We start from the raw sequence: 108,651 nt of genomic DNA, 5'->3' as shown, positions 1-108,651 counted from the left end.
CCATAGACTCCTTCCAGCAGGAAGTGGATCCTCCATCAAGAACTGGACGTGGGACTTGCACTCCCTCGTGTTTGCATGGTCTGTTGCCTTTCAGAGGTGAGATGTTTATTTTCAGTGGGGAGTTTCTCACCCATACCCAGCCATCCCACTGGCTGGAATCCCGTGTACCCATGGGCTGCCATGTCTCATGCTCCTCTAAGTGTTGCAGATTGTGCATAACCCAAAGAGGATTTGGAGGTTTTGCCTGGGCGGGCTCTGTAGCAGTTTATTATGAAGCCCTGCTGACTGTCCCAAGCAGACGTGAGGTTTATTACGCAGCTTGGAAGAAGTTTCCCTGCATAACTCAAAGGCATCATTCAACCAAAGCTAAACACTTGCCCTCTTTATCCTCCTGAAAACCGTTCTTGCTTCTGCACCGGAGACATGCTTTCATTCAGGTTACTCCAGTTTTAGCATCTTGTCAAAAAGCTCCCAAAGGTCTGGCAGAGGTGGCCGGCGCTATGAAAACACAGGAGCTGCACCACTGAGGGAGGGATGGGCATCGCCTCTGGGATGCCTGATGGCCCCTCGTGCTCCTGCCCTTTACTCCATCCTGCGGGGCCAAGTGGCTCTGAACTCCAACATGTTCACAAGTTAGTGGCACTTCTACAGGAGAGCATACAGAGTATGAGCCAGCCGTGATTTAGCTGGTGAGGAAGTAATGATTTATAATAACATTTGAAGCAGGTCATTAAATATGACCCCCTCATTGCAAACCCCATGCTGAGCAAGATATTTTCTTGTAAATGATTTACCAGCAAGCTTTTCATACTTCTGCCTAGTAGCTTTTCCATAACCGGAGTCAGACTCGCTCACACTTCCCAAGCCATGGTAGTGTTTTTTCTTCAAACTATGAAGACATCTCAAGACTGCTGCGAATTGGTCTGGGTAAGCTAAGCAATCCAGATCTCTACCTCCCATCTGCCAAGCAGGGGATACTGCTCTTCTCCAAACTCTCCAGAACAGAGTTCTCCAAACTCCAACACAGCCAACATCTTGCTGAAGCTGCAGGGTGGGTCCCAGTGCCCACACTATGTCGATGCCTTGGCCAGCATATGTCTACTGAGGGCTGCTGCTCCTCCCGGGATGGCTGTGCCCAAACCCGAGCAAAGGCAACCAAAACCTTGCTGGAGAGCAGTAGCAGCGTGCCCAGAGGTGTTTCCGTTTCAAGGCAGAGAAGTCTGGAAATCCAAAGTGATTGCCACATTGTTCATAGCCCACTTTTTCCATTTTAAAGCCTGTATCGTGCATAAGTTAGACTTAAGCCTTTCTGAGAGGCATTTATAGTTTTGCAACATCACATAGTCCAATCCAAACTCCCGCTGAAGTCCATGGAAGCAATCTATCTTGCATTATGTCAGCTCTGGGCCAGGCTTCAGTCTCCGAAGGACAATCACAACCGGAGATAGGCAAACAAACTGCACAGTTTTGGTTTGTTTTTTCCTTTTAAGTATCATTTTTCATCTGTGTAACTAGAACTGTTCCTTCACAAATGAGCCCGGATGATATTGCATGCTACATGTGATAGCACGAGAAACAAAATGTTTGTACTTATTTAGCTGGCAGATTTATTTGCCCTTCTGTGAAGGAAAAAAAAAAAATCTGTCAAAAAAAAAAAATCAAAATATTTACTCTAATCATAAAGAATATCACTTTCTGATACTCTGAACATCTAATGTCCCTTCAAGAAGAAGATATTAAAACAACAACAACAACACATAAATGACCATGTACAGGGAATACAGCCTCATTCTTGTTTTGGGACCATAGGACCAGGCCACATATAAGAAGTGTCAATAGTGAAAATCATAGAATCATAGAATCATAGAATATCCTGAGTTGGAAGGGACCCTTAAGGATCATCAAGTCCAACTCTTGACACCGCACAGGTCTACCCAAAAGTTCAGACCATGTGACTAAGTGCACAGTCCAATCTCTTCTTAAATTCAGACAGGCTCGGTGCAGTGACCACTTCCCTGGGGAGCCTGTTCCAGTGTGCAACCACCCTCTCTGTGAAGAACCCCCTCCTGACGTCAAGCCTAAATTTCCCCTGCCTCAGCTTAACCCCGTTCCCGCGGGTCCTGTCACTAGTGTTAATGGAGAAAAGGTCTCCTGCCTCTTGACACCCCCTTACGAGGAAGTTGTAGACTGTGATGAGGTCTCCCCTCAGCCTCCTCTTCTCCAGGCTGAACAGGCCCAGTGAGCTCAGCCGTTCTTCGTACGTTCTTCTTATCCTAAGCTTGATGCAAAGCACTACATACTCTGTAAACTTGTTCATACCTATACACTGAAAGCAGCTGGAATAACTAAACGTTTTCAAGAAGGCAAATGAAAGAAGACATTTTCAAGAAGGCAGGTAATTATTTCTTTGAAGCAGAAACTTACATAAACCATACAAGGCGAAACTATTTGCTTGTGAGCATGTTTGTAATCTTAATTTTTAAATGGCTCCAGCTTTGGACAATTACAAGCACCTGAAGCTGCCTCTGTTGATGCCAGCCGTATTCATGCCCAGTGCAAGCCATGCAGCTGCTCAAACACAGCTACAGATTTGAGCCTGGACACACACAACCACCAGGGAGGTAACTGAATTTACGGGTGCTTGGCATTGGGCTCTAGGTCCTTAACAACAGAAAGAAGGTTGTGTTGAATTTTAACCTCCCTAAACTAGCACAGCTTTTGCAAAGACCACTTTACTCACAACAAATTTGCGAAACCAGGTCGGGAAGCAGCCTCGCTCTCCACGGTTTGTGTGCCGGGAAATCAGGCGGCAGTCACAGGTCTTTGCTGACGCCTCGAGCACAACACAAAGGCTTAATCCTGCAGATGCATTCCCAGCATCCCAGGGGAGGAAGGGCTGCAGAGGATTTATAGAGTAACACGTAACAGGGCGATGCTCTGCCCAGCTCGGACACGGGCCTTGCTCCCACCTTCGCCCTCAGCAGCAAGGCAGGGAGGGAAGATGGAGCAGCAAGACGTGCTGTGCCCCAATGTGTCAGCTCGGGTACTGAAACCGTGTCCCAGTGGCTGTGTCCCTGCCTGTGGTACCCCCCTGTGGCCAGGTCTGACATAGCAACCTCCTCACGCCCAGCTCCCTGCCACCTGCAGCCTCCTCCAGCCCTGCTGCTCACCTCGCCCCACGCTCTCCCTTTGCAGGCTGCTGCTGGCTGCCAGCCCAGCTGCCAGACGGAAAGCGAGGGGCTGAGGACACGAGGACTCCTTCCTCACCTCTGCCCAGACCTGCAAACACATGGTGCAAACCCTCCTGGTTGGGGAGAATGGTGAAGAAGCCCAGGACTGCAAGAATTTTACCCAGCGGGTTTCAGATGCAGGCTGCTGGTGCACCAGGACCTGTGCCCGTCATGGCTCTTCACAGTCCAAGCAGAAAGGCTCCATCTTCTTGCTGCTGGGTTGTTGGTGGGGGGGATTTTAAAAAAAAAAAATTTTTTTTTTTTTTTTTTTTTTTTTTTTGATAGTGTTTGATATGGCAATGCAATGCCAACAGATGGAGCTGTTCAGAGCGGAGACCACTCGTTTTGGCAGAGCACAGGGGAAGCAGCAGACGAGCATGGAATTCTAATTATTAAACATAATGAGAGATGAATCATCGCCAAGCAGGAGATATACTCTATTTACTTTGTGAAAGTGAAAAATAAGTCTGTCAACAAAGCTATAGCCCAGGACGGGGAAACCCCAGGATTTCTCCAACTCTGCGTGTGAGTATGTTCTGTCCCAGAAGAGAGGAAGGGCTCATCACACCCCATCAAGCAGAAGGATGGAGCCTCACAGCCTGTGGTTACGCAGATCTCAGTGCAGCACTGGCTCAGGACTTTCACACTGAGGACAACCCATACGTGCCTCTGACACTTCCCAACTACACTAGTTCGTAACATGCTCAACATGGGGCATGTTTAAGCATGACAGCAAATCTCCTAAGCCCTTCCTGCACATCCAGCAAGGACATTCTGGGGCTCCTCAGTCCTCCACACCAAGCACAACTTAGAGCACCACCATATGGAGCATCACAAACCTGTGCTGGACTCACATCATCCCCCACAGAGCCTCAAATCAAAAGGCTGAAACCTCCACGGCTCACCAGCAACCAGGGATGTGTTATGGGCTACCAGGAGGACAGGAAAAAGGAAACAGCAAAGAGCAGGTGACCTTTCTTGTATTTGTAATGCGTTTGTATGGCCAGTGATTCTGGGAGCTGCATTGTTTCTCTAGGGAGCAAACTGGGAGGAAAGATCCACTGGAAAGTGTTATTGCACTTTATTCCTGGCAAGACAGGCCACAATAAAATGTCCTTGGTATCTTTAGCACAAAGAACAAGCCATGCAGCCTGTCTGCCAGTGAAATATAAATAACCAGAAAACACAGAATGATGAGGAAATGTCAGCTCTCATTTGAAATACTTTTGCCTTTTTTTTTATTTTTATTTTTTCCTTTGGGGTGGGGTGGGGGGGGAGAGAAATGATTTGTTACTAGACAGGGGTCTTCTTTTCAGCCACAGGAAAGATTTTTGTTATATGCCAAAAGCCAGTGTATCTACTTTTATACAATGGATACAGGATTTTTCATGGCAAAATTACCTGAACACCGTATTGTTCTTAGCAAAAGGACTCCATATGTGGCAGTGGACGGACATCTTTCGTGGAGAATTTGCAGAGCAGAAAAAATAAACTCCATCAGCCCAGAAAGCAGAAACGGCTCCTGCATCATTATCACCAGTTCCCCTGATGCCAGTAGCCTCTAGGGATGCACTGCCTTCTTCAGGTGACATTCAGTGTAAACCTTGCACTATGATATTGTGGAGTTGACTTTTTACCAGTTTTGAAAACAATCTGAAAAAATAAAAAAGGAAAATAAAGTGGATAAAATAGAAATAAGCTTCTGAAACAACCTGACAAGTTCTTAATTGTGAATAAAGATGCCCAAGATCCCCAAGAGACTCATCAATCTCCTCTCAATTCAGGGACTTAATGTAGTTCTTCTGTTTGGCCACATATATTCATTTAACTGGGGAAATTTAATTATTTACCCTCTGTTAATAGTATTGAACTGAGCCAAGTGATGCCACTGGGGGAAGAGAGAAGAAAGAGGAACAGAGAAGAGGGGAGAGAACAGGACATAAAGATGGATGTACATAAAGACAGCATATTCACATAAAAACCTTATTTACAAGACCAGGACGGCCTGAAAGCCTGCACCTATCAACCTGCAAACTTCTAAATGAATAGGTAATCGCACTTACTAGCCTGCCTGGCCACTGTTATTGTTAAGAAGGAAAAAAAAAAAAAAAAGAAGAAAAAATAAAACTTAAAACATTAAAATGTAGAGTATGGAGAATACTCTTTGACATTTAAAATGGTGGATTCAAGGGTTTCCTCAGGCACCAAATTATTCTACTAGGCTCTTGACAGTACTTCAGTGCTAGGACAAGCAACAGCATCACAGTGGTGGAGACAGGCGTTAGCACTCCTAGTACCAGGCCTGCGGACCATCATGCTCTCACATTCAGGAAACACTCTGAAGAAATTGTGACATATCCTCAGGGCAGGGATCAGGCAAAAGCGAGCCTTTTACCTCTTCATGTGTGTCATTTAGGAGACCACCTAATATTCCTGTGGCTCATTCTAATGCAGTTGTGTGTAGGGTTAAATTTGACTCTAAGTTTACAAAAAATCAGGAACAGAAGAATGAAGCCCTTGATAGGTACTGCAAGGACAGCAGGACCTGAGAGGTTCCCGCTATCCACAGAAACATATTGCTTACATATTGCTGTGAAACAGAAGAGGACCATCCAAGGATAGTTGTGCAATGTTATGTTTGATGTTATTCCTGGTGAAGCAGGTTGCAGAACTAAGACCACTGCTGATCTGGTGAAGCAAAAAATCACCAAAAGTAGGGACAAATGGCTAGAGGGAAGAATGAGATGCCCTGGGCATAAGAAAGCAGAGTGACAGGCAGACTTGGAGAACATATGACACTGAGCTGAGTTTTCGGATAATCAGGTTGTACATGGTTTGTATTTGACAGGAGGCGTGTCTCACATGAATATGGATGAAAGGCTTATGGTGATTCTTACATGGCCACCCATAGTTCTCATGGTCTGATTAACACAAATTTTCTGCTGATGAGGCAAAGGTTCACGAAAGACGGGGTTTACAGCTGGACTCTGGAAGTGCCATAGGTGAATCCTAATAGTTACAGGTGCAGTTAAGGCCACAGAGCAGGGTAGAGCACTGAAAATACACCAGCAAAGGACTAGAGTTTGAACTGGGTTGATGAAGAACAGAGGTTACTTTAGTGCTCAAAACCCACCCCATTTCTTCAGACACCTGAACACATTTGGGTGCCACATCTCTGCAGGGTTAGTCTGTACAGATACCCTTATCCAGGTTTGTCATTTCTACGGAAGTAGAAGCATCTTCATTTTAAATGAGCTTTCATGACTGTAGAGATAGTTAAAGTAAAAATGATTTTATTCTAGCAAAACAAGGAAAGGCATCTTAGTTTAAAAACTGAAAACAAATCAAATAAAAAGAAGGAAGAAAACAGCATTAGCTCATACCTGAACTTATAACTCTGAGTCACAATTTGGCCAAAAAAAAAAAGACAGTTTGGATGATTCCTATCCCTTGCATATCATTTTTAATAGTGAACTTCATCCTGGGGTTTTGTTTACCATTTATAGAGGGAGTTTCCTTACTTTTGAGTTCTCTTCTAATTGCAGCAACTCCCTGATGTTGGTCAAGGTTCTTGAAACTTACCTGAGAATAACTGTTCTGCGATGTGTAAAGCATGCACTCAAAATGGTATTTTTTTCTATTCATTTGTCCTTTTCCCTAAGCAATGAACTGGTTTGCAGCTCTCAACTTGTAACATTTTTCAAATCATGTATCATAACACATTTTCTGCTGTGCCTGGCATTGTTTGTCTTTTGGTTTGCTAATTTTCTTTCATAGAAATTACATGACACATTAATACAACAAACATGGGCTTTGAAACCATCTCCCTTCCCTCCTCAAACACACGGTATTAATTTCAAAGGCCATCATGTCACAGCGCTGACCGTTAATTACCTCAGGACTTGGCACGCTCTTATCTCCCCAGAGGAGTTCACCGCCTTTCAAAAGGACTGGCTTCCAAATTTTAGAAACCATTTCTTCATCAAATTGAGAATTGCACTTAACTAGTCTTGATTCCTGCAAAATTAGAGAAAGAACATGATTTTTATAAACATGTCATTTTTTTTTTTTTTTCCCAACAAAATCTATGATACATTGTGGCAGTAGTTCCTGAGATGGACTGGAGCAGAATAAGAACAATATCAAACAAAAAGAATGATCACAGTGAGAGCAATGAGGGGGCAGTTTCATGCTACACCTAATCTGATTTAACATCAGCCAAAAGGGGATATCCCATCCCCTCCATCCCTCTTGCATCCCTGTGCTCCCGTGGTTCCTTTACATTACACCTAACGATCCTGCAGCTGCAGGGCACAAAATTCAGTTCACTGACCCAAAAGAAAAAGCTTTTCACCTATCACAAGAAAAAGCTTATCGTCTGCAAAATGGCACTTTAAGATTTGAAGGAATTTCTAGGTGCAACCGTAATTCATCCCTTTGGTGCACAGGTCCCGGCTGGCTGCCCCTCCTCAACATGGACAGAAATCATGGATGAAATCAAGAGGGGGAGATCACTTCCCAAGCACCATCACCGGCAAAGCAGGCTTAACTTGGGGAAAAGTAGTTTAATTTATTATTTCCAATTAAAATAAGTTTGGATAGTGTGAAAGGAACACAAATTAAAAAAACTGTATCTCTAGTCTGTCCACAAGCTGCCAGGCAATGCCTGCCCCATGCCTGGAGCACCTCCTCCTTCTCCTCCTCTCCCCTCAGGGCTGTTCCTCACCCTTTTCCTCTCACCCTTGCTGCCCAGCACCACGCTGCCCTTTCTTCCAGCCCTTTTCCCCTCAGGTGCCTCTGAGGAGCCTCCAGAACTTTCTGGAAGCAGTGTGGGGCAGCCCCGGCTCCCTCACAGAGGCCCCGCAGCTCCTCTGCCGCAGCACCTCAATGCCAACACATGACAAGAGAGCTTACTTTTAGCCATGAGAAGTAAAGAAGCACCATGTTCAAACTGTAAAATTCAACTCTGAGTTGAATCTCCTCCGGTCCATGGGCAGCGTGGTCTGGAGACTTGCAGTATGGCACCATAATGTGCAGCTGTATTGGCTGAGGGATACAACACACATTTTAGGGAAACCATTTTAAAAACACGTTTAACAGCATTTCTATTTCTGTGCAGTACACACAGAAGACTTTACAATTCAGGCTGGTGTTGTGATTTATTGATACACAACCCTGAACACAGTGTTTTTTCCACTGTTAGGCTGTATCACGCCAAACGCAAATCCCTGCTAATGTTTGTACTGCAGCACACAGTGTATTCCATCCAATTTCCATACATGCATCCGCAGGGAAACAAGAGCTGTAGAAATTATCACCTTTAGAAAAATTATTTAAATTTTAAAAAGCACTGAAAGTCCTTGGCTAGAGAAGAGCTCCTTTTGGAGCAAAGTCATAGTCTGCTTTCATCAAATTATTTGCACAGGAGAGTCTCCATTTTGATTCTTCCATCTGACTTCTCAATCCCTGCACAACCGATACTCTCAGATAATCCAAAAAATAAGCATCAGCCATCAAAACATCTTGCTCAATCTCGTTTCAGAAGTCTCCAGTGTTGACATTAAGGGACTCGTAATGTTTGACTCCTCTAAGAGAAAGACTTCAAAGAGAGATGTCCTGGCTCTGCTGAAGCTGATGGCTGAGCTCCTAGTGACTTCACTGGGGACACGATCTCAAACATTCGCCTTCATGTAGTACTTTCTGAAAATTGCACTTTAACAACTTTGGAAGATTTTTTTTATTTTAGGAAGATGAGTTTAGGTGTTCTCTTTCTGTATTCATATGTGGATATTTACGTCAACGTAACAAGGCATAGTACATTAAGCAACATTAACCTAAATATCGACTACAATATATTGCGGCTGATTGATAGACTCCAAATGGGATGGTGAGGTAAGCAGCAGGGCTCCTTTTCTGCTAGTTCCCCTGCATGCCTGGCTGACACACACCTGCACAGTGTGCACAGGAACAAACCACAAGTGCCTGAAAGTGCAGAGCATAGCAGAGGTTAACCAGGCAAGAACATGTCACCCACAGTCCTTGGCAGGTTTATACGAACTCCGGGATGAACACTGATACCATAACATCACAGCTGTTTGCTCCCCAGGCTAGTTGGAGCCTGACAGCTTTGACTCATGTACATCCCTAAACTACCCTTGGTGAATATAGCTCTTGGTGCAAGTTGGTTTGTGCTCAAGCTTCTCAAATGCTTTTTAAGAAATAAGGCAAAGAAGCTGCTTCATATTTTTAGGCTGGATCCTAAGGAAACCAAGCTTACACACTCATGCTGTCTGTTCTGTTTCAGTAATTCCTGCCACCACCAGCCAATTTCTACAAATCTGAAGAGGACTACTTATCTGACAGATAGTCGTTGCCTATGGGAGTGCCTAGGGGTTACAGGCAACCCTTGAGACCAGCAGCCAAGGTATAAGAGACACCTACCCTGTGTCTACACACATGTGCTGCCTCCTGTGCAGCAGATGTGTACAAACACCAGGAACATGAGGGTTAGCTAAAGATACTGCAGTATGTAGAGACAGAGGAGACGGTGTAGCTGAAAATTCAGTACTGGGATGGGGAACGTGGGAAGAAGAGCAGGATATTACCTTGCAAGAGATACCTTACAGTACTAAAGCAGCGTAGGGCATAGGAAATAAAATAAGTGCATTGCATCGGCAACACGCGAGACTTTTGAGGCAACTGAGGGTATTGTGGTTAAGACACAAAGCCATAGGAAAGCAGGTCTCATGGCAGCTGTTGCTCATGTGTTCACTACAGTTTCATTTGGTTTGAGTTCACAGGAGTGCGTATAACAAGACAGGCATTTATTGTGTTCTAACCACCATTAAGTGATCCTAATCATTATTATGAGGATTTATTGCCTAGGTTATGTAGAAGATGAATGCTGCATCATTATAAGACCTTAAAACAAAAAAAGTCCTCCTAATCTCTGTGCTATCTTGTAATGGAGTGAATGGTCAAGCACAGGACTAATCCTCCCACACTGCTTTCTGAAAAGAAAAAAAAGGAAAAAAAAAAAAACAAAACAGAAAGAAAAAAAAAAAAAAAAGCTATAGGCTTACTAGGAATTATGGTGGAATGAGAAGTTTTAATTTTCTCAAATGTGTAGATACATGCTCCATAACTTCCTGTCTTTAATTCTGTATCATTCTGCTCAAAACGGAGCTGTAAAGACTGTCCTCTGTGAAATGTTGCACCGGTTTCAACTCTAATACCATAATAATCAATAGTTTGGGCTTCTTCTTGACCCTGCTATTAATCTGAATTTTAGTTAACAATGGCAGTTATCATAGCCTTGCTAATGCCCCTGTTGTTGTTTTTTGTTTGTTTGTTTGTTTTTGTTTTACCAGCTTTGCTTCCTCTTAGGCCTTCTTCTCTTTCTTCCACAAAATGTTAACTTTTGCATGGAGAATGGCTGCAGCTTCAGAAAGTCAGGCTCCCTCTTCCTTCCCATTCAAATCACCTGAATTTCATGCCCTTTCCATAGATTAATTCACAAGCAGAGAAGCAAAGTCTTTGTACCTACAGAATACACAACATGGAATTCAAATCACCTCTGAACTTTACTTTGAGAGGCTATTACAAGCTTCTAGCAGTGAAATTTCTTATGGTAGATGATTGACTACACTGGCACCAACCTGTCTGCTACAAAATAACCTAGGACATGTAATTGTGTGTTTGAGTATAAAATCATCAGTATTCAAATTGTTTGTATTTATATGCATTTCATTTGGTTACCCTTCCTTTATAATTTTAGCAAGCTATTGCTGTCAACTGTATAATTTTTTCTTGGACTGTATCTGCTTATGCCAGTGGCAATGGTTACTCATCACATACAGATCACTTCATTGCAAAGTGTATCTGTCGTCTTCACCACTTATTTTTCATAAGCCCTTTTCAAGTCCAAAATAGACCTAGCAGCAGAATTAGACCCGCAATTAAAGCTGTGTAAGATCTTTCATTGGCTTAAGTGGGAGTAGGATGATAGGAAGTTGTGCTCCTGCCAGGCTTCGTGATTATTGATACAGAAGTGCAAACGTGCTAACAGTTTGCTTCTTATGAGTACCTTAGGTAGAAAGTCAACTCTGTACCTGGTTTGTGCTCCATACCTTGCTTGTGATTCTCAGGATAAAAAAAAACTTTGTTTGTTTTTTTTTTTTTTCCTTTTTCCTCTATTCAGACTGAAAGGGGAAAAGTTGGATAATGAAAAGAGACACTGTCCAAGTTCAAACAATAATTCCTACAACAGCTTCATGAAGAAACATGACTTTTTTGACAAATACTACTTATGAAGTAATTGATTGGAGTACTACTTACGCATGGAAGCAAAGGAGAAGCAAAACATGTCATTTGACACTTGGGTTATGATTTGTATATACACGTATGTATATATACACACAAAAATAAGATTTTGAGACAGCATATGGGAAAAAATCATAAGCTGGAATACAGATCTCCATAGAGAGAAATTAAGGAAGTGAGTGGAAGAAAGAACCTGCCATTTTACAAGCCCTTTGCCATGCTTATTCCATGAAAGAGTGAATTTATACAAATGTTTCTATGAAGGCAACACTGAAAAGCATGTTTTTTGAATGGAAGGTTAACACTGTTACTTTTCCAAATACTTTTCCAAAGAAAATGTCGTTTTCAAATTTGGGTACTTGCAAACCCGTAAGAATTATTTATGTCTTTCACTCACTACATAGTACAGCACCCATACAGTCACTTACTGTTGTATTTTAGAGAAATTTTACTGTCTCTGACAACTCAGCTTCTTTGTTAGAACATTTCTGAAGTGTTGTACCCTTCACTGCCACAGTCTCTGCTAGTGCAAATCAGTGTAGCTCTACTTCACTTCATCAGACTAGAATAAGTATATCCTCTGAGATGCAGACTGATATGCATTCCACCTTTTGTTTTTGCAACCTGAAAAGCCTGCTTCATATTTTTTGCAGGAATTTATAGAAATATCTTCAACTACAGAATGACATCGATGTCACAATAAAAATAAAAATAAAGAAATAAAGAAATGCAAAAAATGACAGTACCTCAATGTATTATTTAACATAAAAGTGAAAATGAACTCCGGGTATTAAAAAAAATTTATTAAGATTTTTATCCATGAAAGATTGGTACTACAATCAATGTAACCATTTAATCAGTCAAGTATGTCTGTTATGGGCAGGCACAACATTACAAAAGAGGCAAGTACAATGCCCGATTAAGCAAATACAGTCTGAATATCTATTCATCCACTATTTCTGAAAACAGAATTATCAAATATCCACCAGGGAAAAAGATGAACTAATTTAGTTTCTCTTTGGCATACTTATCAGGACAATGAATTAATTACAAAAGTATTCTATTGCTGCCAGTGCTGTGAAGAAAAAAGTACTGAATGGAAGATTGTATGTCAGAACTCACTTTTAGGACTCAGGCGTCTGGCTAACGTATCAGAACTGGTGACAAAAGACAGTTCAGCTGCCAATGCTTCACGAGGCAGACAAGGATTACATTGTTTTATACTGCAGTTTTGTTGAAGGTATAAAAAAGAATTACAGTAAATTTATGCACAGTACATACAAATTACACACAGTTATATAAATACCCATGCTGTGGCTGGACTTTAGGAAGTTGCTTTATCGATAAGAAAGCTAGTATCAGACCTCCCAACATCCATTCAATACACATTGCACTTCGCATCCAGTAATATGTTCATTTCTGTACCTCTCTCAAAAATAGATTTAAAACAGAAGCGAAGAATAATATTGAATCTTTCCATAAACTTTGTTTTCTTATTTACATTGTAATATTCCATTATACATAAAGACTGCATTACGATACATTATCTTTATATAGCTTTTTGTAATACATACAGCTTGAAGCTATTAACATCTTAGTTTGGGAACAGAGATATGACCTATAAGATTATTTAAAACAAATTTAGCTTTTATTCTGCTTTAGTTTGTTTCACTGAAACCACTCTTTGACAAAAAAATTCCTCCTTATTGGGGAGGAAAAAAACAACCCATGTTTAAACCATCACTGGATTTCCTTAAACCACTGAGAAACTTAGAAACCATAATCATTTTTGCATAATTATACAGCCACTTCAAAGGCCTGTTACTTTTAAATTTAGAACATGAATGACAATTGTGACCACATCTTTAAATTAATTTTTTTTTTTGAACTTTCAGATATTTTTCAAACATAAAACAATGAAAACACAATCATTAATCATACATAATCTTTGTACAACTGGGAAGAGCTCCTATTTTATTAGGGAAAAAATGAACATGCACACACCCCCATTCACAGAGTGAGAACATAAACTACAGCAGCACTTGTCTCAAGTTATGGTGCACATGGTTGCAATACGTGGTATAAAACAGGAGTAGAATTTCCAACATCTGTTAAAACACAAAAAAAAAAAAACCTTATTGTACAAAAAGTCATTCACATTCTTTGCAATGAAGTGAGGAATCAGCTGTTTAGCTTTCTGGACTCTCCAGTCGGCAAACCCCTCCTTCTATTGCCACGGACTGTCCTGCCACGGCTCCAGGAGGAAGTCTTGAAATGTGAGTCTGTGGAAAAGCCAAGAGAGTGTTATCAAATAGGAAGAAAGGCAAAGTTATACAGGACACAGAGCAAGCTTGTAAATATCAAACAATTAATCTGTTTAATTACTGCAGTCTGAAGGGCGAATTACAAAGCAACTTCAAAAGTTATAAACAACTTAGATTCTTTTTTATTTTGTTTGTGCTAATGTTTAACACATGAAGAGAAGGACCATGACAGATGTGTAGAAAAGGTAAACTGGATAACCCAGTCCACTGAGAATAGAAGAAAAGATAACTCATCATAAAAAGAAAAGAAAAATAACTGTGGTCTTCCGTGGTTTATTAGCTTATTCCTTATGAAGATTCAAAGAAATTTAGTACTGCATACAGAAATATGCTTTACAGAAGCCCAAGACACAATAAAATATTTGACAGAGATACACTTGCACCTTAGAGCATAAGCCAAGTGCAATGATGAAAACGACAAAAAAAAAAATGTCTGCATAAAATACCTACTGGTCCCCCTAAAACACAAACAAACAAACACAAAAGCCTCGTCAAGAGTGTTTGTTGTCCATTGTCAAATAAAAGGACACAAAGAGCAATGTGCCTCTGTCAACAAACATCTTTCTATGGAGAATTTTTAAGTTTTAAAAGCAGTTCTTTAGATGGTTCTGTAATATTTCAGCAAAAAACTGGGCATACATGCATGTGCATATAGCAATTTAGCTTACAACACTGCTGTAATTCAGTGACACTAAAAATCTGTTAAAAATCCTTTCTATTCTGTGGTACATCTTGTTAGTGATGGGCAAAAGTATTCACCTATTAAAAGATATTTTGATTTATTCTTAAAAGTAATGACGACAGTCTTTTTTTCCTGTGCATGTTTTTGGACTGTGGAAACTGCTTCTATTTCCATTTACACTGTTGATTTTGAGCTACAGCAGAGTCTTTTTCAGATATATTGATGTCTTTCATATAGAGCCAAGGGCTAAACCAGTGTGTATCCAAACCAGCAAAGAGTCAGCAGCATGTTTCTACAGACTTTGCTGTTTCCAGGTTTCAGAGCTGCTGAGTGGATTCCGGTAAAACACTACAAAGAGACTTAGTGAAAGTCTAAAATGCAATGGCGCTGATAACAGCATTTCCCTGGGCTTGAGGCAGAAAGTGTCATCAGCTAGAGCTACTCCCTAGCCACCCCTCCCACCAAAGCAGAAGCACTTCATTCCCCTCGTGAGTAACACCTTTCATCAAGTGATTCGTTAAAGCCCAAACAACTTTTTGCTTAAACAATTATCAAACGATTCCTACTATGATATCAAGCTCTCAACAGTGAAATTGCTGGCATGAGAAATTACAGCTTCCTTTAGGTGCAGCCAACTACATCTTTACGTTTTTGTGTGTACATTATCCCATTTTAAAGACTGAAGTGCTGCAAAATGTATAACTCGCAGTGAGGCAATGGGTTGCCAGGGGTTGGACTAGATGACCTTTAAGGATTCCTTCCAAACCATTCCATGGTTCTATGATGTAAAAGTTCCCTAAGAGTAACTTCCACCAATTCAACAGGAAGTTTTTTGAGGCTGTAACCACAACTCATTGCATCACAGAGACTTTTTGTATTTCAGAAGCAGCTTCTTTCAATTCCTTTCTTGATAAGGGTATCCTCGTGTCTGCTCTTAGGTGGTCTTGTTTTCAGTTAAATTACAGAATGAGATTTAATTAAAAACATTTAAACGTTTTCATTTTACTGCTAAAACTTTGATCTCTGGCCTTCCTGCTTGATATATGAACATCTTCCTACTTTCTGAACAATTTTGGTTATGACCGTGATTTACCACTTCAAGAAGAAAAGATTCCTTTCAAATCTCTTAGTTTCCCCCAAATGTTATTGACATTTTTTTTTAAGAGGCTATTTCCTAAGTTTAAAAGGAGAGAGAGACAGAGAGAGAAAGATGAAAAAAAAGAAAAAAGGGTATTTTTGATTTCAAGAGCAAAAGACCCAAGACATTTTTCCAGGTCTGTGAAGTTTTGTGACTGAACAGTGGGATAGGAGGACAGTGTACAAACAACGTTGTTGGAAGGGCACTGTACCAATCTTTCCTCAGTGGAAGAATGCCTCTGAGATACTGAAGTGAGATACTAAGATCAAAGCAAACCTGTGGGCCAGTCTAAATCAAGCATCATTTGTAAATGAGAATATTTACACAGTGATCAGTCAGATTTATAAGCAGACCATAGCAACACACCAATAAAAAGCTTGGGGGCCTGAAGATGATGCCAAGAGACATAAGGACTCATAACGAAAATGTAAGAAGTATTAGCACTATCATGATTATTATGAATCTTATAATCATTTTTTTTCCTTACAAATATAACCGACTTTATTTGTTTAAATTCGATTTCTCACTGAAATTATGAATTAATCTTTTGCACAGGCTTGATTTAACCCACAACCCAAAGTTAAATGCCTAGCACGCACTTACATAACTGCAGGAGCAAAATGTGAGACTTCATTGAATCCACCTGGAATTTACAGATCATGCTACTCAAAAGTTAGCTGAGCATAATATCCTAGTAAGATCTTGAGCAAGGGAAGGAAAAAAGACCAAGAGAGGATAAACAGATATTTAATATCTGTCAATACATCATCAAGTAGCTATGCTAAAATAGCTGTCCAAAACACATTTCCTATTAAAAAAAAAAAAAAGAAAGAACACCACATTTTGTATACAAAGAAAAACAAGTTTTCCATAAAAAAGGAGCAAAACCAAAACAACAAAAAACAACACTACTTACTAGCACACGTACATTTCCATTTACAGAAACATCCAAACCACATATTAACAAAACCTTTCTTAAATCCTTTACTTGAATCCTGTTTATTTGCACTTTGTACAACGAAGCAAATAAAGATGCTGTCTTACACTGACTACTGCTTCTTATTTCCACCAATGTCTGCCTTAGGTAGAACAAAATCCACACAGATATGAGAGTATTTAAAATATGTTTACTAATAAGTAATATCAAAGGGTAGTATTGCCATATCGGGACAACCTCAGATAAACTCCCAAGTGATTTCTTACAACTCTATCTCCCTTGTTCCTAGCCATAAAAATGAACTCTAGTAAATAAAAAGAAACATCAAAGAATGTTTAAGATTTTCAAAACGCAACCACAGAACTTATTTGTACTGTTTGCTACATTTTTATGCCTCAACATCATATTTTATATTAAGTCCAGAGTGTACAGTGGATTGGATTTAGATTGAAAAATATATAAAAACCAAAAACACTGGAAAGCTTTTAATTTTTTAAATTTGATTAGTCCATCAGCTTTAAAAATTGAATGAACCTACGTCTAGGGGAAATTGCACCTGGAATATACAAATAGGAAAAGAAAAAAAAAAAAATTGGAATTAATCCTCCACTAAGCTTCACAGAAGTTTCTCCTTGAGGAAACAGTATGCTAAGGAAAGGTAAGTCAAGAATGACAGGGCTATGCAGATCTTTAGTTCTATAAATAGAAATTTTACTGTCCCTGAGAATATTTTGAGTTTCTTTGTTTTCCTAGCAAAAAGTGAGGTTGGTGACACCCAGTAGAAACACAGATTCTGACAGAATGGACTAAGAAACCACATCATCTTTGATACAGATCTTTGTCTGTAGCTTAGGGGGGAAAAACTCATGCCCACTATTAAAAATGAAAATAAACAAATGTTAGATGAAGTACCTGATTTTGCTGTTTTCCCCCCACCTATACAGCACAACCAAGCTAACCAGCCTTCAGACACTGGTTCTTGCTGTGTGTACTTGTCATCAAAAACACAACAAAACAAAAATTAATCCCTCTTTCCCTCCTAACTAAACCAAAGCCAAGGAGCAACTAACTCCCACAACCCCAGACACAGTCAAAACTTACTGTCTCTCAGTCCCTTTTGATCTGCACTGGAAAGCTTCCCACTGCCCTGCAAGTCCAAAACTAATTGGTCACCCTGCCCTGGAACAAGTGTTAACTGCTACAGGGATTTCATCTTTTCATCAAAAACATTTGAGGTTGTTTTTTTTTGTTACGTATTTTTAGTATATTTTTTGAATACTAAAAGTTGTGCCAAGACTTTCTTTACTTCATGTCTCTCAGATAAAGTTTCTGAAAAAACTTAGGGCCAACTAATATCAAAAACTTATTTTTTTTTTAGTCTTTAAAGAACTAGTCTCCTCCTTTTATTCACATAAAAGTAGGAGTTTGTCACAACAGCTTCATTTTTTTCATTAAAAGCGTAGATACAGTGTAGAATTAATATAATGCCTAAGCCAAAAGACAGACAGCACTGCATGAGAAAACTGAAGTCAACCAAATACTGCCAAGAGAACAGAGTACAACTACCAGATGGCAGCACATTCAGTTCTTAAGCAAGTCAAGGGAGTACTTCATGTGTTTAGCCTTCTTATTACATGCTCAGGATGTGCTTTGGACAGAATAATGTATAAAACTTTTTCCATTCATTACACTATTGAGATGAAATATAATGAAACAGAGACTGAGGACATCATGTACTTAATTAAATTGCTTTCTACCACCTTACTCCTTAAACAAAAGGAGTACCAAACCCATATATCTGTTAGAAACTCAGAATTACTCAGATGTCTACAGGCTTTCTAGCTGGGTATGCACTTCCACCATGAAAACCATCTGCACCCACTCTTGATCTCTTCTCTAGGCAGTAATAGCCCATTCTGGTGGCACCAGCCATCCTCTGCTGCTCCGTCTCCTGGGAGGCTCTCCTCCATCACAGTCTGAATGCATGCCTGCCATCTGACAGGAGAGGATGCCCTGAAAAATACTGGCACCTGCTGCTATCACAATATCCCACACACAGCTCTCTCTTGGCAGGAAAAAAAAAATAATGGGGCGGGAGGTGCTCCAGAAGGACTGTCCCTGTGGGCAAGACAGTCATACTGATGGCGTGCTTCTGGCTCTCAGGTACTCGTTGTAATGGTCCTACGCACAGGTTTCTTAGGAAGCTAACAGTTTTCCAAGCTCAAATTCATTCTGTCGGTTAAATACATTAATATACACAATCGGTGCATCTAAAAAGTTCAGTATAATGCATTAGAAACAAATGAAATTTTCAGAAAGATGAAAACTAAAGTATTTTAAACTCTTCGTATCATTCATACATGTTTCATCTAAAGCTATGTACCAACCCATCATCTGTTCAGCTCACCTCTCCAGGCAATTGTACAGGTATTTAGAATACTGCCATACATGTACATGTGTATTTTAAGACATGATCTTTACTATTCTGAATTGCAGGTGCTAAGTCAGGTCATTATATTTATATTTGCATACCTGGATACATAATCTCCTCTGCTCTGCGATATAACAGCCAAATCTGAGGAAAGTTCCAGAACTTCTGGCTTTATGTAAGAACTCAACCCAATAAATTGAACTTATCTTCCCATCTCAAAGTCCATAATTTCCGTGAAGCTCTGTAAGCCAAATATTTTAACTGGTATCTCAGCACTGAAGGTTATTTCCAACAAGTATAAATACCTTATTTTTATGAGAGAACTGGATGCTCTACTGTATGCAGAGTTATTTTCAAGTAAAAATTTCTGAACGATTCCCTAGTCTCCAGACAAGAGTGCAGATTAAAGAAAAAAAAAAAAAAAGGATAACAGTGACATATACTTTTCCTGTCTCATGAAGTTAAAAGACCGTCTCTGTAGCCTGAAATGAATGACCAAATTATTTGCCTTAGTATTTCTGTTAACTAAACAGGTTTGTTAAATCTTTCCACTAATTTTCAAATTAATATTTGGATTCTTCCAAGATGTATTTCTTCACCCAATGAGCACTGGATAGCTGCCCTTCTCCTCACAAAAGGCTTTCACAAACCTTTTATTCACATGTAAAACACAGCTTATCATCAGAAAACTTGACAACAATCACTACAATTGGTGTTTGTCATAAATATTAGTTTAACACCATAGAGGGAAGTAATTTTTGCTAAATTTTACAGTGTTAGCAAAGTCAAATAAATCTGATTATAATGCTTAATCTCAACAAGAAGATTGAATTGGAAACGGTCTCCCCATCCACTATGTTTCTTCATACTGGAACATGAAATTAGCTGTCAAAGATAAAGTTTCTGTTTGCATATTACGACCACATTTGGTGTAGACTTCAGTTGCTGCTAATGTGTGTTTCCAAACACAGCAACACACAACACTCTCCTCTACAGTTCCCCCCCATCTTGCAAAGCAACTTGAATTTGGTTCATTAGAAAATGGAAAGAATGGCATACATAGTTTTGCAACATTAAAACCTGCTACAACATACAGCTTACTAATTCATGAACTGAATATGTGCCAAAGAAAGATTTAAACTGGCAACTGAATCTGGACTACATTCAATATTACAGCTAGGTTTTTAGAAACTAGTCGTCTAGCTCATCTAGCTATTAGAAATACTGAAATGTAAAAAGTTGAACTACAACAATATCTCAAAAGCATTGCAGTATTTGCAATAATTGCAGAAGTAAGTGACAATTATACATAGATCACATATTAACTCATCATATCCCTACTAAGAACCATACTGAGCTGACAAATTATTTCAAATCCTTATGGATAACATAGCACCAGAACTGCATATTGTTGGTATTGAGATTGGAATTTTCACTTGAAAGAAAGCGCCTGGTCTCGAAACACTACTGAAAACACAGTGAGGAAGTCCCTATTTTCAAGCAAAAATATCATCCACCACCAACTGCTCTAAATCACTAAGATAATACAAGAAATTTGGGGTATCCAGGAAAAAAAGAAGTCCTGTGGCACATGCCACCAACTTCTACTTTGTGGGCACAAAATGCTGTGGGCCCCATGTGTGCAAATACACTGCAGACCCTGCCAGGGCTACAAGGGCTCCTGTTTGATTATGCAAAAATATACGGTGTTATATCAAAGAAATACTGCCTGCCCATAACCAGAATCTTCAAGAGATGCAGTTTATATGTGTGCTTATGTTGCTGGCAAATGTTGTATTGTCACTTGAGACTGAAGAACTTATCCTTTGCAGCATTCTAGGATCAAAGCAGACAAAGAATAAGATACAAAGACTGCAGCAGCTCAGAGGAGTCAAGTAATTTGTAATTATCCACAAACCTCCTTTCCTTCCTGTTCTCCATTTACATCTCAAATGCAGTGGCAACTGCTAAAATAGAATATAGCCATCACTTAAGCTCATTGAAGCTGAGAGTCCCTGCCTAAGTTGTAGCAATAGGTGGTATAGGTTAGTTCCAAGAAGTATACTTTAAAAAGTCAAAGTTTGTTTCCTTCCACATCCAGTGTATGACAAACAATGGGGCTGAATGATTATGAAGCTGCTAGTGCTGAGAGGGATGACAAAACAGAGTACAATGTTGAACCAGCAAGGATGTGCTTTGATGAGCTACTTGCGGCAGTGCTGTAAGGGTTCCAGGGACCAGAAGGAGGTCAGATGCAGCTACTCTGCAGGTAGCAAAGATGATGTTACTGCTGCTGTCAGTGCTGGAGGAGCTGAAACACTTTCACTCTGAGGGAGAGCTAAAGTCAAGTAACAGAGGACACAACCAGAGATGAGTGCATCAGCAGTCAGGTGTGAACTTAGCTCATCTGGCAAGCCTTCACACTATTGTTAAATTTCAACCAAATTTTAAACCAGCGTTTCAACAGGAAGCAATGACTTCTCCAGAAAACTGGTTTCCAACAAGAAGGACCGGACGCCTTTCCGCAAAGCACACTTTAAATCGAACAAGTATTAGTCAGTGCAAAACTGTTCTCCAGATCTTGCAGGCTCAGCCACTTCATGCATTCAGGCTGGCACATGAGCATACAAGCAGTCTTGTTTGGAGGTGAGCGGGCTGGCTGCAGAGCCCAGCCGTTCCTAAATTGGAAGGAAATAAACTCCTGTTGCAAGGCTGCCTCCAGATCAGTACTTGGAGAGCTCACAGCGCTAAAAGCCAGAGGCACCAGCAGGTCAGGACGTACAAAACATTTCAAGCCTCTGATCCCGCTTTCCTGCCTCACTTTTCTTTTAGGGACTTGTTGATAGTTAAATGGTTGAGTATGTTTCTGCCTCTCAAGTGTACCAGTTTCTGTAGGTGAGCTGGTATCCAGCTGGTCAGAGTGCAGTGTCTTGCCTTGTAAGAAAGACCTCTGCTACCTCTTAGCATCAAATTCACAATGACCATTTTCTAGATACTATTATGAAACACATTAGCCTCCAATGCACAAAGAAACACACCAAGACTATACAGCAGGACCTTTTTTTTCTTAAGTACATACCCAGTTATATAATTATGATTCTAATAGTAGTCTAATTCATAACACTAGGCACTTAAAAACCTTCTCTCTTTCTAAAAGCCTTGCTGTGACAATATCTGCTTTCATGTTCATTAAATTGAAACAGCCCAAAATCAGCCACCGTGACAATCCCTTGGTTTAAGAATAAAACTTGAGTCCTAAACTGATGAAAGAAACAAGAACTGAAGCTCTTTCCCCCCCTACATAAACAGGAAAGCAACATGCTTCCCTACAAGCTGCAGCCTGATGATTTTGCTATGGTACTCATAAACAAGTGATATTTTATACTTTTATGAATTCTTCTACCCTTATTTTTTCATGGCAAGCACTCAAAATTAACTGTTCCAAAACAGTTATTCTATTAAAGAAAATAAAAAAGATTTATTTTTTTTTTAACTTACAATACATTGTGTTCTATTTCAAGCCCAGTTTTCCATCTATAACTTAGCCCTAGCTGTAGCAGAATAAAATTCCAGCTTTTATGACAGAAGACTCTTTTTGATCAATAGAAGTCAGCAGCAAAAGCATTTGTGGTTTTTCTCTGGAAAGCATTTGTGGCCACAGACTCAAAGGAGGAAGAAAGGGAGGGGGATTAACTCTTCAATGAAGGTCAAAAACATAATTTAAAAGTGAACCAAGAGGAGCAGCTGTGTCTGTCAGCGCAATCAAGATTACCAGCTGGAGAATTTACCAGCAGTATGAAAACAATGCACACCAGATGTCAAATGTTGCAACTGTGAGTAGGAAAACATCTCTGGGCATGGCACTGTCATGCTAGTACTCATTACCAGACAGATTTCATATTTAGCATTTATTCATTAATTAGACAGACACTACCAGGAACAAACAGAGTATTTCCTTGGACACAGCTTTGGAGCGTTATAATGTAAGCAAGAAGCAGGTGTGCACACTGTAATAATTTAATACTGTGCATTCTAGAAATCCTCCTTCCTTCACTGTGAACTCCATACCGTGACTTCTGCATTAACCGATGAATACTAGCACATCCACAGCTGAGCTTGAATGAGCTTTACTTAGTTCAGTCTGAGCTTTTAGTTTGAGTTTAGATTCTTTTCCAAGAAAATCTAAAATATATATTAAGAAAACAAGTAAAAACATGTCCTGTTCCATACGCAGCTGGAAGGAACTTGACATATGCTGTGAAAGAGAGTACTTTAACACCTCTACCAGCATTACCTTCACCAGCTTTTTATCTCCTTCTCCTTCTAGGGCATTTTTGTATTTTTTTTCTATACATTTTTCTCCTCAAAGTAACACATCTGTTCCCAATGCTACAACCAGCATGTTACACCACTTTCGGTGTGTAAAATTATCTGATGTCAATTTCCTTCTTTTGTATTTTTTTTTTATATTTCTCTCACAAATGAAATACAGCTTCCTTCCCCTGCCCGCCTCCCCATCCCCCCCCCCCCCCAAAAAAAAAAGACAGAGAAAGATTTTGTTTTTATAGTCCTCTCCCTCCATCACAGTAGCTGCCTTCTCCCTTCAGTACTGTATTTGCCTAAGCATAGGTGGCTCTCATCCTTCTTGGTTAACCTCTACTATTTGACATTAAAGACTTTCCTAGTTCCCATTGCTAAACTCAGTTTTAATATATTATTTCTCTCATTCAAAAAAAAAAAAAAAAAAGTAAATAGTCCCCAAGAAACTGAAAACACGGATGTTAACATCCAGATTGTATATAACAGAGGCTGTTCTAGGAACTAGCTCCAAGTTTGTTTTATATCCTCTCCCTTCTTCTTTGATGATGTTGCAATTCTGTTATCTGAAGGAAGAAACACCCACAGAAAAACAGTGTACCGCCCTAGATAAGGAGTGTAACTGAATGAAGCTGGATAAAATTATTCAAATACAATTACCGACAGCAGAGGGAATGACAATATGTTTGTGACACCTTTTCCTGACATAATACATATGTTAGCATAGGTTTCTTAACTGCTGCAATTAAGGAAGGGGAATCAGAAAGGCCCAATCAATAAATACATTTAATTTCTTCTGCACCTGTTACTTTCTCCCTTCTCTTCAAGATAGAATTTTTATGTATTTCGTTATTTAAATTCTCCTTAACTTCTGCACCCATTCTACTGTATTACAACCTATTCCTTGTGGCTTACCTTAGCTTTGCCATCCTGTGCAGACATATATCCTACACACATGCTCTCTGTTGTATGGCTCCACAGAAATTCCACTATAAAGGAAAATGCAAGAAGTCACAAAAATGCATTTTTTTTTTAAAATATAAGATGTAATTTAACAAGACTGGAATCTTGAGAAAAAAAAATTAGCTTAAAATAAAGACAGAGAAAGGAGAAAGAAATGAACAGGGTCTTACAAAACTCAAAGAATAAAAACTACTTACCAGAATAATTTAATCTCAAAAGAAAAGAAACAGCTACCAACCAAACAAGATTTTCCTGTAGTCACACACTGCAGAACTAATACCCAGGATGAGAAAGTTACTTCAACGATAAGAAGCCTCCAAGATGAGAAATATAAAAGTTGTGAATGAAGTTAAAAGATACGATTAACTTCTAAAGCAGAGGCTGGTTCCACCCATAAAGTAGAAAGAGATATAAATTGCATTTGCTTGCCTTGAACTCAGACACAAACCCTCTACAACAGTGTAAGCTCAGATGGTGTACAAGGATTCTGTAGAATTGTAAGACTATCCAAAAATAACCTGTATCAAGCATTTTTTCACAGAAATTAGCATAAATACATGCAAACACCAAGGGGTAAACAGAGATTTGTGGTACAGTGGATACAGGAAAGCATGCAGAATTAGTAAACTCTGCAAGACAGAACTGAAGACATACAAAGATGCCTGGTGAAAGAGAAATAATCCTGCAGAAGCAGGAGGAGAGACGTTGGATGGAACCAGAATAATCCTGCACAATAAGCAAGAAAGATGCCTGGCAAACTCAGAGCAAGACCTGATCCTGAAAGTATACTGAATGATATCAAGAGCAGATACTATCACCCCTTCGCTTTGGGGAGAGAGTAAGGAGCATGAAACACCAAAGGTAAGAGAAGAAAGAGAAGAAATCAGCCTGTTTTGTTCTTGGCCTCCACATCAATGCACTTTCAAATCTGATCACCGTGACCTCCAGCGCCAGCTATATACAGCATCAGCTCCGTGGTACCATGTACTCAAAGCTAATGTAGAATACAAACGTTACAAACAGTTCTGCGTTTGTAGCAATAGTGATTTAGAAAACTAAACTCTGGTAACGTGTACCCTTATAGCATGTTAATCAAGCAATGTGTTGTTCTGAAATTTAAAAGTGGTCTGATTTATCAGTCTTAAACAGCCCTGTGCAGTGATCTTTAATTCCCTGATGCATACATGCACTCCTACAAAGTTCAGACAAAGAACACATTATTCGTATTAGTTCTCATCTAATGGAGTTCTATAAATTGCCACCAAGTATTTTTCTTGCTTTATTCACAGACATTTTTCTTTCCTGTCATGAAGTCCGTAATTTGGATGAGGGAAAGAGTTGTTAATCAGAATTTAGGGTATATACTGTAAGGAGTTAAAAATTGCACTGAAGTAAAAATTTTTCTCTTGGATTACAAGAGGAGTCTTACAAGAATTAAATATGATACCATGAAAAGCTTTTTTCACGTATTTTATTACTGAAAGACTTTCACATACTGTAAAAAGCATGATTAAATGATTTTTAAAGCTCCTTCGTTGCTATTCCTCATGGTCCTTTAATATGATTGACGAAGGTCATAGCATGCCGAGCATGCTTATCCTTTGAACCATTTTTCCTTGCATAGCAATTAACCCTCAGCAGAAGATCAAAGTTTGGACAATCCCAGCAGACTGGAAGATTCTGACAGATGTGCAGATATCACCATAAAAGAAAAATGAACTTCATTTAGGTATGCGATTTGCTCCCCTGTAATAGATTTGTGACTTATATTGCCAAAGGCTAGTCAAAAACTTGCAGTGACACATATTCAGTGCAATGTAACTGCGTTTGATGACACCTACCCCTCCCTAACACCCTAATGGTTCAACAGCCGATAAAAGCATTTTTTTTTCAGACAAAATTTATTTTATCTTTTAATTTTGAGAAGTTGAGTAACAGTTCAGGTCAAATACCCTCAAAATACTTCTTTGCCTTTGATAACTCTAGGCATTTTTATTTATTTTTTTTTTAAGTTAAGAATTTTTTTTCTTCTACATTGTCCACCAAAAATACCATATACTAGCATGCAATGTGATTATTGCTAACTAATAAAAGTAATGGGACTACAATAAAAATCCTAAATTACATACTTGCTCTGAGGACATTTCCAACATTTTCAACTATTTAATAAATCACTTTCTTGCAAATGGTTTCAATAGTTTCAAAAACATAAAAAGATCATCCCTGTAACAGAGACAAACGATTTTTTTATTCTATACACCAAACTGTTCAGTATCACACAACTTATCTTCAGTCCAAACAACACATATGCTACACATGCTCAATTACAGATTAACTCAGCATATATTATAAGGCAGAAAATTTCTGCACTAAAGAAAAAACATGTTTAGAATAAGCCGTGCTGCAAGAATCTTATTTCAGTGGAAAGAAAAAGAACAATCAAGTCTTTATTTACAATCATGGGGAATTTTCTCTGTAAATTTTTGAGGAAAATCTTCTTTAATAGGAACATGTTTTCTTACATGTAAGTCAAATATTAAATAAATAGAAAACATTACTCTCATTTCCATACATAAGAAATTCATGGCTAAGCTGATCTTATTTGTTCTTGTTTAATCAAACTGGTATTTTCATTTTCTTAACTCCTTTTTAGTGGTAGAATTTATGTGCTGGGATACTTTCCACTAGATCAATAATGTCACAATTATTCCATTCTTAAATTTTAAAATTGTAAATCAAACTTACAACATTCTTTCTATTTTTAGCAACTCCATGTCCTGCTTCAGGAGTCAGCATGAGACCATCTTGGCTTTCAAATAGTTGAAATACAATAGTAGGATAATTGTTAAATGCTATTTAATAGTCTTCTTCAAAAAGACACGCTATTCAAGTAATAACTCCAAAAATATAACATGAAAAAGCTATTTTCTGGGGAGCGATACAATCAGGCTCAAGTTGAGTGACAAAGTAGTACTCAGTATCTCGTGTACACAAAGTCTTGTAACGCAAACCAGCAAGGCATAATACAAGAATAACGTTGAATTAACGCACGCATTACCTTGTGTAACTGTATTAACTTGTGGCTTTTAGACTATGGCAAACAGTAATTTTTATTTCAGCTATTACCTTGAGTTAGCACCAACCTAAAGTAAAAATGAGTAAAACTTCTTACCTAGTAAAGTTGGCTTTTCCTGTGACGATTCAGTCTCTGCTGAACACCTGCAAGACCGAAGAACTATCACACCTCCAAGTACACCATCTTCATTGGCTAGAAAAGGTGAGCCTGGGCAAAATTGTTGTGGAGAATTATTTGCAGTAGGATTAGTTTCTTGGATATTTTGTTATTTGACGTTCCTCTTTAATTTTATCAGTAAGGGTTGAAAACACTGTCAGGTCATCCAGTGCTTTTACAAAAGCAGCAGTTTAATTTTTCTAGCATTTCTAATGAGTAGCTTTCTAAAAAGATTTGATGGTTCATGAAAGCTTGGTCTTGTACTGGATTAATGGCAAAGATAACACTGAAAATTCCCATGGCGGTTTTAAAATGGAAGCTTGAAAATTCATTATTCAAACCAGAACGGAAAACACCAGACTCAAGCAAGAGAAAAGTACTTAAAGCACAAGTAGTGATTAACTATGCTCACCACTTCCCAAGCACTTTACACCCTTTCTTATCTTTGGAAGGAAATAACCCAAAACTCTGAATTAGAAAAACTTCCTATGCCACTACCTTCTTGTGCTTCTGCTACTTTTTTTTTTTTTTTTTTTTTTTTTTTTTTTTTACCTATAAGCAATAGATATCTAAACATCTCAAAGTTGAAATTTAGAACACAGTGTGATTTTAGCATGAGTCACAAGTTTTCATTACATTAATAGCAGATCAAATACTACTCACAGAAGAGGAGACAGCAAAAGATGGTCAGCCTAAGTCATGGAACACTCCAATTTCAGACTGCTCTATAAGACCTAGTAAGTCTCCCTGAAGCCCCCTGCCAAAACTGACATTAGATAAACTGCATGAACATTGTTCTTCAGGCAAATCAATATAATATGGATCACAATTTTTCACTGTATTTTGCCGTTGCACAGACAGCTGAAGAGCAAAGAAACTATTTTTTTGCATAGAAAAAATAGTGATTCAACAGTCTGAGATCCACTTAGCAGAACTAGAAATTAAGCTCAGCTGTTGAGCTTTTGAAACCTATTAATTTTGATGAGTATCTCCGAAACTTGTTTAACTTCTCTATTCCTATTCTCTTTATCCTCTTTAGTTTTTAATTCTCAGTGGCATTATTCATTAATGATCTTTAGAAATGTATTTGTGACAGCAAATTGTAGGCTTTTAAGGTGTCGCTGTCAAAACCACAGACGCTCCCCGAGGTCCTCACCCGTAGCAGGCAAAGACACAAACAAGGTTTCACGTCTCAAAAGTTATGTCTGGGAAGTTGACTGCTTGTCAACGACCAGAAGTCCTTCTCTCAGATTCTAGTGAACGTACAGACACTACGATTTGTTTGTTACATGCTTTGTGTGTCTTCAGTATCACTCCAGATTCAAACTACGATTCTCAAAAACAGTTACTAGCACTTTGAATTTTGCTTTATATATTCAAACTTCTATTTTTTTTTTAAATAACTTGTGGAGAAATACAGTGATTCCAAGAAAATGAATCATGGCACAATATACCAGTAATCAAAAAGGCAAAGAAGAACTACACTGAATAAATAAAAATTGGAAATTACATTTGACTACAAAACCATTTGTTCTTGGAGCAAAGAAGATATCATAAAGAAAAATTGAGTGTCAAGATAAAAAAAAAAAAATCATGTCTCAATATTTAGTTCCCTCTGTAGTGTAATTAACATAAAGATGGCCACATAAGTAAAAAATCAAGCAAATCTGGGTCACTTTTAGAATGTATTCATTCTTTCCAATTTAAAGCACTTTGTAGAAAGACATGATCAAGCTGCTATAGATGGTCTTTCTTGCTGTTTTACAGATATTAGCAGAAAAGCCAAAAAATCTCCTACTTTTTAAAGTGGCTTTTCTATTGTTAATTTAAGACATATGCTAGAAAAAAAAAACTTCTATCAGAAGCTGGAAAACTTTTAAAGTTAGCTGAATCAAGTCTAAGTATTCTTTTTTTGGTTATTAATTTGAAATGAGATTCCTATAGTTTTAAATGTGAAAAGAATGGCATGATTTAAAATGCCTTGAGCCATAAAATTAACCAAGTTCTTGCACTTAAGCCCAAGTAGACCATAGTCACACATTTGTAATAAATTGCAATTTAAACTTGAATATACAATTGCAACAAGCATTTCATATATTTCTTTTCAATTATTTTCTTTTACATGAATTAGTATACTACAGCTAATGTACAGACACTGTAAAAGGCTTTGCTGGCCACAAGAACTTCAGAGCAAATCTACTCATCAGCCCCCTTCAATTTGCCCACAGCTATTCCTATGATTCAAATTACTCCATTAATGCAAATTGTCAAAAACAATAAGAACCAACTTCAAGCTTTTCTGTAGGGAAAACTTTAAGTCTTACCACATTCCTTCTCAAGAGGAGAAGCCTTATTCGGAAGTGATACAAGATGGTCAATACAACAGATGTCCAAATTGCAGGAAGATAACAAAAGTACCATGCTTAATAAACAGGTACGTCTAATCTGACCCAACGCTATGAGAGATACTGTCAATGAAGTGCCACTCGCTTTGCACAAGAATTATTGCTATGTGCTATGGCATTGCTCATCAACTGCAGCCACATCGCTGTGAAGCAGGAATGCAGCCAATCATACTATAATAGATAATAAAACAGGAAAACACGGTTGACTAAAATACAAACACAAGACTTAAGAAGTTGTGAAGAGTTTTACCACCCAAATCAAAATCTTTTATTCTACAATTTCCAGGACATCAAATGTATTTTATATTTTACATACTTTCATTGCATTAACCAAATGCTGGTTAAGTATGTGTTTTGATTTCTTCAAGTAAATGAAGCAAATAAGCAATTTTCTTCATAGGAGACGTGTCCTTTAATCTTTACTTCAGAAAATTGTCTACTTCGAATACAATGTCCTAACCTGAACTTGGGTTGCAGACCTAAACTTATACTCAATTGCTTAAGTTATTTAGGCTATAAGGCACGCTATGGTCAAAGTCATTGCAACTAGAAGGTTTTCTGTTTGTTTGTTTTGTGTTCCCTAAGCTGTGTTAATTTATTTTCTTCAGTGGAGTACAGAATGAGAAAAGTACTCAAAGCATGTGTTTTATGATTTTTTTTTTTAAAACAGGATTTAAAAATAATTTGAAACTGGAGCTTTAAGCACACAAGACAAATTTGTAGGCCTACAATTTCATCCAGAGAAATGCTCTACCTATACATGCAGAACTACACTCATGAAAATCCCAGCTCTGCAAGTGCATATCTCCTTTTTTATTTTATACATTCTCCCTGTTGCACTGCCTTAAATATATAAACAAGTGTTTCTCCAAACCAACTTCCATCCTTCAGTGACTATCTACCATGGAAGCTTCATTACCAGTTCACAAGATTCAAAAGCTATGAATTCCATGCTAAACACTCAACATTTATAAAATTAAATGTATTAATTTAGCATTTTCTGAAGCAAACTGCCACTCTATTGTCATTTCAAATATTGTAAAAAAAGGATTAATTCAATAGCTGTGTGTGAGATAGAAGTGTGATCAAGTACAGTTTTAACTTTAGTTCTCATAAAAACACATCAGATGAGCAGGAAGGTGGCTTGTTTAAGAATAGCAAAATTGGAGCAAAGACAGAAGTTGGCTACTGCAGTGAACAGCATGCCAAGAGACCAGGCCTTCCTGCACTAACTTGGTAAGGAGTAAACAAAACCGTGGTACTGGGTTGGTACAGAGATGAGTAAAAGTCACTGGCTTAGAGTGACCGGTCGTCAGCAATTTGAACACAGTATTAAAACAGGGAATGTTTTAAAAGTTTGTGCTGTGCAAAGCAAAGATCAGAAGCGTTATCTTCTTCCCACAGATGGAGGAAGACACACCATTACTTCTCCAGCAGTGCACAAAATCTAAGATAACCCCAGAACCTACAGGCTATCCTCATTTGCAGCACATTGACCAATATACTACTGCACAACAGTGAAAATGAGATTACATTGATTTTCTTGTTGCAACTAGCCATCATACAGAGCTGTAGCAATAGAAATTGAGCCAAAACAGAGTTTCAAATCAATAAATTACTGTGATTTAGTGTTTTCAGATGAGTTACTGAAAACTTCTCTCTCCTCTCTCCTTTCTTTAAGCATAAACCAGAGCCAATTCCTATTCTTCAACACCATTTTATGATAAACTGCAGACCGAACGTTCTTTTGGAAATAAGAAAAAACATCTGAAACAAGAACACATCCCTTCTTCTCACCTCCAAACACAAATAATAAACGAAGACACAAACACATAGTCACTTGTAAAACCATCACAATGGTTCACAATCTCCCCACACACACCACTTCTGCTGGAGGTTGCTTTCCGCAGTTATCAGAAATGAATTGTGTGACTGCTCCTTCATCCATTCCAACTGATTTCATCCGCAACTTCAGCTAAACCATCTCAGTGCAAAACCAGCAACAATACAGAATGCGCCTCCAATTTACTCTACTAAGTTGTGGGGAATCAGCTTCTAAATAGTGGCAGTAAAATCAGTTGCCTATAGTAATATTACATCTTTCTACACAACAATAAATTCAGTGAGACTGTTACTCCTCCCTTAAAATCAGTCTCTAAGCCAAATTAAATGCACACCAAACAGTACGTTCTTTAAAACAGAGAATGCATTATTTTCCAATTAGAGCATTTGTTTTGAAAGAAGAATTCAAATATATTTAATATTTTTTAAAACAAAGATTTTTCTGGATGTGCACACGTTTTACTGGAGATTGCACTAAAGAGTGTACTTTAACACAGCCGTACATGGCAAATGACTAGTCTAATTAAGCAAGATTCTAGACAGCTGAATGATGTGCATCCATTAATGAGTTTCTGAATACACTGGCACAAAAATAGCATTGTACTTTATTTGTAAATAGAAAACTAGTATTATATTTTATTTCTAAATAGAACCCATGCAATGTACACATAAAGCGATTTGATTATTCTCAAAAATACTATGACTTCAAACATTAGGAACATATTTCATTAATTCAGTTCTAAAAATCACTCTGTTAAAAGCCAAGCCATTGAGAAAAAGAAAGAATAGTGCAGACATAAAAACAACACTATAGGTAACGGTATTTTTCATATACATTGTATTAAATTATATTTAAATAAAAAGAGAAAATTTGCAAATAAAGAACTTCAATACATATTAAAGCCATAAAGGTTTCGTATTAGAAGAAAAAAGTAATCTGGCTCCCAGGCTTCTACATCATTTTGCTCTCTCTGTACTCTTAAAAGAGTGATAGATCTTGCTATGAAACTAAAAATTCTGTAAAAAATAAAATAAAACATGCCCACTAGTCAATTCTTGTTTTTTTTTTATTGCAATCAAGTGTAATTGCTGTCTTTGATCTAATAGCTTGCTAATGACAAAGCTATAAAAACCCAGGGCTTTTAAGAATACCAGTTTAAGTCTCATGAAACTCATTGTTCCTTCCCATTTACACTGACATAACATGGAAGAATTTGGTAAGAAAAATCCAAAGCAAAACTTGAAGTACAGTGTCAACTAATAATGTTAGCGCTGACTTGCCACACCAGAGGGAAGGTGTAGAAAACCAAACAAAGAACATCACTCGATATTTTGGGTTTAAATCTCACCTCCCCCGATCACAAGATTGTCTTACAAAACGTGTTTCCCTCTTTCAAAGCTCAACTAGTCTGTTCATGCTATTTAACACATGGAAAGCATTACCAAGTTTTTATTTATATATTTTGTACCTTATTAATCTGTAATAACGGTCTCTTTAAAATAAGCAAACAGATCTTCACAGCAGCTCCACCATTCACTGATCCCTTCAAGTTCTGCAAGAACAACCATAGCTGAACACCGAGACCCATTTCAGCCTCCAACAGGGACAGAGCACAGAGATTTCACAAGTGTTAAATACTGGCCTCAACGTTCAGCCTTGTTCTGGAGGAACTACCGCTATAAATAAAGGACATTTTTTCTTCTACGTCTCCTGTAAATTAATCTGCTCCCAAGATGAAGAGGACTTACTCCAAAGCATACGATCAATACGAGCATTTCTGATCCTGTGCTTTTTTCCCCATTTGTAGCTACTGGACAGATCCAGTCTAGCACAGATCTTCTTAACAGTAGAAGTGTTTTATTTACACTTTACCAGCTGAAGGACTAACCAGCTGTTCATCAGATGTCTGACATTCATACTCTTACACAGCAGAGAAACCATTACCAGCTTGACTGTTTACATCAGCTTTCAAAGCCTTCAGAACTTTGGTCTAAAAGCTGGCCGTGGCGCGGGGTAACAAATTAAGCGCCACAGCATCCCCCAGCTAAACACTTCTGCATCTTGTGCTATAACGTGAGTGAAACTCAGATTTTCTCAGGCCAACAGTCCATAGTTCACCTACGGCACTGCACTTTGTCAGCATTTGTACAGCACGCCTTTAAAACAAAGCTGTTCACCACTCTGCTTCTGCTATGTATCATACTAACCTTCAAGCTAACAATTTAAATAAACATTAGAGGAATACTTTAGCACTAAATGAAACCTGCTTTTAATTTCATGCACTATTATTTGTACAATGTTTAAGCACAAGCTGTTTGAAACCAGAGATTTTCATATTTTATGATAAGTAAGTTGTTTAAAACTTCTGTTTGGAATTTTTAAAGAAGCTGCAAGGAAAAAGGACCTGTACCTTCACGCTTCACAAGTAAAAGTTTTAGAAATTAAATAACTGAGGATACAACTGTCCGAAAAAATCTCAATTGATAAATTGAAATAATCTCCTTGATAAGAAGAAGCGCAACCTGGGCCTGGACAAACCCTTGTGTAACATCACTGTGTCATGTTAGTTTTTCAGGTGTTTTTTTATTGTTTGTTTTTGTACAGAGAGAGGTAGGACAGAGAGAGACCTGTCCTATTATCCCATACAAACTTCTGAAATCTCAAACTTGCAGTGGACGAAACATTTTACACGAAACTTCAGGATCACTTCATTCTCTTCTCAGCATCGTGGAGAAGGCATAATTACGCTTCCATTGCATGCTTCCTCTGCTATCAAACCCCAAGGGATACTACAAAGCTCAGAGTGATGCAGCATCTCAGTATATAGCAAAAATAACCCTGTGTAACAACAGTCACTGGCAACTGTGGCATGAGGCTTTTTTCCACCAACAAGTACAGCTCATCATGGAGAAATTTATGCTCTGTGATTCCTAACTGTCCAAACTCCTTCCCCAAGAGAGGTATTCAGCAAAAAATTTCTAAAAGATAAAGTTGCAGTGTTATTATTCTGTTAAAACCTTTTTGCAGACATTGCTCATTTATGGATGGAAGTACAGCTTAAAGATTCAAGAACAGATGAACACTTTTCTGCTAAGGAAAGAACAAATATCAGATTCCACCTATGTCTTTCAGCTCATTATTTTCTAATAGTTTATAAGAAACTTTGAAGCAGAATTCGTAACACTGCCATTGTTAAAAGCCTGGATTTCCCGCCAGTGAGATGACACAAACATTTACTCTAAGTCTACATTCCACAAACTTGGCCACATTTGAAAGGAATGATGAGTAACAAAATCCTCTGTTCTTCTGTATGGAAGGTATTTGTGTTTACAGAACACCATTCTTCGACGGCGAACCAAGCCTTTAGCATTCTTCTACAGCAGATATCAAGCCCAGTCAACTTACAGAAAGTTGAAATTCAATTTCTCCCACCTCCAGCTCAACCATCAATTGTGCATTATCCACACTTGGTTGGCTCTGAGCAAGGATGAGAGAAGCACATCTGCCATTAGTTTGTTCATCACCTGCTGTTTAAACAGCACTCACTGTTTAAGCCAGGCATTCCCTTGCTGGAACAATTCCCAGGGCTCTGTGGAGATTTGAAGAGTTCTGTAAACAGGAAGCACCAATCTGATGGCAACTGCCAAAATCAGCTGTTCCTCCCTCCAATACAAGTAACATACATTTTGACTTTTGACAAAACATTCCAGCTCTGCTTTGTTAAAGCTATTAATTTTTTCTGGCCTTGGTCCATTGTAATTCTGGCAAAAGTTTGACATGACCACAAAATAGGACTTTAAGAAAGACTATCAAGGAAAGAATCCATGCCATTAGCAAGTAGGCTATTAAGCTGTTTCAACCTATTGTTTTACAGTGGTAAGAAATCCTGCATCATACCATGCATCTTGAGATAACGAATAACACATTAACCTCTATAAAAATTTACAGAAATAAATAGAAAATACAACCACCCTATTTCGTACAAACCTAAAGTTTGACATACAGTGCATTTTTTCAGCTCTTACATTATATTAGCAAGACGTAACTTTGCATTCCATCTTCAGAACTGCCAAGTTCCTCAAAATTCCACTACTGGCTACAAACTTGGTACGATGTTACATGTAAACAACAAGATGTATCTGGACTTTGAGGTTTTCTCAGCCTCTTCATTCATAGGAGAGCTGAGGACAAACTACTTTTTACCCTTTGTAACCAAGGCACAGAAGCACTTCACTTACACAAAAAGATGGCTGCATCCCTTTTTTTTTTTTCCTTTTTTTTTTTTTTTCTTTTTTTTTTTTCCAAAAAAAAAAAGTTTCACTTTAATGCTGCCCCAAAGCACCAATGAGAAGGTAATACACATCCCTGCTGTTGGATAACAAAAACTTGCAGTGATAAGTTTCTGAAAATACAAGTAAGACCTATCACTAATTAAGGTATGAAATTACAAAAAGGAACTACAAAACTTTTTTTTCAAGTTTGCCAAGAAAAGCATGAATTTGATACTGCCTTTCATACTTTTCACTTTCCCCTGTTCTGTTGTTTTTAGTCTGTTTTCCCAAGGCAGTTAGATATCACACTGTTAGCCTGGTATCTCTGTCTGTCCAGCTCCTCTTTCTCTGTAATTTATAGTCTCAGGTATAATAAAAAACTTAGCTATATTTAATATGTTTTTAAGTCCAATACAAACATTTTCAGCAAAGAAAACAATTCATATGTCACATAGTAGCCAGTTAACATTTAAAACAAAAACATCTGCTATGCAAACTGGTGGCAAAATATACCAAAACCAAAGGGAAAAAAAGAAGAGTTAAAGAAGCTGGTTGATCACATTAAAATATCTTTACCAGGACAAACAGTAAGAGAACTGCACTTTTGTTAGCAAGTACCTCAACTAAAAATTTCCTGAACTTTTTTTTTATTGTTATTATTTTATCTTTTATCAGCCAGTTTCTATGAAGTACTATTAAAGAACTATTCAGGCAGTAGCTGTTGAGTGTGTACATGCATCTGTGTGTGTTAACATGAAATCAAACAAGCATATATACTATTTATGTTTTCTTTTGGTATTCCCACAACAAACTGCACAATAATTTTAGAAAGTAGGGAGACTGAAGACCTGATTTTCCTGAAGTTAGGTCACTTCATACAGAACCTGCAGAGTGACATTACAAATTAGTGATGCTATCACATGCATGCTTCCTAAAGACTTCTTGGATAATTAAATCCCTGACTTTGTGCACTGGAATAAATAATTTAATACAAAAAGTTACATTTGTTCTGCTTCAGTTATAATCTCTTTGGGGAAAATACTAGGATTATTCTGTTCTGCATTTTTACAGCACCTAGAACTGACTGCAACACAGCAGTATATTATTAAGTGAAGTCTTCTAATATGGAGGTAGCTTCTCCTCAAAAAGTCAAATGTAATGCTGTCAGAAGCAGAATTCAATAAGGATTCCACGTTATCAACAGAAATAATGGAATTGCAATACAATTCTTACTGAGACCAGGGGCAATAGTTCCTGGGTCCCAAAGAGGTATCTGTATGTCACTCTTCGTTTTAATTAAAATACCATAAAAAAAAAAAGTTTACAACACAGTGCATGAGAAGTGCTATGTTTTGCAGAAGAAATTTTCGAAGTCAAAACTGTAGATACTAAAGCTTCAAAAATTTCAAGGTGTATAAAGACAATGCAAATCAACATGTATGCCAGAATTCCCATTGAAGTCTATGCTATCTTCATAAGTTCAAGCTCATATAGATATTTTAAAGCTTCACGTTCATATTTTCGTTATAACGTGACGGAAGAAAACAAGATCTGCATTCACATATACTTAATCCTCTCATATAAAGAAAAAAATGTGTTTACCCCCCAGTAGTCTTGAATGTAGTCTACATCACTTTTTCAAGAAATCAGTTTCATAATGTAAATAGCAAACCAGAAGCTGTCTGTCCAAGAAATTAAATTAGAAAAGGCAGTGGTTTTGAGGTCTGCTATATTTAAAAGGGTTAATGAGATGAATAATTTTTATAAATGCTGCTAAACCACCAATTCTAAAGCATGCAATTGTATGCTACAGCCAATGATTCAGACAGGAAATTCTTCCTTCAAACTTCTCCGGGTATTCTATGACTCACATATCAATTGAGATATTTCCAAGGGTTTTCCTTTAGATTTTTTCCTCTGTAGTTTGATTTAACATTCTTTAGATGTAATACAACACTAAATTTGAAGCCAACTGCAACACAGGGTTTCAACAGAAATTGTAAAAATAAGCATCTTAAGTTTATTTAATAGGGTTAATTGTATTTTAAACAATGCTATGAAATGCTTAGGCAATTAGCACCAGATACTTACCAATGAACTTGTTTTGCATAGTCTCGAGGAGAGCTTGGTGGGCATCTTCCGTTTGCAAAGCACATGAACATTCTCTGGCCAGTATGGTTCGGACAAGGTGCTCTCCACAACCTAAGGAAATATAAAGATTAGGAATAGTCAAAATATATGTAGCGCTATGAAAGTACTCTGCCATTAACACCACAGGCAAAAAAAAAAAAAAAGCTGCATGTGAGAGTATCTAACATTTTTTTAATTATTATTTTTTAAAAGGATGACACTGAGTCACCAGAAAGTTCAATTATGCCAGCAGTTTCTCTCACAACCTTACTGAAATTTTAACTGCACAAAGTCATAAACCAAAGAGGGTTAAATAGAGAATAAACAGTAAGATTGCCTCTGACTTGTCATCTTTATCCAGATCCTGCAATTCTCTCTCAATTCACCTACTAGTCATTCTCACAGGAATACTTGGATACAGCTCATTATATACAACAAATATTTTTAACAGTTTAATCTTACAAAGATGACATCTTTAAACCAAAATCACCTTTGGTGAATGCCACAGTTAATTCCTCTGCATGATGTAGTCCATCTGATTCAGCCTTTTGTCAACAAAGGAATAAGTGAGTTTACCTACAACTATGTTACTTTGACATGGTGTCTGCTTATGGGACTATGAATAAAAATTACCGTAACTGTCAAAGGCTTGTCTTTAAGAAACTAAAAAACGCCAGCCAGCAACCGTTTACTCCCTCAGTACTTTCTGTATGAAACTTGCCAACGAGGAAGATGAATTGGTCATTAGTGCTACTATGTATGAACACTTTCACTCCCGCTGCTTTTCTGCCATCCTCTTTTCCATTCCTGTAACGTTCTTTGGGACATAGAGCTGTGGTCAAAGAGTGCAGTACATATTTATTGGATGAAAGTATTCTTGGAGAGGAAAACACATTGGTGATACCTTCTAGATACATAAGAAAGTCATTCTGCTGCTGTGCCTCCCATTTGTTGACACTGTTTCCCTTGGTGCCAAGGAAGCAGATGAACCAGCTAGAAGAGGTTGTACCAAGCACCAGTTTAGCTCAGCAGTGTAATCCAGTGAGGAAAAAAGGAAAGCCACAACTAATTTAACAGCTGTGACACGACAATGGTTTTAATCATCCACATTTAGGTGACTGCAATTTGATCAGACATGCAACTTCAGAGTGTACCAGGGCCTAAAACCTCATTGGACACCAGAATATATAAAGAGAAGCTGAATGAAGTCAATTCCCAAATATCCTTATATGTTTCTAGCTAATTTCTCATTAACCACAAGGTTGCAAGCACTGTGCTGGCTCCATACAACAATCAGCTATAATCCAGTTGGACTTACTAGCTTAGGTGCAGAGCTACTTAAATACACCCCTGCAGCTTCCAGAGGCAATTTAGGGCTGGAAAGCACCTAACTGCTTTCTCACAGCAGAGAGCTGGAGCTGGTAAGACATGAGGCCTAAGCTGGCTTCAGACAAAGGCAGCTCAGTCTCCACGGATAACATTCCCTTTTCTGGAAGCATGAACAAGCCCAGAACAGAGGAAACTGAGTGACTCTGGATGAAGCCAGCCTAGATCTGGCACAAAGAAAGAATAACTAAATCCAACCCAAACTGGCTGCAGTGCGGCCTGCTGCATGCCTCATCTCCATGCTTCCCAAAGCTCTGCATTGGGAGCACTGGCTGGCGTGGGCACACGGCTGCACGAACACACACAGGCAGGGCTAGCGCCATGCCTTGGAGCTGCTCGCTGACTTGCTTCTTGTTCTTGCCACCGCTTTGAGCCCCAATTACCACAGCGACCTTCTCCAAGAATCTTTCTTTCCGATTACTCCTCACACAATTATACACTTCCCCTTCATGGCAAAATGAGTTTTCAAGTACCGTTTCTCAAAAACTGCTAATATATCAGAAAACAGAACAAAAATTTACTCCTTCACCGTCATTTCCAAGATTAAAAAAAGAACAACCAACCCCCCCCTCCCCCCCCCGGAGCACTAGGTAAGCATTAGAAATCTGAGAATAAGCCCAGGATCAGATGGCAGAAGAATTGTGTGTACTTGTCCCAAAATCTTACGATCTTCCATCATCAAACCTACACTTCAGTCTTCAGTTACGTGCTCCTTCAAATGGGCAGTATATCCTGATTGATACAATTCAATTAAACTGAATTGTTTGAAGTGGGGCACTCTGGCATTGCATCTACACATAACTGGCATAATGGAAAGGCCAAAAAAAAAATCTTTGTATAGCAAACTGATTGAGTAAAAGCCAGGTATAAATTTAGAGGAAACTGAAAGACCTAAAATAGTACAATAACACAGCAAAGGGAGGCCGTTCTTGAGAGCACAAGAAAAAAGTGTTTTCACAGACACTGCCAAACTCTCAAGTTACTGAGAAAAGTGTCCTGGTTAGGACATTATCTTCAAGAGGATCACACAATACAGCATCCTTCAGCAGTTGCTTACAGGAAGGTCTGTCTGTTCCTTGCCTCATTACTTCCACGCTGGAAACCTTTCGACCACAATACAATTGAGAGTTATTTCATACTTATTCATTCAAGACAAAGTAATGCATAAAGAACATGCAAAAACTGCAAGATGCATTTTGCCCATAGATCACAAATTGGACCTCATTTGTTTTTAAACAACAAGAATGTAATGATTATGAAATTCAGTTGTAATGAATAGGACTAAATAAGAATATGCTACAGCAAAAACTTAGCAAGTTGACTTTTTCTTGAACAAAACCTGTTAACAACTTTAAAGATAAATTTAATACACTACATGAGGTAAGAAGCATGGGGCTTACAATTGAATCAAGCAAATGAGAAACAAAAATATGAATGAGCCAATGCATCTCCAAGTTGTAATAAAGCCAGATGTTACTACTTCAGAATTTAAGTAATCCCTAAATTGGCATCAAAAAGACAATAGCTATTTTTTAGCATGATGTATTATCTTATTTTCCCCCAAGAGAATCACTTTATTGAAGAATTCCCATAACATTGAGTCTTCTACAAAAAAAAATAATGAAGAGACACAAAACTTAATATAGGTTAAGAACAGCTGCAGCCCACTGATGTGATCCAGGAACAACCACAAGGAAAGCAGCCTTGCAATTCTACTAACACATCACACATCTCTACATCCCCACAGACAAACTGATTTCTTTTTGTCATATTTATATCAACCTACAAGGCAGTAAACTTACAGACCGCTGCTGGCAGCTTACGTAAAAATCTTTCAGCACATCACACGCCAGCAATCTGCAGGGACAGATAACTAATGAAAACAATCCCCCCGCCACCCTTTTTTAAAAGAGAAATTTGTTCCTTCAGTTTTTCAACTAGGAACATCTATTTTTGAACAAGAAAATAACCATGCAGTGTTTCACATGCCTCGACCAGATAGAGACTGGGAAAAATTAATTATAATTATTCCAATAGAATGGTATTTCCTATTATCTCAAGTAGAATCAAATACTAGGTTGTGCACTGTCTGTGGGTTTATCACACCTGTACGTCTCCACTGTCTCAAACCTGCAAAATAGTGCTGATAATACCAGGAATAGACACAAAATAAATGCATACAGAACTACAGTAATCTAAACCTGATTTATAACATACAATATAAAGTTGTGGGTTCAAATTTATAGTTTCATTCATTTGTAAACTAACCACCAGCATTAGCCAACTTGTGAAAAAGTTTTATTACCATGAACCAAGATAGCAACAAGTCAGAGCTACCGCAACGCATTTCCAAATCACGCATGAGCTAGTGAAAACTTTGGTCTGGTTCACTTGCTTAACTATCTCACGTTATGTTTAAATATGTCTTATTACACTTCACAGATTTTCACTAAACAATACTGAAATCAAACCAACAGGAAACTTGTTGTGATGAATTTTCAATTCTACATTAAAGTTGAAGTACGCTTGTTTTAGTAACTTTCCTGTAAACAGAGTCTGAATCATTTTATTATCCTCTCCCAGTTAAGATGATGACTTCTTTGGTAACCAGAAGCTCACGATATCTCAGAGACAAACGCTCTCCAACAAGACCAAAGCTTCCATAAGCCTTCATGAAAGAGTGAATCAAACGGAGATAGCTATCTGGAAAAATTTACTGGGTTAACTTAGTGCTTCTCAGTGAAGGAACTGTTTCATATAGTAAGTAAAATATTTACCGAACAGTAATACTGTGCAAGCACCATGTGGCCTTTTTGTCTGTGGTTGCAGAAGCAATGGATATTCTATTTTGAGGAATAAATAAATCAAAAGGTAGATAAAGATTAGTATTTTTATGCAATTTTCTAGCCTCCTACATCAAGAGGAAGTAAGTACGTTCAAAAACCAGATTCCTCAAGGCTCAAAAGGCACATAGCAAGAACAGGCTCCTATGACAAGGGAAGCAAAGAAGTATAGGGCACAACAGTCCTAGTTTTTATTTCACACTTAAACCAAATGGCTTGCGGAGATACAGAGTCTCAATTAAATAAATAAATAAAACCTGTCGAAACCTAACTGATCAAGTTACACCTTTTTAATGCAAAGTTCAGAAGTTTTCAGCCGTGTCTGAAAACCGCTTTAGCCCCGGAGACCATACAAAAAGCATCAGAACTGACTTTCAGAAATACAGGTCATCTTGGATCACATCAGAGAACAGTTTCTAATGCAGTGTTTCTTTCAAACTGTAAAGCTAACCAACAATGAAATATGACTTCCCTCCTCTGTGAGTATTTACACGTGCAGTTTCTGAGAATACCACTTTTCCTACTCAGACGCCCCTCGTTGAGTCATACAAGGTCTCCACAAGAACAATCTGAGAATCCACAGCCTCCTTTGTTTCCCATAGTGTTCTCTTTCGTCTGTTATAACTTAACATTTATGTATATATCAGTAGTTCTCTCCAGTTTCTACGTCAGCCAAAAATAGCACAGAAAAACACAGAGCCCCCAAGATGCATTTTTCAAGCTCTGAGCACAGCAAGATGGTCCTTCCTGCACTCCCTGCCCCATGCACCAGATGTTGCTGATCAGTGAATCACAGATCAAGCAAACCAGAAGTACCTGTTACGTTGTACAGTGCTGTCCTGCAAGTGCGATGCATGCCATTTTGCAGGGGAATGAAAGACAGGAACCAATCATGGCAAGCTGTCAGTGTGCTGACACATGACAATAATTTTTCCATTGTCATCTGTAATTCTAACAGCAGGCAGATATTCTCTCTGCACAGCACAGGATGTCTTTGTTACAGAACGTCATGCACAAGACAAGAAATATCACAGAATCACAGAATTTCTAGGTTGGAAGAGACCTCAAGATCATCGAGTCCAACCTCTGACCTAACACTAACAGTCCCCACTAAACCATATCCCTAAGCTCTACATCTAAACGTCTTTTGAAGACTTCCAGGGATGGTGACTCCACCACTTCCCTGGGCAGCCTGTTCCAATGCCTAACAACCCTTTCAGTGAAGAAGTTCTTCCTAACATCTAACCTAAAACTCCCCTGGCTCAACTTAAGCCCATTCCCCCTCGTCCTGTCACCAGGCACGTGGGAGAACAGACCAACCCCCACCTCGCTACAGCCTCCCTTGAGGTACCTACAGAGAGCGATAAGGTCGCCCCTGAGCCTCCTCTTCTCCAGGCTGAACAAGCCCAGCTCCCTCAGCCGCTCCTCGTAGGACTTGTTCTCCAGGCCCCTCACCAGCTTCGTCGCCCTTCTCTGCACCCGCTCAAGCACCTCCATGTCCTTCTTGTAGCGAGGGGCCCAAAACTGAACACAGTACATATATATATGTATGTATAAAACTGAACACAGTACATATATTAGGATTGCATACCTTAGCAGGCATAAATGTGAATGGTACACCTTATTGACCCATTTAAAGATTTAAGGTTTTTTTTATTATTATTATTATAGTCTATAAAGGTACATAGAAATATATACCTTGATTCACAATTCTAATGTTTTGTCAGTGATACGCCAGGTCATATTATTAATGAGCAAAGCTTAGCAAAATTAGGTTTTCTGGGTGTATTAGCATAATTACTAGTCATCACGTGTTAGAGCCAAGCTAAGGCTTTTACACTTCAATTACTATTTAGCTGCATGCATTTAATGGTTTTTCAGCTGTAAGTCTTTTTGAATGTTTCATTCTGTTTAGCTTGTCAGTGAACTACCCCAATGTAATTCAACAACATACTGCTGGATAGGTACGTACTGCAGCACAGCAGCTGTGGACACAATCCAGGTTTGTTTGTGAATGTGTCAGTTGCTGAACTGAGAAAACAAACAAGTCAGTAACATGAAAGGTAGAGCTTACAATTCCTAATGATCTTCAACAGTTAATTGCTCTATTCTGTAGTAATTTACTAGCTAGCCTACAAAAAATTCACAACAACCAAATTACTAATTTTTAAGGTTGCCAGTATCTTTGATTTTCAGCTATTAAATGACATACTATTGAGTATTATCTTGAAGAAAAGGTTAGAAATCTGAGCTATAACAGTTAAAGGAGCATGGCTAACCTTTTGTACCAAACAATAACTAGTGCTCCAGCTAATTTGTAGGTTATACAAATGTAAACTTGTTGTAGACTTTGGTTATTAATTTCTGCTTCATGTAAGAAATGATGGATTAAATTATGTTTTTTTTTTTTCTTTCTATTATTTTTTCTCAACATAGGGACTTCTCAAGTAGATTTCAATGCTTAAAATAACCACAACAAGAGGGGAAAGAACCCAGCACACTATAAGCTGAACATCCCATACAAAGTGTGCTCTGCATCTTATAATGTCCTACCAATGGAACCAAGATGGCAAACGAAAGGAAGGCCTTCTGCAAAGCAAAGGCCTCTGAGCAGCGTGTCAGAAAGAAATTGTTTTTCTGCTTCTTTTGATGGGAGATGCTTTCAAGTCAGGAAATTAGAAACAGGTGTGCCAGAGGGCACATACACATCCATGCACCACACTGAAAAACACGCGTTTTCAATTTTCAGACATGAAAGAGACTCCTGTTGAATGGAAGGAGAAATGAAAATCTAGCTTTCTTTCTGCAAGCCATAAGCAGAGAGCTTATGTAGCTTTGACAAGCTGCCTGAGCCCGTCTGGCGATTGAAATGTACAGTACCTCAATGCAAAGTGTTGGAGCTTGTTTTAAAGGAGCACAAAATGGAAACTTGCATTACTCATATTCACCTAAGAATGGAAAAATTAATCTGGTTTACTCCACTGCCAAAATATGACTCTTCCCTTTTCAGAAGTTAAAGATAGAAATTACAGGTTATCTGTATTTTATTATCTATTTCATAAAGCAGAGACTGAACCTGGCCCTGTCAAGTTGTTTCAGTTTTGATGTTATTATTTTTAGTAGTGCCAAAAAAACAAGTATCAGTTCACAAGTTACAAATTACCACTCCTGCTTTATTTCCTGAAGTAGTTTCTTAGTAATGTCTAATGGAAACACAGCGAAACCTGTATTATAGCAACCTCTGGTCTATTAACAGCATCTCTAGAAAAATATGACTAAAAACTTACAAGGCAATGATGTTAAAAAATAAAATACAGTAAAGTAAATTACTTGGCTTGCAAGATACTGGTACAGTTAGTTACCTGTTAAAATAAAAATTCAAGAACATTTCAGATTCTAAACTCTAATTCTGAAAAGACAGAAAATGCTACAGTCTAGCATAATGCACTACAGTACTAAATTAAAACCTCTTAATTTTTAGCTTTTTGCACTTCTGTCAGCTGCTGCATCTTGCCTTCATACTAGCAAGATAAATTTTTTTAACTCACTTACCTGCTGCCAGGAAGAACACCTGCAAGCAAAATGCCATACAATTACTGAAGCATTGATCCTAGAGGGATCAATGGAGCACGTTCACGTAGACAGAAAACTCTTGGGTGATTTAACTTCAAAACTAGGAAATACCTACTAAGAAGATGCACACTGAATTTTCCCAAAAGGTTGTAACAGAAACTGTGGTTAAGTTTCAAAGACAACAAGAAATATCTAACATTGGGACAAACTTTATTTAACATTTATTTTCTAAGGAGCTCTATCATTCATCTTTAATTTTTTACCATGAGGAAAAAAAAAACCAAACACACACTAAAACTAAAACTAAAAATCACTCCAAAGAGCAACTGATCAGGCTATTCTACAAATTTACAGATAGAAAAAAAAGGAAAAAAAGAATAATTAAAAAAAAAGACTAAGTAGTTAAAAGTTGCAAAATTCTTGCAAAATTCATGAATACTTCACTTTCAATGAAAATTTTTCTGGAAAGTGCCAGATATCTTCAGGTATTAATAAACTGCTTGTTTCAATTATTATGAACAAGCATTTCAGATGCAGAAAAAGATAAAACAGAATGAAGAAAAAATGTAGTTCCATTAAACTGGATGCACGTTTTATGTTTTATTTTACATTTAGTATATTTTGAAAGATGAAATTCAGTAAAACTGAAAAGGAAAGACACAAACTCATTTTTGCCTAGGCCTTCATCAGAAGGTTTGTTGTTACTGACCTCTTTGTGAAAATACTACACCAAACAACAAAGCCTTGGTCAGGTAAAACTTCCAAGGAGAGAAGAGAGTCAGTAGCTTCTAAAGTCATTAGCTACCTAAACACGTACGATCATTTGCTCCCGATGACAGAAAAATGCTTAAGACAAAAACAGAATTCAGGTGGATGCGGTCTCGATTTAATTTTCTATCTTTGCATCCAGGTCATGCCATTTGGGCCAGGTACGGCAGGCAGACCAGGACTGACACTTTTCAGAGGAGGCAGTGCTGTGCTGCCTGCCTGGCTGCTGCCCCAGGTTATTAACACGCTGCTCTGTGAGCAGTGGGCCTTCTGCAGGAGAGTACTACTTTTCAAAAGGCAGTGCAACTTCATTCTTAAGATATATTATTACATTAAGTCCACTTAAAATTTCAAAGGGCAATAAGCACCCTATAGCTGTTGAATCCATCCAGTTCCGCTTCAAAAAATTAAAAAGAAAAAAAAAAACAAAACACCTTTCTAAAGGTCATTCAAGGAAGCATTCTGATTATTTCCTGGACTGGACAACCCCCTCAGCTTTGAGCACCATGGTAGCGTGTTTCGTTGACTGTCTCGTAGCGCTACCACTTCCACAAATCATCTCTGCCTGTTGCTTCCTCCCTCTTCACACGGCCTTGCGGTGATAGTACATCAGTTCAGACACCACATGCTACAGCACTGAAGCCTCCAAAAGGCATCTGGAAACAAAGTCTGAACTCTTGACAGAAGCATTGACTTCAGAGGTAAATGCTGATCTGTCTGGAGACAGACCCTTCTTCTGCAGCCCTCAGTTCAACTGGCACAATGACATAACTCTTCTCCATACACAGCTGCTTCATCTGCGATGCATTAAATTACCTATTATTCCCCAAACCTTACAAGAGCAGACTGATTTTGAGAGGCAACACACCTCTCTACAAAGGGATTAGCTGTACCACAATCGCTATCTCACACGATGTAGCTTAAACAACCCATGCAAGATCCAAGATTTGCCCATGAAATTACTGTGGGCCTTTGGCCAAAGGAGGGCACAGGTCAGGCAGACCGATCGCACCTGCCCCAACACTGGCAGCCACTCCTGCTCTCAGTGCATGGTACCTCAAAACCAAACATCGTAAGTCAATTTATGGGTATTAAAGCTTCTGTGAGAGGCATTTCCTCCACACACTTGCAGATGAATCTATGGTTCCTGTTGGAAATGAGGTTTCAAGTAACAATCTATGGTTCAGCAACTTCCATAAGCAGAAAGAAAGATGCTGGCTATGGCATAGCTCAACAACTGATTTACCAAGCACAAGCCACCTACTCTGCACAGGAGGCATTTCCCATTCCACATTACTTGCTCTGTTCTCCAGCAGAATCATCCATAAGGTACACGATGGACTTGAAAGGAGAACAAAACTGAACAAAAATAAAAGTTTGAGCAGGAAGAGACAGTGGAAGGAAGAGTGAATATGCTCATTTCTCACTGATGATAATTTTGAAAAGAAGAGAATATGGGCAGCTCTAACTTGTATGAACAGAGGTTTGGGAGGCCACAACTGATGAACTTATTTGTCAAGTAAATTCAATGTATCCAAGAGCAATTTCACAATCTTGAATTGTATTCGCGAAAACCAAGCCAAACCCAAAACTTAGGGAAAAAGGATTAGCTTTACATCATTACATGGCCCCATGGCTGTTGGGGCTGGCAAAGGTACACACACCAGCCAACTCAACCCACTGTGAAACAACTCTCCTAATTTCTTGTTTTATCAATCCGTACGGATATCAATCTGATGGGAGGGAATGAAGGTGAGTGAGCCAGACTTGTCTCAGGGGAGCCCAATGACAGGACAAGAGGCAACGGCCACAAATTAAGAGACATGAAATTCAATCTGAACACAAGCAAAATCTTTACTATGAGGGTGGTCAAACACTACAGCAGGTTGCCCAGAGAGCTCTGCGATCTCTGTCTGTGGATATAGTAAAAACCCAACTGGACACCAGTCCTGGCAACCTGTTCCAGCTGACCCTGCTTCAGCAGGGGCTGGACTACATGACCTCAGGTTCCTTCCTACCTAAGCAGTTCTGTAATACTTCACAATATAAAATGTGCTATTTTTCACTTTACTGAATGATGCATCAAAAGAAAAATATATCCAAATCACCTTTTGAAGTATCTTAACATAATCCCTAAAATGCATTTATGAGCACAGAGGCCACTCTCAGTGTCTATGAGAACTTCTACCAGACTAATCCTCACCTGCATCTCAGTTTGGGTCCAGAAACCTGACATCCCTGCTACTTTCTCAATAAAATGTAACTTCAGGCTCAATCCAATTATATTCATTAATATGTTTACTTCTTCTGAAATAATACAATATATTTAAAAATTCTACTCTCCTCTTTCTTTAGGATTATAAACCATAATAAGGTCCCATTTAAATTCTCCTTAGAATTCTTCAACATTCATGTATCAAACATGCTCCTCAAATGGATTCTCCTAAATGTCAGAGACTTTTCAGCTTTGAGTTACAGAATTTCTGCATTTTCTTAATAACCAAGACCTTCAGTCCATCTTCAGAAATGAAGTACCAAAGGGCTTGGCTTGCTGGTTTCATTGGCTGCTCCATGCACACAAAGCACACCAGCCACGCATGAAGAATGGGTAGGGATGATTTCTACTAGCTGCTGTTGTAAAGATGTTAAAAAGTTCATAATTCTCCATTTATTTCCACTCAAAAATTCCACTTACATTTGTGTTTTCAAAGCCTCCTCCATTAGCTGTTACTGTAGATTTTATATCTAAGGCTCTGTATCTCCAAAAAAGAATTATTACTTTCCAACTTATCTCCCAGGAAAAACACAACCTACCTCTTCTTGGCACAGTTAGTAGACCAATATCCACAACCATCATGGATGTCCCAGCTGGGAGAGATTGAAGTCACGCTTGATATTATTTTGAATGACAAAAATATGCACGATGTCTTTAATTCATATTGCATTCAGGAAAAAATAGGAAATGTTTTCTTAAAGTACAGCCAAAAGGCAGACAATTGTTTCTCCTGTGGTCGGATTTTGTTCACGAATATTTTCCTGCCAAGTAATACCCATCTTCCTGTGTTTATATTCATATACCAACAAAAAATATTTATTAAAGAGTTTCAAGTGACCTTCAGAGTGTGCCTTTGGCTTTTGGAGTGGCTGGGTGCTTAAAAGGGGAGGCTGTTCTATGTGTGCACATACAAGTGTGTGTATGTCTGTGTGTGCACAGGCACAAATGCACATGTGAGCTCTTAAAGGCAAAAACTGTGGTTTTATACCACTCCAAACCAAAAAAGGGTTTAGCTTCTACTTATCTTTATGCTAAATAAAGGCCATTGGCAATGCCTATCTTATTTAGCATGCTTTCACTCAATCTCTACCATCATTCTTGCATGGAATGGCTCTTACATTCTGTTGGTAGGTACCACAGTTAAGGTTACACAGGTATCTTAGCTATGTCTGTAACAGCAACATTCTCTGAATTTCTTGAATTTTAATACTGGTTTTGAGATACTTACAGCATTCCTGTAATGTTTATCCTTAAGCTACCAGAAGTCCCTAAACCATGTTTTGTTCATTGTTGTTGTTGTTTTTTTTTTTTTTTTTTTCAGAAAAAAAATATAAATTGTAACATAATTCAAAGTTCCTGCTTTAAAATGTCTTCCCAAAAAATGATGCAGAACTCAGAAAGATTGTACTTGTTTAACATAGAAATTGAGTTTCAGACTAACAGCTACAAAACAGACCTTGAATTCAAGGCCCTTTACATTCAAAGTCATTCCTAAATCCCAAAGTCTCCCCATTCCTGTCATCATCTTTTGATTTCAGTTGTTCCACCCCCTGTTAAACTATATCCATACGAGTTTTACAATATCCTGTGTATTATAAACCATGAAGTATCTTTTGAAAAGTCAAAAAAAAAAAAAAAAAAAAAAAGCCAAAAGACTAAACAAGGCCAAGAGAGTGTTAGAGGTAAGAAAATACCATTCAACAAGTTGAAGTCATGCCCAAACAAGTTCAGAACCACCATCTTTGGCATATCCAATGTAAAATCATGATAAAAATGGCCCAAATATTTGAGAAACAACTTGCTAAAGGCATAACAACTAATACTAAATCCTTTTTGAACACATCAAAAGCAGGAAGCCAGCCAGCATCCACAGGGCCAACAGACAATCAAGACGTAAAAGCATGTCTTCAAAAAATACATATCCATTAAAAAAAGCTACATGAATTTGGAAGTACTTTTAATGAAGTAGTCTTATGGCAACCCCTTTCTTCCCTTTTATGAGAAAAGCAGTGAAAGATACGTCTCAAGCTGAAGCTTCGAAAGAAGGATTTTAGAACAAAATTAATAAAAATCCGAGTACATAAACAACTGAATTATTAACTGTGGCATTTGAACTGACATTTCTTTTTCCAAGAAAGCTTCTACACAGTTCAGTCGTCACAGTAAGAAAAACATTCCCATCAAGGATTAAATGACTGAGCTTCCAAACACAAGTAAGAAATCTTTAGCAAGTCATTTGAGCTATAAAAAAGAAAGGTATCTCCAGCTTGTAAAGCCCCAATGTCGCAGATCACTAGAAGGTTACAAAACAGAGTGGGGGTGCCAGTCCTAGTCCAGTACATTTCCTTGCAGACCTGCAACCACCCTCTGTTCGAAACTGGACACCAAACTGTTTGGAGCTCTAGTTTGACCCAGTATGTCCATTCCTATGTTCCTGCCAATTCTGAATGGATTGTGACATACAAGTGTTTGTATTCTGTATACTTTGAATTACTATTCCAGACTGCTTTCCCTACTCCTGAGATTTTCCCCACCTTGTTCAATCTTTTTCTTATCACAGCCTCCAAAATCCAAAGACGTGGATCTTAAAATATTTTACAAACACTGGCTCTTAAAAATTGCTTGCAGAAAGCCAATGCCAAAAAATATCCCTTCTCAACATTGAATATAAAGGCCGATTCAACAACCTCTCAAGGCTCAAATTTTTATCCCTAGCTATCACTGAAAAATAATCTCCGGCTATCTAGAAAACAAATTTGTTTACAAGATAAAACATTGAGCTTCTGAAAATGGAAAAAAGAATGGTATTGATTACAGAGGAGTTCGCACTTCCTGTAAACATTTCTATCTTCCGCTCTTTCTCTTGCTCTCTCTCTCACACACACAAACTTTAAAGGAAAGCCAGAAACAAGAGTTTAATTAAACACCACTAGTCTGAATTTCAAATCACCGAATAAACAGATGGCCATGCTTCATAGACCGCCAGCAGTCTATTTCAATTAACTGCAATTGGTATTAATATAACACGATGGAAGCTAGAAGACGTGAACCAAAGAAATACATTTATATATGTGTGTGTGTGCGGGTTATAAAAAGTGTAACATTAAAGTATTTACCATTATATAAAATTAGTACCAGCATAAAAGAAAGGAGACTTCTGTTTAAGGCCATCATTAAACCCAGTCAATCTCCTTTAAGTGTATCAGGCTGTTTGTCTGTACTTATACAGACTTCGAATCCAGCTGACTTTGTAAAGAGCAGTTTTAACAAATTCAATAAAGGTGTCCTTCTCAGCTTTTCCACAATCTCCAATATTGGCCTTATGCTCACCACTTACTATGGTCACCAACTCTACAATATTTAAATATATTTGCTTACACAACTAGGCATTTTTTTTAAACTAAAATCAATATGGTGTTTCTTGCGCAGAGATGTCTTCCAACACTTCTGCATTTAGTATCGTAGATTTTGCATCCTGACAAGTACTTTTTCTGTTTAATACTGCTCATACAACCAGGATCAATTGTAAGATGAAATTCAGTTCTTACAACAGCTTTTACTTTTTATTTTATTTTTTAATTTTACTTGCAACTCCTGCATAACTTCATCTTAAAACCTTTGTGTTCCAAATATTTACCTGGTATTTAATACAACACAATTATCTTTTCTGACACGTCAGAAATATCTTGGGTTACATTCTCCAGTCTTACGTAGTGTTATGAGCTATTACCCTAATTATCTACTCTTTTGTTATTTTTCTTTTGTTACTATTCCTCCTGTCCTGTTAAATTTAGTAGATCTGTTGTTAAACTTGTTTTTACAATTGTTGTCTCCCGTGCTCAGCATTCCAGCCAATAGAACAGCTCAGTGTGACAGCAGACTGGAAGGCAGAATATGAACAAAATACTTTTGTGTGTCCAGGACCCAGAGATTTTCAAATGGAAGTGAAGCCACCCTAATTTTTCTGATGTTACGCTCACAATTTCTGAATAAATGTTTTCCAAGACATACGCTCTAGTAATTTGTTTTTGCCTTTTCCTCTTCCATTTAAGAGGAAACGAGAGCTTTGTGAAAAACAAAATGACTTAAATATTCCTTTAAAATAATATGTAACACTTTTGGAGGGAAAAGTGCAATTTGTAGCATTTTTGTATGCCAGGTACCCTCTTATGTTAAGGACCTTCAAATTCCCTTAGTCCTCTACAGAAGGCTTAGAGTTAGAGATGCATTTTGTTTAAAACAGTATTAGACTTCTAAAAACAGTTCTTTACAGGACAATAGATCTATTAATACATAACAGATAGAATACATCCTTTCAGTGCAATAAAAGTTCAAGTGGATTAATTTACGGATTTAAAGACAATACTAGTGTATATATGTGTGTGTGTATATATAAATACAGTGATACAAATATAGAATGCATTACGGAAATAATGATAATATTTTAATTCGTCATTTATATTAAAACTCTTTTGGATTTGTAAATAAATTACATAGAGATAGCAACATTTTGAAATATTTATAAAAGTAGCAAATACCTGAAGTACTCACAGCAGTGGAGTAAGGTGTATGAGCTCCTGTATTTTCAGCCCAGCAGCCACAGCCATAAAGAGCTGCCTGTGGAAAGAAACACAGCTTTCATAAATTTAAATACCCAAGCTATTGGGTTGTTTCAATTCCTTAAAAAACTAACAAACAAAAAGGACAAAAAAAGGAACCTGAGAAAAATCCAAGTATTAATACAACAGATCAGAAAATCATAACAGTCAAAATAAAAATTCCAATCCACTTTGGTGTATTTTCCAATACCACTTTTCAGAACTGAGTGATTATCTCTAGAGGTATAGTATTCTAACCTAACCTTAGAAAAAAATAAGTATAAATATCAAAACAAAATAATGCCAACTGTTACCTTTCATGTAAAGTCCCTTTCGTTCTCCTATTCCAAAAGGAAATCTTTAATATGTTTTGAAAGAGACAGATAACAGTGGCAAAAGTACACCAAAAATACACCTCTACAGCAGAGTATGGCATTATTTCTGATGCATTTCAAAACTCCCTTGTTTAATAACAATAAAGAATGCCTATAACTGATTTGTTATTTTAATACCATTGTCACTTCTACCAATTCATAAGATTATTTAAAAATTGAATAGCTAGGACAACTTCCCTAAATATTGATAAAAATCCTATTTAAAAACACTTCAAGTATTTGAGAGTCCTTGTAGTAAGCAAGAGGTATTTAAGGCTGAAAATTAAATATTACGAGCTCTGGCAAAAGGTAAACTAAAGAAAAAGTTCTTACCTATCAATGTCTTATAACACTGATGCAGTACACTAAAAACAAAACTTACATTCCAAGGCAGTGATAATACCTTCAGAGTTTAATGGGAAAGGGAGGGAGAACATCAGTTTGCTACCACAGCTCTACTGAACAGGCATTCCCAAGTGAAAACATATTATCACCTGACCGACTCTTCCAGGATGCTTTAGTGCTAAACCTCCACTGGAGACAGCAGCAGCGACATTTCCTTCTTGGTCAACAACAACTGCACCAACTGTATCCAATGTTCCTGAGTCGTTCTCCTGCAGCATACACAAACAGAAATAACTACTAAAATAGCAAATTAAAGTCAGGTTATGCTGTTTAGGAGTGTGCAAACTAACGTGCACAGAACCAAGTGGCAGATCCATCGACAAAACTGATTTGTTATCATGCATATTGTACTGGTAGTGCTGCCATGAATCTTCCCAAAATGTTCTCTTGCCTCAGACAAGACCTGAAGAAAGCTTCTCTGGAAACAAGAAGGAAATAAGTATCTCACAACTCATCCAATGCTTAGATTACCTGCCTTTATTCACAAAAGCACCAAAAATCCTTTTATGCTAGTGATGCACACTTGTCCACTAAGAAGTGAATCAGGAATTCATTCCAAAGATACCGTATCAAAAGACCTCTCCCAAAAGCTTTGAGGTGGCATTTTCAGAGACTTCTGATCTTTAAAACTATATACAATTTTAAAAAAGACACACACACACAACCAAATCAAAAGAAAACAGAATTCACAAGCAGCAATTTACCACATAAAGAGAAAATTCAAATATTCTGAGCAAGACAGGAAATTCCCCCCCCCCCCCCCCAGACAGATTCTTTCTGCCACGTTTATTCTTATTTTAGCAATCTCCAGTGGCATCCTGGTTGAAACAAATTACCCTCCACTCCCTCTGGATTGCTCAAAACGTCTCCTTACTTCCATCACTTCCAAGGCACATTTCCTCCCCTAAAAGCGGGGGTCTTTCAGCATCTATTCCTGATGCAAGCTCTCTGCCTACTGTCTCACAAACACTTCAGCTCTCACCTCTCACCCTCCAATCTCCCCTTCCTTCCCCTGTTTCCTTAACACACTCCTCAGTCACTCTATCAGAAAGAGCAGTTTTCCCCTCTGCCTAAGCTTCCCATAGATTCCCCTCTCTGCCCAACCCATTGCAAGGCACTCTGACTTCATGCCCAGCTGCACACTTTTAATAGGACACAGCATACAGTATGCATAAAAGAAAATGAATAAACAACACTGATACATCATCCATCACACACACCGAAGATGAACACTGCTTCTGCACAAGCCCTCAACCCATGAACTAATCGTTCTTTCCTCTCTAGAAATCGACCTGCTTTAAAAAATAATGTAAAGTGAAGTAAAAATAAAACTCATTCAAGCAAATAAACCCTGTTAAGCTATATTTTTTTCATATAAACATGTTTTTTTCTGGACTAGAACCCAGGTGAAAAAGCAAGCTAAAAAAATCTATATCCAATTATTCAACTTCAAATCATCCAGCTCCCATCATCAATGAAAATTTACTTGGGCAAACAGAGTCACTTATCAAGCAGAATCCCTATGAGACTCATGCTCGTGATACTCTGGCCACATTTCGCATAGATATAACGCCTTCAAACTAGCTGTTAGGAACAATTTCTTTACTCTGAGCATGCTGAAACACTGGGACAGGCTTCCTAGAGAGGTGGTTGATGCCCCAAGCCTGTCAGTGTTCAAGAGACATTCGGACAATGCCTTTAACGATACGCTTAAGTTTTGGTCAGCCCTGAAGTGGTCAGGCAGCTGGACTAAATCATCTCTGGAGGTCCCTTCCAACTGAAATATTCTAATTGAGTTACTATTGCACCAGTCTTGAAATGAAATACATATAATGCAATACTAGTGTTCTACAGTATTTTTCGTGCAACTGGAACCCCTAAGCAGGAGTGTCATCCTCAGCTTTAACCCAGGACAACAGTAAGCTTCCTCTCTTGAACTACACACCTGAACAAGTTGTGCACGCAGGAGCTGGCCATATTCAATATTAAAACAGATGGATGCCCTAAAAGCAAAGCAGAATAACTGAAAAGAGAAGAAGAGGTGAAAAATTACAGATCCTAATTCAGATATTATTAACCCAATTAGAACACTACTCAGTGGATTGCAAAGATACTGCACAGTGGAGCAGGCTGCTCACTGGAGGTGCAGACTCCCAGTCCGTGGAGATTTTCAAGATTAGACTGGATAAAGTTCTTCCAAACTTCTATGGTTCTATGATTTCCATATAGAGAAGAAATACTAATAGGATGCAGGTTTTGTTGTCTATCCCTTGCCCCCACTTTTATCAAAGGAAATTATACCCCCAACAGAAAATACATTGATAGACAACTACAGATGTGAAAATCAAGCCCATCAAAGTTAGGAAATGCCAGAATAAAGGCCACCTGTATAACCTTAATTCATGTTAAATCAAAGACTTGGGGTTCCCATAACAAACAGAAATACACGTTAGATAGATGAGGCTCAGAATAGACCAGTATGTTTTCCATATCATCTGACAGCAAAGAAAAAATGCTTGCAGCCTTTTTTTCGCAGCATCTTATTGCTCAATCTGTCATCTAACTTCAGATCTTACTTGCATATTTGCCTTCCACATTTTTTTTTCCAGAGATATTTTAATCAAAAACCTGCAAGCATTTACAAATATATGTCTCATGAAAACTTTCTTCAGCATTATTTTCTTTAAAAATTATTTTCTTTATAAGAAGATCTATTTCATATCAGTATTTGCTGGCAATACAGCGGTATAGTTTGCTTGTTTGGGTTGATTTTATTTTAAGATAGGGAAATTTAGGAGGCTGGAATTTTTTATTTTTTTAAGGGAAATGCCTTTTTTAACATGCCGCAACGCCCCCCCCCCCACCCCCCCAGCCTTCTGAAGGAAATTTGTATCAGTAAAACAAAGCAAATCTGCATTCTGCTTCACAGAACAGAAGTAGGGGCTGGGGTGTAGACTGTGATTAGAAAAAGAATCACTGCTGCTGTTACTTTTACCTTTACTCAGCAAACTCAAAACCAGCGTGGACCAGTTCTATTCCACATCCAGTGGGAAAATACATGATTGAATCTATTCTAGATTTATCTCTACATTTGTTCCCATTTCAACACTATTGACTTTACACTCTTGTGACACCATGAATGTCTACAGTTCAGCCTTAAAGACTTTCAATGACATGTTTCAGCTCTACAAACCATATGAACATCGAAAGATTCAGGATCCTGTCAAGTTGATACCAAGACAATCACCAGAAATATGTTAAATGCTACAATTCACGAAGTTTAAATATATATAGATAGATATATACACACGGACACATTATATATGTTTTATATATATATTTTATACATATATATATATATGTTACATATATATATATTTTTTAAAGCAGGCAAACTTAACAGACTGTCAAAACTCTAAAATAAGTCCAAATTCCATATGGGTCCAAGACGGACTGTAAGTGACCCAGCTTGCTTGCCCATAGGTTTTTATGTATTTAATTCATAAATTTAACACCTTAGACTTCAAAATTTTGCAAGTTCTTGAGGAAACTTTATTATTACTTGGCCATATCTGTTAACAAATTCCATATTTAACTTAAGCTAATAATTTATATTAACAAGTCAATTTCAAAAACAGTTTGGGAGTTTTAACAATGTAGTACCACAATTTAAAAATAATCTGTTATGTAGTTTGTATTTAGTTTTCCCATGGAATTTTATTACGTTTTAACAGCTTCTCATTCTTTTACAGATTAGTATATTTAATTTTTTAGCAAAAGCTACATTTTCAGAACTGTACATTTTTAGCTGGTTAAATTTAAACTTAACAGCTTAAGATTCCAGTTAATTTTGACCTGTCTTTCTTGATCAGCGATACTATATCTTTACTTAATCCTTTCAGTTATGTTTTCCATTCAAATTTAAATTTGTTAACATCCTTTCTACCTTGCTCTTCTTCTGACTTCTCAAATTTAAGAGATGAAAAATGACCAGGGTTTATAACAACTGTGCAGTACTGCGGCACATGAAGCAGATAAGAGACTGAAAGTAGACGAACAAAAAATACAGCTACCAACTCTTGCTTACAGGGACAGGTCCCCAGCTCCAGAGAAGCACAATAAATACAAAAATAAAATGAGTATTTAACAATTAAAACTTAACCTTAACGAGAATGGTCACTTTTAAGTATTCATGTATTTAAGTAGCTATAAAACATATTTTTAAGATTTTATGAGAGCTTGGCTTTGACAATATGAGTTTGGAGATCACAGTTCACGTGCCTCATCCTTGATAAACAGTCCCTTTCTAACAGCCTAGTAAGAACTATTCTACTGCTCTTGTAAAATTTGCTCTCACAGGATTTTTCATTTCTATTTCATTTTGAGGAGTTAAAACTGCATTTATCCTATGCTCTGTGCAGTAGGACAAGCAGTCCACTTTGTCAGCATGGTTTGATCTTCACCCCCCCTCCGTGGACAAGATGCACCCAGAATGTGGACAAAACCACTGTGTTACTTTACTGCATTACTTACCGGTGAGTAGAGCTCTATTTGATCACCTCCTTTACCTACCATCACTGGCCTTTGAGGGTCTCCCACAAGTGCTGCACATGACTCTGGAGCCCTTGAAATTTCAAATTGCAGGTCGGTAAGCTCATGCATTGGCATATGTTTCAAGCATTGACTTGCCCCTTATTACATGAACTCCAATACTACACAGAGACCCCTCCTCCCTCAGTTACATTTTAACACCGTTAGGAAATGGAAGTTTCACAAGGAAATGCATGAAGTCACCTGAACAGGAAAAGTTCCAAAGCCAGTTAATAACTTTCTCCCTCCTCTAGCCTTACTTTCTTTACAGGTCTTACCTCCCTGAATATTGAAAATTAGCACCCTGATACAGAAAAGTCCTGATCTGAGAACCAAGAAGAAAAATGCTGAATTTATCACTGGTTTGCATTTGCATGGCAAAAAAAAAAAAAAGTTGCATTCTCTGTAGTCCAACTCTCTAGGATTTGTATATTATTTATACCAACATATGCAACTAAATAAGGCAGTGGTCAGTCAGGTTACCAAAGCAAAAAGAAGCGGCCAACCCAAATGGCCACAGGCTCCACATAAAACACAAGGGTTTAATTTATTTAGCTAAAATTTAACAGTAAGCACAAATACCATGATCAACGTTTTCAAACGATAACAAAGGCTCTAAATTTAAACTAACAGAGTGAGGGAAACAGAGGGAGTCCTAATAGTTTTGTAGTACAAGTAATAGGGGCCAGGTCAATGCTAGATGCATGCACAGATGCACATGTTTACCTACCTGATATTTCAAATTTCACCAATTCCAGCTCCATAACGCAGTGCACTCAGGAAACATTTAAAAAGTGGGAAACACTGACAGAGATCCCAAGCTAAAGAAAACGTTTCAGGAAATAATTATCCGTTTGTGTTTACATTTGTCATATTTCCACTTCAGAATAGGCAAAATACATTTTCCATAGCATAGACAAATCCAAAGTGAGAGCTTGGCTTCCAAATAGCAAAGCAGAAAGTTTTAATTTGCACTAAGTTATCATTATATCATCCAAACATATGGGTGGCCAAGGAGAAGAATCTTTTGAGGCTACATTAGTCTGATCATACGTACAACACAAAATTTATTAGCCATCAGCTGTAAGCTTACAATGACACAATAAAATTTGAAACACAAACTAACCTTTTCATTTGATTGTCTTCTTTTCTTAAGTTGAATGAGATCTGTTTCCACCTTTTCGGCCAACTCCAGCTTCCTCTTGTTCCTCTTAAAAGCTGCTAAACTAAACCCTATAAAAATATTTCAAAACCATTTAACTAAATAAAACTTACTTAACTTAAACAAATACTGATAAGTTTACATTTTGGAGGTCTCTTTCCCCACACTCTCAGCAAAAAGCATCAATAAAAAAAGCCTACAACAAAGTATTTAAGTTCCAGTACAAGATGTTTACATCTTTTCCTAAACGAAAAAAGTTCTACTATTGTTCAGAAACAGCGATGGGTAAAATAACTAGTAGAAACAAGTTGCAGAACACATATGGAAGCTATGTCGGTCTAAATATCACTCTGTTTGGCAAAGTAGCAGCACTACACAGAAGAGAATGGAATAAATGGCTTGCATTAAAATTATTGTTTTTGACTGCTGACAAGTAAATAGATACCATGTGAGCTCATTCTGATATCCGTAAAATTAGGCTACTACTTTATTACCTTAATTGAATATCTGTATGTTTACCCATATATTTAAAGCCACACGATAATCAAGCACTATTTTTATGTTCCATAATCCAACACAGTATAAAGACCACCTAGGTCTTGAAAAGACAAACATGTATTTTCCACATCTATGTCCCACATTCAGAACCTAAGTGTTTCCTAAAGTGCAATAAAAAAAATATTTTAAAAATGTTATGCTGAAGAGTCCAAAATGACAAGTTGCCATTTTACAAGTTTCAGTCCATGAGTAACCTGCAGATATTGACAAATTTACTTCAAATCAGTTATGACTTACTATTATCTACATATTGACTTAACATTTCCATTGAAATGGAAAGAAAAGAGGGGAGAACAATGTCTTTTGTCACTTGTTCAGACAGGGAATATAAGTTATTTGGAGGGCAGAGGTATACACAGGTAGGTCACTAACTCAGTGGAAGGTAAAAAGCACAGGTTTCCTATTTAAACTATAAACTATAACTTTTTAAAATGTCTTTTTAAATGAAATTCATAATACAGCTACATCCCTGTTATTCAGAAGACCAGAACAGCTGCAAGAATAGGCAATGAATAAAATCAATACTGCAGAGCCAGAAGAAAACAACGCTTTCATTTACAGCTCTCACACAGTCCAGACAGTGAGCATTTTACTTCTTTGAAGCTTCCTATCCAGATACCAAAATCATCTAGCGAACTCTCCTTTAAACCTGTTTGAAGTCCACAAAAAACAACCTTAGCCTGACACAATTATTCAAGTATATAACCTAAAAATAGTGAGAAAAATGGAATTTCTCTCCAAAAAAAATAACACATACCAGTTTCTTAAGACTGTAAGCACGTATTCATCTGCCATCACCACGAAAGGAACTCTTCCTACCATACAGAGCTGACAGATGCAGCTACTTTGGTCAATACTTTTTAACATTGGAAATGAGGTCCAAGAGGTAAAAACCAAACACTTGATAATATTAATTCAGGGAGAGTAAACAAACTAACCACAGATGAAGAACAGAATTTGTTAAACCGAAGTATCCCCAAATAAACCAAGCCAGAACACTGTTTTTTTAGCAGGACTTTTACACAGGAAAATTTGCAAGTTGACAGAACTTCAACAAGTACAGCAAATATCTATGAGCAGAGCCTTTATATGAGCAAGGAAGAGTGGTGCCTGGCCTTTGGTATTCACAAAAAGTAGCTATTATATGGGGATATATATGCCTGAGCCTGTTATCTACTGCTGCCATTGGCTCCTGCCAATTCAGAAAAAAGCTGTGCAACCAGAGAAGAAAGACAAATATGAGGGTACAACACAAGCCCATACATGAAAACCTGAACATGTTTTCCTTGTACTCCAGAATTGAATGTGAGTGGTATTCTGAAGTCTTCTGCAATATTTGCATGCTTCCAGTTTGAACATATGCTCAAGGATCACGGCAAGAATCACTGGGAACACAGGGGCTAGTTCCTAGCTGCTCTGCCAGCTTTCCAGGGTGCTGTTATATGGCCTCTCAGCATCATCACTCCAACTATACCTTGGTTGCTACTCATCCAGCCTCTTCTTCCACTACATATGACATTCGCCAAGTTTAATAGATACATTCCATCCATTGAAGTCCTCAGTCTCTAGCTAAGCAATTAAACAATTTTCAGATTTTACCTTCTGCTTTAAGATATTGTCTTTTCAAAACAATAAAAAAATGAAGATTTGCCTTGAAGGACATCACTGATCACAGTATCTCATTAGCACTATTAATTCAAAGTGGTAGCAGTAAGCAAGGATATATACAGAAGAAGAAGTACATATTTTACTAGTTGATAAGGAAAATTAAGTAGGAAATTGGGCTAGCAATGTACCACTTTGTCCATGTCTATAGAACAAATGACTCTCATATAAAGCAATAATTTTGCATCCTGAGGTGTCAAATACTTTCAGTTCATGGGTAGCTCAACTGCCTTTTAACTGTATGCTGGGGTAAAGACTCGTTGTGCATTTTCTCTCCACTGCTTTTTTACTTTGCTGATCTCATGGGGGAGCAGTGGTGGTCTGCTCCAACAAAGACTCTTCTTCTGGATGAGCAGGTCTCTAGAACCCCAGGAGATGGTGTGGCATGTATTTTGTTGTGTCGCTTAATCTATGTCAGATGTCAAGCAGACAGATGGAGAAGACAGTTTTCTAGTACCATTGAATGACATAGGTTGGAAGGTACCTCAGGAGGTCACGTACTCCAGCCTCCTAGTAAAAGCAAGCCCAGTGCAAAAGTGCTGCACAGGAACTTATGCAGTCAAATTTTGGGTATCTTCAATGATTCCCATATCCTAATTTATGTCATTCCTCTTTCATCCTCTCCCTGTACAGCAGACACCACCATAACTACTATGACACTTAAATGACAAACACAGAACGGCCCATGATAAGGAAGCTAGCATAGTGTTTTTCTAGAAAAAATACACAAACTTTCCCAGCTTCTTCCACCACTCAACTTTAGAGTAGTTATTAGGACAACGTTGCTTTAGCAAAGACTGATAATAATTGCCTTTCACTATTTATGGGAAATAACTATTATCAGTGATTCCTCTAGGCAGGATAAATGCCTCCAAAAATGCCTACAAAGTGACCCAAGAATCATGAAATAAAGGACGGGTTAGTAAAACAAAACCTAGCCATTTCCCTTTCTTCCTCTGACACAGATTTTTGCCCAACTGCAGATAACGAATTAAAAATAAAATGTCTGGAATCTTAAGTTTGATTTTTTCCATAATAAGGAAATAACAGCTAATAACAGGTAAAAGGCCGCCTGCCCCCATTTTACTCCTGCTTTCCAGGAACCTAGCTAGGTAAAACCACTAGGAATGCTATTTAACTGGGCAGTGCTTTGGTTGCTTTATCTTGTTCTACAGGTGACAAAGGAAACTAGAAAATACAAGTGAGCTTCATGCTAAATGAAAGAAAAAATATTTTTTTTCCTGAAAATATTCTGTAAGTTCATCATCCTTGTCAAAGAACATACTGCGAGGTTTTGGTTCAAGAAAACATTTCATGAACTAAAAACATGCAGAATTAAAGTGTACTCGTTTAATAACGCACATACAAGATGAAGTAAAGCCCACTGGAAAATTATTTTGAAAATAAGCACTGTACACAGAAGGGAAACACCTAAACACAGAGCAGGTTCATAATTCAAATTACATCTAAGGCAAAACAAAAACTCAACTCTGCTGTGCAAGGATACAAACAAACTTCATTTGTCCTAAATGACAGTACAAAAAACACTCTCACCTTCTCCAACAAGACAGCATATTCCAAGCTTGAGAAGAGGAAAAGGACAACACAGTGTTGAAGACAGGTATGTTTTCCTAAAACAAATGCAATATAGCTACATCAGCCTGATGTTGCACCTGGGCCAAGGAAAAAGGGAAGCAAGAGATAGAGCTTATTGACTGGGAAAGGGGAGGAAGCTAGGAAAAGGATGGTAAGGGAACAGACAGGATTTTAGCTTGAAAAATTCCTGTGGCACAGTCCAGAGGTATTGTTGGAATATATGGAAAGGTATTTAGTACAGCATCCTTTGATTTACTCAAGAATTTCAAAGTTTAGATGAAAATCAGATACGTGCCTCGAGATAAAATCCTTGATGATTACTACCCAGTAATAGTATGTACACTCAATCTTAAAAGAATTGCATCTCAGAAGCCACAGAATATAACCAGCCCTTCTGTTTTGCCTTCTCGTTTATGTACATACTGTCATAAATAAAACTACTTCAGAGCTGGTGGGAGACAAGAAAAAAAAAGAACAAAAAACCCACAGCTTTACAAAATGATTGTCTGTGAGCGTTTAAATGTCATACTCAGGCCTCATCCAGATGAAAGACATGTAATGACTGACAACAAAAGCATAGCAGAACCAAAACATTATTAAAAGCTTGGGACTTCAGTTTCTCACATTTATGGCACTTGTCACAAGCCCCTGCAATGCAGCATGGGGTACCTTTAAGAACAAATCACCTTTGAGGGCCTGAAAACATCTTATCAGTCCTCCACGTTCTCCCTTCAACCCCACAAGGTACCAACAGGAACTCTCCACGTGCACTCTGTACCTAAAAGCCCTACATTTTGGGTCTATTCGTGGTCAGTGGTGGAAGCACTGCGTAGAATACGTAGTCACAGCAGAGTTGTGGAAGCTGAAACAAGCACAGGGGTTTTCCTGCAGAGTAGGTTGAGTGGCTGAGCACAGAAGAGGTAGAAGCAGAACCTACTCAACACCCCTCACCTGCATGAGTGGTCGGTATTAGCAGAGGTGGTGTCAGAATACGTGCTTATTTATTACCTATAAATGTGGAAGAAAAATCTCACAGGAACACCTCACTCAAAGTGAGAACATTACAGGTTTTCCCAGTTTGAAAAGGTTCCAGTATTCACATGGATGAGAAAGAACCACAAAATCTTCATTACATAATTCATCAGCACAGGCTCTTCATCTTACATGTGTATGACCATGGCTAGGCCATTAATACATTTTTTAATAGGGTTTTTACATCATTATTACCATTTTATGGAAACAGATGAGAAAGTAACCCGCAGTAAGCAGGTCAGTGGAACAAAAAGAAAGAGAACATCGGTCTGAGTCGGTTCAGAGATGTCATGTGTGTGACACTTGTCTGCCATAAAAATTCCACATCATTTTTTCATCTCTTGTACTAACCCTGTTGGCGCTCTGGATCTTTGATCATTCCCACAATTCCTGGTACTATGTTATACTATGTACAAGTAAATATTTTACCCAAAATCTTAACAGTTTACTATATAATGATACAGCAACCGACTAAATGAAACACAACTGTATTCCCCGTTCCACACCGCTCTTCCGTGATAATTCCTCCTGACCACTGAACTAAACCCTTCGCACTCAGAGGTTACACTGTGCTGTTCTGCACTGCAAACACTATACCGGGCTCACTTATAGCATCCATTTAGCCCCCTAATACCACTTCTGTTAAGTCTTTTTTGGTCACGTGCTCCCAAAATGATTCCAGAGCAGCAATCCTCTCTTCTAGTCACCTTGCACACACCTGTCTCATGCAACCCTCGTTACCCTACTTGACTTTTCTGATTCATAAAACAGAACAACTTCAAAAACAATTTTCTGTATTTCCATTTGTATATGCATCAATTTTGCATGCTGCATGCTCTCCTTTGATAAAGCTCTTTACAATCAACTCTGATGACGAAAAGTTTTAGCAACATATTTACAGGCCCTTCCCGGTTTCATCTCCCCAAGGGTAGGATTCAAGCTGACCTGATATTTTGTCTGTCCAAGGGATATTCTCCTTGAGACTGAGCTTGGAGGAAACTGACCTGTTGGAAACTACTGCTGTACGTGCACGCAGGCACGTGGCTGTACTGAGGCACGTGTACACGTGCACATTGACAAATTCTCAGTGACAGCAGTTGTAAGCACCAGCTGGAACGAACACCAAGAAACTGAGATCATTTGGATACAGACAAAGTCCACAATCTGATTTCTATAGCAGCACAAAAAAATCTAAGTCCATGAATCTTAAAATGGTGTTTTTTCCAGTGTTAGATTCAAGAAAAGCCAAATCTGCATTACTAGCTTTGAACCATAGGGTTCATAATGAAAGAACGGTACAAGGTGATCACAACCGTGTAAGCTTGTGGACCTTAAACCATCTAGAATGAACCTGCAAACAGAATAGAAGTTATTGAACTTAAAACAAAAGCAAAATTTTATAAATATAAAATGGGACACTGTACAACCAAGCAGTCATTAGACTGAGACTTGGGAATCACTAGACTCATGCACAGTTCCTGAGTTACTGTTTTACAGTCTTCTCTAACTCCTAGACCTCTGATAATTTTCCAGTAGCATTACTGATGGCCTTAGGCGTCCTATTCACAGACACTACACAGAACTTCTCCTGAGTCATCTTTCACAGCCTGTAAGAAATGGTGGAAATGGACCAAAGAACATAGGTAAGAGAAAATATTATTAAAGAGAGAAAGTTACAGTTGTCCTGTTCATGGACTCCTTCAAACTACTGAATTGTATATGCTGAAAAAAATGTAAGACTTTTTCCTTTTTTTTTTTTTTTTTTTTTAGAATGGCAAGATTGATACATATCTACTTATTATTTCTAGGTCTGTGTACTTTAAACAGGCCTGCAGCTGACCAGCTGTTTATTATAGTACACTAACATTTCTTGCTCAAAGGTAATGCAAAAAGTTTTTAATAAGAAGTCCACATTTCCATAAAATTTCCTTGCTTTTATAAGCCATACCAATTCATGTCAGTACTTTGAGGGTAGGCTAAAAACTCACAAGATATTTAAGTGGATAATTAAAGTTTTCAAAAACAGATACAGACTTCTAGCATAATTAAATCAGAAGTCAAGGTCAGGACAATACCTTTGTATTTACAGTGGTGGAACAGAAAGCCAGGAACACAAACTCCACCATTTCTATTACAGTCATTACAAATTGTTATGCAACAAAACATTATGCAAGCTATGAGCATTCAGCAAGCCTGTTTAAAAGCAAACAATAAATTGAAAATACTAAGAAAACTAAAACTCTTCTTAGGCCTTTGGAGTACAGAGTACAGCTGGAGCACAGAGCTCTGCCCAATCGTATAGCACCCCCTGGCAGGCAGTTCCTATAGTCAACTGAAAGAACCCAAAGGAATTTTCTGCATTTTATCTTTTTACTCCGTATTAAAAGAGAATGCAACTATTGGAGAGAAGAAAATTAAAAAGGAATATACTAGCAAATTAGTTAACCCACAGGAATTAAAATGATCCAGTGAGGAATTCTGTTGAGCAGTTGCTAAAATAAATGGCACAAATAAAGACAGATGAAAATAAATTTCGTTTTAACAAAGCCATTTTAAATGACAAATTAACACCACTTATGCTTCTGTTGAGATCAAAGACTACTAGCACTACTTCCCATGTCGCCATACTTTGACGGACAGCAACATGAAAGGGAAAAAAAAAATACTTGGCATCAGAAGTGTACAAAAGAATCAACCTATTTTTTCAGAGCACTACCATATAGATCTGTCCTTCATGGCAAGGACTCAGGGTAAACTATTGCTGAATATAGCATTTCTTACTACACCCTGGAAGAAACCCCTTCCTCTTCATCAGGCAGCTTTTCCTGCCCCCTGGAAGATTTTCACTCAAAATATCTTCTGGGTGTTTTGGCACCAGATTTTTCCAGGCTAACTTACAGCCTGCATAGAGGTGGCACTTTCAGAACTGCAAGTGGATCTGTAATATGATGTCCAAATCCAAATCCAGGGAGCCTTCACACCACTTTTTTTTTTTGGTGCAAATGAAACTTGCATTTACCAGGCCCATTTAATTTGCATATTATAGAACAGAAGTAGCAGCTCTTACTATTAAAGAGAAGCATCTTCTGAAAGATATTTCTTAGTTTCTTAAACCAAGATATGAACTTGGTTTAAGATATGAACTCAGAAAGTCCCCTACACAGAGCAGGTAAGCAAGCTACCTAGTAAAATCCCCCAAACCCCTGAGTTTCTCTCCAGATCTCTTTCCTTCTCACCCCAAAACCAAAGAACCAAATCACAGAACCTTCTAGCACAGTCCCAGCAATACAACAAACATTTTTCTAACTGTAATAACAGTGAAGTGGAAGAAAAAATGAAGAGGTGTGAGGGGGGTTAGAAAAGAGACAGGCCAAATATTGGCAGTACTGATGCACAGGGAGGCATACGGTGGCACTAAAAGTACCACCACCTGCATGGCACCTAGAAACGTCTCTCCTTCATTAAAGGAACAAAGCAGTCGTAAGGTAAAATTGAATATCCTTACATGGATAATAAAGAATGTTATTATGGTTAAAGTAAGAGAAAACAAAGCCAGAGTAAATGGCCTGTTATAACTGGAATGCCAAAGCAACGCATAGTGGTACCAAAACAATGATACAAGCTTATGATGCTGAGCTAGTCAAGGTAAGCACAGGGCAGAAGAACTGAAGAAGGATTCTGAGTCAGTGACTGATGATAAACCAGCAGATTTTATTCAGCAGATCTCAAAATAATGAAAAAGAGGTAGTTATTCAAACAAACCATAGTTGAGCTGTAAAGGTCTTTACTGATGCAAGAAACTAATGTGGGCTCAAGAGCTCAAGGGCATAAAATAGCATCGATCACCTCTAGGTATGCAGGAATCAGTCCTAATTCAGGAGCTTATTGTCTAGGGCAGCAAATGGGGTAGGGAAAAGGAGGTAAATATTCACTCTGCTCATTCCTTTTTCTTCAAGCATCAATTCTAGCTACACTTGGTTTCCAGTTTCTGATGTAGGTGCTCCTGCTCTTAAGGAATACAATTTACTGAAGTGCTTATGGTCCCTTCCACACCATTAGAGTTAGAGGTACAAGCACACTGCACGAGTGTACTTCCCCTTCTCTTTAAAGACTGTATACTTAAGCAGCCCCATGTTATGTCAAGTAGGAAGACAATGCTCAGCAGCATTAGCTGTGCAGTAATTCTGATTTTTTTTGGCAGCAAATACTAGCTTAGGTCTACCACAGCTTCAGATATAAAACTGACGTTCTCATTTATAGCCCCTTTGTGATACCTTGGTCAGATTTTAAATGAAGTGCCATAACTACCGTCTCACAAATAAAAGGCCTTAAGGCTGGTAACCCCGATATCCAGTTTCGTGCCAGTTTCTAGGCTGCTAGAAATTGAACTCCGCCTTTCAAACACAGTTGTACAAAGTAGATCCACCTTCACATTACATACATCGTAACACATTCCCACCCAGCCAGGGCTGATGGCATCACCCATCAAAGATGCATAATTGTAAGATGCTGTCTTGTACCACATTATCCTTGTCAAATCAACTGTTTTGCATCTACTGTAGGCTGGACTGAAAAACAGAGATAAAAGTGGTTTGGTTATCAGTAGTGCAAGCAGAGAGATATTGGCAGTTGAAGCTGTATTTCACATTTACGTTGCCAATTTAGAGTAAAGTATACTTTCAACATTCATGAGAGGTTGCATGATACAGTCAATTAGAATTTCTAAACTGTAATTACACTCAACATTTTGATCACACTTTCAAAGCAGTCTCTCTTACACAGGGTAACGAAGTGCTAGCATAAGTTTGTATGGGCTCTAGTATGGGCAGGAATTATTAAATTCAGCTTTTTTTGCAGTCTGTAGGCAATGCAAGCAGATCGCATTTCAGTTTTTTTTTTTTTCTTTTTTGATTTTTTTTTTTTAATAAAAGAAAAAACACTCACTCCACTGGAAGCCACCGGATTTCTACATACAGTAGAAATCCCATTTCCTTGCACACTTGGCAAACCAAAGAAGACAAAGCAGGTGAGCCTTGACATAACCTTAATGTAGTTCAACAAAGAACATGGTTTAAAACATCATTTCAGTTTGGTGCTCAAATGCTTTGGAAGTTCTTAGAGAATTATGAAGTGTGACCACAAAGCTGATCATGCAGCTTTCTTTGTAACTGATCATACAGAGAGCTCCATCACTATAAAACCAGCCACACAATCCCAAAGCCTCATGGCAAGTATAACATTCCTCTTGCCTTCTCAGGTCCAGGAAAAGGAAGAGAGAATAATGTGTTCTCCAAGAATATTTTTTCCATGTGCAGCACCAAGAAGCCAGAACATATGCACCTAGTTCTCCTTGTTGATGCTTGTTGCAAGTATATGTCTACGGTTTGAGTTAGAGCCTTGGTGGGGCTCTTTTTGGTGTTTTGTTGTTGTTATTGTTTGTTTGTAATTAAGTTACTGGCATATTTTCCCTGACATTTGGCAATTATTTTGGTTCTGCACTTTACACAGCTACCCAACAGTTAGATCATTTCAAGTTAATTTACCCCCTTACTCTCCACAAAAACTCTACATAGCAAGCATAATCAAAACCTCTCCCAGTTTTTGAAACTCCTTGCATTATGTAGTCCAAAAGCTCACTTCAAATGAGATCCTTTGTGGTTACTTGGAAGCAGCTTTCTCTTTCATTGCAATTTCTGAAGTCACTAATAACACTGGAAAAAAACAAACAATTTTGGCTTTCTTGCATGTTACCCATGAGACAGTTTCCAATTGCCTTCAGTTACAACAATTGCATGTAACACTCAAGGTGTTAGAGGTTACCTTCCAGCTTCGCTAACCAGAAGCCGACAACTTAAGAGAGTAACTTTTCTAAGGACTGTTAAGGAAATCAACATATTATTTTCTGGAAGTGATTTTTCATATATTTATTTAGTTTTGCCCTTTTTATTTTTTAAAGAAAAATCAAATGTACAAGCTAGTGTAATCACTTCACAATAAAGTGTACTCCAATTCTCGGGAAAATGACAATGTTTAAGTTGCTCAGGCAGGTTTTTTTTTTTTTTTTTTCCTTTCTTATATATCCATTTTAGTTATTTAAATAGTGGACACGTTCACCTCATCTTTTTTTGAGAGGGAATCTGAAGCTCAAGGCTATAATCGTCAAACACCTCCATTCTGTAAATTGGGTTGGCTATGGACTATAATTTAAGCTATGGAAAAGCAACAGAATTAGAGAACATCTGTGAAGACTTTGGTCTAAATTAATTGCTCATTATTACAAAGTATCTCTGCCACTGGTTTTTTTCCAGCATACCCTTCAAGGTACCCTAAACTGAAGTCATTCGAGCAAAACCTTTGCACAGCCAGGAGTTGCACTCGCTGATCCTTGCGGGTCTTTTCCGGTGCCGGATATCCTATGATTCTCTGATAGTCTGCACGCAAGTCCTAACAGTCACAGCCTGCTTCACAGCATCGGCTCGTTCCTGCATCAGGTCCATCCTGTGCAGTGACTCAAGCATATAATCATATATATGGGTACTTCACTGCACACAAACCTGGGTGGAAGTGGGGTGTACGTCTGCGGGTGGGAGGGGGAGGTGGTTGACTACTTCAATACCAATATTTGATACCAATACTTTATTCATTGACATTGCAACAGGAAACGACATTTCCACATTGACTTTGCAATGGGATTAACTTCACAATCCTGCTAATTGTTTTAATGGAAATTGTTTTGCCAAATAGCTATATTCTAAGTGTGCTGAAGAGACAAAAAGAAATCACTAATGTTTTGGAGCTAGTTTGTGGAAAATACATCAACTGAGATTATTCATCTGGTACGTCTCCAGTGTAACTTCAGTCTGTGTTATGTAAACCAAAGGAGCAGTGGTCATCCTCATTTTTAAGCCTTCATATATAAATTTGCTCTGACCATTTTAGCAAATAAAATAACATTTGGAAATTAACGTTAGATACTGATCATCTCTGTCACAACAGAAAGGCAGTGGTACTAGAAACAGGGTAAACGTTTGTGCATTCAAACAGACCCAGCCAAGAAACTCTCCTTCTGGAGGATCTCTTACACATACACAGCAAATACGTCTGAAAAAAAATCCTTTAAGAGTTTTTCCCCTTTTCTAAATTCACAGAAATAAAGCTGTTTTGCTTAACTGAGCCCAAAAGTTGTTCTGCAAATACTGTTCTGGACAGCAGATAGATAGAGTAAGTTTAAGTCATGTGAGAATAGAAATCAAAATTTTTTGTTCAAAATGAAATGCATCATGAATGTGTATGAAAATTGGTATGATTGAGTGTAACAGTACTACTGCTTCAGGCGTTACATTTGAGTGCTGAGTATTAGCAACTCTGAACGGCAACTTCTGGATGTTTATCTATGTTTAGAAGTACATCCAATAAAAGCCTTAATAGCAGCCCTGGTTTTCAATTTCTGATTTCAGGACTACTCACATATTCCATGCAGTAATCTTTTAAACTGTAATAAAATAAAATAAAATAAAATAAAGTATAATTGTCTGTCTTCTTGGTAATGAACTCTGACTTTTTTCCTGCATGGGAAAAATAGGAAGTATTAGGCATGTTCTCGCCACAATAGCAAGCTACAAACTAATGGTAAGGGCACTTGCCAAAAGGTTGGGGACTGAGAAAGAAAAGGAAGGGGAACTACATCCTTCTTTCCATGGGTACATGCACAAATTTTTAGCCTAGTTTGTACATGGCGTATCAATATACCCCAAGCACTTTGTTTATTTTAAGAAAAAAGAAGGCTTTTATAAGAAACCTGGCAACTCTTAGCATACAGTATATTTTGAGTCATGCTGGATTGGATCATTCCACCATATTAGATGAAGAAAAGACTAGCTAAGTTTAAAAAAATAAATAATAATAATGGCCTGTTTATACCACACAATCCTGGACAAAGAATCAGAGCTGGATGTAATTACAGAATCTGAGCCTATTTAGATACATGCATAGTTGGTGCTTTTTGGATCCAAGATGGATTACAACTTGAGCTGTTTGAGTCTATATTTTGGTTAAAAAGTAATAATTAAAAAAAAGTCCTTTGCTATATTTAATCCTAGAATCACAAATTCATTTGAATTACACGTTGCTACAATGCAGCTGAAGTAACAGTTCTTACTTTTTGCTATTTAGATACTTAATATAAAATGATTAAATTTTACCATCCTTATACACCATAATACCGTAAGCTAGTTGAATGTTAAGAACAGCGACATGATGTATACCTCAACGTATGAGGCACTATTTTAAATTATTCTGTCCTGTTCTTCCTACTCATACCACCAGTTTACTCACTTGTAGCCATGATACCTGGAGGACATGCTGGTATCCCGTGATCAACTGCCCATCTGAAAGCTCCTTCACCAACTAAAAAGCTAGGAGACACAGAAGAGGGAGTTTAAACAAAACCATATAACAAATCCCCCTTTTCTTGCAATTATTTTTGCTATTTGGTTTGGTCATTTAAAAATTGTAAGCTGTCTGCATTTCACAGAAGAGTCAGCTATAAGCAGTTGGCAACCTTAGGTAGTTTCATTAAAAGACTATGCAGCTCTGACATTAAGTTTACTATTGAATAAAAAAAAAGTGCTATTAAATTTTAAATGAATTACCAAATAGCACCAGCTCTTAATTGCAGTTAAAACAGCACAACGCTGTCCATAGGCTTGCTCTCTATAACAGCTAAATCAGATCCTGAAGACTAACAACATGGGATGAATGACAAAAGAATGGCACGACATTTCCAGTGAAGTTAGTCAGTGCTACTGGAATATCAAGAATTACTTTGGGATGCACGATACAAGCTAAAAATAAGTTTTATTTAGAAAGACAAAGGTCTATCTCATGGTGTTTTATCAAGCATTTGCAAATGAGACAAGTCCATTAAGTATTTAATACAATCATGGGGCAAAAAACAATTGGGAAGATTTTTTGTAGTCAGCACTGAACATTTTAAAGCAGTGAGGCAGCACTTACTGCAATGATAATGAAAGATGGCAAGAGTTATACACAGACATGTACCTTTTAGGAAAACAAAACAAAAAAAAAGTCATCTCAATTATCTATACCACTTCCCCTTAGATAAATTAATCTGATTCCCTGAAAAAGGGAATGTGGTAGTTGAAGATTACACATTTTCAGAAAGCCGTTGAAAAACAGCAACAGCAGCAACATAAGAAAGGACACCTGTTTCCAGTCACTGCTTCCTATTTCCCTTTTGAAATTAGAATACCACAACTGCCTAATGGGCACGAGAAGCAAAGACTAAGGACTTAAGAGTAATTTCAAAAAGCTTTATTGAAATATCAGAATTACGAATATGAGAGGTTAAAAAAGTTATTTTAGCTACTCAAAAGTCCCCCTGGCCACATAATACTATCAATTCCTGAGAACATTATTGATAAAGAAAATTTATTGGCATTACTACTGCTGCAAGTTTTCTTGATAGTATTATATCTGACACCTGCAGCTTTCGGGATGCAGTATTTTGCAGTGGTACTTTCCATCTTCTCCATGACACAACCATTACAAGTTCAGTCTTTCCTTACCTAAGTGTCAAAAAAAAAAGTTTCTCTAGATAAGAATTTGAATTGTTAAACATGTATTTCTTACCATTGTTAGTGTAGCTCCAGATAAATATTTTTTCATGTTGCAAGATACTGTAGAGTAAGTTACCGGGTACTTTGGGAGAACTCAAGTGTCTCCTTTTAGGTAAGCTAGTGATCAAGAAACGACCTGGCACTCATATTAACACAAGAGAGAAATGCAAACTGTAGCCAAACTGAAGTAGTATCCTCCACTGACTAAAGGAAGCTTTCTTTCAACTATACATTGTCAGGAAGTGAGTAATCGCTTCCTGTTGAATAAAATAGAGGAAGGGTAGTTGCAAAAAGTACCAAGATCAGATATTAGGAGTCATACAGATGATAACCTGAATAGCACAGATCAGTCAGAAATGCTACATTTTCCTGACATCTCACAATTGCTTGCTTGTTGTATACTTAAAGACACAAAAACAGTCACTAGTATTTACAAAGCAAGAAAAAAAAAAGCCCCCAAGAATGTTCAAGAAGTACTACGTTGTTCAAAACTTAAGTAATGTGACTTTTATTTTGCTCCCGCTTGTGTCCTTAATTCCTGGAATCATCTCCCTGGTTACAAGGTGGACACAGGCAAACCATTTTCCTGTTCTGGTCCCAAAGAATAGTTAGTGGTTTTGTTTGTTTGTTTTAATTTTTCACTTCAGATGTCCTGAAAGGACAACGTAATCACAGAGGAGTTGCAATCATCAGTTTGCCAAAAAATCAAGATCTCAGTGTTTTGTTATCCATTCCACCTGTACTCCCTCCTCTAAACTGATACCGAGATAGCTAGTTAGCAAATCCTACAGACATACAGTATGAACTCAGTTCTGCAGGTAGCCAAATAATTGTAAATCTAAACAAGACTAAATAGTCTTCACACCACCCCAAAAAGCAAGTTTCTGTGATCTGGTTCAGCTCACAGGGAGGTGGGAAGGTGGGAACCAGGAGGCACTTAGCAAACTACTTCGGGTGCCATAAGACATATCCATATACCTATGTAGAAGAGCTGCAGCAGGCAAGCATGAACAGGGCTATAGCTTAAGCTGGCATAAAAGCAAAACGAACCCTAGACAGCTCCCACCAAGCACGATTAACTGAGGAAGAGAGAAAATAGGGAACAAAGCCAGTGGGCTACAGAAAGCAGCCGAACCTCTGCTGAGTCTCAAAAGCCTTTAGGCTAGTTTAAAATACATTTTTTTTTCCCAAAAGGGAAAACAAACAAACAAAAAAGGCTGAATGAGAGTTTGTGCTGCTCTGCTACCCTGAAAGCTGGTTCTACACAAACAAGATAAAAAGATCTTTCTTGCAAATGTATCAAATGAAGAGTGCTCTGCAGCTGGTACAGGCTCCAAACACACAGAAGATGAACAAGTCCTCCCAGCACCAAGTCCATGTTTAGAGGTGCTTTCCAATTCCAGGGAAACTACAACACAGTAAGTGAAAATGCAGGCAAAGGACCCTTAAAATGGTCCTCTTAGGCAAATTTTCACAAGAACATGGTTCTCCTGGCGCTGGTTGCTCCAAACAGGACCATTTAACATGGGCTGTATGGAGACAGGCTACATGGAGATGAACAGAAGTGCCAGAAGAGGGTTAGGTTCATGACAGATGGTCAAGGTGATCCTGAATGTAACAAATTTTGTAATGCTTATTTTAAAATGCAGCAATCACTCTGAAATCACTCTTGCATTGAAGAAATTATTGAGATGACATCAAGAACAGAGATAAAAGGTGGTGAGTCATCAATCTATGCACATTCTTGACTATGCACTGCCCTGCAAGTTACCCAACATACATATCCTGTCTATAGCACCGTGCATCCCAGGAGTGAAAACTGCAAAATCCTGCATGTCCAGAGGGGGGAGAGGGAGGAAGTCCTTCTTCCCATATGGATTATTATTAATACTGAAAAATGGATGGAAATATGAACTTCAAAATCAATAATACAAAAGAATTGTTAAAAAAAAAAAGGAGATATTGAGGTCTATTTGTACCATCTTACAATCCTTACATATCTAAAGGAAATAGTAAAAGATGTAAATAAGCTTTTTTCTCTTAGGAAGATCAGGTATCCCTCATTTCAGCATATGAAAAAAAAAAAAAAAAACCTTAAAAGCTATTAGTACAAAATATCTAATCCATTATTCTGGGACCAAAGACGACTCTCAGTGATCCACCCAATGTGCAATTGTGCAACTATAATTGTTCTTTCTTTTGTAAAGTTATACAATTAGGAACGTCTTATAGGATAATATGTAACATTGAAGAGTTCGGTATTTTCTATCATTGCATCAGAGATAGAGAACATTCTGCCAACAACAAGCTGAATAAACTATGAGAGAAGGTGTAAGGACCTTAGAACAGCTTTAACAAATACACTCATCCATGCAGGGATTCTCTACTAGAAACTTTTTAAATTTTAATTTGGATAGTGGGATTCTGTGTTTTGAACTCAACAACAAGATATTGTTCAAGAATGACCAGACCTCAGAGCAATTCCCAGCAAACTGCATACATGTACCAGTCAGGACACTTGATCGCTCCTCCCCAGTAAACTTACCATCTCCAAATAAAGAAATTCACACTCATTAGAATTTCTTCTACAGCAAATTAGAAATGTGCCATTTTGAAATGTCACTGTACAAATGGGTGCAGAACAGTGGTAAACAGGCCAAACTGACTGCCTCCATATGTTCTCTTACAGACAAGCCTCTCCCTCCATAATGCCACTTCTACTGATCTCACAGTTCCTGAATTTCTCTCACGTGGTCCTGTGCCAAACATCCTGGCCAGAAAACGAGAAGCCAGCTTAGCTCATGCTATAGAAGCTGTCTCTGCCACCAGGTTTCTTTAACAAGATAGGCTCTTAGGCTATGCATTATCTGAGACTCTCCAACACACTATTTGCCCACAAGAAACAAGATGAAACTTGTGTATCTTCACAAATAAAAATCTGTTACTGAAAGCCTAAGACTTGGGAAGAACGCCAAAAATACAGCTGTTCTCTTGCTACTTGACAACATATTTTCCCAGCTTGTGCTGGAATATGTTTCACTCCTGGAACAAGAACGTGTTACGCCAAACCCTGCCAGAAAGGCAAGGCATGAAATTGTCAACAGTCATCACCTACCACGATCATTAGCTCCACTCCAAACTCAGGACACCCTGCACATACAGGAGCATCTACCAAAGCAAGCTACTGTGTTCCACTACTACGGATTGTTCCCAAGGTGACTAGGTTTTTTTCTAATAAAATTCATACTCAAAATTCAGAAAGGGAAAGGAAAAATCGAAATATGTATAGGTAAATAAAATCCAAAGCATTTGCACAATAAGCTGAATGTGTTGGCTCTGAAAACAGTTCACTTCTCACCTTGACAATTTCAGCTCCCTTGTCTTTTACATTGTTTGTTAGTCAAGACCTTGCACAGTGTTGGAAAATTTTAGTCTTGTCTTTTGAGGACAAGCAGATACAGCTTCTTTTCCATTCAGTTATTTTTAAAATTATAGCGACATAAACTAGGTCATGAAGTTACAGAAAACATGCTGAAATAGGATACAGACTATCCCAGGTACTCTTCCTTGCCACAATTAGAGAAAATACTGTGATGGTAGAGACAAAACTAAATCCCAAGTGCTTGCTCCTGTAGGAGACTACAAAACTCCCCTGTCCTGAAAATAAACAAATAAATAAACAAAATCAACAACCACCCCGTTGGACACCCCCTTTTAATATATTTTATCTAAATGCTGGCTTTCTCCTGAAATCTCAAGAAATAAGCTACTTGCAGCAACTGAAATTGAAGTTAGTATTCCTTAGTTAACTCCTCCAAAAAAAGAAGTTCTCACTAACTACAATCACTCTTTCTTTTTTTTTTTTAGTAAAGAAAACAATTTTAAATGCAACATCTGCTTGTTGATGGGCTGGTTTTGGAATGCCTGTTTCCAATCTGTGACCTACCTTTGCAGCATTACAGAACACTGAAATAGTAGTTTTCCTCACTGTTTAAACTGGAATGGTGTACTATCAGATAGAGACTGTCTATTTGGATAGTTTTAGAGGAAGAATAACACAGTAAGGAAAGTAAAATCTGTAAATCTGAATACAGGAGTTTCAAACAACTTAAGTGCTGATTTAATACATCTGCCAATATTGCAGTCAGTGAGCAAATGGTAGCAATTTTTTTGCAGTGAGTATGATAACCGAGGTAACCACTTTGAGTTCAAGCTCCTTGTCAATTTAAACTGCTGATGAAAATAAGATGCTTTTAAAATCAATCAATTCCAAAACAATTCTTGGATTCTTTCCAGTAATATTCAAAGTTGTCATGTGCTTAATAGTTTCCTCTTTCATACAGGTATTATACCAATATCAATAAAGCATGTTTTCATTGTTGCTGTAAATACTATTAAAACCATATTTAAAACAACTTCCAAGTAAACACCGGAAATTTTCATGTTTTAGCTACAAAATAAAGCTACATAGTCAATGAAGCAGGATTCTTGTACATACTTTTTAAAAGCTATGTGTTCTTGCTTGTTTTTTACGGTAAACAGAGGTAAAGGTAGTAGAATTTCACTTTAATTTTGATGCATTCACAGATTTTTCAAAATTATATAGTAAAAACCATAAGAATTCAGTATGACATAAATTTGGAAATAATAACACAGACAGAAATTATCACAACCTGACATCCCCATCTATCCACAATACTTCTACACGCAGCTGCATCAAGTGCACAAGATGTTTCAAGATCAGAGAACAAAACTTAGCTTCTTTTTAAAAGCACACTATAGCTGGTATGTAAAGCAGGATCAGCCTTCTTTGGATAAGATATAGCCTTCAAATATCACATGCAGTAGAGACATAAGACAAAAATAAAGACAAGCAGAACAAAACAATTACCAAGGTGGAATTCTGCCAGCAGAGAGTTTTCCCTTCTGCCCTTCACACAACAACCTATTTGCAACTGAAACCGGATTCTTGATCCCTGAAAAGAAAAATTAGCAAAAAAAAAAAAAAAAAAAGGAACAGAACATTAAAATATTTTTCCACATTGCATTTTAATGTTCATTTTGGCAATGGAAGTCAGCTTCCTTTAATTTCCAAGGCTTTGGCAATTCAATAAGAGATACCTCAGGGTGCTATGTTTTGATTTAATAACACTTTTTATCAGTTTTTCCTTCACATATCCTATCAGTGATGGCAAGGCCTTTTAATTAACACTTGCTTTTGTTTTGTTTTTTAAAGAAAGAAGCATACTGAAATATTAGGAGTGACTGCCTACCACAGAAGTCTCAAAATTAACTCAGTGGTATTCTACAGGCCAAAGACATTTTATGAGTATTAATTTTTCAAGACGGAAAAAGCTTTTATTTGGATCTACCTGGCCAGAACAGGGATTATAGGATTCAGGTTTAGCTTTTTCTCACTCCCTCATTTTCTCCTTTGCCATGGTTTGAAGGGTATTTTTTGTAACAAGCAAGCCCTGAAACACTCCATTTCACTATTTATTTTAGATTTATATCTACATGAGGAAGTTATTACCACAGTTCAGAACTATTCCAGGATAAAGAACAAAGCTTGAAACATTGTCAGAAAAGCTATTTAATAGTAACAGTTAAGGCTGTTGAACATACTTAGGACAAGAGCTCAGCAATCCCTATTTGGGACTGTATATTTGTTTCGTAATGAAAGGTAAAGCTAGGCAAAAAGGAGAAGAAAAACACATTATTTCTCAGATTAAATAAATCCTGTATGCATATTCATCAAACCTCGCAATAGTTTCACAAAACAAATAATAAAAATGTAACTATTCATGTGAGAAAATTTATAATGAAAAAAAAATCCATATTAAACAGAAATTTTATGTCACAGGCAAACAGCTTGACAGATGATTAGCTAAACCCATTCTTGAGAATAAACAATAAGCTTCAGTTTTGAGCTGAGCAATCTATGTAGCTTTCTGACACTGTAAAGGAAATCTCAGTTCCTTGGTATCCTAATTTGACCAGCTTAACTAACAGACTAACTATCAACTATCAGGTAACCTTATGACTGAATTATGTAACCGTAAGTTCCCCAAAGTGGCAGATAACAAAAACAAATATAAAGTGAGTGGAATTTAAATGCTAGTATTCTTTTCTTTTTTTTTTTTTTTTAAATATGTAGATAGAAAGATGGATAATTGCAATTTCATATGAAGTTATCATATCATAAAAGTTCATTCTCCAAAGCCATCTGAGCAAATTTAACCGCATTGGTGAATACTTTCTCATGTGATCATTCTGCATCAAAGGATTATCAGTGAACTAACAAGACAACACACTGCAACAACACAAAGCAGCATTTCAGGGTGCGGGAATGCCTCCTTCTCCCCTTAAAGGGAAAGAATTTATTAAACAGGGAAGTATTTTATAATGCCACCCCCCTCCAGAAACATAACAAAAAAGAACAAGATTGATCTTTGCACATAGATCAGTAGTTAGCTTTACAATACATAAGCAACATACCACTCAGTGCTCCAACGGCTCCAAAATTTAATGACTTTCCATCCATTATACTGGCATCACATTCTATCTCACCCAGAAGGTTTAGGTTAGACCCCATTCCTGCATTTGTAAAAGGAGAATCCTAAAAATAAGAATAAAACACGGTAAGGCCACATCCATAACAGACTACATCAAGACCTTTGCATAACGAATGTGGTGACACCGATCTTTATACAGCACAATTTCTTATTGCAGTATTTCAATCTACCACAACAACCAAAAAGAGCAATTTGCACTGGTCACTTCAAATTACTACCGTAGATACCTTATACCCTCTTCAGCGTGATACATCTCAAGTGTAATAATGTGCTATTAGAAGTAATAACCACACGACAAATTTAGATAATCATTTATATGCAAGCAAAAGCTTTACAAGATGAGTCAAAATCTCTTCCACAGAGACCACAGCCTACTTCGGAAACCCTCAAGTATGGCGGAGCAGCAAAACAGAACCGTATGTTTCCTTAAGATGATAAGACTGTGACTTCAGCCTTGCACACAGAAATGAGGAATCAGCACCAATAAAAAGAATTCACTTTGCAAAATTCCTCTTTGAACACTAGCACAAGGACAGTCATTACCCATTAAAAACTAACGCATCTTTTATTAGAGTTTTCTGTAGTTTTTGCAAACTCAAGTTTGTCAAACAAGAAGTTCAAACAAGAAGTATTGCATGCTAGATGTAAAAGTACGAATTGTTGCCTACACGTTCCCTCGGAGCATCACCATGATTCTAAAATCACAAAGCTTTAAAGTGGCATAGTCCAGAAGTCTCACCATTAGGTCAACATAACCCCCACTTTTCATACACAGGCACAAAACTGAGTACAAAATGAAGAAAGAAAACAGGCCAGAACATTCAAACAGTAACATTTTAGAGATGCTGCACGCTTTTAGAGTTTTTATCTGTTTTTATTACAATAGCATAACAACCTCACTTAAGAAATAAAACGGTTGTCTAGACCATATGTAAATATATCATAGAAATTAGATGGCCGTAACGTTACAAATACACATAATATATGCAGAATCAGGAAACACATTATTGGAAACAAAGTTCTGTCTGAAATGTTAAGAGAATTGGCTCTATTTTGCACACGCTAGTTTGCAATGAATGCAAGGAAACTAAAGAAAGAGGGAGAACAGAAATGAAAAAAACCTTTGCAGCCAGTCAGTACTCTTTTGTTAACTTTCAGATGAACAGTAATGAGTAAATACAAAACCTGTTTTGCAAGGTACTGATTCTAATTTACAGAGATAAGGTATTTAGCACACTAGGGCTGGAAACAGTTATCAAAATGCAGTCTTGCTGGAGTTTCATGCTTAAAGGTAACAGTGGAGAATCATTAATACATGATCAATGTATAATCAGTAAACAGACAGCAATCTCTCCGTTGTGTTAATTCTACACCACTCATCTTTATTTTCTGGTTTTCTTCCGCATCCAAGAAGTAGCACAAATTTTTATCCTATCCCACTTTATCTCATGCCATAACAAATCTTCAAATTCATTGTGTCCATTCATTGCGTTGTTCATTTTGACAGATATGCATCACAGAAAAGAGGTAAAGTGGATGAGAAGTTGAGACACTTGCAGCTCAGCACACAGTGAATAACTTTGCCTAGAAAGGGGGAAAGGTGGAAGGCTACCAAGATGATGGCCTTGTAAAGGGGGAAGATTGCCGAGAAGGAGCGGGCTTAGCCAACTGTATTGCTCGCCAGACTGCAACTCTGAAGAAAATTAAGCCAGTGAAGTTTTAGAACAAAAGGAGCACAGAAGTGACAGAAGGAATCTGAATGCAAACGGCAAAAAATTCCTGGAGGACAAAGGAAAAACAGGAATGCATTAGGATGAACCGTGCTTACTCCTAGAGCTCTCCAAGTTCCTTGTTCTCGGGTAATCGGAGCACGGAGATCTGCAAGTCTGAGACTAATTTCTAAGGCTCTGTTCCAAAAACATTTGCTCAGTACATTATACTCAAAAACATTAGCAAAGAGCAAGAATTTTGTGTTCTATAGATCTGTCACAGCCACAAAGCAAAGACAGCTGTTACCTTAAAAGTGGATGTCAGGGCCACATAAAGGGAGCAGGGAGGACCTATCAGAACAGAAATCCTGGTTACTCTGTCTAGAATCCTTCTGCCTGCAAGATACAAAAAGATACAAAGCTCCCTACTATCTGATACATGTAATAACTAAGAGAGTTTAAGGAAAACAGTAATAATAATACAAAAAAAAAAAAAAAAAAAAGGCTACATAGTAGCACTAGTTCAGTTTATTTCTAAAAATCAAGTAGTGCTTTGGAATAACACCTTCACTGGCACAACATGGAGGATGCACCAAGAGATGACTTATGAGAGGATCTCAAGACAAAGCAAATGCTGCCTGTTTTTCCCCTCTGAATACCACAAAATATTCATGAGAATGTCACCCTACTTACCACATACTATGTATCTAAACCAACAAAACAGAAGGTGCCTCTTTGATGGCACAACTCTTTCATGTCAGAACTAAGGAGTCTTACCAGTACGCTCACTCACAACCTGAGCAACTTCTCCAGTAAAAAAAGAAACGAAGAGCAAATTCCAAGGGCCTGCTCAGAATTTCTGTGGAGCTTTACAATGAGACTGCACTCAGTTAAGATGCAGTCTCAGAATTGCCACGAGAAAGGTGGTCTCTCTAGCTTCACAAACCTAAAAGCTGATCTGATAACAGCTTTAGACAGCGCAGGAACTGGGTGTGAACAGCACAGAATCTCTGACACCTACCAGAGCGTCTTTGAAATTAGATGAGATGAGATATAAAGCCTTTGAAATGAGGCAGGGAAAAACCTTTATAACAAATGGAAACAGATATTCACACCTACATCTATGAATAGACAAGGACATGAAATACCACACGTTAATATACCTCTTTTTGGAACACATGAATCTCTGCAAAGTTTGACCAAAAGATTTCAAGACTCTGATAAACAAATTTTGGAATACAATCTAGGAAAATTAAGAAGTGCTTTAAAATGAAAATGCACAGCCTTTGAGGAATGTGGAAACATTATTAAAACAAGTGTGCATGCTTTCAAAAGGCAAAAAATAAACTGAGCTTCTGCAGAACTGCAAGAAGTGATTCCCCAAGCTGTACCCAACTGGGGGAGGGAGGGAAAGAAGGAAAAGAAAGTTGTACCAGTAGGCATATTCAGGTATTTACTTGTATTTAAAAAACACATGCAGAGATCAGCCTTTATATCTCTAAGCTGTCAGAAAAAGATCAGATAAGCAAGCAAAACAGCATGAGCTCTGCAAGCTAACAGCAAGCCCTACCACTACACAAAAGTAAACACGAGAGAAGACAAACAAGTGTCTATTCAAAGCATTTTAATAAAACAAAAGCTTTCGAATTTGTGAAAAACACTAGACTACAGCAATTACACCATCACTGAAGTATCTCTAACTTAAAACTTGAAACTGTAGTAAAGAGATAATACAAAGCTTTAAGACGTGGAACAAGAATTTAATTTTCCAAAGTTAGCCCATCTTGTAAAAACTCTTAAGCTACCAAGGGTATCATTTTCATTTGTAGACTCCTTTTTATTTCAAGATGTATTTGAAAATGTTCTGGCAGCAATCACAGGCATGCTGAAGTTTCTAGCTGTGGTCAAAGTTGGAATGCTTGAAGATGTTACTCAACTCTAATAGTCCAGAATTACATCTAGGCAAATAGTTAAAATGTTCTATTTTGACATGTATTAAAGAGCATTACATTCATCTTTGCTACAGTTTAGGCCAAGGTTTATTTGCAACTTTGAAAAGGATTTCAAAGTCTACAGCCATTTCTTTCTACACACTGCAATTTTAAAATTCATTTTTCTGTGGGAATTCAGTGACAAGAAGTCAGTCTTCAAGGATGACCTAGGTCCCTTTCAACTAAATCAGCTAAGATGTTTTTAAAGAACACTTTTGTCACAGATTACTGTTAGTCACTCTGCTGCAAAACATCACAGCAATGCTTTTAACTAGAATTAACAACTTCCAGTTCATTATCCATTTAATGTTCATCTATGGCGACTGCCTTACCCCAACAGTGCTGCTGGCATCGTCCTTTCAGCTTTAAAAATATATCCTTGGGACTACGATTCTATATTCCAAAATCTTATTTATTATAAAATTAATAAATCATGTTTAAAAACCAACCACAATTCAACAAGAAGTAAACTACTTCAATGCAAAATTTTGCTTTGTGTTCCTTTGAATTGAGGCTAAAAAAACAAGCAAAGTAAATACAGGAATTTTAGTAGCAAGGAGATCAAAAGCAAAATGTGACATCCACTTCCCATCAATCACATTAATTTCCAATTTAAATGATGTTCATAAATAATATTCCACAGAAGTCAGATTAAAGAAACACGCAATGTAAACATAATATTAACAAACTGAGATTACACTTAGAGAAATTTTAATATCTTCATCATCCTCTTACAAACTTACACCCTCGTCTCTGATATTTGAGTAGTAGACCCTCTGAAGTGCTCTATACTCTAAGCTTGAAATTGCACATCACTTCTCCAGCCAGCCATAAATTCAATCAGCATGCGGTTTTGTTGAAAACTGAAAGTTTCATAAGGAAAAAAAAAAACCTGCCCAAATCCCTTTGTTTTTCAAGGCAAGTTCAGACTTCATATGGTGGCTGATAGCAAGATTGCAAAAATAAATGATTCTGGGCTCATGTCTTTGTAGAAGAATACAGTGTAAATGGTAAGTTTTATGAAGCACCTTGTCCATATCCATTTTATTACCAAAAGCTGAAAATGTAACCTGTTCATTTGTTTCTCTGCAATGACAGAGTTCACAAACTGGAAAACGTTAACTGCCTTTAATCAACTTACGAAATACAGCCGATGCTTATGAAGACCAGTGCAGTTATTTCAACAGTATTCTGGGTCAGGTGTTGTTGTTTTGTAAAAGTAATCTACCTTTCCTCAAAAAACTATTAGCATTATATGTTAATCTATCCACTATTTCATTTGAGATTCAAAGTCCAACAAAAAAAGGCTGTTCATTCTCCATTTGGAACCTGCAAAAATAAAACAAAAAACAGACAGCATACCACAAGCAAACTGTCAGCTTGCTCATAAAAGATCAAGAGCAAGTCTTGCGCCTCAACAAGTCTTTGAAGTGATGCCTCTTGGATTAGCTGAAATTCTGTGTAATAGGAGTTGTGTAATTGAGCGGAACTGAGGGGAAAAAAAATTAATCTTTTGTGACACTTCCATGAAAAGATTTGTGTGTCTTGCAAAGACTACAGATTTTTGGAATACAGCATTAGAAACTCTACAGAACTGTAAAAGAGATTAAATATTTCAGATAAACTCACTGTAATGTGTTCTACAGCAACCAAAATGTAAAGAAGTTTGAAACAGTATTCCACAATGGAATCTGTTATCATGTAATACAAAATATTGTTGTTCATTACCTTAATCTATATTGCAGTGGCAGATGCAAACAAACAAAACAGTTTTTATACAGATTTTTACTATGTACTTCCCAATTTGAAATGCTAAAGTACTTGATGAAAACGTCAATATTTTTTCTGCATAAACAAGAGTAGTGATATCTCACAAGAGAGACAGTCAACATACAAACCTACATTTTTACCTATAAAGTCTCATAATGAAAGAGAACATTTTCTCTGTTTGCTTTGTTGGTTTGCCACATGCAGTTTCTGTTTTCCAGACAGAAATAGGAAAAGAACTGGAAGTAAAACAGAAGACTCAGCTAGAGAAAAGATGGACATCCCTAGAGGTGGTGTTCGCCATGAGGTATGAGTGGACACAAACCTTTCAACATTTTCAAAGCAGACCATCTAACACTTTGGAATTTCTCATACCAGTTCCAAAAAATTGCCACTGCAAAACACACCATTTTATGTTCTGAGTATACCTTTGATTCTTCCTCAATGTAAATGCATAGCTGTAAAGTTTAATTTAAAAGAAGCCCAAATCCCAAACCCAATATTCTTTATCACAGTAAAAAAAAGAGAATGATGCACAATTAAGTTATATAGATCACTTAATGAGTAAATGAAAGCCAATAATTACATTGAGAACAGTGGAAGAATAGCCTGAAAAAAAATAATAATTAATCTTAAAAACATGAATAAATAAATAAATAAACAGGTTTTGTACAACAGTACACATAAAAATACTACCTAATACAATGACAAAAACAGAAAGTAGAATGATGGTAGGCATCACCAGAGCAGTAGCAGGACAGAAAAGAAAAAGATTGCTGATCAGATTAATTCCCTAAATATGTTTTAATTTCATCTTAAAGCCGTGACATCTGTAAGATGTCACTTCAGAATATTTAAATCTATTACAGCAAAAGATTTTCTTAGGGATATCAAAAACAGAAAATAATTACCCCAGGCACAGCTGCAAGGAGATACACAGCTTTTAAGTTAAGTTTCTTAAAATATGTTTTCTTCTACTTAGTTCAGGAACACAATACAAATCACAACACAAAATATGAAATTTTTCTTCCAATAAGGAGGGAACTGGATCACAAAACAATCTTGTAGAAAAACAGCAGATTCAGTTAGCTTATAGATGTGCATCATAAGTAATTCCTCTACAGAGAATTTATCTTTTATTCTCACCTAGATCTATTTTAATGTGTAAGATAGCACATGAAAGCCTATTTGAACAGTTCGGTGGAGACCTGGAGTACTCTTCAAAGTCAAAAAGTTCACCAAGTTAAAAGTATGACTGAAGCCTTGGCACCCAGTCAGCATGCCTAATGCATATGGAGGTACATACTGCCTGCCTTACGCTAGCCCTACCACATAAGTTAATTAATACTTCCTAAACATGTGTGTGAGCAAATCCACTGCTACTCCTCTCAAACATGACAATACATTCCCAAACCAAAATGTTATTTTTACAGCAGAACACTTACATCACCTTCCTTTTTTTTACTACTAAAGTTGGAGAGGATGAAACAATTACTGCCATGAGGGTAAGTGAACCTGGGACAATCATTAATATTAAACTTCCTCATTTATAACCCAGAAATTCTTTTAGCTTTACTCTCCTTTTCCTTTTTCAACAGGGACCTTTCACTAAAGTCAGATGCTGTAAAATCCCACCATTCCAAAAAGAGACTCTTCCAAATGCCTTACAAACAGCTGCTCATCTCCTTATAATTATTGATTCTTTGTATCTTAAATAAAAAATCCATTTTGAATAAAAGCATTACTTGTCCTACCCTTCTATATACAGCTGGTCATAAAAATCAGGAAAAAAAAGATAATTTTACAAAAAGCTGCATTTCGCCAAATAGACTGCTTCTATTCTCCTATCCTATCGGACAGAGATCATAGAGGAAAAAAAGTGAAAATATAAGGAAAAAAGCCTTCATGAATTACATTAATTCAAGTGCATAGCTCAAGTATGATGTGGAACAAATGAGAACTTAAAATTCCTACTTCATTTTCTAATAGTCGTTTAATTGGACAGAGACTAGCAACCTTAAATTTATACAATCACTTCTGCAATATTATCCTGAAGGAGTGAAAAAGATATGAATAACACAATCCAGGAAGCACATCAGAGACAGTTACATCAATATAATTGCTACCTGAGAGCATTAATACAGTTATTAAGGACTAACTACATCTAAATTCTTTGGACTATAATTTGAAGAAACTAAACATAACTGAGATACTAATGCAAAAAAAAAAAAAAAAAAAGAGAGAGAGAACTTATTCAAGGACATCTGGTTAGCCAATGTTACCAGTAGCATGATTTTTCCCCACCTAAGAAGTAGAGCCAGTGCAGCCCACCTATAAGTCAGAACTTCCCTAAAAAGGGTTGGATAAATCTTTAATCATTTTTGTTTGTTTGTTTGTTTGTTTAAGTTTTATTGTTAAAGACTATCTGATAAAACATACCTGAGATAACAACCAATTTGAACCAAGTACAGAACTTTTATCCACTTGACAGTTTTAGAAGTCTTTAAACACATTTATTCCAAAAAAGAACGAAAAGGCAAGATAAAATTAGTATAGCTTCCCTATCTGCACAGATAACTAAATTTAAGACACAAAAAGGGAAATCTCAGTAGATTCAAGGGGGGGTACCTTCCCCCCTTGAATTAGTACCTTCCTACAGAAAAACGTGACAATGTGCCTGAGATATATTTTAGTTGTCAAAAATTCTTACCTCTAATTCTATAAGTGCTGCAGTCACTGCATCTGTTGCAAGAGCGCCAGCCTGTAGCTTTTCAATTGCCTGTAAAACAGAATTTTCAGTTGATGATTAGGAAATTCTAATATTTTATCACTGAGTGCCACATTTTCCTATTCCTGTACAAAAGAGAATCTTCACCAAATGACTTTAAGATGTAAGAAGACAGAAAAACAAGATACGCTGGAAATCACGGCCATGCACCGTGTGAGGGCAGATCTGATGGCTTTTTACTCCTCAGACATTCCACCACTGCATTTAGTAGCAGATTCCTGCAAGCTCAAATTTGTAGCAAAACAAATTCTCATACCTGACTTCCTCAAACACAATGTTTCAGTCAAGAAGTTTCTAATTTCTTTGCAAGATTTAACAACAATCCCTAGTACCATACATGGCAATGATCATGAAATTGAACATTATCAACAAATGAACTCATCTAAAAGACAACTCATACAAACAGATCATATATGATAAAGTTATCTTCAGATTTTATATGCATGCACACGCACAAGGAGAGTTCTAGAGCCTAACACTAACACATCTCATCCTATTCCCTCAGGTAACCTCCAGAAAACAGCTATGGCTATATCTTAAGAAGCAAGACAAACCCATGACTGTTTGCTCTTCATACAACTTATTTATGTTGGCTACCTAGCTTAAGGAAACAAACAGAGTCTCCAATTAGACAAATTCAACAGTAAACAACCTCTTTTCCACACATAATTAGCTAAGAAATTACTATCATCAGGGTTAATGTAAAACTTTAATGAAGCTGGTGTTAAGTATGGATGTTTTTTGAGGCTTCTCATTAAAAAATTAGATTTGTATTAGGACTGAGCAACAGAGCTGTAAAGATGAAGTGTTAATTAATTATTAGATTCCAGCTCTGGAACGCTTCCAAAAAGCCTGCCAGGCTCCTCAGCTCCATCTCCGTGGAGAAAGCAAAAGGCATTATGAATTTTGGAGATCGGTATTCCAGCTTCTTATTTAACACTTAGTGTACGAGATTTGCCAGCTCCAAAGCCAAGTTTTCAAGGTAGATAAAAATAGTAAGTATATATTTTTATACATACTTCCATAGGAATGCGAATTGTGCCATTTCTTCCTTTCTAACTTTGGGAAAAGGATTTTTTTTTTTGGTTGGTTGGTTGGTTTTTTTTAGTTGTTGTTTCTACCTCTCCTCTTATTAAAAATTTAAGAGCTATCAAGAAGAAAGGAATTCTAGAAATCCCTATATTTATGGAGTAATCTGGATGCTTGGGCTTAAATAAACTCCAAAAAGAGTGGATATTAATGAAAGAAAGATCCAGGCACCATGTTCAGCTCAGGTAATCCCAGAACCACAGAAGCAGTGCAGAAACTGTAAGAATATCCTGTGAAGGCACTACTACGAGCTTACCTGTTTGTTCTCCGTCATTCCTTTGATGTCTTTTATTTGCCACCACCAAAATACCAAACTTGCTGCACCTTGGGGCCAAGCACTGTAGTGACTCTGTACAGCCATCATGTTAACTGCTGCTGCTCCATTTTTTCCTCTAGCAACGCACACGTTCATGAGTAGCTAAACTACGACATGCCTATTTACAGCAAAGGGACAGTGTTCCCTGTATATTTCTTACACACCCAGTACAAGACTGTGGAGATGGTAAGACATACCTTCTGGCAGGCTCTTTTGCACACATGCTTATACTCTTTAGCTTTGGATTCAGAATGATAACCTGCACCTACAATTAGACAAAAGAAAAAGAGATTATACCACTTAGCAAACTACTGCCTATAGCTCAAAGCAAGAATTACGACACAGGCAAACAGAAGGTGTCTGGATTACATTAGCATTTCTTTTTTGTATCAGTGGTTGACAACTTTATGCCATCCAAATACACTTACAGAGTACAGAGCATACAGGTGTAAATCTCAGTGTCATATAATCTGTTCCTATAAACACTCCTGAAGCGACTCCAGTTTTGTTCATTCATGAAGGATTTCCAGCATTGCTATTTCACTTAACCTCCACCCGTGTGGGGGAAAAAAAAAAAAAAAGTCAAACTCCAATTTTCCTTTTCCTGCTGATTTGTAAGCTGGCCAATTACTATTTTGTTTATTTTCTCATATTTATGCTGCACTCTTAGAGCTCATTACTCCAGTTTTAGAACCAGAAGATGTCCCTGAAATAAGGATGGATCACTTTTTCATCTTTTTCTCATTTTCAGTCTCTATGCCTATCCTGTTGCACCTACCCATTTTGACCTGGTTTTAGGCACTGTCCCCTATTTCCATACCTGGGAAATTTATCAGTGTCCACTATTTGATTCAATACAGTACCAGAAAAACAGCAGACAAGATTAGCACACTGACCTTTAGTTTCCTTTTTTTTTTTTTTTTTTTTTTTTTTTAACTTGACAAACACGTTTGTATTGATTTCAACTTCCCTTTCCTCACCTTTAGGAATGCCAGCCTTGATAAACTCTACTAAAATCAGTTGTAACACTTTTAGCAAAGAAAAAAAATGGAATTTTAAATAGTAAAATAACCCAGCAAAGAGTAAGGTATTGATCAATTCAATCTGCTCTTTAAATAAAATACCAGGGTCTTCCAATATCAACTGAGAATAAACACCATGGAGACTTTTTGAGTTTTGCCTGAAGGATTTCAGCAGCTAAAAACAAATGTATATCCAGATGTAAATGTTATTCATATTTTCAAGACTTATGGTATTTAAAAGGAACCTATTAAAAATTATTTATGAACAAGAGACACATATTACATCATTTTTATATCACATCTGAGTAGAAGACCTCTTTGTTACATGTGGAAAGAATAAATAACAATTCACTTAAAAAAGAACACAATAAAAAAATAGACTTGGAGAAAACCTTCAAAGTATAAAAAGAGTCAAATACTGCAACACATTGCCTAAGGTTTCAGAAAGTCTTAACTAGACATGCTAAAGGACAAGCTAGACAAAAAATTGTCAGTAATGAAAGAGCTCTATTTGATCCTTCTGTAGGGTAAAGAAACAGACTGGAATAGACCTCTCTCACATTTTGCAGGGTTCCCTATTAGCAGATGTAACTGAAGAATTTGATGTTTTACAACTGTGAAATTTAAGGATTTTTTTGACAAAGAGCAAATGCAGATAATTATATATACAAATACGTATACACACACACACCCCATTCAGAATACCAAAAATTACATTTTTAGTACCAGCTCCCAACATTCTCCAGCCAATGCAACTTCCACACAAACTCTCCACTCACACATCTACATCCAAAGTTTACATCATTTCATTAAATGTTTCATTAACATACTAGCAGACCACAGCCAATATAAAACTTCAGTTGATACTTAGTCTGTATACACACTATTTCCATTCCAGCTGTTATGCTTCTGTGGCTTACCTGCATGAACAAGCACAAATCCCACTCGTTTCCCTCTTTGGGTTTGCTTTGTTTCGGGCTCTTTGACCACCACTTTTACAGCTGTAACCTGAGATGATTTGGAAGGTAACACTTCTATCGAACTTATCCCCTTCTCCATGATCGTACGTTAGGATCACCATCTTCTATTGGAAAAGAGCATGCTTCCATTCAAAAATAAATTCTGGAGAGGAATCATCCTAAAACCAAATCACATGCAAATGTTAGATATGAATTTCCAACAGACATATTTCATATATATCAACATCAGAAAGAATTTTTGGAAGACATGTTTGAAACAAGGCGAGAGCACCTGTTGAAAGAAGGGCTTCTAAGTTCTGCCTCTTTCCTAGCTAGCAGTATCAGCATGACTTAAGACAACCCACTCAGCTCGAAAAGTCCATGTTGCAAGTGGGAATCAGCCTTTAGGCTCCCCTTAAGAGACATGAACCTAATAACCTAGCCAGTTGTTCTAGGGAACGGCTGATCTAAGGCTTGCACACGACTGAGAAAGCTGCTTTCCATGGTCTTCTTTTATTCAACATTACACCATATTTCTCCACCCAGCATGCCTAGCTAGTTTTAAACACAATGATGCTTCACAGTTATAACCTTGGCCTCTTAAAAGTGACATCCTCTTCTCATGTGAAAAGTCCTAAGCATCATTATAACAATGTTAGCAAAAGCTAAAAGATGGTATGTACTGATACGTGCATAACCTCCTATCCTGAAATCACGTGCTGGCAGCTGCCTGCATGATTTTGTGTTGATATTTTACATAGGTGATGTAGAAACCATACATTAACACAAATTCAAGCCTATCAGAAATTATTAACACATTCTCCACAGAATTGCAGCATCTGAATAAAAACAATGCCTTATCTTTTTCTTTCTTTTGAAAGAAAAAGCTGTTTAAGATCCTATAATGAACTCATTCCTAGTCTTCCATAGCCTTCTACGTCCTCCCCTTATTGTTCTCCATTAATTTACAGGGGAAAGAGAAAAAAGGAATATTTTTTTAATTGCAAAGTATTTCTAAAAATAACGCCAAATAAGCCCAAGACAGTAAAGGAAAGTTTGCTTAGAGAAAAAGAACAGCTACCATGATTATTAATGAACCACAATACACTTAAGTCAAAGTCAAATAATTTAGTAAACCCATTCTTTTAGCTAGCTTTTGGATCTTAACCCTTAACATGTTTATAGAATTTTATGTTTATAGGAAGTTCATGGAAAAACTGACACTCTTTTCTAGAATACAAAGTAAAAGCTCCCAAATGATAGTACAGAAAAACGTATTGTATTCCTCAAGAGTCAGAAAATAAATGTGCTGTATTTACTGCTTCTCTTATCTACAGACAAATAACAACACTATCACTCCTCTAGTTCAGCTGGTAAACTGAAAGCACATTCTATGTGTCGGATTAATTCAGGAAGTGAACAAGCAGGTCGCTGTAATGCATGGATGAAGACCTCCGATAATGTATCAAGATATTCCAGCCTGACATCTATCACCCCTAAAGGGACTACTTGTAACCTAAAAACACTAATAAGTGAAATAAAGGATATTTAATATGTAGGATTTAAACCAGAAATTTTGCAAGTGCTATACAGCTCACTCCAGGAATTAAATACTACTCCGCTTAAACAACCATAACAACGCAAATGTTGTTTGTCAACACTCTGTGCTGGCACAGAACAAAGTTACTGTTTTACCAAAGCCATCTTTGCAACATTGTAAATTAGCACAGCTTTCTAGGAAGCTACTTCTTTCCACTCATTTCCCCCTTAGGTGCTAAATACATATATGTATCTTCGCATAGTTATAAACACATATAGTACAAATAATTATGTTTACTTATGTGAATATAAATACATTTATTCATGCAAAATTAATTACCTCTACAACACACAGATTCTACAGAGAGTAAAATCTTTTATAAACTACATCCAACAGCAAGTCTCATGTACAGAATTCAGAGCTCAAGTTAACGTCACAGCCACTACAATTTACTTCCTTTTTGGCTAACAAGAAGCAAGAGAGCTCCAGCAGCCATTGGTACGGGAGGTGACCTGAAACACAGCCTGTCTGCTACAGACTCCGCTTCCCTGCACCTCACTGCAGCACACACCTAACAAGGGCACTATAAAGACTGAAGTATGATAGAGGAGCAAGTATGGACCACGTATTCCTGCAGAAATAGAAGAAAAATAGTATGGTGGTAGGCACGGTAATAAAGATGGGAGAGAAATTGTTTTTAAAAATGAGGATGCAGATGCTATTTAAAGCCTAAATAACAGTATAGCTCCAGACTGAAAATCGTAATTAGGCCTTGACACGCACTCGTGTTTGAGGATGTGGTGATTTTTACGAGCGAGGCAGCTGTACGGTTTGCACAGCAAGCTAAAAAGACAACAACGTTAAACTCATCTCATTAACATCCTTCCACGTTAGTTTTTGCCCAGTCCCTTCCCTTCCACACCCTTCTTCGAGGGCCATTCCCAAACTTGCTGCTTCCACTTCAGCCTGCCTTTCCCCCCCCAGCTGCCCGCAGAGCTTCACCTCTCCTCTCCTACCCTGGATAGCCCTGACCCCATTCCTCCTCACCACACAGCTACAGAGACGGCAGGGAAAGCCCTGCTGAAGGACACACTCCAGGACAGCCCCAGCGAGGCATCCCCGCGTACTTACTGCATTTAAAAGGCGACAAGCGGGGAAATCCTACAAAAAAAAACAAGCCAGCCCCAGCCCCAGCCCCGGGGGCAGGCACCCGCCGCGGCCCGAGCGTGACGGGAGGGGGAAGCGCACGCGGGGGTGGCTCCGTCTGAGCCCTGGCCATGCGGAGGGCTCGTTTTGGGGCAGCTTGTGGCGTTTTGGGGCTTTTCGTTTTGGGAGCTTTTGTGTTTTTTTTTTTTGGGGGGGGGGGGGAGCTTGTCGCGTTTCGGGGCTTTCCTTTTACTGACAGGGGGCTGGGGGACGCAGGGCAGGAGCGGTGCGTGGAGAGACAGCATGCAATGAGCATGCAACGAGCAACGAGGAGCCACAGAGACGCACGAAAATAAGGCAGGAAAGCAACTTTTATTGCGAAAAAACACCACGGAAATCCCGCACACCCCCCCCCCCCCCCCCGGCCCTCCTGAGGGGCCGCCTCAGCGCTGCCGTCGCCATGGCAACGCCCGGAGGGGGCGGGGCCTCCGCCACCGCCCCGGGGGTGACGTCACCGGGGGGAGCTCCGCGCCCCGCCCCCCTCCGCCCGGCAGCGCGCGCGAACCCGCGCGGCCGTTAACGGCCGGCCAAGGGGGGGGGTACGGGGAGGGGCGGGGCGCGGCGGGGGGGGCGGGGCCGGGCGCCGAGCACTCACCCACCGCCGCCGCCGCCGCCGCCGCCCTCCGCCGGCCTCGCGCGCCCCCGGAACCGCCCGGCCGCGCCGTTGCCTCGGTGAGGATGAGGCGTCCCGCCCCCACCCCCCCCCCCGCCGGCCGCCCATTGGGCTTGGCCGGCCACGCGACCGGAAGCGGCGTCGGGAGGGGGAGGGCGCGGCCGATTGGCGGGCGGGAAGGGGAAAGGCCCGCCCCGCTGATGGGAAGGAGCCAATGGCGGCGCGGGGGCTGCTATAAAAGGGGCGCGGGGAGGGGCGGAGGGAAAATGGCGGCCGCGGAGAGGACGGAGGAGAGAGGGGGAGAAATGGCGGCCGGGGGCAGCCCTGAGAGGGACGGGGACGGGGGACAGCCTCGGGCCAGGCTTCCTCCTCTCTCCTACCTCGGAGAGGCTCCTTCAGCAAAAGCGAGCATAAAACTGGAGCTGTCTATGAGGGGTTTTGCACAGGGAGCGGGGCTGTGAGGGAACTGGTGCTTTCCTCGGAGTAGGAAGCCCGAGCTCTGCTTTCTGCCAGAGATAAAGTAAAATGCAAGGGCGTTTTCGTTATTTTTCTGTCAGATAATTTCCCATCCCACTTGAGGCTGCCCAGGAGGACCTCATTTAGTTCTCAGAGCCTTTTCTGTGACAGGAGTGTTCAGTTCCCATTTGCTTCTACCCCTTTTGCTCTAAAGGAGACTCAGCACCCAACCCAGCATCATTTTCTAGAAGTGCCTTCCCAGGAATGAAGGCTATGGTGAAATCCTCCTTCCCTCGTGCTTCCTCAGACATTAATTTCAGCCAGCTGTACACCGCATCATTTATCCTCCCCCATGTCCATTTATCCCCATTTATCTGATCTGAAAAAAAAAAAAATCCTCATCTTCATCGTAGGACTGTAAATCTAGACTTGGGGAACTTCACTGAATTCCAACTAAAAACCATTTATTTACCGATTCTGGTATTACAAAACAAAGACAGCACTTACAAAACAAACAAACAAACAAACAACACTTTTTTTCCCCTTTCCCCTGTTCAACTTCCTTCCAAACATCTCCCAACAATGTGGGTTATTCATAAGTTGCAAACACATCAGGGATGTTACCACTCCACCAGTTCCTCCTACTACAGTTACCGCCATGTTGTTCCTCTTTCTCAGCTTTTTCTACCCTTTCTTATGCATGTTTTCATTGAGGCTCCACCAGCTTCACTGATGGGTTCAGGTTCATCTATGTCCAGTGGTGGGTCCATTGTAGAATTGGCTGCATCCAGCACAGGGCAGCCCTGCAGTTCCATCCTCTCCCTGCTGCTACAAAAACCTTACTAAAAAATAGGAAGAAGAATGGATATTATATATACATGTATATATACATATATATATAAAATGAACTCTTCCTTCCTGATTTGGCAATAGTCCATCAGTTTTCATTGAAAACTTAGAAGAACTTGCACCCAGAGTTGTCTTTTTTGCTCTCCTCTGCTTCTTCTTGCCTACATCCAGGCATCCTTCGACGCAATCTTCTCTGACCTGGTTCCAGCATACTGCCTTGCCATGAAGCACGCCCCTGTACACAAGGATCCCCCGCTCCCCAATTCCAATTTTTAATTTCAGAGTTTTTATTCATTTACCAGCTTTCTGTTAAAGGAATGTACCACACAAACACAAAAATCTCCTTTTTCCTTAACTTCCCAGGTTCACTGCTCAGTTAGAATACATTCAGACTCATTCTTCCTCACTGTTTTCTGGGCCACCAGCAGCTTACAAGGAAAGAAAGAAAAAGAAAAAAAGAAAAAAAGAAAAACAAACAAACAAACAAAACTTTTCAATAGCTATGCAGTAATGATGGAAAGGTACTTGTGACTTAATAATGGAGGAAAATAGTGTGAAGGACAGCTCTTCACCCAGCATTCACCCTCTGCCAGGCTCTACGGTGTCTGTTCACCACTTTGGATTTTGTTATACGTTCACTGTACCAGTGCTTCTGCATGGCTGACCACGCTATGTGCATGAGAAGTGAATTAGTTTTGTACTAATCCCCAATTCCACACTGTGAGAAAAGAAAGCAGAGGCAAAAAGACACTATATGCTGACAGCACTCAGCTTGAACATAACACTTCTCACCTTTTCCTTGCCAGGACTCACTAATCACTTAGTCACTATGACTTGCTGCCCCACTTTTGAAGTGCTACAGCAATAATCAGATAATTAGATTTCCTAGCACACACATTACAGAGTTGATTGATGCATTTTCCTCAACTCCTCTCATCAGTTTCCCTTGTGCTGCTGGCAAGTCTGAGCAGATTCTGGTTATGGATTAGCAAATGTATTTCAGATCCCTCAAATAAAATAGACGGACATTGACGCTTTTTTATTATTATTATTATTTATTTTGTTCTTTTAAAAAAACTGTTGAAAATAAAATAAGGGAAACAATTTGTTTTAAGAGTATTTAGCTTTTTTATTATTATTATTTTTAAAGATAGCTTTTTATTAAGCACAGTACCAAGACATACTTTTCGGGACCTGTTGACAAGTAAACCACAGACCTATTGCTCACTCTTCCAATAGGAATATATTAAGTCACACCAAGAGGTGCTTGCAGCCTGGTATCACATTTACAAACCTAACCTCATTCCCACCCCTTTCCCCCCCCCCCCGACAACAGAAAAGAGCACACTGATGGCAAAATAAAACATATTGAAAACAGCATCAAAAGGAGAGAAAAAAAAGTGCCAAGCCCAAGACATTAACTCATGCCAAAAATAATTAATGTTACATGTAAGGAGGAAATAAGGGGAGTTATAAGAAAGATATGCAACAAACAAAATCATAGAATCATAGAAACACAAGGTTGGAAAGGACCTACAAGATCATCTAGTCCAACTGTCCTCCCATCACCCATACTACCCACTAAGACACTAAATTGCATCTTGTAGCACCTCATCCCAGTGTTTCTTGAACTCCGACAGGGACGGTGACACCACCACCTCCCTGGGCAGGCCATTCCAGTGCTTGACTGCTCTTTGATATCAATCTTTTTACATCAATAAAGATACTAAATAAGATAGACCCCAGTACCGACCCCTGGGGGACACCGCTTGTAATAGGACGCCAGCTGCACTTAACTCCATTAACCACTACCCGCTGGGCACAGCCCTCCAGCCAATTCTTTACCCAAAAAGTGTACCCGTCCAGGCCACGGGTAGCCACTTTCCCCAGGAGAATACTACAGGAGACTGTGTCAAAGGTTTTGCTGAAGTCTAAGTAGTCTGCATCAACAGCCCTTCCCTCATCTACCAGTCTGGTCAGACAGTCGCAGGAGATGAGGTTGGACAAACACGACCTGCCTTTCGTGAACCCGTGCTGGCTGGGCCCGATCATTTCACTGTATTCTCTCCCCTACATATGCTTGATATGATCAACACACTGGAGTGAAGTCCAGAGGAGGGCCACAAAGATGATCAAGGGGCTGGAGCACCTCATATCAAGACAGGCTGGGGGAGTTGGGGTTGTTCACCATGGAGAAGAGAAGGCTCCGAGGAGACCTTATAGCAGCTTTTCGGTACCTAAAGGGGCATACAGGAAAGGTGGGGAGAGACTTTTTGTCAGGGAGTATAGAGATAGGACAAGAAGTAATGGCTTTCAACTAAAAGAGGGTAAACTTAGTTTAGGTATAAGGAAGAAATTCTTCACTCAGAGGGTGGTGAGGCACTGGCACAGGCTGCCCAGAGAAGCTGTGGATGCCCCATCCCTGGAGGTGTTCAGGGCCAGGCTGGATGGGGCTTTGGCAACGTGGTCTGGTGGGAGGTGTCCCTGCCCATGGCAGGGGGGCTGGACTTACACGATCTTTAAAGTCCCTTCCAACTGTTCTGTGATTCTATGAGTTTTATTAGATTGTTAATATACTGCTCTTTTCCTCTTAAAGTGGTATTTGAAGTTAAGTATTCCCACTTGTTAGGTAATGTTTAAGCACATGACTTAAGGGAACACATTACTAGTGCACAATTTCTTTTCTCTCTTTCATCCTTCACTACCTCACAAATGATAGCATGAAAAAGCACGACCTTTCTACTTACTGATACTACTGTGCATGGCAATTCTACAGTGCACAACAAGACTTGCCGCTAAATAAGTATTAAGTTACAGATGATAGTGTTGATCTCTAGGTATTGAAAAGTCTCAGTCAAACAGCAAAGATGCAGTGTTTGAGGTCACTTTTCCTGATTTCTACACCTTGAAACTCCATATTTGCTTATCTCACCATTCCTGGCCAGGAGAGTCAAGAACTTGCACTTGACCCAGGAATTTAAATTTACACATAATGTATTCATTTCACTTATTTCTAGCAAACAAAACTGAGCACTGAATTGTAATATACATTGATATTATTACCTTGTTAAGGCAACTTCTGTTTGGAGCGCTGCACTCTACTCTGGTTTGACAAGGCAATGCATTTACGTGTTTAGAGGAAGATACTGCCTGACCTGCAAGAACTGTCTACAGAACAGCAAGTGACTTCATTTCAGCTCTCTCTTGATACCTCATGGTTTTTGTTTGTTTTTAAATAACACTTTGGCAAATACCATCATGAAACTCTTGGTATCTTTGTCGTGAATCTAAATGGAGCATCCAGGAGTAAAGCCACAGCTGCTTCTCAAGAAAGAAGAGCAAATTCCAAACAGGTGATACCTGAGCTTTAGTCCACCTGTGTGGGCACACAGACCACTTAAAGACGATCAGAGCAACACACGGAAAAGACAACTAGAGATTACACCATCAGAAAGGAAGTCTTTGCTTAGAATATCAGAGAGAAAAACTGAAAATAGACTGAGAGATGATACAAAAAGCCTGATTTAGAGAAGACAGCAGCCAAAGAAAGGAGTTCATGGACATTTAGCTAAGCACAGTTTATACTTGTAACTGCTTCTTCATCTGACTGGATACTTGTGTGTTTATATAACCAAGGACACCACTCACCCATCTCTAAGATAAAACCAGGAAATATTACCACATCTTGTTCTCCCATCTTAGCCACAATTCAGCACTGAGCCAGTTGTTTCTGTTACCAACCAAAAATATTTTTTCAGTCACGTTCTTCTCTGTAATTAAGCTGGACTGCATTAAGAGACATTACAAACACACTTCCCGTTATTCTGCAACAGCCAAGTAGAATTTGCTCATAGCTCAAAGCCAATCTCACCTAGCAAATTTAAGACGGGATGTTTTTAAGAAAGCCACGTTCCTACTACTTCTTCTGACTGTATCCTCAACAGCCTCTCTCTTTCTAGGGCAAGGGAAAACATTTCCAATAAAGTTTAAGCTTTACTGTAACTGTAAACAAGTAAGCCTTCCTCCTTTTGTATCTTATATATTTTTACTTTTTTCTTCCCTTTAAATAAATTCGAACTCAGCAGGCCTTTTGATCTATCTGAACTAAATTCTGCTGTTTGACACTACCAAACTGTAAATAAGAACTGGCAGCAACAATATCAACCAGTTGAACAGGCCAAAAGAAACAGGTCTATCACAAATCACAGGCAAAAAGCTGCAAAAGGGGTGAAAAAAACTGGCTGGGACTCGCACAACTGGGGAGATAATGAAATGAACAGTCCTCAAGAAAAAAAATAAAAAATAAAAAAGGTAACTCAGACTTGCTCTGAAACAGCATCATCAGCTCTAGTCACTTCTTCATCCAACCACAAGCTTCTTCCTAGTGCACTCTAAAGTCAGAGGAACCATCCCTTCCCAGGCTCATGCAAAGCTGCAGCAACAGCCAGTCATATCCTAAGAGGCAGAAGGCATACTTGAATGTTCCTATAAGGGTAACACATTTTCCACTCAGTTTTGATAGTCTCTTGTAGGGAACAGTGGATCCATTCATTTAACAGAAATGCTTTTGGATTGCAGACTGCCTGGTATTGTATTCTGGCATAGCTCCCTTAATTTCTGTGGAATTTGGCCAATTTACTCACCAACAATCTGATTCTTAGTTCTATAAAAACTCTTATCACTGATCTCAGAATTCACCAGGAGAAAGAAGGATACTTTCACATGGCTCCAAAATGGAACAAGATCAAAACCAAAACAAACAATAAATAATAATAATAATAATACCACGCCCCCCCCAAAAAATAAAAAAAATAAAAAATGCAGACCCATTCTGTAAATGCTCAGTTCTTTCTCAACACAGGATGTGCAGTTCACTATATTGCCAACACATCAAATACTTACTACCAAGACTAAGAAAAATGCAGATCCAGATCAACCACACTATTTTTTCCATTATAACACAGCTTTACCAAATGAACAGGAGACAACAGGGAGCTTAAAGCATATTGGTTTTGCATGTCATTTCCAATATGTATATTACAGTTGAAAAACTTCTTGTGTAAAAACAACACATAACACGGAGTGAAAAGAATTGATTTGTATCACCACAAAACAAAACTGCTTTTTTTTTTTTTTCTTCTGTCAACGTAAAGTAAATAAGTGAGGCAGCTAAGGTTTTGTATCTCAGATTTCTAAAATAAAGTTAGTCATTCCCCTTCCTATTTTTTTCATCTTTTTTTGTAGCTTCTTATCCAAGTAAAAAAAAACAAGCAGTAGCATTTAACTAGCATGACAAGGGCATTTTCTAACAGTAGCCTTCAAGACTACTTACATGTCAGGGCCAGTGCCCAATGAACTATATACATTGTTACGGGTACTTTTTTTTTTTTTTTTTGGCAATGTGGAAAGAAAGCTTGTCATAATGCATAAAGACTAAAAAACACTAAAAACATAAGACAAAGAGACACTTAAAAGTTGGAAAAGCATGCAGAAAAGAGGATCAAATAATATAACATAATTTCCCTGGAGGGCTTAAGCAAAAGCCAAGAAACCAACCTACACTTCAGGAGTCCCGAGGTAGCACTGTAAGTTTGTGCAATTCTGCCACAACTCTATCTATTCTCAGTCATCACTCCCTCACTTACAGACCTCTGAAAAAGAAATAAAGAATGCTTCACAGATATTTGACCTTGGTATATAGACTTAACGCGCCTAAGGATGAGTTTTATGGATTATCTCATGCAGTGCAAGCACTTATTTTGACCCTCACTGTTCAATATCTCCTTAATTCATATCTATCAAATCTATGCAACACATAGACAAAAAGCAATCACACTTGTGCAAGACACAGAAGCCATTCACGACCTCATTAGCAGCAAAAACCCTACTTCATAAAAGAGGATGCTAGCAGGCAGTATTGCATTCATTTCTAAAAGTACAGAAAAATATGTTGTTGGAATAGCGACTTTTTTTTTTTTTTTTTAAATAAGAACTGCAAATGACTTAGGGCATTTTATTAAGCATTCTATTACTCTCATGTGAAAACAATTCAATGTGCTGACCGGTATGATTGCAGCATGTGTATCCGAAGCTCTGTTAAAATCATCTTAGACTTTGAATCAGGAAGGGTTATTTTTCTCTACAGCCAAACAATCCACAGCACATAAGCAACCTTTTTTCAAATAAAAACAGCAGTACACAAACATTTAGCTTATAAATAAAGCAAAAAGTCAAGACACCACCACAAGAGCATTTCAGGATTTAGAACAAATAAAGAACACACAAGAACAAAGAAGGGAAGGGAGATTTGTAAGAAAGCAGATAAACTACAGAAAACAACAATTACAAGGAAATCAAATGATAATGAGGATGAGAAGCAAATTTCGAGGAAGATAATAACATGATCAAAAACACATTAGCTAGGGTGAAAGGTGGTTAGAGAAGGTCAGAGGGACGAAGAGATGGTTAGGGGGGCAGACAAGTGAAAACAGAAGGTCCCAGAGAAAGAGGAGAATGTCAAAAAACAGGTACAGGAGAAGCTGAAAAACATGGTCAAAGTAAGTTGTCAGATGAGGCCCAGAAAGGCCAGAAGAGAAGCTCGGCCCCAGAAAGACAAGGTCCTGCACAAAGAAAAAACATTGCAAATGTGTGAGGTGTGAAAAGTTGTAAGAAGTGAGAAAGGACAAGATGATAGGAATAATGTTTGACAACACGTTCAAAAAGCAGGTAAGAGAACAATGTAGTAAACAGTGCCAATCTGAATGCAAAAAAGAAGGTCCAAGATAAAAATGGACATGTCAGATGACATGTGGAAAAAGACCACCAGAAAAGAAAGCAGAGGCTTGAATAATTGGAAGGCGGCCATAGAAATGCATGTCAAAAAATCAGGTCCGGGAGAAGGCCAAGAAGGAGGTCCATCAATGGCAGGAACATAATAGACATTATGTTATGCATTTAGAAAGTATTCAGAAGAATGGTTTAGTAACAAATGCTGGTCTGTCTACCGAAGTGAAGGGCTCGACGTATTTCCTGGGTTCAAGGAGACCCAAGAAGAGATGTCAGAGAGGCCAGGCCAATGCTACATAAAGAAGAAGGCCCAAGGTGGCCCAAGAGACAGAAAGCACCAGAAGAACACAATATACTAAAGCAGAACAAATATGAAGAGTTGGTTTTTTTGTTTGTTTGTTTGTTTTAAAGGAGCATTGAATTGGTACAAAGAGCAAAAGAGAAGGTGAGAGAAGATCAAAGTCAGTGAAGATCAGATCAGAAATAAATTAAAAAAAAAAAAAAAGACTTTAAAGTTGGGGAACAGTACGAGACAATATGGTCAAAACAACAAAGCAGAGACCAGAGTTGGAGGAGAAAAAGAGAAGGCGTAGGGAAAAAAAAAAACAAGAGGTGAGAGACAAACAAATGTGAGAAGATCAGAGAAGAATTTGTCTGTCAATAAGGGTAAAAAGAGGGTCAGAGAGAAACAGATTAAAAAGAATGAGATGTTTGAAAAATAAAAAAATCGTAGGAAACGCTATCTCGGCCTTTGAAACCAAAATTGATGACCCGGGAGGGGGGCCTGATATTTTAAAGAGATTGAAAACACTATTTCATCCTTCAGTTAGAAGTTATCTGTACAGCAATATCAAAACGTTATTGAGGTTACTTAAGTAATGCAATACAGACTTTTATCTATACATCTGTGTATATAAATTGGTTTAGTAAAATCCAAACATATTTAGCAGTAGGGATGGAAGTCAACATACACTTGCTTTGTGCAAGATACCCCTCACCATCAGTTTCATTTCAGTTAAGTTACGTCCTGAGATGTAACCTGCATTCCCTGAATAGAAGCTTGAAGAGTGGGTACTTATTTTTCACAGAATCATCTAGGTTGGAAGAGACCTCCAAGATCACCGAGTCCAGCCTCTGACCTAACACTAACAGTCCCCACTAAACCATATCCCTAAGCTCTACATCTAAACGTCTTTTGAAGACTTCCAGGGATGGTGACTCCACCACTTCCCTGGGCAGCCTGTTCCAGTGCCTCACAACCCTTTCAGTGAAGAAGTTCTTCCTAAGATCCAACCTAAAACTCCCCTGGCACAACTTTAGCCCATTCCCCCTCATCCTGTCACCAGGCACGTGGGAGAACAAACCAACCCCCACCTCGCTACAGCCTCCCTTGAGGTACCCATAGAGAGCGATAAGGTCGCCCCTGAGCCTCCTCTTCTCCAGGCTGAACAAGCCCAGCTCCCTCAGCCGTCTTGAGAACAAGCTGTCTGGAACAAGCTGTCCAGCTGTCTGGAGAACAGGACGACTTGTTCTCTAGACCCCTCACCAGTTTCATCGCCCTTCTCTGCACCCGCTCAAGCACTTCGATGTCCTTCTTGTAGTGAGGGGCCCAAAACTGAACACAGTACTCGAGGTGCGGCCTCACCAGAGCCGAGTACAGGGGGACGATCACCTCCCTAGCCCTGCTGGCCACACTGCTTCGTATACAAGCCAGGATGCCGTTGGCCTTCTTGGCCACCTGAGCACACTGCTGCCTCATATTCAGCCGACTATCCACCATCACTCCCAGGTTCTTCTCTGCCTGGCAGCTCTCCAACCATTCCTCTCCCAGCCTGTAGCTCTGCTTGGGGTTATTGCACCCCAGGTGCAGGACCCGGCACTTGGCCTTGTTGAACTTCATACAGTCAACCTCAGCCCATTGGTCCAGCCCATCCAGATCCTCCTGCAGAGCCTTCCTACTTGGAGCAAATACTGAAGGGGGTGATCCCATGGGCTCAATAAGAAGAATTTAAATGTGTTTGCAGCAAGGCAGACTCACTGGCATTCACACCAGTACAAGTGCATCCCTACAAAAACACAATGTAGCTGGGAATTTCCATGAGGTTCTATCAAATCAGGCCCAGGTATGTGACAATATACATTCATCATACTAGCTTCTCACAGTGACACAAAGTACAAAGAAAAAGAAAAAAAAACAGGTGATACCTCTGATAGCTACCACCTAGCCATGACTGTTGATTTTAAACCAGGAAGATCACATAACTTTATTAAAAAGCAAAAAAGTAATTCAGCTACTTCACTTCATAGAAGACTGTCTGAAGCTGGCGACGCTAAGTTGTGGCCCTCAAGTACAATGCTTAACTGGCAGAGACAAGAAAGCCAGGTTCAGCACAGTTCACATTTATTTTCTAAGACTTCTCTTGCCTTTTTTTTTTTTTTTTTTTTATTATTATTATTATTATTATTATTCTCTTTTGGGGGCCAAGAAGAGACCTGCTTTAGATAGAGACACCCTGACTTAAACTTATTTTTATCCCTCCCTACTCTACGAAAGGGAATATTCCAGGCAACAAAAAGCTGAAACTTCATTTTGGGAGCTTTTAATGCTTTTGGAAGCCTGTTAAAGGACAGAGGAGCTGGAAAAAAAGGGACTACAAGAGGAGAAGACTCGCATCCTTCTTGTATCCCCTTTGACCCAGATGAGAGGACCACATCATATAATCCATTCAAGACAACTTGAACCATTTAACCAATAATTCGTCTGGGAAGCAGCCATGTAGATTTAAAAAGAAAACACCACTACCAACAACAAAAAAGCAGAAACAAAAGTGGTCCTGTATCGACCATTCCAATTTAGTTCATGAACTTTGCAACTCGTTTCTACAATCAACAGAAAAAGAAGCTGAACACATCAAGTATCAACAGAAATTGTTAGTTGAATGACCACATGCAAAAAAAAAACAAAACAAACAAACAAACAAAAAACAGTATCTGAAGGCAATTGTAAAGACAGGAATCAATCTGCTCAGATACTAACTTATTAATCCCCCTCAAAGACTGTCCGATCTTTGCAGGTAGCATAAATAAGCCTGTGGTCTTTTCCAGGCATGCTTGTTGTTTCCTCTGCAAATGAAGAGGCCTCTTCTTTGACTTCCAGCCAGTAAAATAATGTTTTTTCCAGATAATGAGCCAGTTTACATAAGGAAAATACTCCAGCATCCTGGACCTGTCTAAATAGCATTCCACGTACTCCTGCCCGTTCAACACCCACACACAGTTATTTCCAACACTCGTTCCATAGCATCTCCAGAAATTCTAACTCTGTGATTGTGTTCTTCTCTCAGCCAGCTTTCACAGTCGCATCTAGGTGAAAGCCAAATTGTAAGACACAGGAGTTCTGAGAAATGAAGCTTCAAATATGAATTCATCAGCTGTTGCCAGAACAACCACTAGTAGAAAATCCCCAAAAGATTTTTGCCTTTATTCCTTAAATAAAGAAGCCAAGTTAGATGTGCACAGGATATGTACTGGCTAATGCAGCAGGGCAGTCATCTCCCCATCATCCGTTATGGGAAAGCAGTAAGTCAGGACTCAGAACAGTGGTTTTCAGAGTTGCCTATCATTTCACTTCACGCCCACACAAAACAGTGCGGATTTTCATACATTCATTTACAAGTCCACACTTGGGCAAAACAGGCCAAGTTGGTGACTAAGTAAATCCTGGACTAGATTTTCTCCATGGGTTTTACCATCTCGTTATTTTTAGAGGTTTTGACCTGCATGGTGGCTTTTCTGCAGCTCTCCATGGGTAATGATTTAGCCCAAACCAAGGTTGTTTTACTGCATTCAAGGTGTGATACAGTTTCAGTAGGAGTCTTCACAATATCCTCCCGTTCAGATTCTATGGTACTGATCCAACTGCAACAAAGAGTTCAAGATGCTTAAGTTCACTATAAAAACCTTAATAATAATTGGCAGAATCAATCTCTATAGAAGTTCTCATCCTCGGGATGTAAATTGTGGAAGAAAATTCCCTTCTTATCCCTTAGTCTAGTTCACGAGCTCCAAAATGTGAATTTGCTGACAGACGAATTCAGATTGATAAAAGAATCTATGCAAGTTTATTTCAGGGTGGAATTTACACTTCTATAGCTTTTTTTTTTTTTTTTTTAATATATGCATTTAAGTTCATTGCTGTTACCCCTCTTCCATCTATTGTACTTCTTACCTTTTCAAAAAATTTGGCTTACAGCAAAGTAAGGCAGCCAATCTGTGATGAATGCATCGTTACTTACGA

At 38.2% G+C, this 108,651-nt stretch overlaps 1 protein-coding gene and 1 long non-coding RNA gene across 2 annotated transcripts; one reads left to right on the top strand and one right to left on the bottom strand.

The window, feature by feature from the left end:
• Positions 1-12,334: 12,334 nt before the first annotated feature.
• On the bottom strand, positions 12,335-96,319 carry TASP1 (taspase 1). Its single transcript, XM_084514205.1, is given in 16 exon segments — positions 12,335-13,834; positions 24,297-24,370; positions 27,517-27,627; positions 38,187-38,297; positions 53,609-53,687; positions 54,537-54,656; positions 58,981-59,016; positions 59,018-59,071; positions 60,164-60,270; positions 73,385-73,464; positions 79,580-79,664; positions 81,187-81,307; positions 89,441-89,509; positions 91,121-91,188; positions 92,866-93,083; positions 96,246-96,319. Coding segments are annotated over 15 exon segments (1,347 nt in total). The 5' UTR covers positions 93,005-93,083; positions 96,246-96,319; the 3' UTR covers positions 12,335-13,741.
• Positions 96,227-101,577, top strand: LOC311434190. Its single transcript, XR_014691309.1, has 2 exons — positions 96,227-96,322; positions 100,706-101,577. It is a non-coding gene; the product is annotated as an uncharacterized lncRNA (long non-coding RNA).
• The last annotated feature ends 7,074 nt before the right edge of the window (positions 101,578-108,651 follow it).

This window comes from Aythya ferina, assembly GCF_964211825.1.
Source record: "Aythya ferina genome assembly, chromosome: 3".
Classification (NCBI taxonomy): domain Eukaryota; kingdom Metazoa; phylum Chordata; class Aves; order Anseriformes; family Anatidae; genus Aythya; species Aythya ferina.
This window is presented reverse-complemented; position numbering and strand designations above follow the sequence as displayed.